Raw genomic sequence first — 141889 nt, forward strand, 5'->3', positions numbered from 1 at the left:
GGTAACACTCTGTGCTTAAAAAGGAAACTTCAGCTGCAATGCTGCATCTTGTCTTCAAATGTTAATGCCCTTTGCCTATCAGTTCCTGGCCTGACCCTCCAGCATGAATAATGCAAAACTTGGCAGGAGCTCACCTGTGGGTCCCACTAAAGGAGGGAAATGAAGCTTCTTGACAGCAAACAGGCCTGATTGTGAGTGGAATGCTGAGTCTGCCAGGGATCAACTGGAAGGAAAGGTGAAGCTTTCAGGGAGGGCAGAGGCTGAGGTGGTGTCAGGATGTGAGTGTCTGGAGCAGAGTGGTCAGTCAGGCAACTGGAGATAATGATCGAGAGTAAATACAAACAACAGGAGTAAGGGATAGAAGATTCCAACTGAAGAGGGAACAGGGCACAATATTTTATTTATGACAGGTAGTCAGTACTTACAAAATAATAGAGACAAATGATAGAGAAACAGTTTTTCTCTAAGGCCTTGTTTTCCTGTAGAATGGGTCTGGGCTATAACGAAGCCTATTGCATATGAAGTAAAGTACCAAGAAGACAAGACATATGGTCTTAAACCACCCCAATTTCCCTGGAGATTACCTTGCTGAAAAGCTCAGCTTTTCTGTGTTTCTACTTGAGCACAATCTATATATGTTATTTTTCCTGAAGTAAAAAAACTTATCCTTTTGACTGTGAAGACAAGTGATCTGAAAAATCAGCTTTGAGAGCTGAGTATTAGGAGATTGCATCGGGACCAATGGAGAGACAACATGACTGACCTCAAAACCTGTGGTAGCTGTGTAGCTTCTGTCTGATTTCATGCATTAAAAGATTCCTCTGCTCATGATAAACATAAATCTTTCTTCAGAAGGAGTGGAACCTGAAAACATTTTAGGCAAGAGGGAAAAATAATCTGCAGTGACTAGATGGAGTGTTCCTCCTGCCAAGCTGTTCACTGGTGACTTCTGCACTGGCATGAAGTCCCTTGCTTCCTGATAAAGAACCTGGAACTGCATTAATGTAAGAAAAAGAAGAAGGAAAATAAGAAGATATACCTGGTAAAGGCAAGCTCATGAAAGCTTTCACTGCTTCAGTAGCCAAATGAAATAGCCAACTAGCCAAATTAGGAGTTAAGCAATACCTGTTTGGTAGGATTTTGCTACACCTTCCGGGAGTACAAAATGGGAGTTGATTACAACCTGGAGGTGACCTACTTGTTGTCCATGACATAGTGTCCCAAGTCTGGCTGTGAGGCTCCGGAACTAGTTTCTCACCCTGCTGTTAAGAGTGCTCTGGATTTGATAACTAAGTCTGGGGGCTAAATCCTCCCCCAAGAGAAAGGTGGAAAGATGTTTGACTAAGTTCTTGTTGAGAAGGTTGTGTCAGTGCTACTTTTAGCACTCTGTGTTATTGATGACTATATGGCAATTTGGGGCTTTGTTTTTATTATTTCAAATCTCTGTAAAGTGTTTGCGAGGTTATTTTTACATTTAGTTAGCATAAACTGAATTCTAAGCCCTAACCACAGAGTGAAATTCATTCCTTTATGACCATTTTTTTCCCTGGGTCTTGCTGCTAAGATTTATCTGAGAACAGCAGAGATGTCCTCCGTTCCTACGCCTTGCAAACTGAACAGATCTCATCTGAAGCATGATTCAAAATTACTCATGATTAAGATAGTGAGAGCGCACAACAACTTGTCAGAAGCCTGGTATGAAAAAAAATTGATCTTGTAAAACAGAGTGAGTGTATCCCATTATATAGTAAACAGCTTTAAGTGAAAGGCAGATCACACTCTTTTGGTTTGGCACACTGGTGTTGCATTGCTCCATTTCCAGTCAGCAGTGCCACTGGATATGAGAACATCAAGTACAATAGAGCACTCTGGACTGAAGCATACTTAGTATGCAACATATTCAGGAGTTAAGGGTATTTTTCCTCCTATTATTCTCTGCTACAGCCTGATTGCTCTAATCTTTAAGAACCTGCTTCTAACTTCCAGGCACAATTCATTCATGTCCAGCCTACACTCTTTGTGCTTGTGCCAACCATACCTTTTAGATTAACTAGGTACTAAAAACAGTCCCGAATCCAGAACTGGATTGCCTTTCTGGATGTGTGGAGCTGTCCTAGACTAAATCATGCCTTTCTAATAGAGGTGGGCAGTATTTGCCCTATATCTACTATCAGCACCCACTAATTATCTGAGATCTGTTCAAGCCACCTCATCCTTGCTGCTGTGCAGGGACGAATATCACCCACTATTACTAATGAATCACATTAACTGATACATTTTCCCCCTACACACTCATTTCCTTCACTCAAATTGTGTAAGTAATTGCACTTTGAATACTTTAAATGAATGAAAAGTGGTATAATGATGCTATCAAGAAATCCTTCTGGTTTTTTTCCCTTTCAGGACTGCTGAGGGGAGTGTTCAGTCCCAGCAACAGCCCAGAGCTGTGTCTGAGTAAGCAGGGGACCATCCAGGAGGAAAGGAGAGAGGCAGGTGAGCCCTGCAGCTCTGGACCACCTCCTGCCCTCCTCCTAACTGCGAGGTGCCCCTTGCTGGCCCAACCCAACAGCATTGTCCTCTGGGGAGGTTCCCAGCCCTGCCTGCATCCCGGGAAGGAGCTGCACTGCTGACGGCCACCCCACACCAGGGACAGGGAGAGCAAGGTAGGCACGTGGGCTGGAAATGATTAACTGATCGTTAGTAATTGTACTGAGAGAGAGGAAGAGGGGAGGGAGACAACTTGGGAGTTCAGGGGGAAGCTGGAGCCTCTCCCATCTCTGGCAGCTGGTGAAAAAAGCAACAGGCAAAATCACGCTTCCCAGCTGTGGTGGCTGGGGGAACACACTCTCACATGGAGGGTCCCTCAAGCTCACCATCTTGTATTAAAAACCAGCCTCATGGCTGTGGACATCCATTGTCATGTATCTCCCATGGGCTGTGCTTTTCTGCTTGGGAAGAAGAGGGAGAGGGGAAAAGAAGAGGGATGACTCACAAGTGCTGAACCTTTGAGGAAAGCACAGCTGTAATCCCAGGCTGTGTGACTGGGGAGACTGCTCTGAACAGTTCTTGCTTATGTAGTGCTTTCCCTTCATCCTCCTCCACCTCAAAAAAAAGCAGTTTTGCCACACAAAGCAAAAGAGAAAAGATTTCCAGGAATAAATGTTTAATTTTAGCTCTAATTAATATTTTAAGCAAGAGAAGTCGTCAGTCCTGTAACTGTATCTTACCCAGGGGTAAGATCTTGTGTGGAACAGAACTGGATGGAGAGGTAAGATACTTTGGAAGACAACCATGTGATTGACACAGATAGCTGGTTGCTGGTTGCTGCATATTCTGAGACCTCTTCTAAATGCCCTGTTCTCAGATCAAACACACTGTGTTTTAGGACTTCTGTTTAATTTTCCTCATGGAAAAAAAAAAGCCCTGCTAAAATCTGTGTGTGGCAGTTTTACCACAATTTGCACACTGCTGTTTCTTATATGATAATGGCTGGCTAAAAGAGCATATATTTCTGTCTGCTATAAACCTTACCTTTGTAAAGACATCAGGACATGCTTTTCTGGTACCTTTAAGTGGAAAAGTACTGGAAAGAATTCAGTGCCTAAGCTCTCTTTGTAAAACCACCTTCCAGAATGCTGTGGTTTATTATCAGCTAGGAAGATTGTGTGCAGATGAAAGCATTGCTAAAACTCTGGTGGCTGGATGTAGTGCTCATGTAGTGCTTTCCCTTCTCTCTGCCCTAAGATCTGTCAGTGATTCTTGTGTTCCTGTAGTCTGTGACCATTTACTGAGAGCCTGCCCTCATCACTGTCCCGGACTGTCTCATCAGTGGCGCTGCTGCAGCTGCCACTTCAGGCCCTGTGTGACAGCTCTGGTTCACGCAGGACATGCATGAACACGCATGAACAACACCCAGCTCATGCTACTACAGAGCACATGTGTGGGCTTTCTCAGCAGCGCTCACCACAGCTCTGTCCCTCATCCCCACTGCAAAATTCGGGGAAAGTTCACCAGGATTATTCTTCTATAACTGCAGAGCTCTCTCCATTTCACTGAGCCCTCTGGCCGCGTCATCCCTTTCTTTTAACACCATCTCCACTTCGCTTTATTGTGGTTTTATTTTTGGACAGAACCGTCTCGGGGCCGGGACTGCGAGCGGGGGGAGTGGAAGCGGCGATCAGGCAGCGCATCCCCCGGGCTCGTTAAACGCCCCAGGCCGGGGCGCTGTCGGCCGGGCCAGGTGAGCCCGGTCCGGTCGGGGCGGAGCGGGGCGGCCGCCCGGCCCACCCGCGTTACAGCCGGGGCGGGGAGCGGCGGGGCCGGGCCAGCGCAGACACAGCCCGGCCCTGCGCGGGGCCAGCGCCAGCCCGGACGGACCAGGTGAGCGGGGCCGGGGGCGAGCTGCTCTTCCCCGGGGGGCGAGCAGCGACGGAGGGTCCTTGGGCTCCGCGCCGCCGGAGCGCCCGGCTCGGGGAGCGCGCCGGGAGCGCCCGGCGCTGCTTTCGTCTCCTGAGCTGCGGTGGATTTATTTCGCTTTAGACATTAGGGTTAGTTTGCTTTTCTTTTCTTTCCTTTCCTTTTCTTTTCTTTTCTTCCCTCCACTCTACCCTTTTTTTCCCCCCCCTTAACACTTTTGTGGGGTTTTTTGTTGCGCTTCGGAACTGTGGATGTGCCGTTGTTACTCTCGGAATCGCCTATTTCGTAAATGACGAGCAAGACAAAGCACGCTAAATAAGAAGCTTTCTCGCACTGGGAGGAAAAAGGTCTAAGCACTGGTTGCTTAGAGGGACCCTTTAGAACTCACAGCGTCTGTTGCTGTGGCATGAGCTGTTCGCTCTTACAGTCAGCACCTCTGAGCAGTAAAACTGGGGAAAGGAACCCTTATTTCATGTTCTCTCTGCGTGTCAGATGTGTGTGCATGTCACTTCTTGCCCTTGTAGAGACGCCTCTGAGGGTGATTTTTGGATCTGTGCCTCTGGATTTGGCTTTTAGGGAGTGCATTTGAAGTTCTTTTATGACTCTGTTTTTGCTGGAACTGCTGAGCTACTTCTAAGAAATGTTTGCAAAACCTTCTGTGGTGCTAAATTTGATCTCAGGGAGAGTCTGAGAAAACTTTAAGGCTGCTTTGACGTGACCCTCCTGATAATTATTTTTTTGTGAGGTTGATCGAGGTTTTTTGATTGCTGTTCTTAATGTTTACCTTCTGATTATTATGTTCAGCAAACATAATTTCTTTCCTTCTGTTGATTATTAATGGAAGATAGAAAGGCCTGTGTGTGTAGCTGCAGAGGGCTTGGACTTTTACAAGTACATCTTAGTATCTCCATTAAGTCTAAGAAGGCTTAACTAACATGTAAGGATGTTTAAAAAAGAAAAAGCATGTATAAAGACTTTGTGTGTTTACAGAAAAAAAGTTACGTGTGCCAAAGAAACTGTAGGAAAGATGAGCCTGTTCTCTGGCAATAGGTATATTTTTACATGCTATGTGAGGTATAAAAGGAGAGAAAACATGCTTCTTAAAGTGGCCCTTTGCAGGGGCAGAGCTGAGGGTGGAGCTCATCCCAGGGCCTTGTGCATGTCGTGACACCCATGGAACACAGAACCAAGTGTTTGGTTGTGCTGCTTCCCTGTCCTCCCATGTTCTGGGCACCTGCTTCTGGCTACAACTACCCTCTGCACTGCTCTGAGCTTCTGTCACTGCGGTTTGCCCATGGTTGTAAATATTTTGACTGGCATGGTGTTTACATGTTTGTAAGCACAGAAATATTTACGTACAAGTAATGTGAAAGTAGCCAGATAAGGCCAGGTAATGCTGGATTCTGTCTTCTCTTGTGACTGTTGCCTTTTGGGTAGTGCTGTCTAAATAAATATAAATCCAGGCTTTATATATACCTGAGAACGAAACACACCACGAACATGGATGTATTTACTGCAGGTAGAGCTGCCTTACAACAAACTGCCAGACCGTGTTTGTGCACTACACAAAATATGGATGAAATGTAGTGAGGGGAGTTCTTTCTCAGTGATACGACCAGCAGGCTGTGGCCAAGGTTGTTCTCGGTGCTAAGCCTGGCAGTGGCAGAAGTAAAGAAATCCTTCCCCTGCTTCCATTTCATCCCAAGCAGGATGTGGGGTGCAGAAGCAGTTGGGGCCTGCTGGTTGTGGCTGGGGTGTCTTCAGCGTGAAAGCTGTTACTGGTTGCACCTTTTTGACTGCTTTTGTCTCAAGTTTCTATCAGGAACCATTTTTGGATCACTGAGTATGGAGTAGTCTCAGCAGAGATTGATAGTAACTGCTTGAAACTTGGAAAGAGACTTGATTAGTAAAATTTAATGAGATTGTAACTGTTCAAGTATATGTTGATAAATACTTGAATGTTGGTGGTTAATCTATCCCTCATCTGGAAGGTTTCTGACAGAGAGTAAGAAGAGGAATTGAGCTTGAAAAGTGCAAACCCCATCAAGGGGAGTGATGAGTGGGGATTGCATCCCTTCCTGGGGCTGGGAACTTCCTTTGGGGGCCAGTGGGCAGTGGGCTGGGAACAGCACTCTGCACATCAGAGGGGTGGCAGCCTTTGAAGAGGAAAGAAAAGATTGAAGTGTTTGTTTTTCTTTCTGCACAACAGTTTTAGAAACTCAAATCCTGCTTTTTTTGCAACAGGTTGATACGGAGAGCTAAACAAAAAGAAACAGCTGAAACACTGTAGAGAAAGGAGGTGTTTAGCATGATGTGTCACTCCCCAGTATAGTTCAGATAAAATGAAAAACAGCGTTCATCTGACTAACTGCTCTGCCTTTTCTCTCAGGGCAGGGTAGAGGCAGTTGTTCTGCCTCCTCTCATTTTCATACTGTCTTTTCCTCACGTCCCAGGCAGTCCCTTGGACAGATCAGTGATCTTCATTTCCTCCTCCTCCCTCACTGATCGCTCGTTTCCGCTCCCCGCCGCCTGCCCGGGTGCTCTCGGGGGGCTGCGGGGGTCACTCAGCCCGGGTGAGGCAGCGCCTGCCGTGCGCTGCTCTCTGCTCTCGGTTCTGCAATTGAGTTCCTCTGGGCAGACCTCGGCTGGCCGGGGAGCGCTTTCAGGATTTGCCTTCGTGCCTGTTCTCCTTTTTCATGACGTGTGCGGCTGCACCGTGCGTGATGCAGCCCATGGTACCAGGAAGAGCACCGAGGGAGGCAGCGAGTGGTGTCAGAGCAGGGAGCACACACAGGGCTGCACACGCGGCGTTGAGCTCTCTCTTGTTGGAGCATCGCTTCTTGCAGCCTCCCCTTTCTGAGAATAAACAGCTGCCTCCTGGATTTTGTAAACAAGCAGAAGCGAGATTTTGTGGGAAGATTTTGCTTCCTCCCCCCCCTCAGCTAGTTGCTAAGAAAAAAAGACAGGAACAGAAGGTGCAGGGATGGGACCCCCCCCTGTCATGAAGTGGCACCTCGGAGCACCATCCCCGCCTTGGTGGCGGGCGGGAGAGGATCTGAACTGAGGCTTCCTTTGTCCCTTCACTGTGCAGAACGACACTCTCTTAGCTGTCGTTTCTGTCATTTTTGGGGCATGTGGAGTACGGTAAAGTGGTGTTTCTGTTGTTTGCCGTCCCTGAGGGAAGCTGTAAAATACCACGCGAGTCAAGTCGCATCTACTCAGGCTTGGCTGTGGGGCCTCCGGGTGGGTGCTGCCCCGGAGCCTGACCTCCCGCTAATGGACGGGGCTTCAACAGCCTGGAAAACCGGAAAACCCCTCCCACTCCAGTTAAAGCAGCGTCATTTGTGTGGTTCCTCCGATGCTACAATCCTACCGATTGATTTCGGAGGTTTGCTGGTTTGTTATTCGCCGTTGGTTTGCACAGCAGCTCTTTTCATTGGGTCGATTTCAAATGTAGGTATATAACGAAATAACCTAGGAAATGCTTTTAAAATAATTATTATCTTGGGGGTAATGACACTCGCATTAAGAGGTTCTTGCATTATTTATGCAATTTTGAAACTGAATAGTAGTCTAAAAGAAACGAACATTAAGTTTTTGACTCGTCATCCATGGTCCGAGTGTCAGGCTCCACTTCCCTGGAATTCTGTATTTCTGCAGGGAGGAGCTGGAGATAGGGTGAAGGTCTCAACAGAGGTTTAAATACTAGGATGTTTCAAGGACAGCAATTATGTATTTGGCTTTTGCCAGGTTGTTTGGGCAATAATCACTTGGTGGCCTGTGACCACACATCTCACCTGGCATTGAGGTCTGGGAAGGTAAACCTGGGGTTGAGCTGCAGCTTCCCTTTGGAAGGTGATCAGATAGTGGAGGGATGAAGGCACAGAGAAAACAAATCAACCTGCAGTCGAATCCCTGGGGGGGGTTTCAGCTGCAGGGAGGGGCTCTATTACTGTTTTCTGGAAGAAGCAAGTGAGCCTGTGCAGCCATGTTGCAGGGCCGTGTTCCTCACCCCGATGGCTCTGTGCCTGATCTGATCACAGACTGCTTTGTGTGGGACAAAGGAAAATGGAGAACCCTGACCTGATAGTTTCTCTTTAATATTAAACCATGCTGGTCCTTTGCCATGCCTCATGAGCAGCATATGACTTGGGAACTGGTGGGGCATTAACAGCTAAGGCTGATCCCAAGAAGGAAAGCAAAGAACATTTTGGTGCTACTCCGAGGAGCCTGTAGCAGTGGGTCTCTGTCCTGCTCAGCCACCTGTAGCGTGCTGCAGGTCCCACCAGTGGTGGTGTGTTTGTCCCGTGGTGGAGGACAGGCTGCCAGTTGGTGTAGGGGGACAGCTGCCTGCTGCAACCGCAGATTTTGATGGCTAACAGTAAAAACAAAATATAAAATTTCTGAGAATTAGAGCGCAAACCTCTGCTTCCAATAAGGAGGTTTGTAGCCAATTCAACATCTGATGTTCACCTTGCCTTCCCACTGCTGGTTTTGGGCAGGGTGGGATGGATAGTGTATTCTGTCGTGGCAGCTCTGCTGTGGGAGTCACGTTGTATTCCTTCAGGCCCAGCTCGGCATCTTAAAACAGTTCCAGGAGCACTGCTTTTCCCAAGGTTTCAAATATTTTGCCACTTGCTACTTAAGAGAGTGTCCAGACAGAGTGACCTGTGTCCAGGAAATAAACATTTAATCTTGCCTGTCCAGTTGGGGAGGAATTTTCTTTCTGTGTCAGTACACGGTTCATGTTTGGTTTGTTTACATTGCACTGCCAGTCACGCTGATCGAGGCCCTCTGGCAATATGGATATATTGTTTTATGAGCTCCTGCCTCCTCAGTGGTTACTGTTTGGTGGCTTTCCCATCATGATATGATTTCAGAAGGCTGCTCAAAGACATTTGCTTGTTTTCAGTTACATAAGTTGCTTGATTAAAATAAATCACTGTCACGATTGCAACTTCTTGACAATGACTTTAAAGGGTAAATGAAACTGCCAAAGAGAAACGTAAAAGAATTTCCTGTTTACAAAATATATACCCGTTACTGGGGTGTAAATACATCATTTGGATCTTTTCACCCAGCTCAGCAAGGCAATGCCTGTCTGTGCAGTGGCTTGTCCAGACCAGGAGCTCTGCTGACAGCAGCCAGGAAAGGCAAAATATGCTCAGCTGTAAAGATTTGGATCTCCAATATTTGGGGAAAATTGAGCAATGGGAATTATGAAATGTGGTGATAGCCTTTTCACGGAGCTTCTTAGTGATGGAGACTGGTAGGAGGAGTTTTCATAGTTATTTCGAGCTAATTCAAGTGGTGGGTTTTTCATTTTACTGGTAGGGAAGAGATGAAATAGAGTGAATATTTGTATTAACTTTCTGCTTTATGGTGTTACAGAAAATGTTTGAAAAGTGGTCTTACACAGGTCTCAGTTTCTGAATAAATGTGTTCTTTTTTTCTATGCAGAAGGGCAGTTTTCCCCTATCCCAGGAACTGTATCCTAAAAATTATTCTCACCAATGTTTAGAATACAAGTTCCAGAGTAGAGAGCATACCTTTATATACCTATATATTTGTGCAGCTCCACTGTCTTCTGATACATTATTTTTTGAAATTGACTTTTTCTTTTCCCCAATACCAGGCTTAGACAAAAAAGCTCTCTCTCCCTGGGGATGTGTGATGCACTGCAGTGTCTTTTACCCACAGCAGCAGGGACTTCAGGACAGAAACTCACTGCTGGACCCAGGCCAGGCTGAACCTGGCAGAGCTGCTGCCCAGGCTCTGCCAGCAGCGTCCCATGGTCACGGTGTCATCATACTGCTGCCTGCACAGTCAGTTTTTCACATGCTCACCTTTCCCACTCTTCCATCTCTCAGGCTTTTCTGGTAGACAAACCACATCTAGAAATCCTCCCAGAGGAATAAAAGAAGACAAAAAGGTAGTGCAGAGCTGGCTTGGCATTTATCACAGCCCCGTAGGGGGAAAGGGGTTTTGCTGGACTAGACTGGTAGAGTTGGGATCTGGGATCCTAATCAAATTTGTTCTTAAACATTTTAGCGTGGCTGGGTTGCCTGTTCCCTGGCACAGCTCCTGAGGAGGAGCTCTCTCTCTGGTACCCCACTGATGTGGAGCTGTGTAGCCTCAGATCTCCTGGCCACCTACACCAGGGTGAACCCACCAGACATGCCTGCCTCTGGTCTCCTAGTGCCATGGCACGACTTGTTCTGGACTTAGGGCTTGTTCCTGAGGCAGGCAAACATGCAGCCTTACCTGAGGATTCTTAGGTGTGTAACACCAGGTTTCCCACAAAACACTGGTACACATTTCCTTGCCTTTGTTTTCTCACTGATCTCAAATTTCTCTTGCTAGTGGGTCTTTTCCAGCCTCATAAGGTCATGTGGCCAAAGAGGTAAAATGAATGAAAATAATCTTTCATAAAGGCACTCACTGCCATTCCTGTGCGTGGTGTTTGCTCTGCCTATGTGTCCCATTCCCTCCGTGTTTGCAGCTGAAGTAGATACAGCTCTTTGGAGCTGTGACCGCTCTAACACAATGCGTAGTACAATCTTCCATTAAACATGTGCTTCTATAGGGATATTTATTTTTAAACCTGAAGAACAGACATGCCTCAAGTCTTGCCTGCTTTTTTTTTTTTACTGTAACATCTGATTTCTACCTTCCCTGAAAAGCTTGAGTTGCCTGTTCCCTTGCTTTGGTCTGTGTTGGTTTTTGAGCACTTAGCACAGCAGACATAAATAACAGCAACAGCGTCTGTGATTCTGGACAGCTCTGTCCTGTTCCGTGCCCTCCCAGCACATCACTGGAGCCGTGGCTCTGGAAATCACAGCGCAGTAAATAGTTTTGTTGACGTGTAAGTAGGCACGGAATCAAGCCCCGCACACGTGCCTGTGCTGGCGCTGCGGTTTTTGCAGGCACTGGAACACAATATGACTCCTTTTGCCATTTGACTGGCTGTGAACGCAGAGTGGATGTGCTGAGCAAGAAAGACTAGTTTGTGCACACATGATAATCAGGGAAAGCAGTTAAACTCCCTGTAGGTCCATTTTCCCATTAGTCGGCTGCGAACGATGCGTTGCCTGCAGTGGATTTGCTGGACTGTGGGTATTGTGAGCGTTTCTGAGACTAAGAATTTTTCTCCTGAAAATCTCGAGCGTATAATTGGTGATATTTTCCAAACTGCCATCTGAGAGGACATGACTGAGAGGATTTGTGTTTATCAGAGAGGCTCCTGTTCCCGAAGCAGCTCTGGAGGGTGTGGGGTGTGCTGTGGGTGTATCACAGGTTTGGTTACCCATATAGGAACTACCTGTTCATCAGTGCAGGAGACCCACAGATCCCTAAAACAGCAGCTCACAGTGGGGATAGTTGTGCTGCCAGGACTGAGCTGAGGAGAGGTCTGTAAGGTAAATTGGCAACATTTTCTGCTGTGCCAAGCAGTTTGGTTGTATATGTTTGCTTATGTTCTGCAGGTAGTTTGGTTGCATAAGAAAACCCAGATCTGTGCAATGTGTATATTTATATAGTTCATATCCTATGGACTTTAGTTAAACAAATAAAGGCAATTTCAGTTTGAGAGTCCCGAACTGACCATTAGTTTTAGTGTTGATGGAGCACTTGCCTCCTGGTGGAGACTGATTGTGGCTTTTGCTTGTGAGCAGAGTTCATGACGGAGTGTGAAGATCCCTTTGCCTCGGTCTCCTTTTCACTAAAAGCACAATGAACTGCTTGCAGGGAGGTGTTTTGGTTTGGGGCCAGGCACGTTGTCAGTGGGTGTGCTGCCTCCTGCTTGCTGCTGGATTTGAGCAGGGAACCCAGGCAGGTTTGTCAGCCTGATGAACCTCTGCAGCTCACTCAGGGTTTGTACCCAGAGCTGTGGACACAGCTGGTCCTCACCCTGCTGCTGCAAAGGAGGTTATCTTTGCTTTACAGCTGAGGAAATGAGGACACTGAGAGGGGTCTTAGGGTCACAAGCATGACCTTGTGTAATGCATGGTGAGATATACTGTAAATTGTGTAGAGGGAGACTGGGGAGAGAAGGAGAAAAACAGAAATGCAATTGTTAAATGGACCACTGATCTTTAAGCATATAAATATATGAACTTTCTCCATTAAAATTTTGGTCTGTCATCCCATCTGTGTGTGTGTGTGTGTGTGTATAAAAATGCTCCCTTTTGTTTCATTTTAATGGAATGTGCATTTCTATGCCTGTCAGTTAGCACAGGCTGAATATGCATTTTGTCAAGCCATCTTCACTGGAATGATGATGCCCATTGCTAACCTTTCATGCAGGTAGAATGTAGTTTTAAAACTTTCCTGTGGTAGAAAGGTTTTATTGTGGGTTGTATTGTGGGCGCAGCTGCTCGTGTGGGGAGAATTTGTGCTGTTGGAGCCTGGGAAGTAGGATGCAGGTAGGAAACTGTGGGACAGGATAGAACAGGAGGAGGCCTTAATGGAATTCAAGAGCGTTTCTTTGTTGCTTAGCAGAAAGCAAGAATTTTCTTCACTCTTGAGTCAGATAACAGAGCATTTTCTGTTTCTTAAATTATTTCAGTAAATTGTATATCTTCTGGTCATTAATTGATATTGATGCAGGTTCCTAATGATGTCTCAATCACAAACCTTTCATTTAATTGATTTCTGAGAGATCTAATTGAAATATACTCGAGTTATTAGACTAGGATGTTTAAAAATATGCATAGGAAGTGACAGGCAGTGAGACTGTGTGCTGAGATAGCCAGACAATAAATCTGGCCTAGTAGAAAGGCATCTGGGGTCTGTGGGTGCCTCACAGTACTAGTGTGAGGATCAAGTTATTTATGAGTGATTTCTGATTCTGCACCCTGCCATCTGCATCTTGCTGTAATACTGGCAGATGAAATATCCTCAAAGGATTGGGTTGTTTTCTTTGCCAATACACGTATGCCTCATAAATTTCCATGGTTATAGATCTCTGCAATGTGAAATGTTTTCCCCTATTGAAAATGTTGATCAGGGAGGAAACACAGTGAACTAATTGTTCTGAGTAACACTTGAGCCACATAAATATTTCAGAGGATTTCTGTAGCCTTAAAAGGCTCAAAGTTGCACATGAACAAACTTACCCATAATTGTGCCTGAAGTTTTGTGATGTGAGAGGAGGCTGAAAAAGGGAGAACTTTTGAAAAGTGCCTGGGGATTTACATATGTATAACTTCTTTGTAATAGTATGACACTGTATAAGCCCATTTGCCTTGTAGATGAGCCTTAAGATGCTTAGACACAAGACACATGAGAGACTTCTCGTGTTTTGGTATAAATATTTTCTGCCAATATGAAATAAATCTTGGAATAAATTCACAGGGGATGTGCCAGCATGGAAGGAATGGCAGAGGGAGAGCTTCAGACTCGGAAAAGCACCAAAGGAGGAGCTGAGTTGCAGAGCAAGTGCTGGAAGGGACAGAAAGTTCCCTGTTCAACCAGATATTGTACTTCATCTGGGAAATACATCACCTACTGTGACTGGGCATGTTTAGCGAGAATAGGATGAGATGTATTAAGTGTTGCCTCTGCTGCCCAAGAAAAGAGCTCCCAGCCTTGGCTGATGGAGGGGTGATGAAGGCAGCAGGAGCCTGGAGTGGTCAGTACAAGGGTTCTGTGCTGGGGATCATAAAACACTTGGATAGGTTATATCTGGTTTCTGGCCCAAACCAGCTAGCTTGGTGACAAGCTAAATCTATAGAAATATTTGAGACTAGTAGGGTTTATTGTCTAAGAAAGAATAAGGGCAGCCATTCAAGTGACGAATCGGGGAACAATTTAGAAATACTAAGGTGTGTTTTAAAAAGGTGTGAGGTTTTTTTGTTTGTACTTGGAAATTTAGAGTGGGGGTGAAGAACACCAGAAGGAGCTTCTCTTCTTGCTCTCTACCCTATTTATGTCACTTCTGCTAGAAAATTTAAGGTTTGATTTATGAATAAGACTGCACCCTCTCTTATGTGCTCCTCTGAGCTAATGCTTTTCTCCATTTTTTTCCTTTGCATGTTATGCTCTTCTCTTTCCTTTTCTTACCTTTTTTGCTATGCTCTCACTAATTTGCCTTTTGATCTCACTGTCCTTTCTTAATTTTTCCTGTGAAAAGGGCCAGTCCACTAAAAGGAGTGGGGGTTTTTTTATAGACAGTTAAGCTCTGGGACTCCTTGCCAGAGAATGCTGTGGGGGCTAAAAGATGATATGAACTCAGGGAGGTCCTGAAAAAACTCATAGGAGGTTATTTATTTAAACCAGGATACTGGAAAGATGTTGATGGTAAGCACCACTGTGTACTCACCTTATACTTAACTCTGACCTAGGCAGCCACACCTGGCTACCAGTGTTGGACTGAGTAAAGTCATCCTGACGTTCCCCTATTTCACTGCAAGAGTCCTTTGTGATCTCCCTTCACAATTCCCTGTCCCTTTATTCCAGCCCATGTGGGACATGTGAAGACAGACATACCTGGGGAAGCCAAGGCTTGCTCCTGGAGGTGATGTGTTGTGTCCTTGGCTCCAGGGAAGGAGCACTTGGATTGGAGAAGGGCTTTGGGGGTTGGTGTACGAGCTCCCGCTCCTGGTCCCGACAGTGTGGGGGTTGCTGGCAGTGACTTTGCAGGCAGCTGGGCAGAGCTGTGACACAGTGTCACTGCTGCTACAGAAGCAACCAGGGTTTGTAAGCTGGCAGTTCACACAGGAAGCAGTTGGCAGACCAGAAGCAGGACAGGATGCTGGGTGTCCCCCCACCTGCAGCTGTGCCCTGGCTGGGTCAGGTCTGGGCCTTCAGCTGCACGTGGAAGGGTGTAAGAGCTCATCATCCCACCGTGTTTGGTTGGTGAGGGGCTGTGGTGACCTCCCAGGGACAGGCTGGTGCAGGGGCTGCTGTGCAGGTCTGTCTCCCAGACTGACTTTGGGCATAGCCCTGTGTAACCTGTGCATTTGCGTGAGTGAGGAAATGAAGCTGTGAGCACAATCTTCAGACTTACCGTGGGCTTACATTTCAGGAGAGGTTACACCTCCACTGTACAGTGTGTCCTGGTGCTGGAGATGCCTACACTCCCCCCAGGAGTGGGATTCAGTGCTCGGGACAGGCTCAGACCCTTCCAGCCCTTATCCTTGCTGATGCCATGAGCCCACTCTTCCCAGTGCTGCAGACTTTTCCCCCACTGTCTAGGAGGGTTTTCCAGAGCCAGTGACAGCACTTTTCCATGCCCTTCTTGTATGATAGCTTGGCCATGGCAGGTGTTTGTGAGAATCTCCCTTTTCCTGCTATCCCTGCCTGGTGGGCTTCTTGGTTTGTGCTGGAGATAACCAAAGCAATAACAGTCATTTAAATACTTGATGACATTAGCCAGTACTGTATGTGCACAGGAACTTAAGTCACTGGGCAACACGTGCACCTGATTAGCATGCACTAATTATCACTATCATCTTCAACCACCATCTTCATCCTTGTCTGGGAAGAGGAGGGGGCGTCTGGAACCTGTCATTGCTTGTCCAGGCTCGCCATGAGCTGGGGAGAGTTCTTTAAAAAAAAAAAAGAGCTGGGGAAGTCTTGGACTTCTCCTGTGAGAGTGTGAGGGGAGGCGTGCTGGTCTTGGGACAGCTCTGTGCCTTTCCCAGCATTGTCCCAAGGAACTTACCTGACCACTGGGTGCTGGTGTGTACTGCTCTCACTGAAGTACTTTTTTCCAGGAGGTGGGATGAAACATGGTCCTTCTGATGTCACTGTGCAGGCTCTGCCTTTGGGCAGACCCTGGTGAGCACTGTCCCCACAGCAGCCAACACACTACAGGCAATCACAGCCTCCTGTGTTTGCTTAAAAGGGGAGGACCCTGGCTAGCTCCATTCCAGGCAGTTGAGAGAATAAGTTTATGCAGCATCAATCATGGAAAATACTGGATTTCCACTGAGAGAGGATCTTGATTCCTCTGTATTTTTAATAAAATGAGCCACAGAGTATTGCCATGTACCCTTCAGTATAACTGTAAACCAATTGAAACTCGTACCTAACTTATCCACTTAGTTCCTTAACCTAAACCTTTTGTTGTTGTTGTAAGTGTACCTGTCAGCTTGCATGAATCGTGGAAAATACAGGACTGTAGGAAGTCCTCATCTTTCTCAATGTACTATATAGGCTGCTGATGACTTAGTTTCCCTCCCACCCCTTTCTGGGGTCTCTGCTGCTTGGGCAGCATTTCCTTCAGACACATCACACTGCTCACTATAGGAGCAGAAGGGCACCCACAGCATTTGGGGACAAGGAGTTCACTGCTGAGACTGCTTGGAAGTGACTGCTGCTATTTAAACTCAATCCTGTTTTAATCCAAATTAATTTGTATGCACTGACAAGCAGTGGGAATTTTCCTTATATTTTTTCTGCCTTATAATTAGGCTTTTACTGGACATGGTTGGGCAATGTCCTGGTCTCCATTAACCACCAGATCACTCCAGTATGTGGGCACTCCTCTGCAGCCTCCAAGGGCGTAATGTTTGTACCATAATCCCCCGTGTTGACATGTCACATGCATGTTGCAACTCCTCTGAGTTTGTGTTAATTGAAATACCAGTATTAATTGTGGAAAGTTAGTCATGCAAACTAAGCTGGAAGGGGAAGCTCTTGGAACCCGCTGTTTCGTAACTGCATGTGTTTTGTAAGAGCTGAACTCTGTGACGCAGGAGGAGCTCTGGGATGCTCTGCGGGGCTGGAGCCATTGTGCACCAGGGTCCAAGTGCCAGAAAGTGCTTTGGGAGGAAACTGCAGGTAGGAGCAGTGCTGTGCCTGGTGCTCAGGTGTCTCAGAGAGGTGCCAGGGAGCTGCTGTACAACCCTTGGGAGCCAAGCACCCTCAGATCCTCACCTTGAGCAGGGCAAGGTAGTGCAGGGAGCAGAGGGTCTCAGTGCCTTCACTCTCTCAGCAGATGAGAGCAAGGGGCCATGTTTTTGCTCCTGCTGAGAGGAGTTTGTAGGTGTCAGCAGAAGGGCAGGTGAAGCTGAGGAGTTTATTTGCATGGCATCCTTAGGAGAAGGAAAGAAATGCAGCTGCGCAGAATAAATTTGGAAACCAGAACATTTGAAAGCGAGTCATTTAAAAAGAGTTTCTGGTGGTGTTTCTGAATCCAGGGAAAGCCCAGAAAGCAATCAAAATTTCAGGTGTCCACATTCCTTTTAGAGGTTGAAATGAAAGAGCTCACTGGCAGCAAAACCCATCTGAAAGTGGCTGCTCTTGGGGTACAGGAACCTTGCTCTGCCTTTGAGGAAAGACCTCGTTTTCCAGGCAAGTGTAACTAGTGCTGTCCTGTTCATGGACCATTGTGGTACCTTCTGAAAGCAGCTCCTCCAGGCTAAGGAGGCCAGAAGGAGCATTTCCTTCAGAGCAGTGTTCCCTGGGGACGAGCTCTGTGCCCGCTCACTGGAGGTCTCACAGTTTGTTGTGTGAAAAAGAAACTGTTGGTAGACAGATTTCTTGGAGTCTGTCACCCTGCCATATCCACTTGGACTTCTTTTTCCAGGAATTTGCATTAATTAAAAATGAGGCAGGAGTTCTGTGATAGCGTTGTGCTGGTCAAAATGGATAACTTCCCCAAAACTGCTATTTTTAGGGTATTTTTAGAGGTATGGAATAGACTTAAAGATGAATAGGATGTATACATATATGGAGAAATTATGATGGCATTTATATACCCCCAACCTTAATAACTTCAGTAGGGTTTTTTTGCTATATTTCATGGACAATTTCAGGAATTCCTCCTGCACGTATTGTGCTCTTTGTAGTTCACTTGTTACAGGTGCTTTGTAGGTCACCTGTTACAGATGACATTTTGGGGTCTCTTTCTGTACACTTTGGCCAATCGTTCTCAAAAAAGCGTGGTAAAAAAAGATATTTTTTGCCTTGAAATGTTAAATTAGTCTATTGTTTCCATGATGCCAGAGTGATTTATTTTATTTATATTTTAGTTCGGTGCATTCGTAAACATAAAAATTAAAAAAAAATCATGTTGGAAAAAGATAATGATGGATGTTGAAATACGGGAAGTTCAATAAGTTGAAGGGTGATGTGGCACGTGGTTGGAGTTTCCTGAAGAGCCTGAAAACATCACCGCCTTACGTCATGTTACATTCATTCTGTAAATACCCACAGGCAAATGTTTTGCTGGCTCAGGCAGAAGAGAGATACTGTCTGTACTGTCCCTCATGTTTGGCATAGCTGGAATCTCACACTGCTGGAGCTTTCAGGAGCTCTGGTTTGCTGCTATGAAGTGCTGGCTGCCTTCACAAGGGCAGCAGGAGGCTCCTGGGGAGCTCAGGGCAGGGAGCACCTCTGGTGCTCTCTGGGGTTCATGGGATGCTTTCCTTTGCATGGCAAAGTGGAGAGTGGTGGCTGGACTGGAGGGATGGGGGTAACTCATGGAAGCAGGCTTGGGAGGTGATGGGAATTGTGAGAGATGTAAGAAAGTGGGTTTGTTCAGCTGGTCACAAGGAGGGGAAGGAATTCATGGGTGCTGAGAAGGGACAGGTAGGCAGCTGTCTGAGTCCCAGGGTCAGTTCAGGACCCAGGAGAGCATCTGGAAAGCATCTTTGAAGACTGCCAGTAACAGCATTCGGAAAGGCAAAGCATTCATGAAGAGGAAGGCTGGGAGAGTTGGGGCCTGGGTTTTGGTTTGGTGTGACTGTTTGCTGTGGGGTTCCCACATCAACACTGCCCAGCCTCCGAGTGCCTCTGGCTGTGCCTGCAGGCTGGGGAGAGCTCTGCTCCTTCAGAAGGGATGTGAACAACATCAGGAAGTGGCCATACCAGCACAAACCAAAACAGCCAAACTCCACCTTTGCCTTTGAAAAGGCTGGGATGAAGTGCTCTTCTCACTGAGAAGAGTGAGGTACCGGCAGGAGCCGGGAGCTGCTGCCATCCCGCCCTACACATCCCATAAAACTTGGCCATTCAGTCTCCAGTCCTTTTCATTGTGTCTGATTTTTGCAATGGTCAGAGAAGCCCAAGGGGCAAAGGGATGTGCCAGTGCCCTCGCCCCTGCAGTGATACAACAGATGTGCCAATGCAGAGTGTAGCTGAGCTGCAGGGGAGCCACAGGCTTCCTCTGGCTGCTGCTCTGCCTCCCCTGCTCTCCGAGCTGCCCTCGCTGGCTGTGGCGGGTGTGAAGTGAAGCGTGGCTGCTGTGGCTGCCTCCAGCTGTGAGCGTTTGTGTCAGCCCTCACCCAGCTCTGATCACGGTTTAGGACTCGTGTAATAGAAATTATGAGGGTCGAGGCTATTCATCTACCTTGGCTGTGGGCAGAGAACAAAAAGGGTATTTGTACAATGAAATGGTACCGAATGTTCTACATCGCTGTGTTATTTTATGTTTACAGGGCAAAGGGCACAAAAATAATATAAATGGGAACAATAACGTACGTTAGCACTCTTCTAACTCCATTTAGACTTCTTTATTTGTAAATATTTTTGCGGTTCATCTGTGTTTTAAAGAAAGGAGGGAAAATTCTGCCTCTCTACCCTTGTTTGAGGAAGGGGATGGGCAGTACTTTGTGGTTGTATTGCAGTGGATGGGTGAATGCTTTGCATTTTGCTTGTCACCTGACAAGCTGGTTTATATTTAGATGAGGAGAGAAAGCATGTGATTCTGAAAGCTGCATTTTCACTTGTGCAGAGGCCGGACCATGTGTGCTGAGTTATCAGAATGAGGCTTTAATTTTTTGCTCTTAGTTTTCCTATGACTTATCAGGGCTATAGTCCTCGTATGTCAAACATGCATTCTTTGAAAGCAAAGCACCCAAAGGAGAGGTCTTTAGAAAGCCCAGGAGACTTCCTCAGTACCAGCCAGCACAGGAGGCCTCTCTGGAGGAAGTTTGGAAAATTCCAAGCCATTGGTGTTATCATCTCGGTCTCAGCTGAACACTGTGCTGTGACACTGAGCAGGGCATTAGCTCATGGGTGACAAATGCCATCCATATTTGAAATGACTTCCTTAAAGCTGGGGTTTTGTTCTCAGCTGAGTTGTTGCTCTTGAGAACAGTGTGGAAAGCTCAAGCTGGTACAGGAGGGAACATGACTATCCACTTCTATCTTCTCAGCACCCCGAGCAATTAAAGACAAAAGCCTTTGTTCCCTGGTGACTTCATTCTTAAGAGGCCCTTTTAATTTTAGTTCTTAGTTTCAGGAAGAAATAATATGAATTTGTCATTGACAAGAGGGCTGCATCTCTCAAATGGCATGTGAAGGATCCTCTCCATAATTCATGGGCTGGGGTGTGTGGGTGTCAAAAGGAGGGTGCATAATGGATGTGAGAGATTTAAGTTCAATTAAACCATTGGTCTTAAAAGCAACTTTTCTTGCCTTCATGATATTTTCTTGACCCAGATCGCCACAGTTTTTTTGCTAACTCATCCAGATAACCAGATATTTTTAGTCTTCCTAAGTAAGAGTGTAGTGGGTTATTGGTTATTTTTGTACATCTTATTCTCCTTCCAGTGTGGATGGGGACTTGTATTGTAATAACAGAGCAGTGCTGATTGATTCCTCTTATTTTTGTCACTGCTGCACCTGTAAGTCACGCATTTATCTGCATAGAAGTGCTGCTGTTCCTTATCTTTCTCTTTCCATGGATTCTGTGAGTTCTGTTTGTTGTGTGATGAGACACATATTGCTGGTGGTGTGCTGAGAAGGGGATCTTCTCCCTCCTCTGCTGTAGGACCTGAATAAGAGCAAACCTGAGGCTGCAGGAGTTCTGAATGCAGATCTGGACTATTGGCTTCGCAGTTCCTGGGAGATTGTAGCAGACTCAGGGAGGTTGCTGGGTGTGCCAGATCCCTCCAGGTGGGAGGGGTCACCTCTTCATGGTCAGCCACTGCCTCCCAGCTTTGTCTGTGTTCCTGTCCTTGGCAGAGTAAATTACCCGTCTGACTCAGTCTGAACTGAATTAAGGAGCACTTACGTGACTCTCTTCTTGCAGTCAGGCTGAAGGTGTTACGAGCTGGCAGAGCTGTGTTAATCGGTGATGGCACCAGGAAACCAACTTCTAGCAGTGGAGGTGCAGCCTTTATCTCAGCATTTCCTCTTCAAGTGATTCCTGCTTGTAATGTGTGCAGATGCGGGAGGCTCCTCTGTGCTGTCAGTGGTCAAACCCCACCCGTGTGGGAGCTGTGCGGGGCACACCAGTACCTCGTGCTGGGGCTGAGCTCTACATCGGGAGCCACTGCCCGTGGGTGAGGCAGGAGTAAGCAAACACGTTAATTGTGGAGTAATCTGTTTTCAGTGGAGCTTCCTAGTACAGCTGACAAAAGCTGTGACATTTAAAAACAAATGAATTCTAAAAACCATGAACTCACTGATACAGAGCAGGAGCTTTTGGTGCAACTGTGTCCGTGTGTACGTCGGCAGGAAGTGAGTCATGCTCTTACAAAACCATCTTCTGAAGAATTTGTGACTTTTATGACAATTCCCATTTTGGGCTAAGTTAGATCTCTTCCTCTCCCCAGGCTTTTCCCAGGCATCAGGAATGTCTTCTGAGCCCACTTCATCCGCCTCCCAGCAGTCCCCTGCCTCTCCACCCTCTCCCGGTTCTCTCCATCTGCCCGAGAGCCGCAGGGCGAGGGACCGCTCCCCGTCGCCCATGAGGTACCTCATCCCCAGCCCGCTGCCCACCCGACGGACCAGGACGTTTTCTGCGTGAGTACGGGGAAACCTGCCTTTCACTGACACAAACAAACCACTGCCCTCGGGCAGAACGATCAGGGAAGGCAGTCGGGGGGATGGGGGAGGTGGTTGTTTGCATCTGGAAGATGCTCTGGTGTTTTACTGTTGTCTCTTCTCAAAAAAATTCTGATGCCACTTGACTTCCAGTTCAAATCTCCTGTAGTTTTTCAGTGCTCTGCTTTGGTAAAGGATGTACAAAGTCTCTTGCACTCTTTAAGACCAGAGTTTTACAGGGAGGGGAAAGTACACTGGGAATTTTCAAAACGTAGTTCTTATCTGAAGCTTTGCGTCACTTCAGACATTGGGTTGTGGCTCTTGGGACAGGGTCCTGTTGGTGTTTCTTCCTTAGATCCAGACCTTTTTTTGTCATGACCTCTCTCCTCACTGCCCCTGAAGCACTGGATCAGACCTCACTGGAAGTTTTAGTTCTTTTACTCCTGACACCTCATCCAGGTTCCATTTTAGGGATGCTCCATCACTTTCCAGAGGAAAGTGCTTCCTTGTTTCCTTTTCCTGTCCGTCTTTCATATATCCATCTTAAGATTGTTCAAACAGACCTGTAAAGGAATATATTGATTTTCAAGGTATGAACCCTGATCTCTGTCTCTGATGGTTTCTTCAATGAGATTTTCCATAAAATGAGATGAGGTTTGTTGCATTTGTAGTTATTTGAGGTAGTGATCCAGCTGAGCTGCCTCCCCCTGGGCTTTCCTGTGGCCCCGTGGTGCTGTGCAGGCTCCAGGAAGTCCTGTCTGAAGGGGACTCCTCCAACAGCAGCAGAGGATGGTGTTGCAAGGTTTGGCCATTGCAGAGAATTCCCAATGCCTGTGATGGCCCTCCCAGTGAGGGGCTGACCTGCAGAAGGCAACGTGGGCTGCTTTGTGAATCTCTGAGCCTTCGAATCAGGGTCTGAGGGCATTGTATGGAGCTGTGGTGAATCCTTGCAATTCAGCCAGTCAGTGTAAGGGAGGTCTGGCAGTGCTGAGTGAAGCACTGTGGCAGTAAGAGCTCAGCCCCACAGCCAACCTGCTTTGTGCCACTTTATCTGGAGAGAGTTTTTTCTGGTGGCTTTTTCCTTTTTGCTTTTGCAGCGTTACCCAGCTCTTTTCTTCCAGAGTGATCCATGTGGATTTAAATAATAATCTCAGTGATGCTTCATATTATTACTTCTGTATTTAAAATGAGGCAGAAAGTAGCAGCAGCAGCAGAAGAAAAGTTTATATGTTGTCAGTTCCAAAAGCCTTCAAATGCCCTGAAATTTCTAATGGAAGTAGATTGCTAAAAGGAACATAATTGACTTAATAATTGGGGTTGCCCTTGAAAAGCAAGTCCAAGCTAGCTTGTCTCAGTGCTGTGTTAATAATGAACTCTTTGTAAGTCTTCTCAGCTGTTAATCTTAGTCTGGTTCTTACAAAATGAAAGAATTTATTATTTGGCTTCCGCAGTTCTTTAATCATTAATTAGTGTAGGATTCTTGCTGTATTTGTTTGCCCTGAAAATCAGAATAGCTCTGAATTTTTTTGTGTGTGTCCTCTTTAAACAAGGGGAGCTCTAGGTGAGCTCTGGCCCCACAGTTGTATAGAAAAGATGAATGTGACAGACAGTAGCTTATTATTCAGTGGGATTATTTAATTTTGGTTCATTGGAAGTGTGGGGCCTCATCCCCCACAGTGCTTTATCTCCTTGAAAGATGCAATTGAACTTTAATGGCTTGTTTAGGACAGCGAGTGCTTTTCTGTGTAACAAGCACTTGTGAGGTCAGGTGCTCTGACAGCTTTATAGAGCTGGAAATGAAGTGATTTAATGGAGATTTCTCTTTAGCTCTTTTAACTGTATTATTTTTTAGCATTAGTTTGACTTAAGGAACAGAGCTTACCACTTTTTTCGTGAACAATTTTATTTTAGCTTTATTTAAGCAAATTTGAACATTTGGGAAGTGATGTCAAAGTTGCCATGATGCAGGTAACCAAATGGCAACACAGTCACTTACCGAGTCAGAAGAATTGTACCAAAATCCTCCTCTCACATGGGAGCAACCTACTGATACTCGTGGCATGAGAAAGTCCTGATCTAGTAACTCCTCAGTGTAGACTCTGTAAGATGTGTAAAACAGTTGGCTTCATTAAAGAAAGTGTTTGAGTGAGTTTGGATCCCTGGATGTTCCACTCAGTGTATTTGATGGGGAAAATAATTTAATCACACACTTTTCAGGTGGGTCATTTTTCACACAAGTCCCTTTTCTTGATGGCAGTGAGTCATCCTAAAGCTTGGTCTGCAAATCTCATTTTAAAATACAGCTCCTGTGACAGTGGAGGAGTTCAGCCTGGAGTCTTGGTGTTATGCACACACCAGTTTGGCTTCACAGCCTGCTGGAGTCACTGGGAGGTGAAATGTTGGCTTCAGTGCATCCCAGTCTGGCAGGATCTGAGTGGGGTGTGTGGACACACTGTACATGTCTCTGTGCACTGCGCTCTCTCCATCCTACATGCACACACTCACTGTGAAATATGTGAAAGCACAACGCTCTGGGGCACACTGGTACTCCCAAACTCAGGAAAGGTGAGAGAGGTGCACAGTTAGTGTTGTGTCTGAAAGAAAACGTGGCACAGCGACAGAGCAGGTGAATTCAAGATGGCAACTGATGGATTATAGTGCAAGGAAACACCTTCCTCTTCTTTATCTCCCTTAAGAAGGCCACAGGCAAAGCATGTGCAGTGTATGAAAATGAGAATTCAGCAGTTCCTGCAGAGGAGTTTGCTCGCTGGGAGCGTTTGGCCCATTGTGCCCTTTTGCCTGTTTGCTCTGTCTGACACACCTGGAGCTGTGCTCAGCAATAACCTGCTCTTCCTGTGCTTCCTTCTGCAGAACTGTGAGGGCATCGGAGGGTCCCATCTACAAAGGTGTCTGTAAGTGCTTCTGTCGCTCCAAAGGCCATGGTTTCATCACCCCTGCAGATGGAGGGCCAGACATCTTCGTACACATCTCGGAGTAAGTTGTCTGGGGAGCCAAGGGAGGCTGGGGCTTTGATTTGCCTTAGTTGTGGAATGCATTTGACACTTCAGATGCAAGACTGAGTTATTATCTGTCACCCTTACCCCAACAAAGAGCAGTTTTGCAGATGTTACTGACAGCAATAGATTGTGCTGCTCTTTTCCTGTATTATTATAAATATGTTGAGTTAAAAACTGGAAGATGATCCTGGCAAATCTCATGCAATAAGCTGTGCAATTTTGCCCAGACCCAGAAACTTCCATTTACCTGAAGCAAATAATTTATGCGGTATCCACTTTTAATGTAAAGTCTTATAACACTGAAAACTCATTACTTTTACTTTGCACTGCTTGTACCATTATTAAACTAAAGGTTAATTGCCTCTATTGTTGGGAAAAGTCACACTTTATTACTTCCTTGAATTTATCTAGCTTCAGTTGTGAGAAGTTTATAGCTAAAGCTGGCTCTGTTAAGGGTTTCATTGGTACCTCTGCTTTTTTGTCTTGAGACAAAAGTTCAGTTCACACTGAGAACCATCACCTAAATTTACCTTTTGATAAACTAAGCAGATAAAGCTTTTTAAGTTCCTCACTGAGTATTTTCCCCAGTCTAAACCAGTCTTTTCAGTCTCTAAGTATGCTATAGAATTTAAGTATAATTTTAAAACCATACACAGTATATGGAGGTAAAATCTCCTGCAGAGTCCTGCTCTGTTTCTCCTTCTGCACATCCCATAATCACATTAGCCCTCTTATCCCTGGTCTTTGCATAGTTGCTTACCTGCTCTGACCTCATCATCCCTTGCAGTGTCAAAGTTTGGTGCATTCCTGACAGCAGTGTTTGCATTCCTGGTTCTCGGATGCAGGAATTCTGGCGTGGTTGCAGTGCAGCACATCTCACCTGGACGGGCCCTGCCTGCCCAGGGAGCCAGAGCACACTCCCTGCCTGCACTGTCCTTGTCATTTGTTGCTTGGCTAGTCTGCCAGGTTTAATGGATCATTTTTATATTTGTTTCTAGATTGAGATGTTGACCAGTGTTGGGGCTAAAACTGGTCTCTGAGGGTGTATAATAACATTACTCAATCTTTATTCTCCAATAACCTCTTTTAGACCTATCACCAGTTTTATTCTACCTGTTGTTCGCAGTATTGAAGCTGTGAAATCCTTATTTGTTGTTCAGAGTGGTTATCCAGTCAACAAAAGTCTTACCAAACTTACATTGCCCCAGCTGTCTTTCCTGCCTGTGTGTGCAGCACGTGTCTTTGGAGGGGCACACTGGCCTCCCTCCAGGTTTCTGGAATGTTACTGCACATTGGGGAGCCAAAACTTCGTAGGGCTTGTGGGTGCAAATGGGCTGAGTGGTCTGACTTACGTGTTCAACCCAAGGAAATGTCATTTAATATCTCCTTTTTCTTTTGTCTGATGCAAATGCACAATTTCTCCTCATTTCCTGGATGACTTAAAAATAGCATTTCCTATGTCACAATTAAAAAATTTAGCTGTGAACGTCTAGTCTGACCTATACAGTTCCTGATCAGCAGGGGCTTAGTTAAAACAGCCCTCTCACAGAAACATGAATTTTCAGCCTTCTAATGAATTCCTTTTAAAGAACTGTCTATTTTCAGTCCTGTTTTTTTTTTCTCTGTACATTTTCTCTTCCAATTAGTTCAGTAAAATTTTCTTCAGTTATGTGAAATTAACCCTTTTAAAACCCTGGAGATAGCTTTTTTGATTGGGGTTACCCTTTTGCTTGTCTGTACAAAATGTGAACTGATCTTTCAAGTGTTCCCCAGTTTCCATCCTGTGGCCCAACACATCTTTCTCTCTGGGCCCAAACCCAGAACTTGATTTTGGGTACACAGTCCCCCCCAGTCAGTTGTAATTCTTAGAAACTCCACTGGTGGTTTTACTGTTTGGCTGATTACCACTCCCATATGTCTCCTGTGCTGAAATCCTGTGTGACATTATGAGAATTAATTTTGTCTGCTGTGATTTTCGGTGATCTGTGCGAGAGGCCCCCTTCTCACAGGAGTCCCCTCTCGTGGGCTGTGCTGGTTGGAGTATTGATCCCATATGCTTTCAAAATGCTTTGACTGTGAGCCATCAATAAGCTAGATTTGAGTAACTGTGCCCCAAATGTGGTGTGCCACCCTCCCCTTCCTTCCACCCACTCCATCTGCTCTAAAGCGCTGTTGAACGTGTCTCCAGGGCTGTGAGAGTTTACGGGCAGCCACACTTCTTGAGGTATTCTCAGCGTGTTTGTTGTGCTGACGCACAGAGGTTCTGTGCTCACTGTCACCCTCACCCAACCCGTGCCCTCAGAGCAACTGATGCCTGCTCAGCTGGTGCTTAGAAAAAAAAAATCCAGGAGCCGTTAGTTGGGGTGAGATAAGAAAGGGTTTAATTGTGCCAAGGCAAGAGATGGTAAACGACGCGCGCCCCGGGCTGTGCCCGAGATGTTACATTTATAACATTATCTGGCCAATCCCAAGTGTGTCCACCCTATAACTTTTGGCCTGGTCCACCCCCTGGCCCACCTCCTGGAATTGGGTCGGGGGGCTTTTTGGGACCCCCTCTTCATCATCCTTCATCATCTTCGGGGTACAGAGAGCAGAGTCACCCAGTTCCTTGACTCTGTCCTGCAGTTTAGGCCAAGATACAAGCGTTCCCCAAACAAGACAGGCTTGCCTTGACTAAGAGACTAAACATTTTCTACTGGATACGGGAATAGGGTTGATATGGGGGGTATGGAATGGGGTGAGAGGATTAAGGAATGTATAAACTAAGGGGTGCTACGGGGAGGAGGGAGAAAGGGGTTGTTTCTAAAATCTACTTCTATTACCTATAAAACTTATAAGGCTTACAAAATTAGAAAAATAAAAAACCATTAGGGTTTAAGTCATCACAACCCTCTGTGGGAAAGCTGGAGTAGATGAAGGCTGAGAGGGGCAGAGCTGCTGTGTGGGTGATGGGCCCTGGCCCCTCAGGTACAGCTTTCAGCCTGAGCTCTGGCTCCCCAGCTCACACCCCAGTGCCCTCCCCACTGGACCAGGTTGCCCCTCTTCTTTTTCAGTTGTGTCGTTTCAATCCAATGCTCTCGTGGGTGGGGAACAGTCCCCCTGTGCTGTGCTGCATCTGCTGTGGTCTTTCTGCAGGGCAGCTCTCTTCAAGTTCCCTGTAGGTGAGAAGGTTGGAGGGGATCCTCTCTGACCTGTCTGCTGCTGGGAGGCACCTGTGCCTTTCTGGCAGGTGCTTTACCCATCCCACCATTAACAATTCCAGTGCTGGGGCTCCACTGCCTCCCTGGGCAGTCTCCTGTCATTAACAGACCTGGCTCTTAGTGTTTCTGTGTTTAACTGACATCTTGGCTTTCAGTATGGCCCTTCACTTCTTCCTTCTCCAGGTAAATGGTGCCTTTCTTCTTCAAGCTTGTTTTTGTGTTCAAAGACTGTTTTCCTTGCTCTTTCAGAAACGTTTTAGCAAGATTAGTTCATATGGATTTTGTAGGACTAAAGTGTTTTGTGTTTTTTGCAACTTCTCTAGGTCAGTGCTTCTCCTTTGAAGTCAACAGGATTTTTTCTATTGAACCAGGGCTGGGCCACTGTTTTAAATGTATCATGAGTAGGTACTGTTTCAGAGCTTCAGTTCAAAAATAGCTGATGTTTCTGCCTCAACCTGTTAGTGAAAAGTGCTATTATTGAAGTACTGAAGGTTTCAGCACATTGTGTTCTTTAATTACTCTGAGTATATTTGAGTTGTTGGAAACAGCTTTTAGTGCTGGAGGGTGATGGTATCACTGTCTTGATTCTGATGCAAGGCAGCACTGGAAGGACAAATTAGTAATGCCTTTCATTTCAGTTTATTTCACAGTGAATTAGAAAGATTGCTCTTTATTAATGGTAATTGCTTTTTGCAGCAGTATTTTTGTCACCAGCACTGTGGCTCAGGGGACTCCAAGGACTCTGGTTTGCGTAGTGTGAGTTTTGAGATCCTCCTTATGTTAATCAACTGATTCTTTTCTACCTGTTGTACTCAGTTATACCTGAATGTGAGAGATGTCTGTTCACTGTCTCAGTGCAGTATGGGCAGTTGTGAAATGAAAGCAGATTGTTTCTCCTGAATCAGTTCTTCCCGAAAGCTGGGATTTCAGGAACGTGGATAAAATGGTTATGCCAGTTTGGATTTGGGAAGATAGACTGTTCCTCTGTGTTCATGTTCATCACTAAGCTGTGATGATTAGTGAAGGTTTTGAGCACTGGAACCAGCTGCCTATCTTGCAGATTAATATGATTATAAACATAAACACTTAACTTGAGGAATTATTTTCTTTCCTAAGCTCCGGGGAGCTGTAAGGTTATACTGTAGTGAAAGTGTCTTCCATAAGATGGGATGTCTGTTTCCTGTAAGTTTCCCTTTATTTTTACAAGATAATAACACTTAGCATGGCATTTCCATAAGTGAGCATTAGCCCAAAAATAAGGTCAAATATATGTGACATTCAAAAGCTTCACTTGGTGTCTGCAAAATTTCCAATTTCAGTACCTGTGGAAGAGGATAAGGTGAATGTGGACATGTTCTATGAGTTGAACTTGCAGCAAAGCTGCTTTACTGTGTTGGACTTGAGGTGTGAGTAGGAATACAGAATCACAGAATTGTTAGGGCTGGAAGGGACCTCTGGAGATCATCCAGTCCAACCCCCCTGCCAAGGCGGGGTCACCTGGAGCAGGTGACACAAGAACATGTCCAGGTGGATTTGGAATGTCTCCAGAGAGGGAGACTCCTCAACCTCCCTGGGCAACTGTTAAAGTGCTCTGCCCTCCTCAACATAAGGAAGTTCTTCCCCATGTTGAAGTGGAAATTCTTGTGTTTAGTTTGTGGCCATTGCTCCTTGTCCTATCACTGGGCACCACTGAAAAGAGCCTGGCAGCATCCTCTTGGCATTTTGAGATATTTATGTGCATTAATGAGATCCCTTCTCAGTCTTCTCTGAGATGCTTCAGTCCCTTAATCATCTTTGTGACCTCTGCTGGACCCTCCCCAGTAGCTCCTTGTCTTTCTTGTACTGAGGAGCCCAGAACTGGGCACAGTATTCCAGATGTGGAGTTCTTCTTGCAGAACTGTTCTCTAGGAGGTCACCCCCAACCTGTACTGGTACTAAGGGTTATTCCTCCCCAGGTGCAGGACCCTACACTTATAGAACCTCATTAGGGGTGTCTCTGTGCCCAATTCTCCAGCCTATCAAGGTCCCTGTGAATGGCAGCACAGCCTTCAGGTGTATCAGCCACTCCTCCCAGTTTTGTATTATCACTGTAAGAAACACTGATTTGAAGTGTAGGTCTGTCTGAAAGGTGTTTTTTGTCTGCATGGCTTTGTTTTAATAAGGTTGCAGAGATTTGTTTGGGGTTTTGATAACACTTGTGTGGAGCCAGTTCTCCTTTTTGACTGATTAGGTACAAGTGTACAAACTGTCCAGGGCAGCCTGGAATTCTCTGGAAATGCCAACAGGGGTAGGTTTCCTTCTGAGCCATCCTCCTGTGGCTGGTAGAGGCATGGTGACAGCTCTGGTGACAGTCACCACAGCTTCCTGGCAGCACTCGTGGCACCTTCTTGGGTTGGTCTGTGGGTAAAGCATCTGTGGCTGAAATCCTGTTCCCCAACTGCAACACCGTCAGCACTCGAGATGGACAGATAGAGCCAACTCACACACACCCACCAGAGTGACTGTTCCTGCCTGGCACCCAGGAGCTTGTCACACCCCTGCCACCCAGCCAGAGGTGCCAGCCACAACCTCACTGCCACCTTCTGCATCGTGTGCACAGCCAGACCTGCTTCCCTGTGCTCACTGGGGACAGTTCTCAAGTTGGTATAGAGGGCTGTACCAGGAAAATGTCGTGGCTCTTTGAGTGTGATGAGATTGTGGTTTTTTTTTTTCAGTTTCACACTTCACTCCTCTCCAGAACAAATACAAAATGTGCTTGCTATAGTGAATGTAAAACCCTAGCTGGCAAGCGTGGAGATGGAAGAGTTGCTGAGATAGTAATTCCAGATATTTCCAGCTATATATTCCAGTTATTGGAAAGCAGGAAGCTAAGGCAAATTCACGTGCCTGGAGTGAAATTTTTTAAAAGCCCTAATTACAGTGCTAATAGTGACATGTACAGTTAATGCTTTCATTTCCACCAACCTGTAAGGTGATCCCCTGTCACCAAATTGATGGTGGAGTTACAGGAGGATACAGTTCTCAACACTGATGCTGTATCTCACCTCCTCTGCTCCTGTTACGTGGCAGGAGTGAGTCAGATGCACATGGGTTTGGTTGTTAGTGACCTGCAGTGGCTCTGGTGGCCCCAGTTTCACTCTCTTGCTATTCTACCTGTAGATATGGGATGTTTCCAGACAGCAGACAGGGAATCCCTGCAGTGCTGGCTGTTGAGCTCCCTTTCCTTGTGCTGGGCGTGGCTGCCTGTACAGACGGGTTCACATGAGCAGCTTCCCTTCCAAACAGGGGTGCTGAGGGCACGGGCAGAGGGGATGGGGGAAGTGGGGTGGGGGTGCCTGTAGCAGCAGATCAAATGTGCATTGGAGCACTGCACAGAGCACTCCCACCCTTCTGCTTCCCCAGTGAATTTGGGAGCAGGCACATGATGGATACTCCTTTGCTCTCCAGGCTTTTGCATTTGACTGGGATTTGGCCTGAAGCCTGAGGGCCTGCAAGGGCAAGGCAAGAAGGTAGTTCACCAAAGAGCAGTGATGGATGAATGACCACACTCTTGGGTTTGTTTTTTTTTTTAAAGATTTTATTTTGCCGAAGCAGCAGATATAATGAAACAGAAAAAACATGCAGTGTTTGTGGGTTTTCTGCAGTTTGCCAGTACTTGGCTCTGGAGGGGAAAATGCTGCATTGCAGGGAGGCCTTCAGGCTGTCCTTCAGGCTGACCCCATGTGTAATGATGGCTTTGGAGAACTGATGCTGTGCTTCCCCTGGGATGCTGACACACAGCGTCCCTGGAGAGATCCTGAGTTTACTCTGCTTTGCTTGTGCACTGTGGTGTGAGCTCAGGAGAGTGTGGCTGCAGTGCCTGTAACTCAGGAGTGCTGAACAGACGTGGTCTCTCCCAGGTGGGGATACAGTCCCATTCTGCTGTTCCCTCTCAGTTCCTGGCTGTGCTAGAGATGTACTGTCAGCTGCATCTTCCTGCAGGGAGGACCCAGCTTTGTCCCTGCTGCTTTCCTGCTGCACTGAGGAGCTGGCTTTGAGCTATTCATATCCATGGAGAGATCATCTTTTCATGCTCCTTTCTTTCCTCTGATTTTCTGCCAGATCACTGTTTAATGCAAAGCATTAATGCCACATCTCTTCTCTGAGGAGTGTAACAATATGTGTTTGAAATTAACTGATAACTTTAAATGATCTGCGAGCTGAGTCTGAGCTGAGAGAACAAACTCTTCTGACATCTCTCCCTTTTCTGTGAATTAGCAGCAAAACAGTTTCTGCTGACTGGAACTAACTGCTCTGGGGCTGCTGGGAGGCCAAATCTGAGCTTTCTGATTTCCTTCAAAATACTGAACGCACTTGATGACTTCCCTGCTTTGGACTGCACACTTCCTTCCTGACATGCTCCCTTTCTGGTGCCTTGCTGCATCTGCTGAAGTCTGAAATAAGTAGATTATCTGAGGTAGGAAGGAGAGGCAGCAGAATTCCAGATCCTTCTTGAGAGGGGTTTGGAAATCAATAGAACACAGATAATCTTTTTCCTAAGGGTTCCCCAGTTAGCAGAGAACTCACATTGCACTGGTGCATGCAGGAGAGCCAGCTTACTGTAGTTGTTATTGTGGCTAAATCCTCCCAGATTCTCTACCTACATGATACAAAGTTTAGCAGGTCAAAGCCAAGACTTGCACTCTGCCTGGCAGGCAGTGGGCACTGCAGGCTGTGGCCACCCGAGGATGGAGCTTCTTTGTGGTTAGTGAGCATAGAACAGAACTGCCCTGGGCTTTGGTTTCCACGTGCAAACAGTAGGTGTGATTGTGACAGGATCCAAGCTGGGTGCTTGCAGGAACAGGCATCTTCTGTACCCCTGACTGAGCTCACATAAGCATCCTTGGAAATATTTCTCTTATGGTTGCCAGTTTCTTATGGAGTGTGCTGTGCTGCCTGGTGTTGAACCAGCTGCTGAGAGCAGATACAAAGCCATAACCATCCCTGAGCATGGATTCCAACACCATGACTAGAGATCTTGGTAGAAAACTGGGCATCCACTGTACTGGGGGGGAGGTGCAGCTTCTGTCCCAGGCAGCTCTTGGGTAGTTCTCTCAGCACAGAGAACAGGGAAATCCATTAGCAGAGACCTTGGATATTAACAGCTGGGATTCTTCAGTGTTTGAGCCTCTTTACTCTTGTCTGTCCCAGTTACAAGGTTGACTGGTGGGGAGAGGCAGCCCTGCTTCTGCTTTGCCTGCTGGACAGCTTGATAAGGTCATCCCTGGCCTTGCTGGAGCTGTTGGATTGCACTGGGACTGCATGGGAGGGCATTTGGGATTAGTAACTCACTGTAGTTCATTACTCTGTCAGGTCCTGCTCTTAAATGAAAATACAGGTTTCCTGGGAGGCATGTTGAGGTGTTAAATGAACTTTAAGAAGCCCACAAGATAATAGAGCCCATTGATCCGTGGGAAGTGCTGCCTGGTGTGATCCATGGCAGGCTTGGTGATCAGCAAGGCTTGGAATTCACTGAAAACTCTTGTTCAAAAATGTTTCCACGTGACTTAGTCTTTGTCTCAAGAGGTTTAGCTGGAGCCCTGGAATATGAATAGCAGCTGTGAGAAGGAAGAACTAGAACATTCCATATTTAGGTAATTTCCTAATAACCTCCCAGTTTCCTAAAAATAGTGCAGGATAAAATGCTCCACCATACCAGACTGGCGCTGAGCTGGGAAATGGGAGTTGCTGGATAATCTAAGACTCACTCTATTGTGTCTCACTCTGACACTAACATCAGGAAAGCATTTCCTATTTTTAGCTTGAAGTTGTTCCAGTGTTTTAAAATTCCTGGATAAATAGATATAAGTGTGCATGTTTGATTCAAAATAATGGATATCTCAAATAGCTGTGAATATCTCCACTTTCCTCTAGATCAACATTTAACATATAGTTAGGGTAAAAGTAAAAAATACAGATCTAAAAATATTTAATCAATATATAGCATCAAAAAAGTCTATGTTTAACTTCCTTTACCAAACTATCCAGGTAACTTACATTGTTTATAGAGTGTCTGTTGTAGGCCGAATCTGTTCCAACAACTCTGTTTTACTTTCTCTGGTCTTTCCCCGTTCATTTCCCTCTCAGCCCTTAAGGCAGTTGCTTCGTGATGGAGGATCTTGTGTAGAGCTTTGTGTAGGGCTCTGCCTCCAGTGCCACCATCTCCTCACCTCTCAAGTGCCATCCTGCTGTTCTTTCCTGACAGCATCAGAAGTGCTGCACAGTCTGCATGTTGCTTGTTTCTGCCTCTCAGCATCGTGTAGCAATAGCAGTGCTAGCAATAGTGTGTCTATCCCAGGAGCAGCATTTGGTGGGCAAACAGTGTGCAGGGAACACCGTTCACTAACATTTATTCAGGCTGCAGGCTGGAACCTTTGTCCTCTTGCTTTTCATGTGCACTGGGGGCAATGAGTTAATAATCCCCTATTTGTTAGGCACCAAGAATGACTGGTGACCAGAAAGCTGCAGGAAAGAAAAGAATATCTGATCTGTGGGAGAAAAGTGTAAAGGCCTAAGGCAAAAAATGAAATTGGAGATGTTTGTGTAGCCGCAGCCTTTTCACACAGCTGTGCAAAGGACAGGATGGCCTTGATGGATTAGAGTCACCTCAACAAGCAAGGAAAGGCTACAAATTAGAGGATTAGAGGAAGACATGTTGGGGTCAAATGAGGTTTTATCACAGCTTCAGTCTCTTCTAGTGTCAATTTGAATAAGGAAAGAGACCAAGAAAAGGTATGATGCTGTCAGCATAATGCTCAGCCCTGCAAGAAGTGCTTTCTAGTGAAGGAAAGTGCACCTTTCTGGGTAATGCTTAGGGCTGTGCAGATTTTGGGGCTAATCTGATCTGTTTAGTAGAAGGAGCAGGAGTATTTAACCTCATGATTCAGCATAAGAAATGTGGGTCAACAAATATTTTGTTTTTTTCACTTGCAGACCAGGGACTGCTTAGAGAGTGCCCCAAACAGTCACCTAACAAGTGCTGAGGGATGCAGTGGCTTTCAGTGATGGTTGAGTGTGTCCTGCAGTCTGGGCTGGGCCCTTTGCCTCTCATCTCCCTGGCTGCAGCTTGTTGTACTTCGGGCACTGCAGTCCTGTGTGTGTTTTGATTCACTTGGTCTTAATTTCTTGGAAAAACAGGATCACTTTGGTTACCAGTACATCTGCAACACCTTTGTTACCAGAACCCATCCAGGTACATAGTCATATTTCAGTTTTAAACCAAACATACCCCAACAAAACACCCATCCTTTTTAGTGCTCAAGCTGTACTTCCTCACTTGATTTTGAAGATTCAAGTAATACCTAATTTATCTCCATTTTTCGGGAGCTTTAAACCTTTGTATATTGCTGCTTCAGGAGACTGTGAATCCACTTTCCTTTTCCATTAACCATACCTACCTACTTTTGCAGATTTCAGGTGTTTATTTTGCTAACTGTGGCTCATCCTGTTTCACAGCAGCTTTTAAAGAACACGTAAGGTTCCTGTTTCTTAAAAACAAACCCTTTCAGCCAAACCTGTGATCCCTTCCTGGGCAGGGCATCCGTTTCATTTGATGCTTTCACAGTGGTGATCTCGCTGCTCGCGGTGTGTGTTCCTGCCCTGTGCAGCAGTCAAAGGCAGTGCCAAGGGCTGTAATGCCAAGAGGAGATGCTGCTTTAGTTCCTGCCCCACGTATCTGCTGTGCCTGTGCTCCCTGCAACACTGTCTGCAGCTGGTCCTGGTGCTTGAGGCCCCACGAACAAACGTGTGTCGTCGTGGCTCGTTGCAGTGGCTCAGCTGTACCTGAGTCAGTGCAGCCTTTCTGCTTCAGCTCTCATTGTCTGTGTTCATGACACCCATCTGGGAATGTTTCTGCTCGCTGTGTTTTGCTCATCCCATGTTCCCTTGTGCAGATAAAATGCCTGTGCTGCGTTGCCTTCCATGGAAAGGTGCTGCCTTGCTCAGCTGGGGCTGACAACCTGCATGGGCTGTGTTGAGAGTTACTGCTCATGGCAATATGGTTTTAGCTCTATGGCAACAATATTTTTGGCTACAAGGGATCATTCAAGAGGTTCAGGTAGGAAAGGTGGTGTGATTTATGTGCCATTCCCATTTTCACTCGTGGTTTGACCCTCACCTGTGTCTCTTCTCGGGACTTCACATCCCCTTGTCAGGCTCTGATGCAGCACCAGCAAGTACATCCTTGCCTGAAATCCTGTTTCAAAGTCAGGGTAAACTGCAGGGTATTTGTTGGCAAATTCCTTTGGCAGTAGAAAGGATAAGTTAATCTTTGCTTCTGAAAGGAAAGTAAGGATTGGATGTGCAATCCCTTCACACCTGAAAGAATCTTAAACCTGTTGGAAGTGGGGAAAGTGGGGTATAAATGAAGGCAGTAACTGGAGAGGACAGCACAGCAGGAGTCAGATGTGGGAGCTTGAATGTGGTGTGATACAGGACTGGGCTGACAGGTTGGCCTGGAGACTCTGGTCGTTAATAAAGGTCAGCTGGATCAGCCTGCATGGGCTGGAAAGGGCTGTCAGGTCTGATGAAGGAGGCTTTATCTTGATTTTTCTGTAAATATTTTTTCTGCCTTCAGTTTACTCCTGTTTTCCCAGGCACTTGCCAGAAGAGTTCAGCTTAGGACATGCCCTCTTGGGTCTCATTCCTGTAGTCACAGACAGCTCTGGCATAGAGGGAAATAAAGTCTGAAGGACACCCATTTCAAGCCACAGGCCTTGGGACTGCCTTTAACTCCTCACAGCAGGTTTTAGATCCATATTCAGATACAGGAGCGTTTTCAATATCATGTTGATACAATCAGTAAGCAAACAATGACTTTTCTTTTGAATTTCCCATGCGAGAAATTCTGATTTATGGGTCAGTTTTAGCTTCCTTTGTACATGCCTGGTTACCCATTCTGTCCCTGGCTGCTTCTGCTCCAGCACAGCCTGGCACCAGCTCCTTGAGCAGCACTCACAAGGGATCAGAGAGGAGCAGAAGCTGAGGCAGCCCTCAAAGGAGGAAGGGTTGGGCAGAGGCAGTGCAGGAGATGAAGCTAAAGAAGTTTTGCAGAGCTGTGGGGAGAAGCAAACTCTGATGTGAAGTCACAGCTGGCAGTAAGGGCCAGTGAATTTACCTCCTATCAGCCCTGCCAGTCTTTCCTGCAATAGAAAAGCCCAAACAGTAATGGGTCATGAGATGAGAGTGGATATGAAGGGCACTGCTAAAATCTGAGATCTCTGCTATTAACAGAAACACGTGGGGTACAATTCCTGGGTGGTGTGACCATGCTCCCAGTGAAGGCAAATAACAAACCCAGCGGGGTGTGACAAACTTCTGACCTAGATGGCTTTTTTTTCTTTTCTTTCCTGAACCCAAATCTTACCTCCAGTTAATAGGAGTTCACAAGCAAGTCACACCAACGAGGTAGAATTTGTTATTAGTGTTTGTCTGTTCCCAAATGCAGATGCTGCTGAGACACTGAAAACCCTTAAACAATAAGAAATCTAGGGCCTAGGCTGTCAGAGAAGGGGAAGGTGGTCATGGACTCGTGTAGGTGTATTTAAAGAAAGGTGAAGGAGCATTGTTTGTACTGTCAGAGCCTCATGGCAATGCAGGTTGGAGAAATCTCTGCTGGTCTTCACTGGCACATGCTGGGATTTTTATTACAAAGCTCTGATGTTGGGCACAGGGTGAGGAAAGCTGTTGCCCTTTGCAATTCTCTGTGTCATCAGCACATTGTTCTGAACAGAAGGTGACAGCCCTTTGGCCATCTCCCACTGACTCAGGATAAGGACTCACATGCAGTTACAAATGCACAGTGAAAGTCCTCCGGCATCCCGTGGCATCACACTAGTGGGGGATAGGTAGGAGTGAGCGACTCCTGGAAATCTTCCTGAGTGCTGGATGAGTTTTTCTGCAGTGCAACACATCTGGGTGGTACAACTCTCTTTATTATTTTTATTTTTATTTATTTTTATTTTTATTTTTATTTATTTTTATTTATTTTTATTTTTATTTATTTTTATTTTTAGTTTTATTTTTATTTATTTTTATTTATTTTTATTTTTAGTTTTATTTTTATTTATTTTTATTTATTTTTATTTATTTTTATTTATTTTTATTTATTTTTATTTTTATTTTAATTTTTATTTTATTTATTTTTATTTTTATTTATTTTTATTTTTATTTATTTATTTTCATTTTTATTTATTTTTATTTATTTTTATTTTTATTTATTTTTATTTTTATTTATTTTTATTTTTATTTAATTTTGAAATATTTGACACCACAGCTCACTTGGGCTCTTTTTGTTTGGGTTTTTTTTCATACCACAAACTGTTACGGTGGAGTCATCTAAAGGTAAAATCTTTCCATTACATGGCACAACCCTTTTTTGAAAAAGAAAAAAGGGGAAAAAACCCAAACCCAAACTTCAAAAGCTTAAGTGAGAAGGAGGGGGAAAAAGAAAAGGATCAACTTTCTGTAGTTTAAAAACCATATCCCCAGAGTAAGTGCCAAACAGCATCAGCCCTGCCCTCTAGTGCTGCTGGTGGGTGAGGTGCTGGTGCTCAGTTCACAGTGATGTTGCCCAAGCTGGAGTATTCTTTAATGTATATTAGAGTGGGAATTTTCATGTTTTTCTGTTTTCATTTTGAATTTTTTTTGATTGGTTGTTTTTTTTAGGGTGGTGGCGGCGTTTATAGTATTTCCATAGCATTTTGCTGCAAGACAACCAAAATCGACCAAACAGACTTTGGTGGACGATAGGATCTGTAAAAAAACCCTTAAGCATCCAAGATAATTATTATGATAAAAACTTAAATAAGCTGCAAAGGAGTGTTTATGTGATTTGTGACTAACTGGAGCTTCCCCTCCGCAGCATCGAGGGCGAGTACGTTCCTGTGGCGGGCGACGAGGTCACCTACAAGATGTGCACCATCCCCCCGAAGAACGAGAAGCTGCAGGCAGTGGAGGTGGTGATCACCCACCTCGCCCCTGGCACCAAGCACGAGACCTGGTCGGGGCACGTCGTCAGCCCCTGAGGTGTCCCAGGGTTGACCCGTGTGGTCACTGCTCAACAGCTGCCTGCAAGGGGACCTGTCCTGAAAATATTCCACGTGTTGTTGCAGGAGGAAACACTGCAGTTTTCAATAAAGCAGAAGCAGGCCAGAATTACCGTTTTTTATAGCTGGCCTGATTTAAAAAAAAAAAAGGCAATTCAAATGCTAATGAAAAAAAAATCTAGCGTAATGTGTTTACAAAAAATGTATTTAAAGAGACCTAGTTTGTGTGCTTGGTGGAGGAGGGGAGGTTTGGTTTTTTTCTTTTATCTTGTGAACTGATTCCAGGAAATGCCCAGGGGGAGCAGGGAGAGGTTTAAGGAGAGCTCTTCTAGTGCAGATGGCCATAACTCCGAGACCCTGGCATTGTGTGAGCCCTCTGCTCCCTTGGGCTGCTCTTCTGTAGGGTTGCAGTACATTTATTGCTGATAACAGTGCCTGAATGCCTTGCCTTGAGAGAGAGAGGTGTTCATTGCTGCAATTTGTTGTCCTCGTGGAAGGAAGTTCACAAACAGCAGCAGCCACGAGGTGGAAATTCTCCATCTAGTGGTTACACTCCAGTGCACCATTTGCACATGGTGTGGCTGCAGCAGTGTGGAAACTGTATTGTGGTTGTAAAGTCAGGATTGTTTGTGAATTTACTTAGGTGCCTTGATGGTTGATTAGCAACAAATTTTATAGGCCAGTATTAAAAAAAAAAAACAAACAAAAAGTTCCAACCCAAATTAAAAAAATTTGGTTCAAGGTAAGGGGTAGAAAGCTGTAGAATAGTGGATACTTCATAGCCTCTGACTGTGTCTGAATTAAGACAAGGCTGAAGATGACCTTCTGGGTGGCAGACAGTTGCCTCTCTGCCATGGTGTGCCACCAGGCAGGCAGGATAACTGCCCTTCCCAACAGCAGGCTGTGCTGCTCAGATGACCCTGTGTAAAATATTGTGTGAGTTACTCAACAGGCTCAGCTGTCTTGGTGAAGTACATTCTGCATCTGTTTCCCAGGAAAACTTGCTTGGTAGGATTGTGATAGAGTCACTCTTCCCTTGATGTAGTTGTAGTGCAACTAACTTAGTTCTGTTCCTATTTGCCTTCCACATATTTTTTTTTTTTCAAATGCAGCATTTTTCTCTATTACGTTCCTAACAGTGGATTTTTATTGACTTTGCAAATAATAATAATAATTAAAAAAATAAAAATAAAAAAGATGGCACAGCTCTTGTTAGTTGTGTGAAACAGTGTAACTCCAGTTGCCTATTTGCAGTTTTCCCAGCAGGTGCTTGCTGTCAGGACATGTCCCAAAACTCAGGGCAGAGGATCTGTTCTGAGGTGTGGAGGTCAGTAACTGCTGTGCTGGCTTGTTTTACCTGAGCTGTACCAGTATCACACTGTGGTGTATGGTAACAACCAATCTGTAGTGGGGTTTGGAGTTTGGCTTTGTTTTTTATGACCCTTAAGACTCGGTAGTGGTGGATTTATCACTGTCCAGCTTGTTGGAGTATCACACTCTGCTTTCTTTACAATAAATGCGACCATTATAATGCTTTAACATGTCGTCAGTCTGCTCACTGGGTAGGTGGTGGTGAAGAGGATCAAGGAGAATGCAGGTGTCTGATATTTAAAGGCTTTATATAAGAAAACATTAGAAGACAAGGTAGTTTTGATGCATGAGGTGCATTACAGCTCCCTCTCCTTTTTCGTAAGCTCTTCTGAGGATTTGGGTTGGTACACAAAGATTGTATTCTCCCTTTATTTTTTACTGTGCAGGTATCACATAAACTTGGAATTGGAAAGATTCAGGTCCCTCATTTCTTTGTACAGACAGGCAGCATGCAACAGGTTCTGCTTAAAGTATTTTATTTGCCAAAATGACAAATTGAAACACTAATTTTTTATGACGAGATTTATTTCCCTGTCACTAAATCAAATTGTTCATACACAAGATTACTTTCGTAATGCCAGATGAGAAAAGTAATATTAACAGTTACATGGATTGTCAGGTGTTGACTTGAATTTTAAGAGAAACATTATTCAGGTAATTTTCTTAGTACTAAAATCTCATTTACCCTTAATTTCCTTCTTACAAAGAAAATCAGAAAACTATCAGAAAGTGACAGAAATATATTTTGTTACTGTGATGAAGTTACTTTGATTATCTTTACAAATTTTTTATTTTTTAGATTTTAGTAGTCTGCAGAGTGTAGGTACCATGATCTGACTGTGCCTTAGCACCACAATCATTCTGAGGAGGTAACTTTGGCCCCAGCTGGTCCAGCCTTCCCAGGGGTGGGAGACTTGAAGCACCTTCTGACCACACACTGGAACACATGTGGGGTCAGGAACTTATGGCTCAGTTCAATCTTCCCACCTCCAGGAAGAAATAAATCCTGTCTCTTCTACTCATCTTCTAGTTTCAGACAAGAAAGTCCAACTGTCTTATAATTCATGATTTTATAGCACAAGGCAGTATTTAAAAAAAAAAACAAACTCTTATAAAAAGCATCTTTTAAAAAGCAGCTTCAAAATAAAAAAAACTAGGGATAAAGCCTTGCAGGCCAGTTTCAAGACCATAAATCAACTAGAGGCAGATTATACCTCCCCTTCCCCCCTAAAATGTAATTAATTAGTTAAGGATGTTTACTGATGATTTAAAAACCAACAAAAAATATAAAAAAACCCCAAACCCACAACCAAACAAAAAGAAAACAGTATTTGAAAGGATGGTGTGAAGTGTGCTCTGCTGCCTTCCCCTGGTCAGCAAGGGGTCCAATTAAAACATTTCCCTTCAGTAATGACTGACCTGCAAAGCACCTGCTATTCATTAAACAGTTACAATACAGAATGAAGATGATGTCTCAAGTTATTAAGCTGTTTTAACCGTCCTGTAAGTGTGAATTCTAAAAGTCTTTTATTTAAAAAATAGCTCTTCACAGATTCTTCTGGTATCCTGGGGGGATGTGACACTGTGGCCTTCTGTTCTGGAGTCTGTGAAAATTTCATAGTCATTCCCTCCCTGAAAGCAGAAGAGGATTTAATTTTATTTAACATATAATCACACAAAATGGACACATAAAGGAAAACATGGAAAGAAGGGCCTTTTTCCAAGGGCCTGCAGTGACAGGACACCTGACAAGGCTCAGGGAACAACAGCAGTGCCACCTGCATGAGCAGAGATCCCCGAAAACCACAGGGAGCACTGCAGGAAGCAGTTCCCAAGTTTCTGTTTGCCGCTCTGCTTTCATGGGGTCAGCAGCAGCTCTTGGTACTTCAACACTGAAAATGCTGCACTGCCACTTACAGGGTTTAAAATGAACTGTCCATGAACTCCATGCCAGGTGATTACTTTTGCAGCTGCTGTCAGGGCAGAAAACCCCTTTAATTTAATTGTCTTTTCCTTATAAAATTTCACCTTTTCAAGTTTATAAATCTGTAAAGTTCTTTGTAACTTCAGAGTTTTATAACTCCAAGTTCTTGTAAAACTAAGCCTTTTCTTGTAAAACTTAGCCTGACCCTGTCCCTTGGCCATATTCAGACAGCTTTAATTTCATCCAAGTCCTTGTGCTTGCCATTGGCCTCACAGGCTCTTGTCAGGTCTCTGCTCAGGAGTTTTAAAAGCCTCTGAATTGCCCTGCTGAGCCCAATGATGGGGGACAGGGACTATGTTCACTTCCCCAATGTGGAGACAGTGGTGAGCAAAGGAACAGCATTAAATTAAATTAAATGGGAAATAAATATGTTTAATAAACACCAGCCAACAGGAAGCATCAATCTACACTAACCACAGAGGATAATCAGTTTATCACATAGTCACGTCACCTAGGTTTTTAAGAGAATTACAGAAGCTCCATTTACAAACAATTTCTGTTAAGTCTGTCAAGAACCTTGTGTTCACTTCAGGAAACAGAAGGAAAACCTCCCAGCTCTCCCCCAGCAGCACAGCCAGGTAAACATGGACATGTGTTTGTACCCTGACTTCAGCTCTCGTCAGGAATTAGGTCAGAATGTTAGAACCTACAGTCCTTGTGCTTTAAAGCAGCTCTGAAATTAATATAACAAACTAATGTACTCACTGGCATAGTCTTGTCTCCGAAGAAATAAATAGTCTTGTATCCATCATTGGCAACAATTCCTAAGCAGTACCTCTTGTCCCAGCCATCGGGGAACACATCGATGCTGATCTGCCCTCCTAGGATAGAGATGAACCAAGCAGACTGGTTTGATTGTAAGAACACATTTCTGAGGGGAGAGGAAGTGAAGAAATCCTAAACTGGGTAAGATTTTAGGCAGAGGGAGCTTTGCAGAAGCCACAGAAATATTATGAGAGCCTGGAGATAAGTCTTGTAAGTACAGAAAGTGTTTTATAGGGTATCAGTTATTACAGTTGTGATTTAGAGATGATTATTTATCCATTAAACAAATATGAAAGTCTTAGCATGTTCCCAAAAAGTGAACCTTTTAGAAAGAATTACATTTAATCTCTTCAATTTTGGAAAGAAAGGACACAAATGAAAGCAGTCATAGGTCTATCTACAGCCATAAAGTCTTAGGCAAAAGACTTTCTAAGGCCTTCAGAATAGAAAAAGGAGGAAATCAGCCTTTTTAACACACCCTAAGAGGACAACAGCTGTTCCAGTTCTGTATCCTTGGACTTCCCCATACCTAAAAGCATGATCCCCAGTTGAAGCAGGTGCCTTAAAGGTTTTTACAACATGCTTCAAGAGAGCTGCATTTCAGTTCATTTCTGCCTTAGTGCTTCAATACCACAGCACTAATGGCAACCATACTTTCTGAAAAATAGCAAAGGGCAGGAATGTGGTAATATATTAGGGGAGAAGGGAAAAAAGAAGAAATGCATGGAATATTAATTCCCTCTCTATTATAATTTTTCTCTTTAAGCTTGCACTTGCTTTTGGATTCTTTCCTTCCTCCCACACAATGCAGTTAGAGCTGAAGAACCAAGGGCAACTGAACAGCACTGATGGAATAGTTCTGATTAAAACTGATTCACAGAAACAACTCTTGACTAAATAGAAGCACATAATATGTTTCAAAATGAGCAGAATCAGTCATACAACTGACATTAAAGGACAATGAACTGATGACAAGCAATGAAGTTCTCTTTGTTGATGGATCTCAATTAAAATGTCCAAATGAAAGCCTAAGAGGAAAAAGAGGCTCAGTCTTGGCTGCAACCACCCCCAGTGAGAACTGTCACACAAATGAGATGGGATATGTCACAGCCACGAGACAATATGACTTAAATTAAATTTAAATTAATTGATGTTTTAAATTACATTCTTTTAATGCATTACCTATAGAAAACGTGAGGCCTTTGCCTGCAAATTCTCTTCGTAAATCAGCCACAAATTTCTCTCTTATATGCTCCTTCTGTTAAGAAAAAACAAAACAAAACCACATATCAGTTACATGCTGTGTTAATTCATCAATTAAAAGATAACCCCCAAAAAACATCTCAAAAATATCCAGAGGTCTGAGTACCAGGACTGTGATATAGCCACATTTTATTATTACTAGCAACACGCTGAGAATCTTCCCACTTTAATCTGTTACCAACTTGTTAAAAGAATAAAAGAGCAAAACTTCACATATATGCTGTGATATTTGCTTTTCCACCTGAAAATCTTAGAACGCTACAAAAGTGTGCTTCAACTCCCAGAAAAATTCAGTTTTACAAATGGGAAGACTGAAGCATAGGAAGAGTCTAAAAAACTGATACTGCTCTTCTGAGGCTGTATACTCCAAGAAGGGTTTTTTCAGAATGCTTAGATATCTTAGATATCCTTCAGCATCCATTAACTGAGTCACAGATAAAGTCTGCTTTTGAGGAATTAAGTTTCAGGTTTTTTATTGAGTCAGAAACAGTTGTTGTGGTGTAGCAGGAAACAGAACTCTTGGGGCTCAGATTCATTTCAGCCTTGCACATTTAGCTGTGTACAAAGGAGGATAAATGGTGAACAGTTTGACCTCAGCTGTTAAAATTCTGCCTTAAAAGGCTTTGCAGAGGACAAGAAAAGGAATAGTTTTATTGAGTTGAATGGATACAGACTGGTACACTGAAGAGCTCACCAAGGAATGGTTTTATCTAGGACAGCATTTTTATCCTGTGTGTAGAGGTTGGGTGTTCTGGATTAAAAGAAACATAAGCCAAACCCACCCCTTCTGCAACTAATCATTGTTAATCATTGCAACAAAAAAACTATTGCCTATTTGCTGAGGTCTGAATGAAGAAGTTCATTAAACTACATGGATTACAATAAAAAAAACTGCAGAAAGTAGAGAAGTTTTTTAAAAATCATAACCTGGCTGTAACTGCCTCCTCCAGGAGAGCTGGGTATTTTTCAAGAGCTGTAACTCACTTTATCGAGTTCATAGAACTCAAGTCGTTCTTCCTGGCTGCAGCTCCTTCCAATGGGGGACACATTTAACATCCCATTCCGGAACTCAATGAAAGTGCCTCTGGAAAAGGATTGATTAACAAGACAGAAAGTAGATGAAAAAAGTCGATCAAAACACTATGAGAATCAGCTGCATCCTTCAGCCTCTCACTGTATGCATTGGAACCAATACCTCTGGCACCAAGGAGTATTTTGGACTTTTATTTCAACCTGGCAATCTCAACGTCATCCTTTCTGACTGTTAAAAGTACAGCTTGGTTTTAAAAGTGTAATTGGGGCATCCCATCAACCCAATCCTCAGAGCCTGACAGGCCAAGCTGTCAGTTTTGGGGTAAAGCTGCAAAATTCACATCAATCTGGGCAGGTCCTGCCCTGCCTCACATGGTGCATTTTAGTGCTGCACCTCATGTATCACACGGAGCTGGTCTTGCTGCACACCTCTCCTCTCTGGAAAACATTATGCTGCTGAATTCCAAACACATCAAGGAAACACTCCTACTTCAACACTGAGTCTCCTTCCCTCTTAAATAAAAATGCTGAATCAATATTTCAAATCCTGTGCTCCAGCTGGGAGCTTGTCTTTGTATGCATGGATTGAGCTGTTTCACATACACAGTGTTCCAAAACCACAAATTACTCATTTTTTTCTGCTCAGCAGCCTGAGCTGAGCTTTACATCCTGATGTCCAACACTGTAACAAGGAGAACATGGCTACGTGAGATGTGTGTGCACATACCTCTTCTTTGGCAGTTTAATCTTTGCAATGTAACTCAGGCAGTAGTTGATTACATCCTGAAGAATGTCCTCGCCCAGGTGACCCTGAATGCTCTAACAAAATAAACACCATTCAACCAAGGGTCCAGAATTTGAGATTCTAAAAGCAAGTCACACGGAAAACACAGACATTGGATAATCAGGGCATGGTTAATACCACAGAGGAACAAACATGCCTTCAATCAGTAACTCTCAGTTGATGCACACATGGTATTAACCGAAGGCTCTCATTTTTATTTTTGTTTACTTTTTCATTTTTTAACCATAACACCAAACTGTCCTTTAATATGCTTCCTACTTGCACCTAGTTTAGAAGGAAACTGTGGGCCAGAGGCAGCAGCCCTAAACAAAAACTGCAGTTAATATCTGCTGTAGCCAAGCGTGAAGAAATGGAGCTTGTTCCTGCAGAAAACTGGAACACTGCTCAAGGCAGCAATTTCAGCCAGGATCTCTTTTTAAATGTTTACTCTCCATTACTTATGTTGATATTACAGGCCAAATGAATGATCCATTAACAGGGGTAACACATGAAAACAGCAGCAGTTTTGGCCTTTGTTAGAAGGGTGATTACAGAGGACTGCACTGTAGCAACAAAGTGAAGTCTTTAGAAAATCTTAGAAAATTTTTCTTTCCCACTACTGGAAATTTCAGACTTACCTGCTTGCTCAGGAATTTCCCATCCTTGTATGCTACAAGACCGTTTTCTGGAAACACGTAGTCAAATTTTTCAACCACTGCAAGCAAACAGAAAGACAGGGACACATCCTTTTTCCCCATGTATGTTTAATGCAGTTTGTCTTACACGTTAAACAGATTAAAATACAGCAAACATTAGATCCTAAAGCATGAAAGATTCAGCAGCATAACATTAAGCACAGGATCAAAGCCACTCCCATTTCTCAGCAAGATTAACGCACACCTCAAATCACAAGAAGTCATTCAGTTGAGTTACCCGTGTTTTTGCTCAAAGGCTCTTCCTCTCCTGAAAATATGTGTCTTTGCGTTAAGTGTAAGGAAGTGACTGAACACCTCAAATATTGCAAAAACCTGGCACACAGCCTGGTGGAGAGCAAGTCAAATACTGCTCTTTTACATTTGTTTCCTCAGTGTTACTAATCTTCAGTAGATGTCTGGCAGTTGTGAGACTCTTAATACAACCCAAAATGATACGGCTTAGTGGAGACCACTTGGAAACCAAACAAGTTTTGAGTTATCTGAGCATGACAGAAGGCTGTCAGGGGCATCAATTAGGTAAAGACCATTAAAGACACAGAAAAGGAAGTGCCTCTTGTAGGACTAGGGTGAGAGTCCACCGCTGCACCTCATTACAAAAGGGGTTTGTTATGCGGGTTGTGGTGCAGTGAACAAAGTCAGACCCTCCGGGGATGCGCTCACAGCTGAGCAGCCACACGTGTGTGTCACACACACAATTCCACTGTAAAGCAGCAGCGGGAAAAAGCCCTCCCAAGGTTCTGCCAGGAGTTCACAATTAGTAACAATCCCTTAATATGATACCGAGATACCTGTGAAATGCAAACACGCTGCAGTTTCTAAGTGCCAGCAAACAGCTCTTCACAGACTGAGCGCAACGCGACATCACCAGGAACAGTTCGAAGCAAGGGAGGAGGGGAAGGAACAGGGTTCAACCCACATTTAACCTTCCTGACTTCCTTGTGGGTAGCTCGGGATTGCATCAGCGCGGTCCTTACCGTCCTCGCCCAGCTGCTCGCGGATCTTGGCGAAGTCGGAGCCTCCCACCACCCCAACCTTCACCTTCTGCCGCAGCCGCTGCAGGAACGCCGCCATCTCCGGGGAGATCCTCTGCGCCCAAACACACCCGTCAGCCTCCCCTGCCCGCGGCATGAGCCCCGCAGCGCTACTCCGCAACAGCCGCCTCAAAACAGCGGCACTGGCTTTAAAAAACAGGGAGGGTTCTTCTGTTTTCCCCTTAAGGGGCGCGGCAAGTTCGCCCACCCAGCCCGCGGTGCGTGATGCCCCGCTGCCCGAGGGCTCGCACGCTGTGGGGACACCCCCCGCTCCCCCCCCAGCGCCCGCAGCCCCTCGGTGACAGCCCGGAGCCCCGTCCCGCACTCGCCTGGCGCGGGGCCGTGAGGGTCCCGTCCACGTCGAACAGACAGAGCGCTGCGGGCGGCGGGGCCATGGCGGGGCCGGGCCGGCGGGGCCGCCCCTCGCTCCCGGCGGGCCCCGCGCGCCCTGAGGGGGCGGAGCGGCCGCGCCGGGCGGCGGGAACATGGCGGCGGTGAGGGACGGGACGGGGTGGAGTGGGATGGGGGGCTGCCAGGGCCGGGCCGGTTCCTCTTCCCTTTTCCCTTTCCTTCCCCTTCCCTTTTCCCTTTCCTTCCCCTTCCCTTTTCCCTTTCCTTCCCGTCCCCTTTCCCTTCCGTTTTCCCTCTCCCTTTCCTTCCCTTTCCCCTCCCGGCGCGTCCCTGCGCTGGCGCTCGCGTGTGTGTTACACCGCGGCAGGGGCAGCGCCAGGTTCCCTTCCTTCCTTTTATCCTGCACGTCCCCAGTGTCTGGTCCCTCTTTCTCCGGGCCCTCTCTCGGTGTAGAGCGCTCTCCCCTCTCCCGTGCCTAGTCCGCTTTTTTTTCCTCTCCTGTTTCCCTAAAATTGCGATTTAAGTGGTTATTTAGCAAATCGCCGATGTGGCCGCCCGGCAGCCCGCGTTCTCCTGCCCTCTTTGCTTTGAAGCGGCCCGTAGTGCCTTGATGGGGCTCGAACATCAAACCCAAACAGCGAGAGAGGCAGGGGACGCCATGGGGCCGTTCACTGAGCTGACTGGTTGTCTCAGTTAACTGTGTTATCCAAAGTGTTTTCCCTCTTGCTTTGCACGGAGGGATGAGAGCACGAACACCCGTTTCCTGACTGAACACTGGTTTGAGGTTACTCTGAGCAGGGGCTTGAGCTTTGCTGTCCGTGGGTGACTGAGGGACCGACTGTGATTTAGTTCTAACGAGGGCTCAAATGATGACCTGTGGGAACCTTTCCTTACAGGCTTGGCTCTGCACAGCCAGGACTAAAGTCTGCATGGCACCAGCTTTTGGGAGATGTCTGCAGAAGGCGCTCTGGACAAGGTCGTGGAGAAGGGGAGATGCTCGCCCGCCCTGGACTTTTGGCACGTGGGAGTGTTTGCAGCCAAAAAACCAGCAAGTCAGTGGTGTTAACAGTTATCTCAGGAGACAGCGAGAGTCTGTGTGTCTGTCCCATTCGACCACTGCTGCTATGGTCCAGCAGAAGGCTGTGGATGGGAGGACAGAAGAGTTCAAACTGGTCTACAGGTTTCCAGGGATAAAGTACTGCAGGGTCCTGTCCAGACTGAAGCTGTTGCAGACTGCCACCACCATGGTCACGCTGCCTCCCATCTGGTACCTCTACCTGCAGAACGAGGTGTCTCAGAATATCCTCTTATACACAACTGGCCTTGCAGTCTTTGCTGGTGCAATGTTGTATAGTATGAGCTACTTTTTCAGAAGAATTATTGGATTCATCTACTTGAGTGAAAGTGGTCAAACTGTCAGAGTGGCCCACTTGACATTCTGGGGAAGACGGAATGACATTTACTGTCCCATAGAGACAGTGGTGACTTTGGATGAAGTTGGAGACAGCAAAGGAGAGCTGCTTCTCCAGTTCAAACGGTATAACAGCACAGATACTTTATATTTTACAGTTAAGTATGGACAGATTGTAGACAGAGAGAAGTTTACTCAAATATTTGGTGAACTTGTGTGATACAGCTGCTCGTTTCCAGTGATTTTCCATATTGCATGTTCGTTGTGCTTATTGTTCCATGAGGTTCAATTAGCTTACCCAACTGACACCCCTGTCCTTTTCCTATGCAAACCCAGGATCGAAAGTCACAGTGGTAAAGAATAATCCACTGGATTAAATGTCTTTGCAGCTTGTTTATGGTGTGAGGAGTGTCTGTTTCACGTTGGATTCAGTGATGTCTGTGTTGTGCTGTCACAGCACTTCCAAGGCTGAACTGTCCTCCTTGGAACATGCATTAGGGGGCTGCATTAGTGGTGCTGACCCCAACTGTCTCAGCTGGCCCCTTCACTTGTTGTGAAACAGGAAAGACTCTCAAAGTGAAATACAGGAGATGCCAGAGCACCCTCACTCCAAATCAGTGCTTCTTTTAGCCAATTCCAGGTTGGTTGGGAAGCCTCTGGAAATTGAAACTGGTCTTGTATGTACACATGATGAGTGATGGTGAATGTCAGACACAGACATGCTTATGTGTTAGTGAAATGTGAGTTATGTGCTGATGCAGCTGGGAAGGATGGGTGTAATGCTGTGGAGGGTGGATGTGGTCTCCTGGCAAGATCCTCCAGGATGTGAATGTAACTGGACAAAAGAAGGGTGTGTGCTGCAAGAGGCACTGGCAGCTCAGCTGTAAGGGTAAGTTACAGGCTGGGGCAGCATTTCAGGAGCCTCTACAGAAATTGCTGCCCCATTTAATCATAGAATATTAAGGGGTTGGAATGGACCTTAAGGATCATCTCACCCTAATGCCCCTTGCCATGGTCAGGGACACCTCTCACTAGACCACATTCCTCAAGGCTTTATCCAACCTGGCCTTGGACACTGCCAAGGTTGGGGCATCTACAACCTCCCTGTTCCAGTGTCTCACCACCCTCACAGTAAAACATTTCTTCCCACTGGAATGGTAAAAGCAGCACGTGTATCCATGAAGGACAATGGTCTTACTCCATGGTGTTAGTATGACTCCTCCTTTTCCAAAAGCTCAGTAGAAGGGAGGAATTTAAACCTGAGAAAGAACCAAACCTATCACCTGTAACACGTAACACATCTTTTGAATTGTCAGAAGCAAGTTAACCCCTTACACCACTCTTCTAGCTGTTACTTCATTTGAAAGTGGCAAATAAACTGACCCTCACCAATAATCTGGAGTGTTCTTTTCTCTGTCTCTTCCTCCTGTAAATTGAAACTTCTGTCTCTTGGTGGATCAGCAGATCCAGGTAAGTAAAATTGCTGTTTAAGTGCACAGGCTAACCCTGAATTACCATTTATTCATGTTGAACTTTTCCTCATGGGGTTCTGTGATTTTAAATTTTGGCTGATACTGTGTGGCAAAGCAATATCAAAAGGAAAAGAGAAATGTTCTTGGTGTAAACACCATGGCAGCAAAATACATACAGTGGGCTGTACACATACACTGGTTTTTGGAGGCTTATCTTCATCAGAATATATTTAATATGCGCTAGTGGTTCAGTTCAGGCATGTACTAGGTGTAAAATTAAAAGCCCTGCAGAAGTTCAATTATAAATATTTTATTTAAGAATATTGATTACACATGAGATGTCATTTGTTATGAATCTGTGTACAGTTACTAGTTACACCATGAAGTGTAGTTAAGTATTTGTTTAAACATTTATTTGGCACTGTCCACAGTATGCTGTAAACAATATTAACTTTATATGCTTCAGCTGCAGTGCTTTCTATGTATTCTCTAACGATTTCATCAACGTTGTACACAATTATACAGTTACTGAGTGTCAGTAAAAATTATAAAAACACCTAGAGTAGTCATAATAAAAGTGAAGATGTGGTAAGACTTCAAATTACTGGACCTTTGCTTCTGTAAAAGTACAAGACTTGCTAGAGACATTCACTAAAACTACTGCACTGATATGTTGAACAAACTAATTCCCAAATGCTGTCAAATACAGTTCTTGGTTTGACTTTCCTTTTGCTGATAATACGCTTACAAGGACAGCAATGACAATGAGGTTTTGTTGAACACCAATTTACTGGTCCTTACCCCAGATTTCTACAACCTCTGTTCAAAAACCTGCTCAGGTTTTGCCCAGTGGTACCAGAATTCTGGTTTCTGCAGAGGTTTACAGAAATCCCACTGGGTTTCAGCTGGCAGAAGTGAGTGTACTTGGGTTTCCCAACACCACTGCTCTACAATGGGAAAACCATGATTAACACTTCTCAAAGCAGGTAAGAAACCTTTCACATTTTGGTAGCTGTATTAAACGTAAATCTTTTAACTGCTCTGTCTCTTATTATGTACTTAAAAATTGTGGTCAGGTCCTAAATAGGGCAACTGTAAAGTCCATTGTGGTCCCTGTTTTTTGGTGCACAACAGAAAGTTAAACTTAGTAAACAAAATCCAGATGCTTCCTCCAAGAAAAAGAAAAGAAAGGCACCAGATCTAGTTCAAGTCAGCCCTAAGCAAACAGTAAAGAGACATCCAAAACAATTCTCTGAAGAGAAACAAATTAATGAACTGTTGACATTTTTTTTTTTGATCCTGTGGCTTTCTAGAAGATCTCTGAAGTATCAATGATTTAGAATATACTATTAGAACAAAAATAGAATTACTTTGCATTATAAATGTGCAGTTAGGACTAGGCCTTCACTGTAGTGGCTCTGATACCAGATAATGGCTAAGATTAAGCATTTCTGCTGTAATTTTATAAAATACCTCAAGTATTCATGTAGAACTTGTAATAGATAAATTAATGGCTATTGTGTGTTCTGGGCAAATGGTAAAATAATCTGGAATCATTCTGAATTGCTGGCAGAAGTGGAAGTAATGTGCTTTGCATGGTTCTCTAAGCTTTGTCAAATTACATACTTCAGGGTAGAGCCTTCTCTGTGCAAGTCTGCTTGTAAGAGAAGTCACAAGTTTTAAAACTCACCCATGATGAGGAGAACAGGACAAGTGCTTCAGTGCCACTTGCAGCGCTGCAGGTGTGGCTGAGGGCACCGGTGCCTCTGAAGCAGCATGTGCAGGCTGGGCACAGGGAGTGCCCTGACCCACCTCGTGGGGCAGATGTCTGTACTCGAGGGAAAAAAGCTGGAAATCATTCTGTAAAACACTGTGCTTGGCAGTGGTTGGAAAGCAGAGCTTTCCTTGAAACGCCGATTTTATTCCAGCTGCCACCAGAGAATGGCACTTCCCACGTGGCAGGCACGCGGCTCCTAAGTGGGGCCACCCTTGTTGCTGTTACTGGACGGAAATCTATCGGGGTTCACCTGTGAAAACAGGTCCTGTTCAGAGAATGGATAGTCAGGGCCATGGCTGGAGAGAGGAGTCTGCAGTTGGCATGGCCCAGGCCAGAAGAGGGAGGCCCACAGGTTGTAGGGGATGCACAGTGAGGGGCAGCTGCATGTACCTGCTGGTGACCAGTGCCAACGCTCTGCCTGGGGCGCGTGTGCATGGAGCAGCTTGCCTTGGGCAGGATCACACACAGAACACAAACCTCAGTTTATGACTTTACACTTATCTTGTAAGTAGAGGAGACATGAATTAATGCAAACTAATTTCATAATCAGCTGTTCAGTGTGAGGGAACTGCTTTTTACTTGAAGTTTGCTAAGATGTCACTGAAAATGTTCAGGAAGAGGTGCGCGTGGTGATCCTTGAAGATCAGCGTGGGACGGAAACGAATGGATCTGTCTCCACAGCCTCCCAGAACAACACCTGAAACAGGAACAGAGTAAGTCCTCTAGTCATTTCCACCTTTGCCAAGTATCCACAAAAATGCAGGTCTCTTGACTGAGGTTCACCTCACTGTGGGGGGCCAACAGAAGCTCCCCAAATCCCTGCTAACCACACCATGATACAGCACGTGGCCAGTGGTGTGAAGGACATCAAAACTCACAGAAACTTAGAAGAACGCTGTGTGTGCCTGTAGATATTGTATAAAACACTTGGGAGTATGGGGACTAATTCCAACAGCAGTGGAAAGACTCCACCCAGTGCACAGCTCAACTCCACTGGTTAAGTATCTTGGTGCCACAACAAGACACAGGAGGTTTCCCTGCAATTTTGTTTTTAAACTACTTCATTTTTAATTACAAAAAAATTAAAATACCTCATGCCAGCAAACCTCTTCCTTCAGTACTTTAAATACATGGCAATTTTTTTAACCCCAAATCAGCTATTTGAAATGGCTGTGCACAATGAGAACTCAGCCACTGAGCTGGGCTTACCCTGCCTCGAAGCAGAGCCTTGGTTTACCATGAAGCAAACTGCTTGCCTTCTCTCCCTGCTGCCTTAGTTTCAAAGAACAAAAAATGGTGTATTTTTCGCTCTGAAATGTTGGTTTCACCACAGTTTAGATGCATCATGCATTTCAAGAGATAGGAGTAACAGCAAAAATGGACAGCAGCAAATCCAGGGCCCACATATAGTCAAATTCAGAGAATGTTAGGTGTGGATAGAGAATGTTAGGTGTGGATCCTGAGGATCCCTTCTAGGGCCTGTCTGCAGCTGGAAGCCATGCCCAGGGACACCTGAGGTCACTGCAGAGGACTAAGAGACTGATGTCACAAAAACTCCTGCCCTACATAGATCTCTTCCAGTAACACCAGACCTACAGAGCCTGGTAAATATACACACCATGCAATGTACTGGTCTGAAGTCTCTGAAAACACAAGTATTTCCAGAAAACTCTAAATACGGTTTTGTTTGTCATTTCCCTTCTCTCCTCTGATGCTGTGGTACACACACACCACCCGAATAAGGAAAATTCAGGAGCATTACCTATGCTACTGTTTGTCAGATGAAGCTCATCCACACACACAGACTTCCTTACCTTTGTTTCTGGCTATTGTAATTAACTTGTTCCTAGTGGCATCATTTGGAGTGTCAAACGAACAGAATGTTCCTCTTCCTCTCACTCTGCTGATGAGATGGGGGTAACGAGCCTGCAAAGAGAGGCGAGACGTGCCCGTGGCAGGTGCTGGAACAGAGGGCACCTGGTGGCAAGCTCAGCTCTGCCAGGTGGAAACCCTGCTGCCTCCTGGTTCTGTTGCAGTGGAGCGAGGGCAGGGGCTGGATTGCTCACACAACAGAGACTGTGTTTGGGATTGTGCTGTACATGCCTTTGGTGAGGAGAGCACCTCCAAGCCTACCCTTATATCCCTGTTTGACTTTCCATCTCATATGGGGCTCCATAGTAGAAGCTGGGAGGAATTTCCCTTAGTCAAGGGAGGGAAAGCTGCAATATTCTTGTTTAAACAGCCCAGAAGAATTGGAACAAACTATGAAACCACCCTCCTTTAAAAAGAACTTTGGGATGATGAAATACAGGTGCTTGTGGTAACAAAACCTTCTAACAAAGTAATTTAACTAACTGCAGTTCATACACTCAGATATTTTGGGGGTCACTTTCTATTTTGGATTAAGCTGTATAAACCCAACATTCTTAAGTCAGTAAAAGAAAGTTTACTTCAATCCAAAAGGCACACAGTTATTCAACTTGCATTGACGTACCTAAACCAGCGAGTTGTGATTATGGTTTAGTCCTCAGTCCAAATGTTTAAACTGGATGAGATCAGATCTGCCCCATCAGCAAATTTATTTTTCTTCTTTACAATCCTTCCAGATGTTTACCTGCAAATCCAGCAGCCCAGTCAGTAGTGCTTTCCCAGCGTGGGTTGCATTGTTTAGAAGGTCTTCTGTTTTAATAACCTTGATGACTTCAGCAAGCATAAGGTTCTTGGATGGATCTCCAAGCCAGGTATTGAAAATCCGGTAGGGCTTGGGAAAGGGTGGGAAGAGAGTTGTGGAACATGTTAACAGGCAAATCACTATAATAAAGAAAAGCAAGGCATCACACTGGCAGTGCAGACATCTGGTGTATGAAAAGGCATGCACTAATCTCACCAACCCCCCTTTTTTTGTTGTAAGAGCAAAATCCCGCTGCCCTGCTGAGCTGAAACACAGGGTGACTACTTCATGCTTCACATTTAGTGCACTCTGTCTTGCTGCTCTGACATGTCATTGAAACACAGCTATAGATGACATGGAAATCAGCATTATCTATGAGGGTTTTACATCAAGCTTTATGTTGTCCTCCTTAATTTCACTCTTTTTTTTTCATTTATTGCATCTATAATGTCATTAACGTGAAGAGGAAATCTTGCTGACAGAATCTGCAATGCTGACATACAAGTTCTGAAGGTCTCAAGTTGCCCTGCAGGAAAAGGTGTCAGTTTGAGGTTGGGTTTTGTACTGAAGTTTAGTTCCATGAGGCTAAACCCTGTTCTCCACTCCCCCCGCCAGCTTTATGACCTTGGTGACTGACAACAACTGGAAAACAAGTGAAGAACTGATGATGACGGCTGTTGTGTGAGCACACAGCAAGTATTTGTGAAACAGCAGCCCCATCCAGCTGAACCTCCATTGCTGAAGGAAACCTTGTCCCTTCCATGGAGGTTACAGTCACTCCCAAGTGGGTCACCAACTAGCACAGAGTTTGTTTCATTGAAAATCTTACAGCATTTGGCCTGAAATCCTCTTTGTGGAAAAATCCTCCTGTCATCATCTTCTTACTGAATGTTACCACATCAGCAGGGTCATCCAGGCCCCAGTGTTCGTGCGCCCAGAATTTTCCTGTGCAGCCACCTCCTGTCTGCACCTCATCCACCAGGAAGGCACAGCCATGCTGTGGGGAGAGAGGGGAGGAGCAGGGAATGTTACAGAACAGAAATACCTCCCTTAGTGAACAGAGAAATACAAGCCAATGACATGCAACATCCCTCCTTCCCCTCCCTTCACTGTTCTAATCTCCCCTCCTCACTCCCTCCACCAATGCCACCCACTGTGAGACAGATTTCACAATTCAAAATTCACCTGTTTTTTCAGAAAGGCACTAGAAACTTATTTTCTACCTAAACTCACAAAGGACATGTTTTTATATAGTCCTGAACATGTCTAGAGGGTACCTGAAAACATCCAGGAGGAGCACAGGTGGCATTTTCAAAATCCCAGAGGGAAGCAGTGTCATTTCTAGAAGCTTTGTTTTAAATAAGAAGTTTCTGCCCCCAGTCTGAGTTTGGTCATTTGTGGCACAAAGGCAATACCAGCAGCATGAGCTGTTCAGCCTGGGGGCCTGAAGAGCTGCCTTTTCAGGCAAGTCTGCTGAAAGAGCTGCTCATGTGAGCTGGCAACATGGGGATTTTATGTGGAAGACTATTTTGTTGAAACTTTGGGACAGAGAGATAAGTTATATCATGATATTGCAATTAAAAACAATTGGCAAGTACTTCTGGCAGCACCTCATTTCAGACAAGGCAACCCTTTCCATTTTACATTACTTACCATGTCACCCTTGCATGAGCAGCTGTCAGCAACGGTGGAGTCCCCATCCCTGGAGGGATTTAAAAGATGTGTAGATGTGGCACCTGGGGACATGGTTTAGGGGTGAATTTGGCCGTGCTTGGTTAATGGTTGGACTCAGTGACCTCAGAGGTCTTCTCCAACCTAAATGATTCTATGATAATGGGAAAAGCTGCTTTTTCTCATGGCAGAACAGAATTTTCCAAATGTCACCTCTGCTCTTCTCTATAAGCACCCAGATGTTTTGAGGGTAAAAAAAAGCATGGAGTAGGTCTTCCTGAGGGTCATCACTTCTAAACAGGTAAATTCACATTCCAAGTATCAAGACATCTGTCCTTTTCATTGTTTTATTGGAACATCAGCACTATGGTTGGACTCAAGTTGTGTTTCAGCTTTTTTTGCAGTTAAAAACAAGTTTGTAATTAAAAATTCACCCTTTTCCAAACCCTCCTCTTCAGAAATGGAACCTTCTCAACAATCTGGCACTATCATTTAAAGAACACTACTGCAAAGTTCATAGTTAATTAATCAAAGTAATTTCTCTCTCACCTCGAAATTAGAAGGTAATTTATTGGACTAAGGAAACCATTAGATGTGCATCAAATGGAAGAGTCCAGGGGTTGTATCTGACTACAAGTACATAACAACCCTGACTGCTCCTAGGGAGGCCTGTGAAGCTCTCAAAGTCCCTGGGGCAGGGGGAAGGCCTCTGGAGACACCCAAAAGTCTTTGCATGTTCAGCTACCACTGAATGACCAGTGAAATGTTTTATTACCTTTCTGGCAATATCTCGTAGCTTTCTGAAGAAGTCATCTGAAGCATGATTGTCCCCACCCTCCGACTGTATTGGTTCTACAATGATTCCAGCCACAATCTTCTTCTTTTTCCTGTACTTTACAATCAGGTCTTCCACCTGTAAATCAAACATTTATGATACATTCTCCTTCCAGGACATTCACCCATTTTCTCCCAGCAAGATTCAATCTCAGCAACAGAGCTTCAACTCTTCCAAGACATTCCTGGCTCTGAAGGTGTCAGGAGGCAGAAGCAATTAACAAGTAGTTCCTCCAGGATTTAACACGGCCCTCTTGTTCCTGAGTAACACTTGAGTTTAAATCATGTCCTAAACACACTGTAACTAGTTGCACATTTATCTACAGTGGTGTGGAAGCAGTAGCCAGGTTCAGCTGGCAGTGTGGTGGGCAGCTGTGCCACTGCTGTTGTTCCACCTGAGCAACAGGAGACAGATTTTGTGTCAGAAACCAAAACTCTGCTGATGTATTACAGAAGGTCGTCTGGAAAATTTACTTTTTCCAGTCACCCACTTCAGATACGTTAAAGTTAATCGGACGAAATAGTGCAGAAATCCTGTTGCTGATAAGGGAATTAGAGAGAATTCTCATTAACCTTGTAGTGCCAGTTGCTGCATTTAGTGGTGTATTTGTATTTGAAATACCCCTCACAGCTTTCAGGGCCCACAGTCTGTGCAGGCTGTGAAAAGCAATGGTTTCCAAAGGGGGCCAGTAAGCCAAGCCACAGACTTGGTAAGAGAGCATTCGGCCTTTGGTTATTTCTTTGTTGTGCTTTTTTTTCTTTGTTTGTTTGGGTTTCGTTGTTTCTTTTGTTTGGTTTTTTTTTGGTTCGGTTTTTGTTTGGTTTGGGTTTTGTTTTGTTTTGTTTTAAAGCTATGATGGAGCAACCCCAGGGAAGCCATCTGCTATGCTTTCTGTTTTTCTGGACTGAGGCAGGTTTGGATAAGTGGATAAGTGGTCTCTTGGATCCCTGCACAGCCTTCCCTGCCCACTGGCTGTGACTCTCCACGCTCTGCACCAGTTCAGGTCCTTGCTCCCCTCTGCCATCTCTCAAGAATGAGCCCTTGGAAGCCGCAGATTCTGGATCTCAACAGGGAATCCTCTGCTTCTGGTACCTGGAGATGGTTCTCCTCCCTTAAACTCTGTCCTGCCCACCTTTCCCTTCTCCCAGGCTGGGGAAGGCACTGTGTCCCTGCCCACTCACTCCCTGCAGCCACAGGGAGGATCAGAACTTTACACCAGAACCCGCCAGGGAAAAGCTGAGAAGCCTGAAATCCTGTTAGAGGTTCTCTTTGCAGAGAGGGTTATCCATGCTGTGTTATCCCTTAGTCCACGGCCCCTTGGCAAGGCCTGGCAGACAAGTTCACTGGGATACAAGGAACTTGTCCTGCGTGTGGGATTTCACTGGGGTGTCACTCATGGAGCCCCAGCTGGCTGCTCTCCTGCCAGGCAGGACAAACGGACTGTAAACAACACTGAATGCTGCTTTAATCACAGGCTGTTCCAACCCCTGAAAACATTCTTTTAGCGAAAGGCACTAATCCTACCAACACTATTCATTATTTCAAATCAAAAACAACAGAAAGCTGCCAGCGAATTTTTTACCTCCTCTAAACAACGGGCTTCTTCCTGTTGATTCTCTTTCACAAAATCTTCCAGGGGATACTTTAGCCTTGGAAATGGAGCAATAGGCCAGTCCAGTGAGGGAATGTCCAGTTTGTGAATTGCTTTAGAGTGAGTTGTAGCTAAGCAACCTAAACCCAGAGAAGCAAAAATTAAAATAATACCTGTCTGAGAACAATAAAGAAAAAAAGCTACCAAGAGGTGAAAAATTGCCTGACAGCATGACAGTAGAATTACCTTAATTGCTCTTTTTGCTTTATATTCTGAAATACTGGGCAATTGGATTTAGTCAGGTCTAAGTGGATTGCTCTAGCTTTTAAGCTTCAGTTTCCCATGCACTGTTCCAGAAGAACAGGAGAACCTCTGTCAGTCTGAACAGGTTGCTCAGATGAGCTGGGTTTCACCTGTCCAAAGATAACTGCTCCCAAAGCTCATAGGCACAGCACTCTTGGGTAACATGCTCTGAAGAGGGATTGAGCTGATATAAAATGGTAAAAATGAGTGACATTATGTTTGTATATTGTGGTGATTTTTCCCCAGGAGTTAGATTTTCATGAGTACAGACAGGAAACTGGATTATGAAATGATAATAAGAGACCTTCTGAAAATAATTAAAAAAAAAAAATAGATTCCTACTGTCTTTCAAATATTCTGTTTCAGTACTGGTGGGGCTTCCAGGGCAAAGCTTAATGAACCTGCAGCTTCTCCACCAGTACTACGTGTCTGAGGGAATGTGTCTGAGGGAATCCCCCTTTTCCACAGGCACAGTGAGCTGAGGGTCAGTGCAGGGGCTGAGGAGGGACAAGGCACAGCTTACCCAGGGTCCTGCCGTGGAAGCCGCCCATGAAGGAGAGCATGGCGTAGTCAGGGCAGCCGGGGGGCTGCAAGGAGAGCACACAAGGGGGTCACAGAGGGGCTCACACCCCTCCCAACACACCCCCAGGCCACAGCACCACGGGATGGCCAAGCCTGAGCTGCAGCCCCTCAGTGCACCCTGACCCAGCTCCTCCTCAGCCATCGGGCACCACAAATTGTTACAAATACATTGGTCACCCCCCAAAAGCTGCCCGAGCTCCCAAACCCCCTCATTAATACTCATGAGTCCTTGGAATTTTATCCCTGCACATGTGAGCTCACACAAGGCTGAGCATCCAGCACACTCAGCCCCTTTTTGCACAAACCAGGAGCACGTGGATGTGCCTGGGGGTGGCACTGGGGCTGTGGGAGCTCAGTGAGGAGAGGCTGGGGCTGCCCTATGCTGGACCCCCTCATGCATTCCTGATGGCTCACTGATATTTGTTGGGAGCAGTTTGTATTTCACCGTTTCCTAAATTTACAAACCCCAAATTCCACCTCACATACAGCAAAGCCAATTTTTCCTCCCCATCTTCCCTTGCAAGCCCGAGCCAATGGTACATCTGTAGGTGTGGTGAAGAACAAATGTTACCTGGTTAATCATGCAAGATTCCAGTTCTTCTTTTGTGACATTATTATGGCCCCTCTCCTTGCTCTGCAAAAAAAACCAAACAACCCAACAAGAGTTTTCCTGTAGTTAGTTGTAACCAATGCATTTATGGCTAAACCACAAGTCAGTAATCCTGGTATTCCAGATTGGAGCCAAGGAAGACACTGGCTGTGGCTTTTACATACTGACTGCAATCTGCATTTTCCTTTTAATTTCTAAAGTTGTGTCAATACAAAGTGACAGCTTAGATGAACACTTTTTAATAAAGATTTTATACTAGGTTGAATATAAGGAACATCTTGAGCAAGACAACCTCCAAGCCTTACTTAGTTTTACAGTAGCAGTTCTAATGATAAATAAATACTCATTTTTACAACTAAACCTACAAAAACATCTTAATATTTTACTCACCCTGTACCACATGAATATTGCTTTAAAGGCATTTTCATTTGAGCAGGATCCACAAGACATGGTCATTACCTGTGATAGGCCCTTGGGAGCCACCTGTCAAGCAAGAGAGAAAATTACTCCAAAAAAATTGAGCACAGATATAGTGCAAAGTGATAATAATAGTGATTAGCCCTTAACATCATGAACTTCAGTGTAGTGGGAGACCAACCGTGCCCAGGGTGAGGAAAGACAATTTTAACTGCAGATGAGAGGGCTTGATTCAGCTTCAGTGCCAAGGATCTTCAAATTGAAATCAAGACAGAGAAGCCACTTATCCCACTCTCTCTTATGAAAGCACAGGGAACTGAGGTAAGTGAAAATGTGTCTTCTCATCAGTTCTTGAACTCAGAAATAAGAGGCTGCATCTGTGCAGGGCTGACATGCCACATCCTCACACTCAGTTGTCACGTCAGGGAAAAAGGTTTGACCTCATTCCTCACAGTGGGAAGGCAGGTGGATGAACAGCTAATCTGTAATGTTCCCTGTTAAAAATCCATAACATCCCTTGATGTGCTCACATCCCTGAACACAGAACATGGTAACTGATCACTGCTGTCTCAAACTTACTGATAGCAAAGACTCCTTCAGTTTTTCTGTAAAATTCTCTGGAGGTAAAATCCCTAGGGCAGGTCTGTTGATGAAAGTGCTCTAAAAAGACAAAGGAAGAGGAATTGTTAGGTTCTTCTATCACATGAAAAATATGTTGATATCAAAGCAGTGACAGTTCATCGTAATTACAAATACCTGGCAGAAATTTGTATCACGGCACATGGAGTTTTAAACCAGGGACTAATACTTACACCTTAGAATATGTTTTTCTGTCTAATCCTTACTACTTTGTTCTTGCAGGACACCTTGGGAAAGGTGCATGCTAACTCATACTGACATTTCCTCTTCAATATTGCCACTTCAGTTGCTCAATCTCAATTTTCGCTACACACGGGAAATATGCTTTAAAAATCTTTATTACTTGCCTTCAGTTCAAGTAGTTAAATTCAATCAGGATAGCAGCATTTTCATCCTTACTGAGCTACAAGACAGACCATTTTGGAACACTGTGGTTATAAAACATCCTCCAAATACTACTGCGGTGGGATTTGGGGGAACAAGACAATGTTGGGCAAGAGACCACCTGAGTTCCTTCCAACTTCAGTGTCCTGTGAACTGGCCAAATCAGGATTCACACCTTTGGGAAAGGTAATTTTGGTGTCAGTGAACAGCAGCTGGTGGGAAAGCTGAGCCTACTGCCCACACAGGGGTTTCTGAGGAGCAGCTCTGGAAAAATCCCCTCAGTCTCCCCAGTTCACTAATGGAGATGAAAGTCACATTTATGCAATTAATTTCAATTAAGTGTCATGGATTAAAATCGATTCATCGCTGCTCTTTGTCTTTGTAGGTAATCTCATTTGATTCACACCGTGCTACTTTTTATTTTAAATTAAATTTGCTCAGAAAAGGACAAGCTCAATAAATTTGCCAACTGCAAAGCAATATTATTTGCTCTTCTTTTTATTTGTTGTTTTTCTTATTGAAGAAGGAATTGTTGACATTAAAGGCTTGGCTTTGCTGGCTTAATTCTTAATGGGTCTCCAGAGGGGACAGACTGATTCCTCCATAACACTCATATTTTCAGTGCAACTCAAACTTGCACATTTATTGGCATCCTTCAACGTAAGAACTTGTTTGTTCAGACATGTGAACCACAGCAAGAGGTGGAAGTGGTCACACTGTACCCATAAGGACATTTCATCATGATTCTTAGGGAAAACCAAGTATCACACAAGATATAACAGTGTATGAGCCACGACTTTGTAATTTGTTCATTTGTTACTTCCAAAACATTGTTTCAATGGACTCCATCTTAAAAGAAAAAACCTAAGCAAGGATGTTACTGACAGAGTAACACGAAGTTTCTGTTTAGTAGCTGTGAGAAATCTTACTTATTTTTGTCTCAGTTTAGAAGTACATTTTCAAATGAAGTTAGAGATACAAGACCATGAGTTTGTTGTGAATTTGATTATGGGCTGTCACAGTCAATTGACAACATTCGCCATTAAGCAGAAAAGTGCATTTTTCTTTTTTTGTAGTTAATGAGATACTCAGAAGGGAGACAAACAGAACATTGACATCAAGCTGCTGTGAGCTCAAACAAACAGATGCATATTCTGTTCTTTATAGATGGCTGTAAAGAGGGTACATGGAGCATTGCAGACAATGCAGATGAAGTCCCACCAGGAAAACACTGATCCCCTCACCAGCATTAACCACGGGCCCTCCCTCGGTGTGTATCACTCACAGAAGTCCTTTCCCCACAAAGCTGGTGTGTTACCTGCAGTCAGCCCCAGCACACCCTCTGTCTGCAGTGAGGTTGGCACAAGCTCTGCTCTTCACAGTGCTCCTGGCACTGCAAACCTGACATCCTGCCCACACCCAGCCCAGAGATCCCGAGTGCAGCCAGGCACAGGCTCCCTGGCTCCCTGCCACCCTCTCCACTGAGCCAGCCAGGGCTCAGGAATCAGAATGGGTACCAAGGGCAGTGCTGGGGCTTGTACATGGCAGAGAGGGGTCCTGGTTGTGCCACTTCAGAGGAGTTCCTTTTACCACAGGCTTAGAGCTGGCAGCCTCTTACCTGCCCTTCCCCAGGGGGCAAATGGCCAAATTCCACCAGACAACAGGACTTTTTGGGTTTGGAGTTTTTGTTGGTTCTGAATTTTTTTTATTTGTTTGTTCTTTTTTTGTTTGTTTGTTTTTTAGATCTGACTTCACTGACTGCTGCATTATAATGAAGATATTATTCTCAGAAATCATTTTTATGAGTTAACATTAAGTCTTTAGAAATATTAGTCCTTCTAAAATATCCAGATCTGCCTTTGATAACTCCAGCGTTTTTAGGTCTCGTGGTTTGGTGTGTTTTGTTTTGTTTTGTTTTTTTAAACTTGAAGTATTTTAGTTCTGGGGGAGGCACAATTTCTCATCCTTAAGAAATGAGCACTGCAGAAAGCAAATCAGCTCAGGGAACTCAAATGTCTGCACTTCTTTGCCATGCTGGCTCAGCATTCACAGTCTGCTGGAGTGGGGACCAGTCACTGTCCCCACCCTTCAAAAAGAAACTAAACTTCCCACAGCATTCCAGATGGAGGGCACCACATTCAAAATGCTATGTTCCCTCTCAAAGTGTTGTGCTTGTTTCAGGCTCAAAAATCTTCACTCGGACCATTCCTAAAATTGTTAATTGGAAACACTGTGTTTGAACTATGGCTTAAAACTGGCTGCAAACATATCAGGTGCTTGCATCACCCAAATGTTTACTTCTTGTAAAGCTTCCCAGAGGTTTTGGTGTTTCCTTAAATACAACCAAGCCCTTTTCATCTAGTGAGCAATACAGCAAGCAGATCCTATCATACATTAAATTGAATCATTAGCATTCACTATCAGTTTAAGAACAAATGAGAAAGCCCACAACAAGGAGGGAGAGGACTCCTGCAAGTACTTAGTCTTTTAATTCACTTACCAGGTTCTGTGGCTGCTGTAAAAGCTTTATCAGAGAGGGATGGCTGTAACCTAATTAAAAAGAACAAAGAAAGCAAACAGTTATTTCTATCTGGTTTCAATAAACCGTTGCAAAGCATAACCTAGAGAATAACCTTAACTTAATGCTTAACTGTTTCTGTGCAACTTGCATATTTTTAACTGCTACTAATAGAATTTCTTTTGAAGTAGAACGAGCCCCTTTTATTATGTGGAACTTTGGTACAAATTTTGTGTCAGGCAAAATCAAAACATATTTTAGTACTGAATGTTAAAAATCAATGCAAAAATAAATGAACAATGATCTTTTGCCTGATAAGGCCTGGTGGAAGTGTCATAGTTTTTACTAAGTACTGCAGGACTGACATTATTAACTGCTTGCTCACTCTCCTTCTGAGGTTTCCCACGTGTTTTTGGTTACAATTCCAGTGCAGTGTTTGAACTTCTCTTCCTCAATGAGGAGCAGAGATCACTTTCTGCCTGTGCAGCCCACCAGTCACTGCTCCTGACAGTCACCATTTACCTGTGTTGTGGAAGCATTCCCAATTTCTCCATCCCAAAGTAGCTGCTACAGCTCTTGATCCCTGTCACCCTGACCTGCTGGGGGCTCTTGCTGAGCACTGACCACAGCACAAAGCCAGAAAGAGCTCCTGACACTGACCACGAGGGAAGCCCCTTGTGCACTGTGTCCATTCACAGTGGCTGTGTCCATTCACTGGTGGTCTCACAGCAATTGTCACCCTCCTTGAGTGTCACACTGATTATTCCTGGCACAACAGAGCTTTGCCTACCTCCCCATGCTTTTTAACTTGTTAGACTCTTCCTCACTGTAGAATCAACTTGGAAACATATATTCCCCCCTTCACTGCTTCTCCTCCATGCAGTTCCCACCTTTAACAGCTGACCATAAGAAATAAACAAGCAAAAAAAAAATAAAATCCACATCTTTACTGATTTCCCAAAGAAAGCTCCCTCAGGAATGGTCATTTCAGTGCATTCTAAAGCTCTAACAAACCACCAGCACGGGCTCTTTGTCCCCCAGGGTGCAGGGCAGCCTGCCCAGCTCAGCAGTGCAGCTCCCAGGTGTGCAGTGAGCACGTGTTGTGGCAGACCCAGCACAGAGAAGCCCTGGAATCCCAGCAGGATTTTTACAATGGCTTGACAGCACTCCTTGACAACTGTGGCTCTGGGATGTCACTTGTCACCGTTCTCCTCTGCAACACTCTCTGAGCACTCCCTGTGCAAGGCACTGCCCACTGGGTTTGAGGTGTGCCTGCATCAGCCTCACCATTATCCAGGTCCCCATGGATAAACACACTCACAACTACTTGCAAGGCTTGGAGATGCACATTCCATCCCTCCCATGCAGATGTTCTTGCATGATCATCTCCATCCTACCAGGAGGAAAAGGCTGCCTGCACAGACACTAAAACCTCACAGACTAATAAGCACCTGGATCCCTAACCTGCCACATCCCATCAGTAATTCCAAGGGACCTGTCTGGAAATCTTTCCTTCTCAGTCACAGATTTACATATCTCTGCTGTGCATCACCAGAAAAAACCTGTTTGATAAATTGCTGTCTCCTGCTAAAGAGGGAGATTCTGCACTTTTCACTTTCTCTCATGACCAGCTTTTTTTGCCCAAACAAAAGTTTGTCAAAGTAAGGAAAACAGGAAGGAAAAAGATGTAACAATTTGTCCTTTTTACTCAGAAACTAAGATACTAAGATTGCTTCAGTTTTAACACAACAAAGGTGCTTAATTTATAACCACTGACATTCTATGGGATAACTCGCTTGCTTACAGGTAAAACCAATTTATCTGATGTAAAAAAACCCAAAACAAACCTTCAAAGGAGCCCAGAAAATTTCATTTTAAGCCTGATTTCTAATGTATGAAATGCCAATGCCAGAGATTCACATTATATTTTAAATATCCTTGTAGAAACAGTTGGAAACTTCATCTCCCCTACTGCTCAAGAAGTCAGACTGCTCTAATTTTGATACCAAGCTTATCATGCCTCTGAATCCTCATTCCAGTGGAATGGCAACAACCCTGATTACCCCATCTGAGCGATGGAGCATTAGGCTACTGCATCAGCCAATCAATTATAAATTCAGTTTTGAATATTTCAGCTGAAAACAAGGAAATATCCAGACTGTTTTAGCTGCATGTCATGCTGCTAAATCTGTTAAAATTATTATGAAGATAATAAAAGCGGTTATTTGGGACACCAACAACTAAATCTGCACGGCATCTGCTGTCATGGGAAGAGCTGTTGTTTGGCTAGAGGGGATGGCACAGCTGAAAGCTGTGTCCCTGAGAGCTGTAGCTGTGGCTACCACTGGGAGCACCTTTGAGAGTAGATCTAGTGTTTCAGAAATCCCCAAACCTTACAGAAGTTTGTTATAAATAGGAAGCTCAGCCATCGACTCTGATATTGCATGTAGGAACATGTGATCCTGTTGCTGGTGTTGCAATATGTGAAGATCTTTGTGTGTAACACAAACTCAAGGCTTCTATTACCCATGACTTACCCTTTCTCACCCACACAGGATCTCTCTCCCGTTCACTTCAGGCTGAGTGGCCTGGAATTCCTCCTAATACTCCCTATTCCACTTGTGCCTCCTCAAACAGAACCCACTGAAAGAAGGGAGAATCCTTAAAGTCCAACTGCTGCTGAAAGAGTAGGAGTGTGGAAAGATACTGAACTGGTTCACAGTCATAAACTAACACCAGGGGGAACGAAATGGTTAAATAACCATTATATAACTAGACAAGTCAAACAGCTCTGGGCTGGGATGGCAAACAGGCAATAACTTGTTTCATTGCCATCACCAGCACAAGGCTTTTAAGCTTGATGAATCCACTCTCAGAAGTGACTGAGCTGTCCCTAAGAGAAGGGCACCTGCTCCATCACTCTTGCCGTGTCTGGATCAGTGTGACAGGAATGTACATGTCCTCCAGGCTCACAAATGTGCCTGTCTGCAAAAGGGAAAAAAAAACAAACTAGAGGCTGCTAAAATAATGAAATGGAGAAAGCCCAAAGAACCATTTGAACTGAGCAGAAGGCTGCTGTCAATAATATCAAACTGCACCTCTCTGTGTCTCCCCAAACAAAACAGACCTTCCCAGCACTGAAAAACACATTGTTTCATTTGCTATTCCAGGATGTTTGCTGGTAAACATGTCAATAGCATCCCCTCCTGCATTTGGCTCCATGGGGTTTCTAACTCTATTAGACAGATTAGTTACAGGTTTAAAAGACTATGCTGTGCTACAACTGCCCAAAAAATGTGGTAAAAAACTGTTTTAATTTTTGTTTTTCAGCAAGAAACAGCCCAGAGCATCTTTGCCTAGAGGCTTTTTTGTACTTTAATTCTTATCTCTCCAGATAGACACTTATTACCTCTCAACCTCTGCTGATAAATATATTCTAGTGCAGCAGATCATTATTAAATCTTGAGGAGTCCTGACGGATTCATAAAAGGTTTTATTGGATTTACTTTCAGAGAGATAAGCACAGATGACTAGCAAGCATCTCGTGATCTTGGTTTGGTCTCCTGGTCCAGGCCCTACCTCTGTCACCAAGAGGGATGTTATTAGCAACCAGGGCAGCTTCAGATAGTGTTGTCATTCAGTACAACTTGAACATATAAATTAATGCTGGGTGTTAGATTTAGGTCAGGCTGTAAGTATTAAATTCCCATTTACTCCTTGTTGCTACACATCATAGTGCCACTATCTGAGAAGGTGTGTGAAGCACTTCAGGACTGAGGAACGTGTCCCCTAGGACCAAAACCCAACTGGTCCTCAAGAAAGCACTGTCACTGTGAAGGAGGAACTAGATGGCTTAGCTGAGGGTCACTTACAGGTACTGGAGTCTTGTATCTATGCCACCAGAGAAAGTAAATTGTAGAAGCCCCTGCCCATTTCTGCCCATTAAGAAAGTATTTCCCCCTAATACTTTAATATTTTATACAGAAAGCTGTATCAGAAGAGGGATGCTAACACCATCAAGCACCAGAAGGTCAGAAAGCCTCAGTGCACTCTCTATACAACATTAATTTCTTTCTTTTGGAGTAAGCACTGTCCTTCAATTACATGACTGAGCACCAGTTTCTCCAAACCAGCATTTCTTGTGTGAAGAATAGGAAATCATGAACACTAAAGGCATCTCCCTTCCTAGAAACTAAAATCCAATGCCACGGGCATACACACACTGTGCTCCTCTCTCTCTCTCTCCCCTATTTCCATGTGAGAAGTGACAAAGTTACCTCAGCGAAGCCTCTAAAAGATACAAAATAGCCAGAACTTGTGTTGAGGGAACTAAGCTACAAACACTGAAGGTTTCTGGAATGATTAAACATTTATTGAGTGTATGTGAGAGCAAAAACACTGTCTGCAAAGGAGACTGGGATAAGTGATCACCCATTGCAGTGACGAGATCTTAGATGCCAAAAACTGGGTAACAACCTGAACACTGCTAAACCCTGTTTTCCAGGAAAGGACTGTAGAGATGACTTTGAGTCATCACAGTTTCTACACACAGCACATCTCCCTTTTAAATTACCCAGAACTTCTCTTTTTGCCTCTGCAGAACTGTATCTTTAAGCAACCGAGAGGAACCACGGACGAGGAACAAGCAAACTGAACTGAACTCCTACTGAAACCTCTATTCCTTGCAGTTGGGGCATAACATCTCTGCCTTGCTGCTGCTTGAAATGCTTCACAGAGACATCAGCTGACTTTCCCAAGCACTTGCCAAGCCCCGTGTCTGGTTCCTCAGTCCAGCTGAGCTGACACCTTTGCTTTCCCTCAGCACCACAGCTCAGTGCTGGGGCTTGTTTCATCCCACTGCAGTCCACATGGCCTACTCCTTTTTTCACCTATTTTGAGACAGAAATGTTAACTAGAGCATAAAATTTAGTTTGGAAATGTTTAAGTTATGCTTGTTAATGTTCAAAACAGTAACACACCTTCACAGAATCACAAAGTGCACAAATCCCAGCTAACAAAGACAACCTGAATTGTGAAACTTGCATATTCAAACTAAGATTAATACTAGAGTTTCTCCCAGGCATCACTGTGTACTGCAGGTGGGCTTTAAGCATTGACTTTGTAGTTTCTTCAGAAAGCAAAACATTTTGGTACAACTACTGTCTCCTACCTATTGGGATGGATGAAATCTGAGAGTAGAGATCCAGCATTCGATTGCCATCTACATCTACCAGGTAGTTCCCTCTGCTCTCTTCATAATTGCAAAAGAAGTGCACAGCTTCTGCATTCTTCAGGGTGAAAACAAACAATTAGTGCTTTAAAAAGCAGCAGTGTGTAGGAAGGTGCAGTTAATGGTTATAGAGCAAAATCTGATAAAAATACCTAATGCTAGAATAAAAAGACACATTATAGTCATTGCATGGCAATTAACTGTACAGCTGTTTTTATAAAGAGGGACTGTTAAAAGGGCAAGTCTGTACTTTTTCTACAGAAATGAAGCACAGATTTTGAGGTAATGCTCTTCTTAGGAAGGTAATATGTACACAGACTGAAATATTTTTAAACTCAGGCTCAAATATACCTTGTTTTCACTGGCTACCCTATAACAACTCAAAAGCTTTTCTTTAAATACATATAGTTTAAATACATATGTTAAAAAAAATCACTGATGCCTAAAAATGATTCTGCAGTATTCAAAACATACTAAAAAAGATTTTATTCAAATGCCTAAGCATATGACACATAATGTACTCAGCGTGGAAACCCAGAGTCTGTGTTTCCCCTTCTTTTTTGGTACAAATATACAAAGGATGGTCTGAAATCACAGTAGTAACACCCCCCAAAACACAAAAAACGTGACAAATTACCTGAATGCCATTCAGTTTCTTCATTAATTCCTGTAAAAAAGCAAATGTCAAAGAGTTTCAGGTATGTAATTAGCAGATACTGAAGGAGAATATGTTTCTTTTTTATGATCCCATAAATCATATGCAAACCTTGCAGTCCCGTGTGCTTACTGGGCAACTCTACTTGTCACAGGAACTTTCATGGTGCATCTTGCAAATATTACAGTCAACACTATGAACTGTGGCATGCAGAGCTAAACGGGCTGCAAACACAGTTTAACTGTAAATCTCCAAAGAGGGAAAGCTGCCTCTTCTATATTGATCAACTGAACTGAGAAAACAAGACAGAAATCAGAAAATAAGAGAAGCCAGAGCCACACAGAAGTGATACTGGCACATTGGTTCTAGAAAGACAGCTCCTTTCTATTGGAAACAACAAAAAACCCCCCAAAACCCAAAACCCCACCACACGCACAAATACTGACTCTGCCAGAGTAAAACAACATCCAGCAAACTGAAATTCCTGCTTCACTTCAAAACCAAAGCCTTATTTCTCATTATAAAAAGCCAACTAAGTTTCTGTTTCAGCAGGAGCACAAGTGGCCAAGCCTGATGGGATGTTTTATCAAACTGATGCTCTTTTGCTTCCAGTTTCTCCGTATGGGAAGTTAGCAGTTGAGATTCAGATCTGTCTCTCAGAGAGGGACATTTAATTCATGAGCTTTTTATTCTCAGCCTCCTGATGAAAATGGGTGTAGACTTATGAAATAATGTTTATTCATATCAGATTAAAGGTTTGAAATGAAATCTGTTTTCTAGGAAGTCAGATACAGCGAAATAAAAAACAACAAACCAAGTTACTATACTTTGGGAACTTACTCTAGATCGTGGTCCAGGAACTTCTGTCTTCATCAGAGGTCCATCATAATCAAAATCCACATCAATTTTAGCTGCAGCTTGACTGATATACCTGTGTCCTGTAAGAAATAATGGAAACCTGAGAACAGACCATATTTTCTGTGCTCTCCTCTCAGAAGATATATCCACACCTTACCTGACTGAGAACACTCGACAGATGAGACAATTACATTGTGCTGTCTGAAGTGAACCAAATATCTCATTTTTGACAAGCGTTAAAACAAAACTAATACCAGTGAGGTGGCTTAAAAAAAATAAATCAAGGGAAATGACAAGGCAACCCTAGAGAAACAGAGGCAAATCCTGCTGTAAAGCACTGGAGGACTGAAAGCACATCTGTTTCCACCTCTGTTGTTGAGTCTGTCCATTATGCCTCGTGCAACCCTTTGCTGTAAATGCCCCACTCCCACATAGAGATGGTTTGGTTGGCTACTAGTAATAACCAAAAAGCCTGATGGAGTCCACAGGAAAAATCCAGTAGGATGTTCTGCAGTAGCTCAAAGCACACTGGGAAAGATTTGTCTCACAAAGGTAAATGTTTGTGTCTCACATGAAGCCTGCATTTTGCAGTGTAGCTCTGAAATCTGAGTCCAGATCAGTGACAATTTTCCCTCTGATCCTGCCTCTGACCTGGCTGTTTATGCACATGTGTAACCCAGCAATATTAATAATTGTGACACCTTAATGAAACCAAAAGGCAAAAATCTCCTGTGCCTCATCAAAACCAGGCTCTGCTTCCCTTTCTTAAGTAACTGTTTCAAAATGCAGGGTTTAGGCAAAATTCATATGACAGAGACAGCTCTGGTAGGCACATATTTCAAATATGTACTTTTTCCATTAAGGGGATTACAGGATAATATGGGGATTGTACGTTTGCAGAAAAGGAAGTACAGACTCCAAAGCTCTACCAAGGTGACCAGCAAGAGACTATAAGCTTGCTCTGCACTATGTGTTGAACTAAACCAACATTCTTGGCAATTACATTTTTGTCATGGAGCACCTACAAGCCTCTACCCAGCACAATATCAACAACAAATTGACCTTAATACGCTTAACTTGGGGCATCACATTTGGACCCAAAAGATGAGGGCGTAACTTATTTCAGTCTCTGACAGGCATTTTTAAGCTGGTGCAATCTGGATGGCCCAGAATGAGGATCCTTCACAATCCCTGTCACGGGTGGAAAGCCCAACTGTAGATGAGAGCCTGGCTCACTGCTGGAAGTCACCAGCTCTTGCCTGGGCACTCGGAGCAGCAGGGTCTGCAGTCACCACTCACCAGCATCCAGCTGTGCCAGGACAGTGCTGCCAGATGCTAAACCCCTAAAATGCACCCCAACTTGGCAGAGGTCCAGCCAGGGAGATGCCTGGGGAAGGCAGGCCAGCACCCAGGCACATGGGAAGCCCTGGGGTGCAGCACTGCCACCGGGAGCCCAGGCAGCACCAGCCCCTCTGCACTTCCACCCACAACCACCTCTCAGTGCCAGAGCTCTGCTTCAGAAATGTGCTAAAAACGCTTTGTGTTTGGAAATAACAGTTGTCAAATAAACCCAATATTTATCAAGGAAAACAGAAGGTATCCTGTGATACTGCTCAGCAGTGCTCTGAGTTCAGCCCTTCAGCCAAAATTTCCCACAGAGAGTCGAGATGTTTGCCTCAGTCTGCGTCAGCCCAAGCTGAGACGTCTCAAGCAAGCCTGATTTTGAGAAACTACCTGCAAAATCACAGCCCTCTGAAAGCATCTCTAACTGAGCACTCAAAGCCACTGTTCATCTTGGGAAAACCTAGTCTGCACAGATGATTATTCTCCCCAGCTTTAATTCCGAGTCCTTATATCTGGGATGCGTCAGTGCCTCTCTGCAAAGCTATTAATAGGTTTTGTTACAGCAACACCATTTTTGTGTCATTCTGTTTAGCATTCATGTAAATTGGAGGCTGCATGGCAACTGCTCCACTGAGGGGGAAAAAAGCTACTGCATATAGAAGATCAAGGTCTCCACAATTCATAGCCAACAGAGCTGCAGGTTTAGTGGACACACTATGAAATCTAAAAGGGGAAAAGAGACCAAACTAACCCTTTTGTGCACCCAGTCCTTCCCTGATGGAGATCACAGCAAACCAGCTGCACGCATTCCAGCTTCTCCTATGTCCTCTTCTCTCCCTTATCCCAAGCTCTGGGTGCTATTTCATAGGATCAAGGGGAAAACACCAGGAGACACTGAACATACAGGACATTTTGGGAGTCAGCAGTAACAGGAAAGATATGGAAACCCAGCAGCATACTTGGAATCGTTTGGCACAGCTGCAAATGTAAGACCTGCATGCACAGTCCTCCTCATCCTCCTTCTCCCCAGCCCTGCCTGGTGCTCTGCTGCCAGAGACCCTGTGGCACCACATCCCCTTCATTCACCTCCCAGGGTCCTCCCATCCAGAGCACACCACCTTCCTTAGTTCTTTCAACTGATTTCTCACAAACAATGCACTTGTTTGGACAATGATTAAAGAATTCCTCTTCTGCAAACACCCAAGCCACTCCTGCAAGTGTGCAAGGTCCTGGCTGCCAGGCTCTAAAGCCCAGGGCAACAGTCCTGGCCATCACCTGGGAGGGGTGGATGACATTTCCCCTCTTCTGCTTCCCTGAAGGGCAATCTGTGAATAACAGATGAGGATTCTACATTAAACACAAATTCAATTATTTCTCTAAGCAAGTTTTGTTGTGGATATTGCAAAGGGCACAATCTCCCCTACAAAACCAATCTATTCAAGGAGCTGTATGACAGCAAGGTAAATTGGAGTATATATTACTCTTGCCCTAACTTGTTTAACAGCACAAGTCAAGAGGAGGTTGCTTCCATCAGCCAGGCTGTGTAACAAAGACCCAAACCAGTCAGCCTGCTTTGTAGATCATCATATTTATCTTTTAGCTACTGTCTATGCCACAGCCTCTTTTGTATGGTTACATTGAGCCAAGTATCTGCTAAGGGCACATATAAGTGATCAAAAATGAACAGCACTTTGCAGTGCAGTGTTGTTCACATTGGCATAGTTTGTGTCTGTCAACAGACAAGTTTTCATATATAGCAAAACTGGTCAAGTGAAACTAAAACATATAGGTCTTCCTAGAAGAAGAGTTGATTTAAAGATCATTTTTATCAAATTACTAAAGTTGGTCAATTTGTGAGGTATTGTTTTTTTAAACAAAGGCTTCAGGAGCAGCTTATCCAAACCACAATCATTTTCAGTAAGCCTGTGAACCAGATCCACCTAAAAACCAAGCAACACAGGTGGAAGGTTTTGCTGCACTTGCTTGTTATCTCCTAAAGCACACAACACGTCATCAGGCTCTACGGGCAAGTGACTTCTAGGCTGATTCACTGATACAAATTTCATTTTCAATACTTGTTTTCAGGAGTCCACAGAGTGTCTCATTTTATTAACTCCAGTATAATGGCAGCTGTACTGATTTATTGATCTCACACTTGCCAAAGCGTCGTTCCACCTCCTGGCTCGGGCAAACACTGTGGCCAGAATTTGAAGGAACAGCTTGCCATAAACAAAACAAGAATGTCCTGTGTCACCACATCAAAGGATTTTGAAAAGTGGTGTGTTTTAATTTTCTTCAGGTACAGCATGAACAATATAGGTTAGAACAAAACCCTCAGAAAACCAAAACCTCAACATACTAACAAAGTCTTTGATAGCAAAAGCTAAAACCAAAGTAGAGTCAATCGTCAAACTTTTTATTTTTTAATGAAGTTCTCTTCCCTTTGAAAGTATAATAAATGATTGGCACAAACTCACACACTCTCTAGCAAGGTCAATGGATGTATCTGAAACAGCCCACTTCACTACTTATCAGATATGCACACTTGTTCACAGGGTTGGTTAAAAATAAACAAAACAACTCAAATTTTAAGAACACAAGAACGTGGTTACCCTGTTTCCCCCTATTTTAACTCTTTTTTTTCTTGTCCTACTCTTCTTCAAGTAAGCTGGGATTCTAATCAGAAGCTGTCACGTGTAACTGGCCAGCTCCTATGGAGCTCAGTCTGTGCAAGTGACAGCACTCACAGAGCTTTCCTCAGCTACAGGCACCTCAACAGCACCAACACAAGCTCTCTTACTGCCACATGGCCCAAGAGTGCTGTGGCCTAATGCTTCTTGGTGCTCAGGGACCTGTCCCAAGGCTTGTAAGAACGAAAGGAAAGGAAGCTCAGCAGTTCTGACTAGGTAAGGACTCAGCTGAACGCTGCAGTTTACCCAGCAGAGAGGGATGGCCCCGGCACAGATCCCCTTCAGACAGCCCGTTTCACCCCAGCCTCACAGCCTGCCCTTATTCTACAGGCCAAGCTGGGAGCTCAGGCTGCTCTCAAAAGGCACCAACGTCAGAGCCCTGCTGAGACACAGCCTGGCCACCCCCTGCACGAGGGCTCTCCAGGTTTTGGCATCCCTTGCTCTGGATCCCCTGCAATGCTTTGTCCTCCAGGCCCTGAATAACAGCAGGACACGGGTGCTGCCTCTTGCTTCCCTGCACACAGCACAGCTCAGGGACACGGCCCCGCTCTCCTGCAAAGGCTTTTCCAAGCACTTGGACACAGTGATGGATGGCTGCATCAATACCTGCTTTGTTTTGCCTGGAGCAGGATTTCAGGCCATGCTCTGTCTCTCTTGCTTCCCCCCCAGCCCAAGCATCAGTCTCGAAGCCTCCTAATGATGCAAGTAAATGCAAATAAATCAGGTCACTCACTGTAGTGTTTCATCCCCGGGGAAACTGCAGTGGGCTCTGCTCAGCTGGCATTTCTGTCTTGAAGGTACTCAATGTACTTTATAACTCAGCCCAAATTTTTCCTGTTTGACTTTTTAATATCAACTTACCCTGCAACAGAAACCCTGAAGAGACCCTGTAACTCAGGCTACTCCAGTTTGATTTTTAGGGCACATGAGGTTTGAGTTTTGATCACTGCACGTCACCTCTCCAAATGACAGCAGAGATGGGACAGATAAAAACTGAGATTCTTACTATGTCCAAGCAAGGTATTTTCAAGAATTGAGAATCCCTGGTGGCTGATCCTTCAGTGAACTAACACAATTAACTTTGTAATAAAAGGTAATCCACTGACTTTCGGCTGAGACCTGATTAAACTTCCATAGAAAAAAGGTTTCTTGTGTTATATTATTTTAAGAACAGGAGCAAATAACATGACCTCAGCTCTCATCTTAAAAGTTTGTGGAGCTAATAGGCTCCAACCAGGTGTCCTCTGAAGAAGCATGAAGAAAGCTCTCAAATTACATTTAGCTAACATGATGGAGAACAGCACCCTTTTTTCCCTGGTAAACAAAGCTCTCTGTTCTCATCATGGCAAAAGTCAAAACACTTAGGTGCTGTTCATGAACCTAATTATCAGAGAAACATCAGTTGAACAATTGGCAGAGAATTTCTGCCCATCCCATTTAAAGAGGTTGGGTACAATAAGCTAAATTTTACTTTTCTTGCTTCTTGCAGACTTCTCAAAGCTCTATGCGACGCTTTCTGAACACTTGAGTAACATCAGCAAAATTATCACATCCTTCCTTCTCATCTAACAGGATGTTCTCATTTGCTAGCAGACAGAAAAGCTCATTTCCCAGCTTCTCTTCCCCATGCTGCCCCCATCCCTCACCAGGTGTCTCAGCAATTGTAACAAAGTACCACATTGCCATAGCAACATAATTAATATAAGTGCACCCTGCTAATTTGGTGGTGTTGGTAGTCACAGAGCACCACTCTCGGCAGCTCTGTGCTAAGGACAAGACTTACAGTCAATGCAGAAAGAGCTTAAACCTCTGACGTGTTTGACCACAAATAATACTCACATAAACACAGTTCCTGAGCGTACAACAAATGGATATTATCCGGGAGAAACTCCAGTGGAGGCACAGGAATTACACTGGTATAATTAACAGAAGGGAAAAGATAGAAGAGAGGTGAAAATCCATGCTGGCACACCAGATCTCTCAAATGGGAGTGTCCTGCTGGGAAGGGGTGTAGAGGGGAAGCTCTGCAGGGTCCCCAAGGAGGCACATTCCATGTGCCATAGCACTGCTGCCCCGTGCAGGTGCAGACAGGGACTCTCCCTTGTGTGCCTTTAACTTCCCCTCCACGGTGTCTGTCAAACCACCTTCCAGACAGAATTTTTAGAGCATGGAGGCCCTGACAGCCAAAAGTAGGAGGACTGTGATTTCCCCCGAGTCCTCTTTTAGGTGTTACAAGCAGAATCTGTTACTAACAGATCTTGAAAGGGAATGGCAAAAGGCCAGACTAGCTAGAGATGTTTGGGAAATGAGCATTGCTATTGCATAACACTGTGAAAACTGAGATTGCTATTTACAGAGTGCTTACGCTGTAAGATCAGAAGCTCTTCCACAGGAGATTGTCTGTGTTTCAGTACTCCCACATACACACTGAAGATTTTATTGGAACAGGGTTCTCCAAAAATGAAGAAAAAAATGCAATACTACACAGGCTGTAAAGAAGTGGAAGTTCCTGTTAAGAAAGAGCAAGAACAGTTCCCCCTCCCCATCACAGCATAATCCCAAATCAGCTTCTCAGCAGAATTACAGGAGCATCCAACTGCTGGTCTCCTTGCAGTTCCTGTGATTTGAACCAGTCATAATATCCTTCCTTTTACACAGCACAACAGGCCAGAGTAACAGCTATGAGAGCTCATCAGGACACCTCTGGAGATGAACAACCACAAGGAACACCCAGGGGGAAAAACAGCCAGCACTTCCACAGCCACCCTTTGTGGCACAGAAGGAACACGAAAACTAGACAGGAACATCAAAGGCCTCACATTTACTCAAGGAACTCAGAACTGAGGTCCAAACTTGGACTCTAACTTGTAGCAGAGCCTCCTTTCAGCAACAGGTTTTCATATGAACATTTTTATATATCTCATCTTTTTGTGAAAGCATTTGATCAGACAGAGAAGCAAAGGTTCCTCAGTCCAGCAGGGGAGGTTGCACTCCAGAGTCACCAAGGGCCAGTTCCCAGGGCAGAAGCTGAAGGTCACCTCTACAATCCAGGGAAGGGGACTGTTCCCTGCTTCTCCCACACACCCTCACACAAATCCAGGCTGTTCTCTCTGATTTCCTAGGGAGGTTCCTAATGTACAGACTGAACAAAAAAAAAAGTAAAAAGTCTTAGCAAGGATTAATACTGGGACTGAGAATAAATCCTTCTCATGGCTTTCCTGCCTCTTTGTGATAACTGTGCTGGGGACAAGTCAATAACTAATATGAGCATCTGTCAGACTTTACTGCAGCACACCTGTGTGATAAATATTATTATCCTCTGCAGAGAGACAGGAAACAGGCTGAGATAGGCAAGGTACAGCCTCAACAAGTGCTAGTCCACTTAGGGCAGAGTGCAGGGAATCTGGAGGAGAAAAACTGGACCTACAAGGAAGGACTGGAACAGTATTTAGACCAGCTGAGAGAGAAGTATGAGATCTTGGGGGAGGTAATAGCTGTCAAATACGTAAAAGGCTGCTGCCAAGAAAAATAAACATTCCACCCTCCAGGTCCTTTGAGGGCAGGACAAATAGTAAAGATTTGATTTTTTTCCCCGTTTTGAAACTTAGACTAAATATTAGAGAAAAGTTTTAAAGGTAAGGTCAGCTCAGCAGTATGGAGATTGCCTGGGGGGGCTGCAGAAGCTGCAGAACAGATCAGCATCCTAGAAGGGCATGGGTGTGCACTAATGCAAACTGATGCTACCTTCAGGCAGCAGCCTGACCTTTTGGCATGCTTTCCAGTGCAAGATTCAAAGATAAATTCAATCTCTTTGAGTAATCACAGGAGACTGAACTAGATCTCTGGAGTCCCAGCCTGTCCTCATAGCTTTGGTACTGCCTTACCAGCCAACAACCAACTGCATCTTCATCTGCCTCCAAAGCATGGAACCAGAACAGCTTTCCTGCTACAGTGGCCCAGCTGATAAAACCCGAGCTGGCACAAAGGGAATAAATAAATTCACACTACCACTTTTGATCAACTTGCAGCACTCCAGGCTGACAGGAGCAACCCAACCCAATTCAGTTAAGATGTAATGCCCAGGTACATCGGCATTTCTCCATCATCAACCACCTCTCCCAGATCTGACTGGCTGACACCCATAGACAGCACTATGCAAGAGTCTTTGTAAAAAAAAGATTAGGCTGGTTACTCATTCTGTTGTCATTCTGCACCCTTCAAATTCGAGTGAACCTTATCTTCGAGGGCAAACTATCGAGCAGATCAAACAGATAAGGAAAGGAAAACAAAGCCATACCTGATTAAGGTTTAGTTTTAAGGAAGGCATAAGGACTCCAAATACTTATAGGCTGCACATTTTTGGTAAGAGTTAAGCTGCATATTACTTTCATATGTTTTGCTCAGCTTTTGCATTTTGATCAACTTAAATGATTTCCATTTTCCCCTTTCCAGTTTGCTTGGCAGGGGTTAGCATGATGTGAGTAATGAAAACACTACAAGCAATGGTTAAGTAAAAAAGATTCTCCAACCAGAGAAACAGTCAAGGATGAAAAATCCTCTTTGTGTCAATAAATTTACTGTAGATTCAAGATGAACAGGATTATTTGCTTAATGCACACACAACTAAAAACATGACAGCCTGCAGACACAAAGACTTCTACCAAGAGGCAATCTATTCCCTCCTCCTCTCCATATCCATCGCCCCTTTGCAAACCCTGTCATTTCAGTACCCACACACACACAAAAAAGATCAGTCCAAATGGCACCGCAGGATTTTTGTGGGAGTAATGTACAAATCTCTTTTTTAGTCTGTAAAGCACTAAACTTGAGTGCTCAAAATACCTTGGAGGCGAGCACTCTGGAGTAGAGAGCTCCTGGATGTCACACCCTCTGCACTTCCGTAAAAGCCAGCAGAGCCCAGGGGCACTGCAACCTTAGCTGGGGACCACCAGGAAAACAGCCTCAAGTTTTTGCTACAGGAGTCAGAGCCTCGTGCCTATTCTGTCAGCCAGGAATCTCACAGGACACAGTTCCTTCTGGTGAGGGGTTCTCTTGCTCCATCTTTCCTAATCTCTGGTCACACACACAAAGCATTCGGTCCCAAAGGCCACAGGTCTGTTACACAGTCTGCAGCCAAGGCCCCCTACTCTTTGCTTCAGTATTTTAGCAGGCTTTCCCACTTAGAAGTTTCCTGAAAGCAAGGACAAATTAATGAAGCCTGGAGTTGCTTTCCTTTCTTCTTGAAGATCTTACACCCCCTCATTGCAACAGTGAGAAAGGAAGAGAGAGTTGGTGCATCTGCCCTCCACTGACCTCCCGTCTGTGCTTGGGAAGCAGCACAGAAGCGTGCAAGACACTGGGAGGGACAGGGAGCATTAAGTGATGCTTGAAGTGATTCTGAGATGACAGATTAGCTCAGAGGACTGACAACTAACAAGGCCTGGTTGCTGCAAGCACTTTCCATTGCCCACAATCGACCAAACCATCCCTGCTCCTGCCCAGGGTGGGTGATCAGTGCGTCACTCCCAGGAATAGAAGCGCATCCTGCACTGATACACTGACCTAATATTTTCTAATAGTGACAAGACCAGACTTCGTGTTCTTTAGCCAAAGGTCAGTTGCTCCCCAAAGTGTGTTATTTGAAAGGAAATCAATGATGTTTAAGTTTCTGAGCAAATGGAAGGGTGTGCTTTCCTGGCAGTGGCAGAAGGAGCACAATAGCACTGCAGAAGTAGAGAGGGAGGACTAGAGAAACACTACTATTTACTTGGGCACAGGAAAAGCCATTCAGCCATTCTGTATTCAGTGTAACAGCACATGAAATGTCTGCCAGATCTTAAGACTTCACACAGCTTTGTCCAACAAAGTCAACAGAAATTCAGTTTTTATATCTATTTTACAGAGATTGCAGGTTTCATATACACATACCCACACTAAAATACGAGGGAGGCCAAGCAAGAACTTGCTGTTCACTTCACAGAAAGTAGTTTGATGCTGTGTTGGCAGGATTTTGTTTCACACTAGAGCTCACTCCAGGCAGACACACACAACCCCAGTGAGGGCCACCTCTTCATGCCAGTCACATAAAACCTCTCCACAAGGGAAGACAGGCAGGGTCATGCTACACAGCACAAAGAAAAAACCAGCTCATTTTGATGGATAATTGTTTCACCACATAGCGTCACAAAGTAAAAACAGAGTTCCAAAGGCTGAAGAGCTTTACTTCAATTAGCAGGTTTACAGTGCAAATTATTAACTTAATAAGTTCTTGTTTGCGGAATGAAAAAAAAATCAAACAAATCCACATCACCTTTGTGATCCACTTTGGACTACAACTGCATCATTATCTGAGATGCAGAACATCATATTCAAGTTTTGACAGACTCAACACCAACGGACAAATCCCAGCAATATTCAAACTGGAATTTTCTCCACCAGCGAAAGTGAATATTTACCAAACACAAACCAGGAAAATACAAACACTTACCAAATACAAGCAGTCTGGAGTTTTGCTGCAGGCAACAGGTCAGCTGTCGACTAAGCAACATCGACGCCATTTTATCTTTTCTTTACTCAAAAAGACTCAATTTTGGGAGATTTCTTTCCAGTTGATGTTCTAAAATAAAAAGAAAACCAAAACACTTATTCATGTGCTTATGGATGCAGCCATTATTACTGTGCTACTCATTTCAATTCCCTCTTTCACTAACTTCAGTCCAAAGACACTCAGAGCATGCTGTGATGGATTAATGCTGACATTCAGAGCAGTCTCAGGATTGAGCCCCAAGTCTGATGCTTGGCTTGGTCTTGCTGAGGCAAATGACTTCTAGGCTAAAGCTGTATCTCCCAGCTTTAGCAGGGCCAGGGGGTAAAGATCAGTACCTATTTTCCCTTGCTCTTCCTCTCTGTTTTCTCTATGTATGTAGACTGCATTGAACTTTTAAAAAATTGTTTCCAGCCAGTCTCTCAAGCCAGAGCTGGTTTTTCCATTTGATTTAAGTTTATGAGAAAAATCTCATCTAATACGAAAGACAGCAGGACAAGCATTAGGAAATAAAAGAAAATCAATCCCCTGAAAAACCAGTTTGTACCAATTAATCACGTCTCTGTGAAGAAAGACTGTGAGAGCTGGGATTGTGCAGCCTGAGGGAGGCTCAGGTCACATCCCATCAATGTGTAACAAACTCCTGGTGGGAGGGAGTAGAGAAGGAGCCAGGCTCTTCTCAGTGGTGTCCAGTGACAGGATAAGAGGCAATGGGCACAAACTGAAACACTGTGAGCTCCATCTAAACACAGGAAAACCCTGGACAGGTCGCCCAGAGAGGGCGTGGAATCACCACACTTGGAGATATTCACAGCCCAACTGGACATGGTCCAGAGCAGCCTGCTTGAGGTGTTGCTGCTTGAGCAGAGGGCTGGACCAGATGACCCCTCAACCTCAACAGTTCTGTGATCCTACCTCAGCTAGTTACATATAAATGACCTCGGAAAATCAAGTAGCATGAATGGCAACACAACTCCTTTTACACTTTGGATCACCTCTGCAGGAAGTCTGGCTGGAAGTCATAAATAAACAGGTCATTGAATTATTATCCAGGATACAGGTTAAATTCAAACTCCACACTTATCAGCATGGCCCCCTGTGTTCTAAGCAGGACACTAGAGCCCTCTGCCCAGCATTTTCACCTTGCTGGGTGTCCCCCTGCCCCCAGTGGGTGCAGACCATCCAGCAGCAGTGGACCGAGGCCTGCAGTCCAAACAAAATGTCACTATTATCCACAAACCTCCTGGAAAGAACTCTATTTAACAAATACACTCAGAGAGTTTTGGAGCTTACATCAGTTCTAGGCCATCAATAAAAATGCCAGCAGATGTTCATGACTAGATATAGGGAAGCAGCTGATCTAATGCTACCGTGATAGGAAGTATCTCTTACCCAGCACTAAAATATCAGAAATTTAATTTCTGTACTATATTTAGGCAAGATACTATTTGTTCTCCTTCACATTTGAGCTTCTTTAAAAATAGATAAAAGAAAACAAAAAACTTCTTGCCTACCTAAATTTAGGGACCTATTAATACTTAGGTACAAAAACAACTCCCCGTGCCTTTCCAGACAATTGACGTAGCACTTGGTTTCACTTAGTTTGCTCTGAGTTCAAGTTAAAATTCAAGGTATTTTGAAACGTGCCAAGGCAAGTATACACTTGCACAACACTTGTGCACACGCTGGAAAAGCTGGATTAGCTTCCTCAGGCTTTGGGTCAGAAGTATAGAGGGTACTAGATAATTTTTTTCAGAAAAGAGTAACTTCACTTGTAAGACAATTAATTTAATTCTTTCATTATTTTTTGTCTCTCAGCTTCTTTAGTTGTGCTAACTTTTGCAAAATAAACATGTGAAGAAATACCCCAACACCACAGATTTTTTATCTAATGACCATCCTCTAGCAAAACCCAAATGCCAGTCTAAGTAAGAAAAAGTTGTTAGAGAGTGAATCAGCCCAGCCCCTCTCACAACAATTAACCACCTTGATTGATGTCCTCTGTTCAGAGCTATTTATCTGGTCTGTACTGCAATCTCCAATTCCCTCCTTAAGTTTGTTCTTCAAAGTATGACTTTTTAAGAGTCTTTAGGAGCCTGTTAAAATCTAACGAACACAGCTCACAAAAGGAGCAGTGCAAATGTACTTAGCAACCCACTTCGTTGTTCTCATCCCCTTCAGTCATCTCTCCTGGGGGTTTTGCTGCCCACACTGCCCAACCTTCCTTTTCACAATGATGAGATGCCTCTTCACTAACAAATCAAACAATTCTACCAGTCACTCTACACGGTTGTGCCCACCAGTGTCCAGATTTCCCTTCAGCAGTACCTCCTCTTCCTTCCCCAGGTGAGCCATGCCCATGTCTTTACTCCCAGTATGTTATTTATCTTTTATTTATATTTCCTGTTTATCTTAAATTCTTTAATAGTTACACTACAGTATTCATTAGAGGCTGAAAAATATAATTGGAAATGATACTGGCTTTCTGAAACACTTACAGGAAAAAAAATTATTGCAAGAGGTAGCTGAGCCCTAATTTTCCTTGACAGTTGTTATATAAAAAGTTTTACCGTTTTCTAGTCCAGAGTCAGAATAAATCATGTAATATCACATGTGAGTATAACTAAACCCAGCATCTTTTCCATCTCCATTAAGCACACAAACTCTCACATGGGATCACAGCTGATGTGATTGGTATCTTTGTCTAAGCATGCATTATTTGGTTATCACAATAACCAATTGAATTTTGCCTCCATAGCCCATCTCCTGATCAATTCCCACCGGCCCAGCCTGTTCCAGCACTGCAAGCAGCAGAGGCACAGTTTGCAAGCCAGCAGAAATCAGCTCTGCACGTGTCAAAACTGCAGCAATGCCACGCTCCAGCTGCTCCAGAGCCACTGCGGGCAGCTCCAGATCCCGTAACATCCAGGCAAAATACAGCCACCAACTCCACATATCGGACTGTAAACGGGGTGTGAAGGACCTCAAAGAAGTGAGACCCTTCAAAAAAAATATTCCTAAGTCTTCTCTAAATATTTTTTCTCTAATGGCAGCTGTCTGAGCTGGAGAAGGCCATTGGTACAGATGACTGTACAGAGCAGCTATTCTGATGTGAATGCTCAATACCTTAATTTTCCAAATGTATTTGCATATATTTTGTATGTAATTTTGCATTACATAAACACATTCACTGGCAAACACAGTTTAAGTCACAGTCACATTCTTCTAGCAAAAAGAATTATTTTCAGAGAGGAAGCTCAGTCCAGTTTATCAAGCACGTGAAACATAAGGATACGTGGATTTTTTAAATGCACACTGTGGAACTGGATATATTTTTTTTAAACAGCAGCTGTTAAATTTCTGTACCGAGTGATTATTTCTGCCAGATAAAGCTAGTTCTAGGAACAACAGTTAGCAGCAGCAGCAGCCTACTGTGAACGTATAAAGATGCATTGTTTCTGTGGGTGAACAAGATTGTGTTTCTTGGGGGGAAACGCTGGAAAAATTAAAAAAAAGAGGGGTTTGATCCAGATACAAGAGTGAAAATACACAAACTAGGAGTTTGCACAGCAATCTCGCTCTCTAGAAGAGAAGCTAATGCAGCATGACATCCGTGTTCCAGGCTGCAGCTTGCAGAGACCTGCCTGGGAAAGGATTCTTGGATGGATGCAAAGGTAAAGGCAAACAGAGACATGGACAGATGCAAAGGTAAAGGTAAAAGGAGACAGGGCGAGGCAGGGAGGAGAAGTCAGCTCTGCAGCTTTGTGTCTCTTTCTTGAAACTCATGCCAAAGACACAGAAGCCTGTTTGAAATTCATGGGGGCACGTTCATCTGTTCCTCAGCTGCTCCAAACCCATTTACCAGGAACAATCAAGCCGTTTGGAAACAGCAGCACAGGCTGCACAGGGCAATTACTGCACAAGGCTTCACAAAGTGGGTTTGGGGAGCAGGGAGCTAAAAACAAATTCCTTCCTTTTTCTACCGTTTTCCTTTGCTTGGCTTTTCTAGGATACACAGCGAGGGTATCCTTATGCTATGCGTTAATTGTTGTGAAATTTAAAACATATCTTACTCTCTCCTAGTCCTGTTTGCTTGGATCCACCTGGATGTGAACCAGCACAAGGCTTGCAGGCGTTGTGAGCTGTGCAAGGGCTGCAGGAGGGTGCAGGGGCTGCAGCAGCCCCTGTCCTGGAGCTCTGCTGTCCCACAGTGGTGGTGGACACGTCCCCTCTCTCGGGGGCCCAGGGCAGCACCAGCACTGTGCCTGAATGCAAACCCACCCTTTCCACACCCAGCCTGCCCTGGCATCCCCGAGGTGAGCTGGCACACACAGTTTGCATGGAGGGTGTCTCTCGAAGAGGTGAGAAGGCTCTTCAGTTCACAGCTCAGCGTGCTTTGACACTGCACTTTCTGCATCTGTCTTTTAACAGTGGAAGAAACTGCAAAATGAGAGATCAAGTCAGCTGTGGTTCCCGTGACTAAAACAAAAGGACAATGTTGAAAAGTCTGGCAGTACTCAGATATCTGCGCTGGAATTGTTAAAGGGGGGCAAGTCTCCTGCTTTGCAGTGTCCATGAACAAGCAACTTTAATGACTCAGGTGATGGAGTTCAAGTATTTTACTTCTAAAACCAGCTCAAGGAGATCCCAGAGTCTGAAACAGCCCCGTAATTTCACAGAGAAATATGAGTGAGGTGGAAGATGGTCTAGGCTGTGATGCATTAAACATAACCATGTCCCTCCTTAGACTGCATCTGAGGAAGAATGGGGCAATGTAATGTCATCATGGTACCTGCACAAAAAGATCCAACGTACGCAGCACTGACTGCTTGAAAATGCACCACTCCACCCCGCTTGGGGAGATGGGGAATGTCCACATCCAACAGATCAAAGCAGGAAAAAAATTGAATGAGTTCACCAGTTGTTATTGACAGAGCACAGGGTGACGTCAGAAATCCTGACTTACTGCTTTAGCCAGTTAAATGTAGTAAACAACAACGTAAATAAAGAGGCCTGCCTGCAATTCACTTGGTCCCAGGAGCAGAGTTAAGAGTTCAGTATAGACTATACAGTTATGAAAGCCTGAGTGCACATAATGAAATATAACAGGTCCTTTTACTTCAACAGGGCTTTTTTCCAAGGTATAGTTCTGAAACAAATTTGAATTAGCTCATAACAGCATTTGCAGGAGAAGTTTGTAAGAGTAACACCAGGAATTTCTAGTCATAGTTAGACCAAAGCTATTCCAAATCATCATGGGAATAGAAAAGTTCTGTTAAGAGGGAGTTGCAAGAAAATTCACATCTAGCGTTTATATAAGGCTGGCATTAGATTTGCCATCTAGTATCTATACCAACCCAGCACAAACCAGAGCTGAAACCCTTTTCAAGAAGACTTCAAGAAGAGCAGCACCTGGCACCACCCTCATAAGAGGACACAGAAAAGAGAAAGAAGCTGCTCTTCCCCCACCTTGGTCAACCAAAAGCCTGGTGAGCCTGTGATTGCAGAGCACGGCTCACCAAGGAACACCAGCAACAAAACAACGGCAGGGACCTGCAAATGGAAACATGGATCTACCACCAAAATAGATTTTGCAAAATAAAACCACCCACTTCACAAGCTGACAGGCTGCTTATGCCTCTAATAATCTTAATGGCTTTGTGCAGAACAGGATGTAATTGGAAACTCCATGATTGTACTTAAGTTGTCAAGGACACAGTTGTCATAGTTACAAGTAAAGCTCAAGTGTCGGTTGTTCAGGGTTGGCTATTTACTTATTGACACCAACAGAACTGGACACTCCCACTAGTCTTCAGAAGAATAGAAATAGGAAGACTGGTTTTGTCCTTCAAGTCTTGACAAAACAGTAATTATTGCACACAAAAGCATAAGAAACTGGTGGTTTTTTGCATAGCTCCCTTCTCTCACTCCACATGCAGCTGGCATTCCAGTCAGTCTGCTCTGAACACTGCAGCACAAACCTAAAACAACATGTACTTGTTTAGCAAAGAAAACCTCACACCTACAGCTTGTTAGTATGGTCCAGAATCCATCACAACACAGCAATCCCTACCTGCCTCATGGGACCTGCAGTCAGGTCAGCACTGAGCCAACAGCAAAGCCAGAACACAAACCTTCAGTTCTTCCATCAAGTTTTAAAACTTATTTACAGTAAGAAGTGTCACAACATTCATGTGTCCAGGTTCTCCTCCTCGTGTGTCCCCTAGGCAGGGTTTGGTGGTTGGATATGAATATGTTTTTCTTTTTTCTAAACCAAAAAAAACCCCCAAAACCAACCAAAGAACAAAAATCTTTCTGCTGTTGTCCCTCTCTTCCCTCTCTCCAACAAATATTGGGCCAAGGGAAGACTCTTGGTTCATAAACCAATGAATATAAACAGGTAGGAATGCTGCGATTGTGGTACACTAGGATTCAGGTGACCCACTAAACTTTTGAGCAGCTCATTTATGATTCAAAAACTATTGGAACAGGTAAAGTGGGATGAGACATGCCTACGACTTCCCTGTGAAAGAAATACATTGTCTCAGGAAAAGAAAAAAATTGGATTGAAAAAGTGTCTGCTAGGAATTGGGCAAGTTCCAGATGCGAAGCCAAAAATACCTACATAAATAGCATAATGGTACATAAATGCTGGTAAAAAACCAAGCACAACGGACTTATGTTAGCTGAAAAATTCTAAATTTTTCTAAGTAATTTCTTAATAGTTTTCCCTGAAAAAACCTGCACTTTGATATTTCAGTGAACTTTATCAGTGAGCTACACATAAGAACCTCTCTTCACTTCAAACCTCCACATTTTGAATCTGCTATTTTAAATGCAGATGGCAAAAACATATCCAAACCATTTCTGTTCATTTCCACACATTTCCCCACACCAAAACTTCCCAGCTCCCAGAGGGTTAAACAAATTATGGCACAGCCGTGCTTTTCAGAGTAGTTGCTCCACAAGCATTCTGTAGTTTTGAAAAAACTGAAGTATTGCAAAAAACCCTCAAGTGGAGTTTCCAAGAAAATTCAGTTGTATTTCTTGTAAGATTTTATTCCTCAGCATCCTACCGCTGTCTCTTCAGAGGTTAGGAAAACAGATAAACAGCACCAAATAAAAGCATCATTTATTTTTCTGTGTCCTAAGGCATAAAACAGCTCACTTGGAGGCAGCCTGCACCAAACCAAGGGAAACGTCTTAAGCCGGAGAGTGTGCTCTGGTTTCTCAAGGTGACCCCCATTCCAGCTGAGGACAGAGGGAAGCAGATGCACGCAGATTTCTCTCATGGGGGTCCAGCAAACAAACTGGGAATAGCTACCCATGTTTATCCACGACAGGGACACTGTAACACCACACACAACTGCACGTACAGACACACATTCCCCTCTGGACAGAGAGCTCGGCCGGAGTCTGTGCCCACCCCGACCGCGCACGGCAAAGCCACTTACAGCACTTGGATGCAAACTCCCCGCAGCCAGCCCTGGTTGGAAGTGCTGCTCCCTCCTTTCCTTCAGCTCAGCTCAGCTGCTGTCGGCTCCACTCGTGAGGAATGCCATCGCTGCCCGCTCCTGCCAGCTCCCGAGCGCGACTGCCGGCAGCGAGGCCGGGCATCACCCAGAGGGAGCCCGGAGCTGCAGCCCTGCAGCGGAGCTGCGGGGGATGCCCCACTTAATGAAGGTTAATGAAACCAGCTCCTGCTCAGCCAGAGCCAGCGCAGAGGAGCACCCGACTCGCCTCAAAACGAGAGCATCTGGCTCTGGCATGTGGGTGTAGCCCGGACCCCTGGGAGTGCGAGTTCACCTGAAAGCCTCCTTGGCAGGTTTCTGAAAACATATTCCAGAGACGCAGAGCCAGACTGCATTAACGTTTGAAACGGCTCCTTAGTTTTCAACAATCGTGGAAGCTGAAGAACACGTCTTGTCCCTAAACCCCTTGATTTTACTCTAGTTTGTAAATATCCCGGGGGTGACACGCGGGCACACATAAAATAACCACGGTTTGGTTCATTCCCCTCAGGTCGCGCGCAGGCAGCACAACCAGCGCACATCCCAACGCCACCTCCTGCTGCGCACTGATGGAGACGGGAATGGGGAGACGCAGACACCCACGGGGAACACCAGCAGCCTTCCTTCAGGCCCAGGGACGCAGGGAAAGCGAGCGCGGGGTGCCATGGCCGAGGCTGGGATCCATGGCCAGGTTGCCATGGTGCTGGGGGGCAAGAGGGAAGATGCGCCAGAGCGCAGAAAAAGGCTGAGCTGCTTCAGATTTAAATCCCTGTGACGGTGTCTCGGCCGAGCCACTGCACGGTTGCTGTGGCAACCGACGAGTGAAAAATCACAGCGGAAATCTGTAATTATTACAAGCGAGGTGGTGACTTACCCACTTCAGTAATCAGGGCATTAAAACGGCTCGAGAAGAGGAGGGGGAGCTCCGTGCCCCCCAACAGGCAGGGCTGCACTGCCGCAGGGAGCCGGGCACGAGATCAGAGCTGTGGGTCCTGCTTTGGGCTCTATCTCCCACAGGCTCCAGCTGTGGGTTGTGACATTTGGGTAGGATGCTTTCCTAAGCACAGGGTCTGGTGCCTGCCTGAGGGGCTGCGACTGGAGCTCCTGCACCCCTGTGCTGCAAGGGGGAAGATGAGGGAGCAGCTGGAGCAAGCCCCAGACTTGTGCTGCCTGATTCAGCATAAGCAGAGTCATGAAGGCACAAGGAAGGGTCTAAGACAGGCAGAGGCAAGGACAGACATCAGAAAGACAGAAGATGCAATGCCTCCAGGAAGCAGGTAAGGACCTCGGCAACTGAGTGTCTCCAGTTTGTGCTGCTCTTACAGCACCACACTTTCTTCCTCCCCTTCTCCCTAACAGCAGCAGTATTTGTTTGGTTGGGGTGGATGTTGTGCTGATTACTGTGCTAACACAGGAACCAGGAGGGACAGAAAGTCGTTCCAGGCAGACCAAACACACCCTGCAGCCTCTCCACTGGAACATTACCTGACACAGGTAGTTTACACACCAACACATGCAATGCCAGCGTCCACAGAACCTTTTACATCCGTTGCAGGAGTACAAGGTTTAAAGTCACCATGTACTTCTCCAGAGCTTTTCTACCTGAAATGGACAACTGATGAGCATCCAGACAAACTGCTAAGAAAATGCTGTTAACACCAACAAGGAAGAGAATCAGACGTGGCTAATCCTGTTCTGGTACCCTTCTCCTTCACTGTAGGACTGCAGCCTGGGATCCCATGTCAGTAGTAGCAACTGCCAAGAAAGAAGCCCAGATTGCAGTTGTTTATAAGACAGATCCCATACTACTCCTCAGTAACAGGCTGTTGATTTGATTCAAAATAAGGACTGAAGCTGATCCCTCACCTTCTTCATAGTTTAAAATCTGACTGCAAATGACATATTTAAACTGGCCTGTACTGGTTACCAGTCATTAGAACAAACTGCCTCTAAACTGAACCTGTTAACCAGCTAATCTACCACAGAAAGTGCACTAACAGATGGTTAATGCAGGGACACATCGCAAAGCAGAGGAAGAAGGACTGAGAACAGTTGTAGGTACTTACACTCATCATTTATAAAACACTGGATTCAACAGCAATGCCTTGTATCAGTGATTTATTACTACACTTCTTCAGTGGATAGTCAGGATTACAGCTCCTAAGGATGCACTCTGGGGAGACTGAGGTATGACAAAGAAATTCTTGTGCCTCTGCTGAGTGCTGCTTTAGATGATGTGAAGCTAAATTCATTAAACAGTACTCCTTGCTGCTAAGTGCTAACAATTTATATGGCAACATCATCCAAAACTGTGGACTGTAACAAAAAAACCCCATGGACTTCCACTTGATTAATCAAGAGAATATTGGTAATGAGATCAGTCTGCCATCAGAAAGGATGTGGCCAACCACCCACAGTAAGTACACTTTCTGCACTGATATGCAGCTCTCAAAGGAAGACCCACTACACAACCCTTCACTGGTAGAAAATAATCTCCAGCTTCAGCAGAACCAAAAGCATGACTTTCCATTGTTAGATATATTTTTCTGTATCAATACTACATGCATCCTTCTGAAATACATTATGATACTACAAGGCAAAATGGGGATCAGGTTTTGGCCAGGCTGGTCCACAAGGCCAAGTAAAAGCACAAGATAAATATAAAGGATATTTTCTTTTTATGGAAAATATTGGAAGGTGTAACTATGTTACCAACTGCTGCATTTCACTGCAAATGATGGCAAATTCCTCCAGAAGCAATTCTACAGCCCTCCTTAACCCCCACCTCACACTCTGGAAAGAATTTGTTTGGAAAAACAAAGCATTTAAAGCAACACAGCTACAGTACTTGAGAAGAATTCAGCATCCAGAAATAACAGCTCCAGGGTAGAGACAAGATGTCAAAATCCTAAATGTCATATACTCCTGCAAAAAATGGGAACAAAACACATTAGTATCACAAAGCAGAGGGCAAGGCACACCAGGACACTCAGCACCAAGTCCTAGTCCTCTTCAAAAAACACAGAATTGCCACAAGACTCAACAGCAGGGTCTCAGGACCCCAAACTTGCATGAAGAGAAAAAGCAACAGCCTTCTTAAGAGCTTGTTGTGTTTGGAGAAAAAATAAAGCACAAACTGGAGTGTCAGATCAAGTTTTAGGTACTGTGAGCAGTAATTACTAGGTTCAGTTTAAGATATATTAAAAAATATTTCAATATTTGAATTGGAAGGAAACAAAGTAAGACTATAAGAATGTTGACCCCAAGTTAATTATAAAAATCTGAGCAAATGATTTGGAGGCAGAAGGATAAGAGTCATATTTGGCCAAAGAGGATTACCATGAAGGGCAAAACAGAAAATAAAAGGGACAACTGTGATTGCTTAGCTTTGCAGGAAACCCATCACACTGCAGCTTTTCCAACCTTTGGCTGGTCAGAAGACTGCTTCCTACCCTAGCACATCCAATAACACTACACTCAGTGTACAGAAGCAGTATTTCCTTTGTCAAAGAAGTAAAAAGCCTCATGAACAGAGTTCATGAGTGGAATTCACCACAATCAATACCACTGACTCCAGGGATTTCATTTGGTGGGCAGATGGCCTGATTAAAAAAGTCAGAGGTTGTGAGTGTGCAAGGGCACACCTGAACTGTGCCTGCACCACTCACTAACCAGGAACCAGAACAACTTACACTGACACAGGGAGAGGGGGATCAACCCCCCTCTGGCCTTCAAATGTCGACTGCTTTAATTCCCACTGAACATGAGAATTTCACATTCAGAAGAGGAAGGAAAGGGATACAGGATTCAAGCACAATTACTATGAAATTCTACTATTCAAAAGTCCTATTACTGCCTGTTCATTCAGGCAATAGGTAAAAAGGAAGAGCAGTTGGGCCGCTTTCAAAACAGTTTAGAAAACACAGATACCTACACAGTGTTAAAAACACTCTGTGACTAAGTTCCCTAGTATGTTTAGAAAATTATTTTTGGGCTCCAGATGGAGAATGAAACTAGTGCCAACCTGATTCAGCAAGATATGTATTTCTCAAGTGGTCCCTCTTACTTTGCTGGGCTCATTCAAAAAAATTAGAGTTGTGAATGAGCCAAAGCACTTTCCTGAATTAAAGGCAAGGTAGAAAAACTGGTAACTGGGAGACACACTTAAGGTTACCAAAACCTGAAAGTTACCCACTAGGGAAAAATCCACAAGGCTGCTGCATAAACTGCACTTATTTATTTTTTATATATTGCCTGTTTGACAAAACTAATTATAACATTTCACACAAGTACTAAATACCCGGACACAAATTTGAGGAGATAAATTAGACCTTAATAAGTGTGCTAATGGCTAAACTAATTGGTAAAGTCTCTTTGAGGTACATCTCTACTGCACCCTCCACTCTCGGGGTAACACTGACACTCACGTAAGAGACTGAGCGCTGTTCCTTCAGTCTGGTACATACAAGCCATGAATCACATCAGAGTGAAGATTCCATGAGAATAGGTAGTTAAAAAGTATTGGCAAGTTTTGGGAAGGCTCCTAGATCTGGACAAATCTTTATAAAAGTTCCACCATGAGTTGGGCAAGTCCAACTTAGCTGCTGGAGTCAGAAAAGAGGGACCTGGAACCAAGAAACTGTTGGGGGAATCCTTGTGTAACTGATGCTCAGAGAGGCTGCACAAATTGAGAGTGGGAACAGAAACCCAGGATATTACACTGGGTGCTTCTGGAATCACAGAAGATACCCACTAATTGCATTTAATAAAGGAGAAGGCCCACTGGACTGGAATGAGAGACACGTTAAAAGCAGGAATGGAAAACAACTGACTTCTAAAGATTTGGGAGCGAACCCATTCCAGAATATTCTCTTGCACACTCCAAGCATGTTGTGAAACCTTGTGAAAAGCATCCAAAGCCAGCATCCGTGTCACCACCCACTGACCCATATCACCATGACTGACCCGTGTCACCACACACGTCAGCTCCTACACCAGCATTTCACAGCAGCTCTGTGCTGGCTCTGTCCATTTCCAGCAGCCAAGAGGGACACTGGACATCCTGCAGCTCCCCAAATATCCCATAAGGCACATCCATGGGTGCTGCAAAGAAATATTCCTTGGCTGTAAAGATGAATGTGAAGTAAGAACTCAGCTGCAATACCACCAGCCTTAGAATGGTGGGACAGGTAGGAAATGGTGCTTTCTGTCAAATACCCCAAAAATGCTGGACCAGGGGCAGAGAAAAGCATTCACTGTAAGCTGTGCAGGGTGCAGCCACCCTCCCTTTTGGCACTGTCAACAAGCCTGCCTCTGTAATGACAATACTGCCACAAAGGCACTAATAAACACTAAGAATGGCTGCTGCAGTAAAAGAAGATCAAGGACAGTCTATTGCTGGTGTAATTTTAAGCAGCTTCCCAAAGTTACTCCAGGATGAACACAATCAGTACGGAATAAGGAGCTGGTAGTTAGGTTAAACAGCTTGTTTATTTATTTAACAAAAACCTCTTGTGGGAAATGTTTATCTTCCTAAGGGTAGCTCATGAAAGTGAGCAGCACCAGCACAGTGGGACAGCGAGCACTGCTCTCACCGGTACTTAACCTCTCACAGAGCACTGTCAGAGGGGCTCAGAAAAACGGCAAATTTTTCTCCTCCTTCCCAAAATCAGTTTCACCAACTGGACTGCAGGATTTATCAGTGGTCAGATAATTCTTTATAGAAGATACAACATCACGTGTTTTGTCAGCCTTTAGAACACAGAGTCAGTATCATCTTAAGCTGCCCCTTTTCCCTCTTTGCTGTTAACTAGTGACAGTAGCTGAAAGAGGTAATCAGAGGTTGGAGTTTCGCAACAGATGAGAAGAATGTGGCTGCAAGCCTGCAAATCTTGCTCACCAGCCAGAGCAGAGGATCAGTTATGCAAGGCTGCATGTGGATTTTGACCAGATGTAACAAACAGTCCCTTTCTCCTCTCTTTTCCATTTGGAACAATAAAATTGGAGCTGTGAGCCATTTCCTATCATTTATCAGATCACTCTGGAAGCTGATTTTCTCTGTCTATTTCCTGGAAAATAAATAAATAAATTGCACTTTCTGCAAGTGTTGCATCCAGAAATGATGTATGGTGTGACACCACCAACCTTGGGTTCGCACCTTCTTGGCCTCTTTTCTGAAGAATTCCACTTTCATCTGGCTCTCCCATCACCTGCATGGCTCAGTCTCCCATACACACTAGAGAGATTCCTAATTTGGAGAAGAAACATCACCAAACCCTTCACGGTGTCCAGTGTAGTCACAAGTTGAGCTCAGAGAAACCGAGGTACGCCAGTGAAAGGAAACAACTGAGCACTGTGAGGAAGGAGAGCTCCATCCAGAGTAGCCACCACACTTGACTCACTGTTGAAACATCATCTACCCATGGAACCCAAGTTCATCATCAGTCCTACCATTTTGATCTAACAAAGTCCCATTACATCAAAATCTATGGAGAAGTAAAACTACAAACTCTAAATTCATACACAGTCTGGTAATGGTCCAATTTTTATGAATAAATTAACAGCAGGAATCTTACAGCCCACATCAGAAGAGGTGTTTTCCAGTCACCTTCTTGGCCAAGAAAAAAGAATATTACTGATGAGAAATTAAGCAAGTAGTTACTGATCTCCTGTTACTGCCAAAAGGAACTGGAATTTTAGATTTCATTACTGAAAGAAGAAAAGGACAAGATTTGTCAGCTACACACAGCGACACACAGATTGTTGCTGGAATCAGTAAAATCCTTCCTAGTCAAAGCTCCATAAAGTCCTGAATCCAGCCCCTAGCAGTGCTTGTCATTGTCTTCATTTGCCTCTGTTCCCTGCCTTTGTAACACTAACTAGCTTTTCTTCTGCTTGTCTTCAGCTGTTTTTCACAGCACCAAGGGCAGAAGCATCATGTTAGAGCAGATACAGCAGCCCCTCACAACACCCAGAGCCCAAACCATGGAACAAATGGAAGATTTTCACCCCTGTAACTCATTCTGGTAAAACCGCCCTAAAAACAAGGAGTGTGGAGTTCATCAGAGCCCAGCATATCCTCTGCTTTGCTACCTCCACCAGCACACTCTGATTGTGTAATCCTGTTTCTCTCTCCAGGAAGCTGCATTGCAGCAATAGCTGTGGAGCAAAACACAAGGTTTGCTTTATACTGGAGCTGAGAGGAGAGAACACAGCAGTGAATGGCAGCACAGTCCATACAGGTAAAACACATCCCTCACCCCTGCAGCACAGTCCATACAGGTAAAACACATCCCTCACACCTGCAGCACAGTCCAGAGAGGTAAAACACATCCCTCACACCTGCAGCACAGTCCAGAGAGGTAAAACACATCCCTCACACCTGCAGATGGTCCCTAGAGGAAAACCACATCCCTCACACCTGCCATGGGGGACCATCGCTGTCCTTGTGCTCAGCTTTTCCTGAAGTGATGCAGTTGTCAAGGATGGAGGAGTCAAGGCCTCCAGCCTGTCCACAGCACCCTGTGGCAGGATTAAGCTCTGGCCTGTTGCCATGAAGCATCTCATGCCTGAAATCTGTCCCGTTATGCCAGAGCAGTCTAGTTTGGTTTCTAACAGCTTTTTAACCTGCCACGTTCTCCAATTCCCACTGAGGCCATCGTTTATATAATCAGATTTATACAGAGAGCTGTTAAAAATGCTTTAATACAAACTTGCTCCCTCCATCCTACTCCCAGTGTCCTGATTTTTTTGGGTGTACATCACAAGACTAGTATCAAGCAAGCATCTGGTGAAAAATATGTCATTCATGACAGATGTGGAAAGAAAGGTGTCAGAGAGGAACAAGATGGTTGGTTCCCATTATTTGACATCTGACATGAAGAGGACAGACAGATTGGCAGGAAACACAATACAAACAGAAAAAATATGACTGCTAATAGCTTACACCAAACTTATATAAAATACTCAATTTTCATGTTATTTACGTTATTTATTCACATTTTTGTATTACTGCCAGACCAATCAAAACATATGAGTTGATTTCAGTTGTTTGCTGTCAAGGGATGCTGCCAAGAACCTCCACACACTCCATCTTTCGTTAAAAGAGGCAGTCAAAATTGGCATGCTGTGGTGATGCTCATAGTCTTTAATCAAGATTGAGCTTGATGAGTTACAAAATGAGGGATATTATTATTTCCTTTCCCTGCAAACCAATTTTTTCCCTGTTTTCCTCAGTGGCCTCTGTAAGTCTATGTTCTCACGTCACTTCATCAGAAAGGAAAACTGTTGGGAGGGCAAGAGGTGACATCTCTTGTGAAAAAGTCTGTAGGGTTGTTCATATGCTGGGGAGGAAAAGGAAGAGGAAGGGTTGATTTAATACCAAGACTACAGGCTACAAAGCTAGCATGAAATCATCCAGCGCTGGGGTACAGATTTCCATAAGGAACTTGCTGCCTTGTGCTTTGCCCAGTTATGAGGTTTACAGATGGAAGCCGGATACTTTCAAATTGAGCCAAACATCAAAAATAGGACATCAAGAAAACATCATCACTAATTTATGTCTTCTCCCAGCACCCACTGTTCTGTTCTGTGAGAAACCAGCGATGAAACCAGGGTTACAAGGGGAGGGGAGGAAAAAAAAAAGCCATGAAAAAAACCCAATACCCCAACAAACAACTAGAAGGAAAACCTTGTACTGGCAATCCACACCTTGGTAACACCTTTCCACTTTTCCCATAAACATATCACAGTGCTTTCTAGCCATCCAGCTGACCCACAGGTAACCTGTGTGCTCCAGGCTGAGCTGCCAGCAGGCAGGACAGCACCACTCCTCACTGCTTCCCTAAGTTTATTCTATCCCCCTTCCAGTCTCCCTTTCCACATGAGCAGGTCTTTTACCCACCAGGCCAGTCTATGTTCTGCTGTGCCTCCCACAGAGCTATAATGGTCTTCTAGACAAAAGGGTTTGTTTTTAGAGCTGACAGGTAGGATTAAGAGTCCTTGAAATAGATCTGAGACACCATAAACACAAGGGCTGGAAAGCTGTGTGGGAGGACTGGTGGAAAGGGAGAGTACATCACGCTGATACTGCGGGCAGGCAAAAGGCTTCAGGAGAGAAAATCTGGTGCTCGTGACATGCAGATGACAAAAGAGATGAAAGGAAGTGCGAGAAAGACATGGTGATCCATGTATCCAAGCTCCCAGACATGGCTGGTACAGCCAGGAAAGCGGCACCATCAGTGGGGAACAGAGAGCAGACCTTGACACAGGAACCTGAACCCAAATCCCCGCTGACCCAGCAAAAAGGGAGTCAGCACAAAATAGGAATGTGCTCTACACCAAAGGAAACACATGCAGGTTTCTCCCACAACAGCAGCCTCCTCCTGAGGAAAAGGAACAACTTCCTGCTGGCAAGGCCACATCTCAGGGATGCACTCCCAGCACTGTTGCCCTTATGTGGAGGCTTCCAACACCAGCCCGTGCCCCCCAAGCTGGGCTAGGAAAGGGCACGTTGTCATATCCCAAACAGGCCAAGGCTAGATTGGATTCCACCAGTGTATTTCAGCAGGTGCCAGGTAAGGATTGCTCAGTCTCTTTGCTGTTATCGAGCCAATTTTCAAGGTACACCACGTTTCAAACTTCAGGCATTTTGAGGACATTGCTAAAAAAATTCCTAAGTAAAACAGAATTATATATGGGTGCAACAGTTGCAAAGCAATGTATTTTCATTTGTAAAATTAAAACTGAACTTTGTTTGGAGATGGCAAGGGAAATTCATTTGGGAAAAAGGGATATTTTACAGTGTTTGAGATAAGGAAAGCTGGAGACAGGTTTAGAAGTTGTTTTACTCTCAGAATTACAGCTGTACAGCTAAACTAGTACGTTTGGCACTTCATCCTGTCCCCTGGAATGCACTTGAGACATACTGAGTTTTTAGATGAATCCTTTAGCAAGCTGCAGTACTACCTCCAGAAACACCATCAGAATTAGATTTTAGTGTTTAGACTACCAAGTCTCACAAGAATCACAAGAAGGCAAACACTCTCTGCCAATGCCAAGTTGCATTTCAGCAAAATCATAAAATCTAAATGGGAAACTCACCAAGTCTGAAGCTTTATTGCCTTTAAAGTGCCTTACACCTTGGCACAGAATATTATATAGTACAGTCCCTTCAGACAGTGCCCCAAATAAGAGTTTGATACAATATAAGCCCTCATCTACACAAATATTTTATTTCCTCCATTAAAATTGAGATTCGCTAAAATAATGGCAGAGAAGACAATACAAAGGGGCATTGCTTAAGTATGAAGAACTAAGTTCATATTTCTTCAAGCTGTCAGCATTCTCTTGCTAAAGGCAGTACTTTAGTTTAGTGGCTTTAGTGCTTTCTCACAAGTAGATGTTCCTCCATTGGACAACAAGAGAGAGAACCTTTTTCTGCCACACATAAGCAAGGTTCCTACCTCATTCTTCTGCTAAATTTCTAGTATTGGCTAACTATGGGAAATGAAGAGTAAGATATTTTGTGAAAGGAAAGACAAACAATCTAATACAAGGCTGCAGTACAGAATCCCACTCCCACAGATCAGAAGAGAGCCTGAAAGCCACAGAAATAGTTTACAACAATATTCTCTGTTTTATACACTTTGCATGCTTTGGAAAACCCCCAGAATACTGTTGCTTTTGCACAAACACCATATGACTAAGAAAATATCACTGTCTCTGTTTTCCTTGCCCATAACTGTCATTTCAGACAACAGGACTGTGATCTGATAAAACAGATCCCAAAATTCAGAAACCAAGAGGGGACAGAGATGGATGGCTTTCAAGGTTGGGAGAATTATCTGCTTTTAGTTGGTAGCAGCTCTGACCCCTAAGGCAACCTCTTCTGTACATAAAGAAAAGAAATTTGAAAGCAGATCGGTCTGGAACAAGAACAGGGTGTTTTCAGCCCCTGGAAAAATAAATCTGTTACATAACTTTTAAAGCATATCCATCCTTCCATAGGCAACAGGCCCACAGTGATAATTATCTGTGTGGTGGATTCCCGGTCTTTTCAGCTGCAGTGCTCCTGATGTGTCATTTTTGCATCACTTACCCGTGCTTTCACAGCTCCCCACACATCAGTACCAGCTGCTTTTCTTCTGATGGAATCCAGCCCTTTTCTATTACTTATTCTTTCAAATGGGATAAGATACCTCACTATTTGATTCACACTTACCATTATGCCTGAAAAACTCTTAAGAGCTTATAAAGAATTGTAAAAGAAGAGCAGGCACTACCAGAAAAGCCTGCTTGAACAGAAATGGTGCACAGAGATGGACAAGTTGCCACATACAAGGAGGAACAAAATGGTCTTTGAAAATAGTAAAGAGGAGAAACATCTCACATGAAATGTGAGAATTACTCCATCGAGATCTATTCCTTTCTTCTCCCTGCTCCCTCTCACAAAGGCAAAGCCAAGAGCAAAGGAGATTCATCCAAGTTCAAAGAGTCCCCATTTGATCTAAAGTTTCTGGTATACAGCCAATCCAGTAAGATTTAAAGATACAACTGGGTTGTATCTTTGCAACAGAGATACAACATTGAATGCTATATTGTTCATATAGTACACACCTGTATCACCACTCAACAGCCCTTTTCTGAGACACTTCCACAAGCTGTCTTCATTTGGACAAGAAAGGAAGGGAATTTAATTTGTGCTTGAAACAGCTAAACATTTTTTAAAGCATTTCTGGAATAGACTCTCAATCCTAGAAGTCATAAAACAAAGCTAGGAAGCCCAGAACCCGATCCAATTTATCCTAGAACAGCTGTGACACCTTCCTAATTCTGTGACCCCCAATGTTACAATCACTGAAAGTACAAAGTTAAGCAGCAGTAGAGGCACATGCCATGAGGTAACCTGAGCTGCTTTCATCCAGGCCCAGCAATCAGAGCACAAGCCCCGGGCAGGAGCTGTCCCTGTCACACCTGGCAGGGCTGTGACCTGTGCAGCTGAACCTGCACACACAGGCACCTACTGCTGGGCTGCTGCCCACTGCACCTGCGGGGGACACAAGGCGTGGTATAAACTGCTCTCAAGCTTTGCTGTCAAGCTCCACACCAACCAGACAGGGCAAGGGGAATCACCTGGAGACCTCTAAGATGCTGGCAGGGGCAGCAAGAGCTGGTTTGAGTGTATACACACATGGCTGGCAAGCATCTGAATTCCTGTCTGCTTCTGAAAGAATCCAGATCAGGATGTTCTCCTTTCCCAATGACAGCACAGCTGCCAGCAGGACACCTCCTGATTTGCTTGGTGTTTATTTGCATGCTGTGCTTGCTTACTGCCTCCTGGGCATAAATATCCAATTTTATCCACTTATTTCAGTTTATTTTGTGTCTGAATGCACAAGACATCTCACAGTACAGTAGGCCTCTAAGGCTGTTATTCATCAGAAGACTAAAGGTCTAATAAAAGACTAATAAAACTGTTTTATTGCATTTTCCCCCACGCATTTTACAAGTGGTCAGCTCATCTCATAACACCGTACACTTACAGACTGAGCTCTCCTTTATCTGCAGATGTCTGCATCACTGTCTTCTGCACTCCAAATTGTCCAAGAGGTACCACACAGACAGACTGCAGACACAGAACACCTGAACACTGATTCTGAGTCCAAAAGGCTACCCAGCAGGTAACTTGCAGTAAAAGCTTTCTTTCCCTGTATCTATTCCAGTTTCCCCATCTGTACAGTCACTCCAGTGACATTGATCTCACTGAGAAGTGCTTTAAACACTAAGGATGAGAAACACTACAAGATCCAGATATTATCCCTTTCCTGTGCTTCAGTATGGTGAGCTATGACCCATCAGTGACCTCCAAGCCTGCACTTTTAACTCCAGTCAGAGAAGACAAACTGCCTCCCAGATACAATTTGCCCAACGTTGACATTACAGTAAAAACAATTACAGTTAAAAAAACCCCAAAACAATGCAACAAGAACTGCAAAAATACCAAATCCATTTATAACACAACAACCAGATTGTAACAGGATTCAATAGGTAATTTCCTTCCTGTAAAGCTTCCAGAAGGTAACTCTTTTATACCACTTGGTTTTCAACCTTTACCAAATTCCTTGCGCCGAACTATAGGAGCAAAGACCCTTTTAAGAACCCATACCCATCATCTGTGCCTTTGAACTGCAGGGCAAAATCCAGTACCATTCATTACTGATTACAAAATTACTTGGAAATCTCCCACAGCAGTTCAGTTTCTCTGTGCATCATTCCCTTCACTATATTCCATAAACAGAGAAGGGGAATCACGGAGGCAAAAGCCAAGTTGGGAAAAGGCAAAGCTCTGGCTGAACAGCCCCATGCTGCTTTAAGCACAAATGAAGGCAAGGGAAGTGAAACCAGGGATGTCTCAAGGCAAAGCCTGAGCAAGGACCAGCTGGAGAACAGGAGGCTGAAAAGAACCTCAGCTGAGGTGCAGCACCAGGCCTCCACTAACACCATTACTCAGCTGCCTGCAGCACCTCAGCGAGGCGACAGCTGCACGCAGAGTTGACCCCGCTCTCCCCGCGCACGCAGCTGGTTTTCTCACGGTGTTTGTGCCCTTGCCTTCCCTTCTCCCCCCTTTCCCTGCCGCAGGTCCGTGCCGGGGCCCACCCGCTACCCGGGCACAGAGCATCACGAACCCGCCTCCTGCTGCGGCCAAACACACGGGGAAAACAACAACCCCTCCTGCGCTCCGCTGTCCCCCGGGACGGCTGCCGGGATCCAGCACCGCGCTCCGGCCCGGCAGGGCAGGGACGCCCGAGCGGGCAGAATGGCACCAGCCCCGCGGCCCCCGCTCCCTGCACGGCGCCCTGGGGACGGCGAGGGACGGGCATCAGCGAGGGGCTCCTCCAGCAACGCGGGATGGAGGCGGTGAGAGAGGAGGGGGCCCCGCGGGGAAGCCCCGCTCCGGGCAGCAGCGGGTCCCCGCCGCGCCGGGAGCGCCGCGGGGCGGAGGCAGCCCTCCTTCCCGAGCGCCCCGGCCTCGGCCCCGCGCGGTTCCGCCGCTCACCGGGAGGTGCGGGGCTGCTGCCTGTGTCCTGCGGCGGCCGCGCTCCGCGGCGCTGGTCCGGGATTCGCTGGGATGGCCCCGCCGGGCTGGGATGCGCTGGGATGGGCTGGGATGGGCTGGGATGGGCTGGGATGGCCCCTCGGCCCCGCCACCGCCCCCCGCCCGGCCCCGCGCGCCGCAGCCAATCGGCGCCGCCGCCCGCGGCCCCGCGCGCCGCGCGGCCAATGGGGGAGCGCGGCTGGGGCTCGGCCCCGGAGGGGCGGGGCCGGCGGGGCTGAGGGAGCGCTGAGGGCACGGCGGGCACGGGCACGGAGCGAACCCCGCCGGGGCACGAGCAGCCGGTTATCCCTTGGGAAATGGGCTTCCAGCCCTGCCCTCGGCCGGCCCCGCTGCCTCCACCTCCGTGAGCCGTCGCGCATCCGTTTCCTAACCCTGACGGGAAGCTGTGGCTGCGCTGTTACAGCTCCACCTAGACCCGCTGTCCTCTCCGTGATGCCCCGTATTTACCTGGTGCCCCTTGGGACATAGTTAATTTAGCAAACGCAGCAACAGGGAAAGTCTGATTTGGGCTTCTAACTCACATTAGAAATTCAAATTGACCCTAGTAGGATGTCAAACTCCAAATTTAAAACCCAAGTCTTCGTCAACGTTTAGAACGAACGTGTTTTTCTTGTGGGCAGCAGTGGCTTGCAGCGCTCGATGCACTGCACACAGCAGTGACATGGCACATGAATCCTCCTCCCCAACCCCATGCATGTCCCTACCATTGACATGGTCCAGGACTGCGTGAGATTAAGTTCATAACAGAGCTGATCCATCTGTAAATCTCTAGCCAGGATTCCATTCTCTCTGAAGACATCAACAATCAACTCTCTCTGCAGTGTGGGACTGGGACTGCTGACCAGTATGAAGCTTAGCAATAGTTTCCCTACAAGCAATAACGAGCCCTTCTGCTCAGTCACTGCTTAGTTCATCTATGTCAGACACAAAACTACCCTTGAAACTCCTACCCAATAATAAATATTATTATGGATCTGGTCCACAACAGAACCTATTGCAAGCATGTTAAATTGTACCTGGACTCTCATCTCACAGAATTCTAGGTCTCATGCATGGTCTTGGTTTTCTCTGAGCATCTGGAGCTGTTCTTTTTGCTGCAAAAACAAATTTGCAGATGATGTTACAGGACCTTTCTGTTCCTGCACACATCACTCAAGACTGGACCATCTATGCCTCTTTATTTCCACTTATCCTGCATAGAACCCTTACATCTGTCAGTTTATTACAGTAAGAAAGATTTAATGGTTCGAAATTGCAAAGAAGGTGGCAGTTTAGCCATTAAGATGGCAGTAAGCCACTTGTATCAGAAAGGATAACGAAGCAGTAGAACAGATTACTGGGAGAAATACAGGATGTCTGTGATGAGAACGCTTGATAAGAAGCAAGACGAACACTCATCAAGATTCTCAGATGACTGTGATTCTGCTTTGAGGGGAAAATAGAGCAGATAATTTCTTGGTGTCCTTTCTGATCAATCTTCAATGTAAACCTGCTACTGATAACCCATAGAACAAGAACTGAGTAAGGCCATTTCAGAGCTGTGAACTTTATTTTTTTCATGGTATCTTCTGTCCAACTCCCTGTTAACTTTCTTGCCTAATTCATTATATGTACTTCTACTCACCTTTGAGGCAGGAGTTATATACTTTTTAATTATTATTAACACCTTACTCATCACTATCTGATGAACATTCCCTTTGAATATTTGCTCAAGAAGCTTAGGGAATACACTCACTTTGCTGAAGAAGCAAGGGATATTCCTTCTCATCTCCTCTTCCTGCCACCAGTGGGGCTGGCTTAGGCAAGCAATCTGTAAACACACATACATATATGTAGATATTTTGTTACTGCCTTTGGGTGCTGGTATTGTTAAAGAAATTCCGTGTGCCATCTGCTGGGAGAAACCTTCTCTGAGGCAAAGTGCTGTACTGACACAGCTGACTGCCCTGCTGGCAGCCTGAAGAGGCTGTTATTTTTCAGGAGGACCCTTTATTCTGTTAATGCACCATCTTCAAGCACAGATGCATGGGACACACAGAGAGTCAGGGTCAGGATGAGTGCAACAACAGCAGGATGAAGTCTGTAAGAGAATACAAGCCTTTGGATGCAAAGGCTTGTCACACACCACAACATAGGACAGCCTGGCAGCAAGAAGTAGCTCATTTTCAAATCCTCCTACTTGACTTGAACCTACAAAGTTTTCAGGTTATGAGCGCCACGATCACACTCAGGAGGTGAACTGCATTTTAAAGACAAGTTGCTAAGCATTAAGTAAATAATCCTCAACTTACTTTCAGACTGAAAAATTCCTACACGTTTGTGAGGCAGGGAGCTATCCTTGCCATGTCACAACAAGCAGATACACAGGAATTCAGCATCCACTTTTCAGGAGCAATCTTCAGTTTTCTGTACCCAACACTCAGCAACAACAACTGTCTTTAAAATCAACACCAGCATTTGTCCTGCACAGTCCTGGCAGTCTGACTACAGGTCACTGTGTTATCAGGCATATGATTGAGGTAAATAAATGCCATGCACTGCTACGTGTTAAGAGCAGACTTACACATAACTCCAAAGTGGATCCAACTATACATTGCCATCAAAATAGTTGGGCTGCTCTCTCTTTATACACCCAGCAACAAATCTCTACTGATGGCCTTGACTGGATCACAGGAGTCGGTTGGATTAGATCTCAATGATCCAGTGGGGAAATACACTTGCAATTAGGTTTCCTTGGAATCAAAAAAAGTCTGACTCAGATTGCAAAATTGCTATAGCCAACACTATGGAAGGCAATAATATATAACTAGGATATAAAATAAGCACAATAAGTAAGAAATAAGTTAGAAATAAGTTAGAAAAAAGTAAGAAATAAATAAGTAAGAAAAAAGTAAGAAATAAATAAGTAAGAAATAAGTAAGAAATAAGTAAGAAATAAGTAAGAAATAAGTAAGAAATAAGTAAGAAATAAGTAAGTAAGAAATAAGTAAGAAATCTCAAACACACAGAATTATTTCTCCAAGTTTTAAGATGCTGTCCATCAGGATGAAAAAACAAAGCAAACAAACAAAACAAACCCAGAAATGCAACTGCCACAGACAAAGCCCTTAGTTCTCTCTCTGGTGAAAATGGAAAAGGACTGGGACTAGTGGTGGATGTAGAACAGTCGAGTCAATGAACAGACAATCTCATGACAGGTATCTGCTATGAAACTTTGAGATCCAGTTTAAGTCCTGACCTTCTAATGAATGAAATGTCCCTACCACACACACAAACTTACATCCATTTTTTTCCTAGAATGTTTCCTGAATGTTCCAAACTGCTAGAGGCAGCCTCCTAAAGCTACTGTTAAAAAGTAGGTACTTAAACACCACCTTTTTTTCAGGATTATTTCCACCGTAACTTCATCTCCAGTACACACATCTGCAAGTCTAGGTGAGAAATGCAGAACCACTCATTCAACCTAAACTGTTACTCCAAAATACAATATTGTTAAACCAGAAAGGAACAGGGTGTTTAACAAACTGTAAAAATGTTTTGACTCAAAGTGTTGTACAGCAGATGGAGCTACAAGTATGGCCCAGGAATAGCCACCTACACTTGAGAACACTCAGTAATGATAAAGGATGTATCCCAACAAGTGAGTATCTTCAACAACTTTCCTTTCTACTGCAAAATGTCTACACAGACATTCACAACAAAGCAACTCTCAAAGTTTCACATCAACAAAGACTGAAAAGAAATAAAGGTAATTAGTTAATTCGGTAATTTTTACTTTGACTGTACTCACAGGAAATGTCCATCATCATCTAACCTTTCATCTCATTAAAGAACACAAAAAATACATCTTCATACACACAAGCAGGTTATGAAATAATTGACCTAAACCAAATGAACTAAACCAAACATAAAACAGACTTTCAAGAAGTCAACCACATGCTCCTAATGAATGTTTGCACACTCCCACGAGTCCCAGGCTGGAACAACTCCAGCTGGAACACCCTCCTAATGCTGAGGAATCCAGTGGGCACAAGGATTTCCGTGACACTGGACATATGGAAAATGATACAAACATAACAGTACACATAAAATTTATTAAAGTACAAACAGATTTTTGGTTTCAATAATAACACAGGAGAGACTGAATCAACATGTTGTACTTTAATCCAAAAGCTAAGAAACTGAAGGCCCCATTTGTGTGGGCAAGATATTCCTGTTCACCTTCCTCCCCCCCAGCCTCACGTGTACATGCTGAGGGTAGAATTCCAAACATTTAAGGAGCTGTAGCACATCATTTCACATGGTACCTTCTCATCCTCAACCTGGCTAGTCAGAATAGCTTGAAAATTCCTGCAGGACAACACAGATCCAAGATCTCTGTGGAATATTTTCAGAGGCTCAAACAAAATGCATCTTGTCTCTTCTCAGTTCAGACTGTGGCCCTAAACTAGATTGATTTAGATAGGACCAACTGGAAATTAAGGACGAAGTTTCATAAACAAATTGCTTCAAAAAATTCATCAAAACCAAATAAATCTTGCCCAGAACACTGTTTCACGAATGTCCATAAATACAAATAATGTGGGACTGGCATGAGACTGAGAACAGTGTCCATGTTCTGAAAACTAAAAAGGAAAATGCATGACATCTGCAAATCAGCCACGTGGAAAAGGTTCAGTACTTCTTTGTCAGACTCTGAAACTGAAGTCATCAATCCCAAAGAGCAAGTCACTGTGTCACTGCCATTGTCTGGCATCCAGCACATACTCTGAAGATCCACATGAAACAGTTTTGTAAAACAAACATCAAAGAAGCCACGTCCAAGTGCCCAAGTCCAAGAAAACAAGTGCCAAACCCAAAACTTGCTGAAGTAAAGCAAATCTGCAGTACTTTCTGAGAACACAATTCCACCAGGAAGATGTTTTTCTTGGGGTGAAAATCCTTTTTTTAATAAAACATCAAAATAGCCTTTATAATTAGATAAAGATCTTCTCTTTTCTCATGTGCCTGTCACGTTAGGTGTTCAGCCATGACCTTCCACAATTCCTGTAGGAGCAGAAAAAATACATACAGGTATTTTCTCAGATCAGTAGGTTGCAATTATGAAAGTTCAACATTCCCACTGTAAGACAAGTTTTAAGACATATCCTACATTCCCATCCACAGACAGTATCCATCTATGGATGGATACTAAATCCATCTATGTAATCTCCTAGAATGACTACCAAATTATCTTTGAAACAGAGCAGTATCATTGATTTCTTCATTCTTATAGCATGATTTAAAAAAGTAATTTGTATTTAGTGTAAGATAATTTGTGTTAAAATAATTTCATTGGTCTGAATGACCTTCTGCAGCATTTTGATTGATAATCTCGCTCTTCTTCTTAGCCTGTATTGACAAATGCTTTCAGTAATGCTGGTAAAAATACAGCTGAACAAATACCCAATTTACTGAGGAACCAAGGTCTCAGAAATGCAGGTTTTATACAAACACACAACCCCTTCTCAATCTGTTGGACAGTGAGGACGAAACCAGATCACTTTATTTCTTTAGAATAAATTAATATACACTTTGTCTGCTATACAAAAGATTATTAAGCAGAGAATCACATACCCTTCACCAGGACATCTTGAATTGTGACAATATACTTAATGATAAATAAAAACATAAGCATTTTAAAAATACATGTATTTTGAGAATCAGGAGCCTTCCTCAAATAGCCAGGGAATGAGTTTACACTTTTAGGTATAATCCAGGTTACTTTTATATGCTTGTAAAACTTTTAAACAAGTTTTGCATCAATGTTTTATGCCTGAAGATATCAGCATTAAGCAAAATAAATCAATGTCATTAAGTAACTGTGGCCCCTGTAATCTTACTACATGTACACACAGGTATAGTATGTTGACTACTTTATTTCTTGGTACCTGATTTGCCATCCTGTACAAGATTGCAAGTTCCCTGAAAAGATCTGTTAGATTGGACTGTTCTAGAAGCCAGCAAGCTGTTAGCCAGCCTGCATAATATTCCTAAGAGCAGATAATTTGAAAAAAAAATGGAGAAAGAGAACCATAAGTGCTTGTGAGGTAATTAGATAATCAGAAATAGTATATCTGACATATTTCTGAGTGACAGAAGTTAACAGCTAATCGACTTCTTCAGAGATATCAGAACATCATTTCCTGAACCCTGAACTGGGAAAGGAGTTACTAAAACTATGAAATGAAAGCTCTTCTACAAGCAAATAAAGGAGATATTGGTCCGATTTTCTAGTCAATCACAAAAATTTTATTTTACAAAGTAAGAGCTTCTCATCCTTTGAGGGACTGAGTGCAGTCTCAGCCACTCTACTGCTGGTGATAGAAAATCAATTCTGTCCAGTCAAAACCAGGACTTGTGTCAATCTAGTTCAGACTGCGTAAGCACAAACAAGAATCATTTTAAACCAACAAAAAGCTAAGTGGAGATAAAAGAAAAGTAATGTTTATTCTCCTGTTCTTACTTCACGTCAAGTCAACAGCTGAATACTAATTTGAGATGATTAGCCTGACACATTACATTTGTTTTCATGAATGTCACTTACCAACTGCTCAATTCGTTCATAAACAAGAAACTGGCAGAAATCAGCCTTAATGGGCTCCACAGTATATTTAATTTTTCTATCTTGGAGGTTCTCCAAATCATTCAGATTATTTCTGAAGTGACTGTAGGCTTCACATGTAACATCCATATGTCTTAAAGTGAAGTTCAGCCTGGCAAGAGAATATTTAATTTAAAACATCTCTCCTATACCGTCATCTTAAATGGGTGTGTAACTCTGCTCAGCTAAGTGGGTCTTCTCAGCATAATTAACTCCCTTCAACAGCTAGAAAAATGTACCCCCCCCCATTCCTGAAAAGCTGACAAGACTTATGTTAGCATCAATACACAATAACTCTTGGATGAATCCTTCCATGGATTTTAAGGCACTTTGCCAAACAGAATCATTGTCTTGGCTTCCTGGACAAACACTTGGCACCACATCATAGCACCAGCTACTGCTACATATCTCCAGAGATTTAAGCAAAGCCTATCTGTATATTAGTTTATGAATGGACTCCAACAAAGAAAAGCACTCAGTGATTCCTTTAAAGAAAGCAAGAGAAATCGTTCTAGAGGCACTAAAGCTGGGAAATGTATATCCTCATTCTAAGCCCCTTCATTCCACTCCATGATCTCAAAAATATATAACAAATGTTGTCAGGTATTATAGAATACATCAATCTAGCCACCTATTTATCTTTATTTGCACAGAGGTTATCCCATACAAGACAAAGGCAGGACAACAAAAGCCAAACTCTTGTAGAACTCAGATTCTGAATTGATAAAAATTAAGCATGCATAAAAATAAATGCTTGTCCTGAGCCTATACTGGCATCAACTGACACAGTGAAAATCAGAAGCCAACCTTCAACTAAAACAGATGTTTCTTCCAAATAAAGAAAGCATGCAACGTTTTTAGTGCTTTTTATTTTAAGTTCTTGGTAATACTTACCTCTTTTCTAATGCCAAGTAAACTGTGCAAGAATTTCTCAAGTTGTGTGTGATTCTATGCAACGTTCTGAACAAGGCATCTGTCAGGTCGTCATCATAGAACACTACAAGAAAAATATTAACAGCATAAAATATGTATATTGAAGTGTGTTATTTACTTAAGTTTCAGGTATGAAACAAAAACAGGCCGTAGTTTGATTATTCTAATCAAGCAAGTCACTATTTAACTAAGTGCTGAAGTATGTTTTTATTGGCAATAACTGACCCTGTAATAGTATTCACTGCTGCTATTTATGTCAAGCTTTCTTTAAGTGTTCTCTTGTATGAGTGGGAATCACTTTCAGACAACTCACAAAACTTTAACAAGACTTCTCTCGCCCTGTAAATAGTCTTACTGCAGAGCTAAAGAACACAAGATATCACAGCACATAGGACCTCATTTCTTACAAAAAACCAAACCAAAGGCATAGACTCTATGGGAAAGGGCAGCATCTGAAACTGTTTTTCACATTACGGAAAATCTTGGTCTAAGCACCTATTTATCATTATTTCCGCAGAATTTATCTGATACCACACAATGGTAAGACAACACAGGACTTCTGAAAGTCAAATTCACTTACCTGTGATCATGTTGAGTAATTTATTTAGTCACGAATAATTACCACACCAAAGGAAAGTAGTTTTCAACATCTGTTCTCCCATTGTTAAGAGAGAAAGTAAGCACAATTTTATAGAAAAGAAAAATACAGGCAGGAACACTTAAGGCAGAGCTTTGACAAATTAGGTAAGGATCTGACCTATTAGATTTTAAAAGCAAATTAGGTATGTTTAAATCATTACTCATAAGGCCCAAGTGTTTGATTGAAAAGGTCACTGTTTATATTTTCCTACCATCAGCTGCCATTATCACAGAACAGTGATCATGCAAATCAGCAATCTCTTCTTCAGACCAGCTGTAAGGAACTTCAGGATCTGTAAGAAAGAACATGGCTTTGGTGCACGTGATTAAATGTCTCAGATGCTTGAGAAAAGAAACTTCTTAACTCCTGTGGGCATCTGCTACTTCACAGCACAGCACTGCAAGGAAACCAAACTCTCTCTCTGTTCATTCTCTGAAGTTCCCTGCAGTGCTCTGCTTTCTCTGGGGATTCCAACCCTCCCAAGGCTGACTGGCAAGCACAGAATTTACACTTTAGAATTTACAACCAATAACTACCCTGTAGCAAGGTCACAGATTTAACTACATTGAAGTAAGTACACCTTTAAACAAAAACCCAAATGTATCTTTGCATAAGTTTTGACTGTTTACTACTTCATCATGCTTTTTAAAGTTTAGGCTTTGTTAAAAAGAAATTCTATTTGAAAGTCTAAAAAACATAAAGCCTTTTCAACTTGCAGTATCAGACACTTCCATTAACCAGAATTTTTTTTTTTTTTTGAGGTCCAAGAGAGTCTTTTGAATGTGTGTAAAGGATGTTTCTACTTGCTTGAATAGTTGCTCTATTTTTTTAGATGCAGTACATCAAATTCAGCTTGGTGTGTACTTTCAACTAGGTGTACTTTCAACTATTTTTCCAGAGGCCCGTGTGCTGGAGGACTCACTTTATAAACACTGGAATGAGCTTTTCTTGATGGCTCTGAAGAGAAAAAAAAAACCACAAAACCAGAACACTAAGCCCTATCTGAAAGGACCCATTGTAACCACCTACCAGTGCAGAATTCATCTTTCAGCCAGTCCAGTTCTTTCACTTTAACTTCCCCTCCTGTGGGTGAAGAAAGACCACGTCAGTCACAAATGGCCTTTGAGAGAGTACCTGAGCAAAAGTAAACAGTCAAAACCTGTACTGAAACAAATCATGAAGATCTATTACAAGGACATATGAAACAAGTGAAGTTGAACTTCAAATCATTTGCTTTAAATCAAAACCCAACCATTAAATCAAAACCAGTTACCCACTCTTGAGAGAACAGAATGAAAGATCAGAAAGACAACCTCTGCTCTCTTTGACACGTCTCACCCATAAAAAACTTCTTTCCAGAGTTCTACCTCTGTCATTTACACCCTGTTTATGTGACTGACCCCTGGCACCTGCACTTCTGTGATGCTCCCAAGGACCTCAGAGCAACTCACACTGTGACTGTGCAGGAACCACAGCTGGTCTTAAAGGATGCCCAGAGACAGGGTAAGTGTTTTGCTCTTCTCAAAAGGAAGATGTCCCATTATGGGCCACACAGAGATATCTCACATCTTTCTTACCAAATCAGTCACTTTAAACCAAGACAAAAACACATCTGCACATGTGGATGTGCTGGGGAGGCAGTGACTGTGCTGTTATGAAACAGTTCACACACAGGCAACTGCACAAACACTGACTATACAGCACTTACCTCCTGGCTCCATCAGGTGTTTGTTTAATGCAACATTTTGCTCGCACATGGCCAGAAGATCTTCACCAACATCTGGAAAACAGTGATAATGTAATTAAAAATAAGAATATTCGCTATGAGGTGTGCATGCCCTTGACCTCTCAGACTAATAGTTGAATTTTCTCTCAAGCCGATGAGATTAAGGACAATTCAGAGCAACTCTATCCACTGTGGATTGCTTCCCTTGTATCCTCCCCTTCCTTCTGTATTTCAGTACTAAGCTCTGAGGCACCTTTGAAAAAAGAAGTTAGTGTGTCCAGATTAAAATAGGTACTATAGGGATCTGTCTTGAATTCACAGCAGCATATCTTGCTTTTAAACCCTTGTGTTTAACAGTAGTGCTGCTTTCTCAACCCTTGAGAAAGTTCCTGTTATTTTTCAGTAAATAACACAACTTGATACACATTAATAAAATTTTAAAGTAAAACTGAACATATGAGTATGAAAGTACCAGGACGAAAGCACTGCTTCGTGAAGTTCTATGAAAATATTTAACTGAAAATAACTGCCTTACCTGTGCAATAAACTCTCTTGGCAACTGTTCCCATGATAATACTTGTAATTCCAGTGCCACCTCCAAGCTCAAGCACTGAGCACCCTCTGAATGTGTCCCGTTTAAACAGGATGTAATCAGCAAGAAGAAAGGCTGCACGCCAGACCTGGGGAGAAGAGCAGCAGGTAAAACTCAGTAAATCCTGAAGCACCACCCATGAACAGCAAGATAGTCCAAGGCAGAACACATACTTGTTTACCAACATCTTCTAAGGGGGTTGCCATAGTATGTTCTGTGGAAATGAAAGCAGAGCAGAAATAATTATCTCAAAATGTTGTTCGAATCAAGTTCTATGGTGGCAAGTTTGAAACTCAAGTCATGCTTCTCTTTCAAATATAGAACTCAACACTCTTCACTCTACATAATAATGGCAGATAATGCCAAACCCCAAATCTAACTAAGGAGCATTGAGTTTCCCATGGTATACATACAACTGCCCAAATCACTTCTAGAGGAAAAAAGCGAAATGTAAAAACATTTACAATATCACAGTATTATGATTATTATCTTTTTTACTGAACAACTGCTATTCCATTTCTAAGGAAAACCTATTTTTGTTTTACACAAACATATTTACCCCATTTCTCCTTGACTATTATTTACCTATTTTAACAACATCACTGCAGGTGCATTCTCGCTCTTCATCTTCAAAAGCATCTTCTCTCCCTTTCATCAGAATTACAGGGCACACTATATCCCTCAAAAGATCCTCTGCTTCTAAATCAGAGGCACTTCGAGGCCTTCTGACCACTTCCAAGTCTCCATCATCATCCAGCAGAGCTTCTACTCCTTCACTGTTTAATTCTCTTTCCTTTTTCAAGTTACTCCTATCCTTGTCACACAGTTCATCTCCACCTCTGTACTGGTGTTCTCTTCCTGTTGTAACTTCTTCCACGTGTTTCTCAGATGCCAAATCTTCTGTGTTCCAAAGGAATTTGAAATATGACAGGAATACTGTAAGAACACAGTGGGACAGGGAGGGAAAGTTAAACACCAGATAGGACAGAATCTATGCACAATTTCCACATGAATGAAATTCTGGTATGTGTTTCACATATTAAAAATCTAGGTGTTAAAAAACTACACACACAACTTGAAATATAGTTCTATTTACAATGAAGAAATATTTCTGTTATTAAGTTCTGTCAGTAGAAATAAATGAGGCACTTTCACAGTCTACTGGCTGACTCAGCATCTCTGCAGTCACCACGGACACTTTAATCTGATTTAGTAACACTTATTTTAACAACTGGCAGAAGAGATGGTTTCTTACATGCTTCAAAAGTTCTTTTGTTCAGACAAGTTCAAATCAAGTTGAAAGCAGAATCAATAGAAGGTAGAATTTGAGTTTTTCTGGTTAAGATCCCTGTGTTGTAAGAAACAAGAGTGTTCTAGTAAAAATAAAGTAGATTTTTTTTTATTACTGTTTTAAAAGTCTTTAGGAATTCAAGCAACTTGAAGCCTTGAAACTAGCTCAGCATGAGAGAGCTGAAATAAGTGCACAGGAGACACTTGAGAAAGCCAGAACATGCTGACACCTTAATAACTGTTTTAAAAGTTTTCAAGCTGATGACTTAAGCCATTGTTCTCAATAACCAAATAATCAAAAAGTATTTTGCAACAATCACCCAGTGACATCACTGTCTATTAAAATTTTAAGTTATCAGAACGTGGACCTTGCAATTTTAATTAGAGGAATCTGTACTGTCTGAATACCACACATGAGGAAGAACAAAAATTCCATAGTCCTTCCATCTATGTTAATTCACAACAAAAGGGAAGAAATAAAGTGCTTGCCACCACTGCTTTTGAAAATTTCACAATTTATGGAGTTCTGTTCCAGTTTCTTTAGGAAGCATGCAAGACATTCAAAGTTGGTCTGCTGTAATCTGACCAAAGTTTCTCTCTAGGGAGACCATTTGCACTAGATATAATAAAATCTTCATTGCCTGTCCCAGCATGAGAGATTTTAAAGTCATCTACTGTTTGCATGATGGCCAGATTAAGCTGTTTTGGGTATTTGGCAACTTAGAGGATGCAATCAATGAAGGAAATGCTTTTGTTCTCCAAGCCCATTCTGATCCTCTGCATGTTCTATGGCATTCAAAAGTTATAAGGGAAAACTGACACGAAGGAGAAGAGCCTAAACCCCATAAACTTCCCTAAAATACAGCAGAATGGCAGTGGTAGATTGTCCTTGCATTTGTTAGAGTAAAAGCTGTCACACCACAACCCAATTCTTGTCTCCAGAACGAGAGGAATCTCCCAGACCAAGCTCATTCAGAGCAGGTAGAACATGCTGTCATTTCATTCTGTTGAAAGGTTCTTTGCATCAAGCAAAATCACAGCAAACAAATGTCAAACAGCATGAAGACACACCACAGCACTGACTGGCTGGTTTTGACCTGATCAGGGTTAAAATTATAATTCACTTCTTTGTCAGGCTTTCGACAGGCCCACTTTTATCACTTTTAACACTGTCATGTGCCAGAACAGCTGCAAAAGTTACTCTTTTTATGCCACAACTCGGTTTGAAGAAACAATTAACACTTCTGTCACAGCAGGACTTTTCTACTGAACATTTTACCAGCAGCTTTAAGGTCACTTTCCTCGACAACTTTATAGCAACCTACGAGCTGGCAATCAGCCCAGGGGCATTTGCCAACTCATTCCACTAGAGCCTTGACTCTTCAAATTCTGTGTCAGTCAAAGCCATTCTATTCTGAGTTTTCTTATTGACAATTTTTAATAACAAACAAACAAAAAAACCCACAAACCCCCCCAAACAAAGCTGTTAGGTTCCCCTGGAATAGACAGTAAATCATCACATAAATCGTCACATAAAGATTTTATTAAAATTAATAAATTAATTACTGATAATATTTACTTTAAGCTTAAATTACCCCAGGGATAACCCCATGTTTATATACAAGAAACATCCCAACTTTTTATCATGATTCCAGAAGTGCTATATTGACATTATAGCTCAAAGAACAAATAAATAAATAAAATTAAATCTGCAAGCAAGTTAATTTGGTTACTTCTTCTCAGAAAGTATTTGTTAAGATAGGCTGTCAACAAATTCTACATTGTTTTAATTTCTGGAGTTAATTTCATGAGGAGGATCCAGCCAGCCCTCTTCTTAAGGACTCAGTAGGAGGTGATTTGGCTTATAACTGCTTAAAATACGTAATTATTAACATCAACCACTCAAAGTAGGATTCAGCCATTACAAAGACATGAGTACAGTTAAAATACAGCTCCACCAGTCTAAGCATAACCCTACCTGGCTGTCCAACTGCATTCAGTCGTACCATGAGGTGTCTTTTGTTTGGGCAGTGCAGGTGAACATCAGACAGCACAGTGTCACTCCTGAACGTGGGGTTATCCATCTCCTTCTCTGCTACATCTACCATGATGTGCTGCTGAGAGGAACATCAACACAGCCCATACAGTCCCCTGTGTAGTGCTGTCACAGAGGGGTTTGACACTCTTCTGTTAACAGGCATCCAGGAACAGCTTTGCTCAGCCAGGTAACCTCACAGCACTCCTGAGGAGACCCCAGGTGAGAGGTGATCGTGCCAGCTCCATGCTCCAGTAAGACAGCGAGTTGCTCATCAGGATATTCAACCTAAAACCAAACACAGGCAGCTTTTAGTGATCTCCTGACATCGTTTGAACATTGCTCCAGCAGTTTTTCAGAAGATAAAAATCAGATTACACTGTCCAATAAAGCCACAATGCTCCAGTGCTCCCTTTTACTGTGCTCCAAAGAATCATCAAATACATAACTCTTAGTAGTGCACTGGCAGACACTGCATATTTTAGGAAGAACTGCTAACTTGTGTTAAAAACAACTTCCCCTGAAAAAAGAAAATGTTACCATGAGTGCTAAATCAAGGAAATAAGGCCTTACGTGCACAACTTCACTGGTTTAAGGGATCTTAAAGCTGTTCATAGAAATCTCTGAATTTTCTTAGAAACAGGCACTATTATCAAATGTGTTATCACAGGTTAGTCTCCCAAACTTCACAAAAGGAGTATGTGCTCTTCCTGGAGAAAATTCAGTTCCCTTCACAAACCCCCACTAACTGGGCAGTTAATGTCTCCCATCTTTGACACTCTTTATTCTTCCATAGAAAAAAAATCCAACACCTGAAACCATCCTCGCTACCTAATGTCCAAGGCTCAGCTGTCTCTATCCCACACCATGAACAAGGGAATTACCTCTTATGAATGGAAAAATACAGAGGACATTGATTTCCCTGTGTTCTACGAAAACTGGCATTTTGTGAAAAGGAACGTGAACTGTAGATCTGAAAGTGAAATTTGTGTCTTTAAAAACGTAGAAAAAGTTTTCTGAGTTTCTAAAAAGACTTAGAAAAAGCTTAGATCACACATGCAAGTCATCAAGCATTACACGAATTATTTAGTCAGCAATGAGCAACGAGCTCACCGGTTATGAGCACCCCTAACACTCCTAAAAAACTGCTGATGCCATTTCCTATGTTGGCATTAATGCCTTGGAAGATTACACTAAATTTTCTATTATCTGATTGTTCTTGAACAAGATCACAGAATGGGTCAGGTTGGAAGGGACCACAGTGGGTCATCTGGTCCAACCTCCCTGCTCCAGCAGGGTCATCCCAGAGCACATGGCCCAGGATTGCATCCAGATGATTCTGAAGTATCTACAGGGAGGGAGACTCCACGCCCTCTCTGGGTGATCTGTTTCAGTGCTCGGTCACTGCACAGGAAAGAACTTCTTCCTTATGTTCAGGGGGAATTTCATGGGCATCAGTTCCTGCCCGATTCCTGTTGTCCTATTGCTCAGCACCACCGCGCAGAGCCTGGTCCATCCTCTGACACCTCCCTTCACATTAGATACCTCCTATTAGACACCTGGTCCATCCTCTGACACCCACCCTTCAGACACCGACAGACACTCATAAGGTCGCCTCTCAGTCGCCCCTTCTCCAGGCTGAAGAGGCCCCGCTCCTAAGAGATGCTCCTGACCCGTGACCAACTTCGCTCTCTGCTGGACACACATACACACGCTCAAAACGCTCCGAGCTTTACAGGAAGCCTCTGTACCCGCAGTTATGCAGTTCTATTAACCTCTGCAAGACCTGCTCCCCCTCCCGAGCCGCCCTTTGCCCGCGGGACTCGGCGCAGGAGCTGCCGCGGGGCACAGACCGCGGGCGCTCCCGCCGCCGGGGACGCGCCGGGCGCGGGGCTCCCGCTCCTCCGCACCGGGGCCGGAGGCTGTGGGGGGACAGGTCCTGCTTGTCCCGTGTCCCCTCCCCGGGCAGATCCCGTCTGTCCCGGCCCCACCAGCACCTCCCTCGGTCGCTGCCGCGGCAGCGGCTCCGTCCGCCCCTTCCGCTGACGCCGCTGCCCGGCGGCCCCCGCGGGCCCGGGCGGTGCCTCCCGCGATGGGGGGGTTCTTAATCTGGGAGTTACCCGCTAAACCCGGGGTAAAAAAAATAATTCGTGGCCAGCAGCCTTGCGCTAAAGGTTCCGCAGGAGTGGTTTCCGGGGTTGGAACCCACGTTTCTTATCGCGTTCTTTTATTAATTGGTTTTAGCATCTCTCGCCGTGTCGCGTTTTTCGCGTGCGATTCCGTGCAAAAACATCCGAACGGCTCGAAAGCAAAAATGCAAAAACACTCTGCGGAGGCAAATAGGCGTTTCTTCCTTAGTCCAGATAATGTCAGAATTCTACTGGCGCCGTAAGATTAGCTGGAGCAACAGCAGTATGCGCTCACTTGTTTTGGGGGGTAGTTGCTTAATTCTGCAGAGTTTTTAACTAGTCATGGCCCGGGTGAAATGAACAGAAGACTGAGTTAGGTGTTGAGCAGAAGCACCATAACCAGAGCGCTTTGGAAGGATTTAATAACAGAAATTTGTCTAACTCACGGAGTTAGTATCTACATTTTGGACCTTTGCTACAGATGATGCTTGTATTTTTCTTGAGTAGATGCTTGTGGGGAAGGAAGAATTAGAGTCAGTGTTCGAAAAACCCCATGGAATGTAATGCATAGTCTGTATCTGTTTCTAGATATCTGCTTCTCATGATTTGCATCCTTCAACGAAGGCTAAGAATTCTTAAAAGAAGAAACTAATATTTCCCTGTTTTTACAGCCAAGAGTGTTGTGTGGCAATGGAATGGAAAACACAGCAAGCCATTCAGTTCTCTCCTTGGAGTTTCTGTAGGGAATTCTGTTGGATGAACATCTGTCAAAAAATGCTTTGGAGATTTGTTCTCCTTTTATCTGGCTCCTGTGAAAGAGCAGAACATTATTTTACTTCCCATGGTGATACACTGCCACATAAATTATTACTGCAGTGTCTCTCTGCTGGCATGTTCCCACTGCTATAAAGTGCTAACAATCTCCAGGAGAAGCAGTTTTCATTTGTTGGAAAATGCTGCCAGTTTGCAGCAGGAGACACTTACTGGCACACAGACTAAGTATTACTAGAGGAGCTAAAGGGTGAGTGTTTCACTGCACTACACGGGAGCTTTCAAACACAAAGGTACATTATGTGAGAAATGGAGCTGCCATAATTTCTTTTCTACAAAATGCTGCTACGTAGTTTCGCAATATGCATAATTATTAGGCAAAGTAGGAACATCTTGTGGCTGCAGAAGGTCATAAGGGAGCCAGTGCGGCTGCAGGCATTGTAATGTGGGTGATAATGATAATTGTTTAGGGAGATGCAGTTTCTGTACTACACACAAGGGGGCTTTGGCAGCAAATTCCCGACATCTACCTCTTTTTTTTAAAGGATGCACCTCAGCTACATTTCCTATCTTCCCCACAGCCATGTGAGCTGTCAATTTGCTTAAAGAAAGCAACTCAAGAGTATCCCTTAGTCACATCATACCAGGTATTAGAGGAGTTAAATTACTCCTTTCCACATGGTTTTCCTGCAGTCCTTTCATGGCCCAAAGGGTATTGTTAGACAGTTCTTTACAGAGTGTCTTCTTGAATCCAGCACTGCTGCAGGAGGCTCAGAAAAGAAAACTATACAGACAATCCTGAAAAATATGTATCACAGGGAAAAATCTAATTCCTTAAGATTAGATAAGAGAACAGAGCTGATTCTAAGCAGACAGGAATAATAGATGAATTAATACACCACCATATCCTTGCTCTTGTACTGTGCAGTAGGGCATCCCTGAAAGCTCATGCTATCTTTCCAGCATGTACTCTACTGTTTCTTTGCTTGTCTTCTTTTCTAGTAGACATTATATATCTACAAAAAAAAACAAACAAAAACCAAACCAAAACAAAAACAACAACAAAAAAGTAAACCAAAAAACAAACTGAAGGCTCTCAGGAAGAAAAAAATATATCAGCCCTCATAATTTTAATCCTACTGTACTGGGGCTGTTGAAAGGAGATATGCTGAAATAGTTTTCACTTCATCTTGTTAACTGGTGTGCTGGTATGCAAAGTATGTGAGACAAGTTTCTTAAGCCATCAAGCAGCACAGAGAAATGTCAGGCAACACAGTGAATAAAATGACGGTTGGTCTACATGATAAATCAGTGAAGAATCTTCTGAAATAACTGCTTGAGGTTGAAAAGTGCATGAGGGGAATAACTGAAAAATTATTAAAAAGGACAACTGCAGCTGTCAGCTTTTTTGTTTCCACATTTCCTGAATATCCATTTCTCCTTCCCAGGGGAAGTTAAGAATCATACTGCCTTGCCAACAAGAAAACTGAATTAAAAAGCAGTAACATTAACTTCACAGAGCTGAAATCCATAGTGATTTCTTTTTCATTAACTATTTTGTGGTTGTTAGTCAGCTACTTTCATACCCTTTGACTATAACATTTATCTCCAGGGGCTTATTCAGAACAATAATTTGCATGTCTTTGACATCACCCAATTATGAGTTCCCATGTCCAACACAAGCTGATTTGTACACAAATTTTTCTAAGAGAGGCATGTATGTAACACATCAGGTGAATGTCTACCCAAGTGACTGTGGTTGCCAACACCAAAAATGAGTTTGCCTATGAGGATGTTGCAAGAGACAGTGTCGAAAACCTTGCTAAAGTTAAGATAGACAATATCCACTGCAAATATAGTTGGAAAAAAGAGACAAGCTTAGGATCCCAGTTAGGACTCGTGCCCCAAGGCTTCTTCATTTTGTCTTACTGCATTACTTAGTCTAACTAAACATTTTCACTTTGCTTCATTAACTTTGTGTCACCCAAACATCACAATTACAAGGAGGCAACAGCTGCTTAGTTTGTAGAACTACACAGGCACTTTCATGTGTTACAAATACAACTTGGAGATGTGAGAAAGAGATGGCAGAAGCTCAGAATAATGCTATATCTGCTTAACAGTGTATTCCTGAATGGAAAGACTACTATATTCCCAGCAGTATACACCTTTCAGTACTTTTGTAGAGCAAAATGTGGTCTGTAGTGCTGATGATTACTGTGTTTAAATAAACACTCTCTCTCAAGAAATATTTTGCTTTTAACTGATCCTACTGCTGAAGCCCTACTGGTTCATGATCGCTTGTTGCCATGGATGGGTAATGATGTCACTCATTCTGCCCAGTGTCCATGCCAGAAAATAAATGAGAATGACTTTTTTAATTACTGGGAGTTATTTAGCAATTCTCTGGAAGGTCTGAAGTGAATTACAAGGAAGAAAACCTGATGCCCCATTGACCCTACCTGTATTGTATCTTTATGCCAGTAAAGTGGCACAGTAAAACTCCAGAGCAAAGGGTCTGCAGATTTAAAACCAAGGTTCTGTTACTGCAATTTACCTTGTTATCCGACATTTCAGTGGGATAGGTGAAGTGTGGCTTAGGGGCTCACACATGAACACACCTGTGCCCTTGGAAACTACATAACTGTAGTTTCTGGAAGAGGGTGTACTACTTGTGTCCTTCCCTCCATCAATGACTTTCTGATAGGAAAATGATCCCAAGCAGGGTACAGACATCCCTGCATCAGGTAATAATTTGCATGCTGCTGCCTTCTCTCACACTGCCTTTCAAATTAGGTTAGATCTGTCCTTTTGAGCTCGGCATCTGGAAGGGAAAGAGCCAGAGGAAATCTCTTGTAAATACATCGGAAAGGCTGCAGGAACACCAGCACTGTCACTGCTCCCTCCTCCCCTCCAGGACCGCGGTGTTTGGAATAAGGGAGCGATCAGGATCCCCATCCCCGTGTGTTCTCGCAGGTATCCCCTCCTGGGGAGGCAGAACCCTCCTGCTCAGCACCGCCGCTGATGCGCAGGCGGGTCGGGACGGGTACCCGGGGTCGGGGGCAGGGGGGACCCCTCTGTGCCGGGCGGGGGCCCCGCTCCGCCCGCGGGGCGCGCAGGGAGCGGGGCGGGGCTCGGGGCGCGCAACCTGCGCGGCCGTCGGGTCCGGCCGAGGCGGGGCGGCGGCGGCGGCATCAGCATGAGGGTGAACTTGGGCGCCCTCTCCCTCTTCGTGGCCCTGGTGGGACTTTCCAGCTTCGTCTTCCTCGTGGTGGCCATCGCGACGGACTTTTGGTACATCATCGATGCTTCCAAGCTGGACGCGTCCCGGAACGGCTCGGACGCGCTCAGCTCGCACTCGGGGCTGTGGCGGACCTGCCGCGGTGAGTGGGGCGGGCGGAGCGGGCATCCAGCTGTGGATCCAGCTGCGGACATCCAGCTGCGGCGTCCAGCTGCGGGGATCCCTCTGTGAGGGTCCAGCTGCGGGGATCCAACTGTGAGGGTCCAGCTGCGGGGATCCAGCTGCGGGGTCCAGCTGTGAAGGTCCAGCTGTGAAGGTCCAGCTGTGAAGGTCCAGCTGCGGGGTCCGGATGTCCGGAGGGCCCCGGAATCCGTGGGCAGTGCCTTGTCGATACCCCCCCCCCCGTGTTACCTCCCGAGGGAGACATGGGGAGAGCGAATTTTCTGACCTGATTATGCATTAACTTTTAATCCGAGCTAATTTAATAAAACGTTAACCATTTAGGAGGAAGGAGATGTCTTTTCATTTGGCTCGGGGAATTAAAGGGGGAAAGTTCTGGGTTAAAGCCATTAAAATAATAAATAAAAATGTAAAGAACATAAACATAAAGAACATAAATATAAACACTGTAGCTTATGTATATAAACAATACAGTTAATGTTAATATTGTTATTATGTATTGTTAAAGTAACATAGCAATATAAACTTTGTTAGTTTGAAATGTGCAACATTTATTAAAATTTTTAACATTAAGATTAAAATTAGGTTATCTATAAACAATTTAAGTAAACTTAATCACATACTAACTAAAGGTAAGTGACTAAAGACTCACCAAGTTCACCAGGTAGTTGTACTGTATTTGGTCTTGCTTGGTGTTTCGTAGTTCTAGATTTTAATGACAGATCTGTAAATGCTATATGGATAGTATAGAATTTTCCCCATTGAGTTAATTTGTTACTTTTGGTTTTGATTCCACCATTAAAAGCAAGGAGTATGTAATGTTCACCACAGTCCAGAAAGGATGTTGCTCCCAGTGGAGTGGGGAGAAGGAGCAGGTTTCAGGAATTCTCCCTGAGCTGTATCCCAAGCCCACTACAACGAGCAGATGTTTCCCTGCTGACTCCAGTGGTCAGGCCCCATGGGAGCAGCCAGTGCTGGGTGCTGAAAATCCCCTTCTTTCCTTCCCTACCTAGGAATAACTGTTTTAAAAGCAGTTAATATTATATGAATTATACTTACATGCAAAAAAAAAAAGGCAAAAAGATATTATAGTGTAATTTTTTCCTCTTTGTTTTTCCCTTTCTCTGTTAGTGAGGAGTGAGTGTTACCCTCTGATAAACCCCTTCTGGCACGAGAATGCAAACATCACCGAGTCACACAGGCAGCTTTTGTGTGAGTAGCATTTATATTATTTTTATATTTATATCCACTCTTCCCTCCCTCCTTTGCCACTGACAAGGACTCATTTCTGATTCAGAGGGGGAACTCTCTGAGATAGTGTTTTGTCTCTGCTTCTGTACAACATCTGTCACTGCCTGTGGTCCTTGAGTAGGTTTACTTTTGAAATAACCATCTATTTCATGTCAAGTTCAGCTAATTTCTTCCACAGGAGCCAGACCTTTCTGACTGGAATGGCACAGGAAGGTGCACGATTGTTAAAAAATAAAAGGCAAAAATGGTCAAAATCGCCTCAGAGTAGTTTGATCACTGAAAATGCTTAAGCACACATTTTTACAAATCTTTTAGGCAGCTGCTTTTCTACCCTTTCAGTGGGATTCCTTGCACTGATAAAAGACTTAAGTTAGTGAGAATTTAAGAAAATAAATCACTGACTAAAAGCTGTGTTCAAAGTCCTTGAAGAATACTGTGTTCAAAACCACTAAGCTCCTAACTCTATTTACTTCCTTTTTTTTTTTTAAATACATTAGTCAATGTCAGGATGTTCTCAAAAAGTCCAAACTGAACATTTTCAAATACTTACAGGCATCTCCTAAAAGATGATTTAGCTTCTTTGCATCATACTCTGCCCAATCCTCTGCTCACACATGCTCGTATATGGGCTTGATTTTTACAATCTTTTAATTTACTTACCTCTCCCCTCTGACTCTGGTATTTTCCACCTTGCATGCAGAATATGTGCATTAATCTTGTGTCTTAAAATGGGACTCTTTCCCTCAAAACCAGACATTGCCTGAACAATCCTCCAGAGAGGCTTAGAGTGTCTTCAGTCTCTTGGAGCAGCATCCCACGATGCAGCCAAGAGTGCAGCACATGTGGGAAAGGAGGCCTGGGAGGTGCTGATGCTGGTGGGGCTGTGCCCCAGCTGTAACTGGGAAGCTGCAGGAGGAATAAGACCCCAGTGAGCTACTGAAAGAGCCATATAAACATATCGACAGGTTCAAGACTAACAGCCCAGGCTGTCTCTCTGAGCTTTCAAAGAGAAAAGTGCCATTTCTTAAATTTTCCTTGCTCAAGACTGAGGGCCTTGGCTGCTTGATGTTGCTGAAAACTCTGAGGATCAGTGAAAATGACTGTTTGCCTTATCAATTAAACCTTTGAGGGGTCACTGTTAGTTGAACCCAACCAGACTGATCACGTTTTAGGTGTGGGCAGCTCAACTGTTACGTTGGGGATGGTCCAAAATTTCCAGATAAAATTATTAGCATTTCAAAAGTCGTGTGCATATTTGCAAAAAGGCACATCTGTTATTTCCCCCAGGTGAGGAGATTTTAGGCTGCATCTCTTCAATGAAATAACAAAAAATCAGAGATTATACTGAGCTCTTGTGGTTATAAAAATGATGTTGGCTTGGAAACAAAGGTGGTCATGAAGTGTAAGAAAATAGTGGATATGAGTAAAAATTGGATTAATAACTATGTTTACAGGCTCTTCAGAGCTTAAGAGAATTTTTTTTCTCTTGCATTCACATCAAGTACTATTTTTAGGTTCCTGGACAAAGACTTCAGGTCTGCAGATTTTACAATAAACAGACATAGTCTGCCTAAAAATGATGAGATAAGAAATCAAAGATACTTTCAGTGAAAAAACCTGCTAGGCTTGATTAGAGTGATAAAGAGTGAACTTTTTGATTTTTCTGGTTGTTCAGCTTCAGTGCAGTTTCAGTGAGGTGAGGCTACAGGTCTGCAGCAACAGCAGCTGAACACAGGAACTGCCATGCCAGTGCTTCTTCCTTTAAGGAAATACAGATATTTCTAAGTGACCTCTAAGTTCATTAAGTACTGAGATATTACCTTCTGCTCTTTCTTAAATATTTCCTGACTGTGGTCACTGAATCATATTTAGGCAAACTATTTTCATCTATGACACATTTTAACTAGAATTTTAGAGGAAAATTCTGAGGGCGTGGACTGCAGTGTAGTTACAGTAGTTGCTTCATCTGTTGCTGTATGGGGCAAACAAGCTAATTGCACAGCTTTAACTGGTTACTTCAAAAAAATCTTATTTTTCCTGTGTGTGCCTGTGCAGGTGTCTGTGAGGAACATTCACATGGGGTTAATCTCATTCCATCCAGCTGTTCACACATATTTCTCACTGTATGACTGGCAGACTGAATTTCGTGAGCTCTGGCAACATCAAACGCGTTTCTTGCTGATTATTCCTAAAAAGATTTTAAAGGACTGTCTCCTAATATAGGCATTTAAGTAACACATCAGTCACATCCCTCATTTTTCAGATTTTGAATGCACTTCTTGGTGTGTCTTAAGTAGACACAAGTGCCAAAAAGATGGGAGAAAGTCTGTATGTGAGTGCAAAGAGCTGGGTTGAAGTGGAAACAAAAGTCCTGGTCACTGCCAGAAGACAAACCCTTCATTAGAGAACGAAAAGCCTCCACATTCCCTTCCTCCACATTCCTAATCTTTCTCCTGTTCATCCACAGCATATTCCTTTTAGGTTTATTGTGTACTTCAAATAGAGTTCCTGGTAAATTAAAACAATTTGGTGTACAAGTTAAGATCCTGTGCCAGCAGCAATATCACTCAGGCAATCAACACAGGAGCTGTTCAGCCTGGGACTATGACGTGCTTTCACATCACAGGAGTACTCTTGACTGATTCCTCTCATGGATTAGACACAAATATGCCTCCTCCTCTGCATTAGCTTTCCACTTCTTTTCTTACCACTCCCTCCAGCTGAACATACAGTGTATACCATCTCTCTTCCTCAAGCCCACAGTGTATAAAATATTTTCCTACTACAGATTACATTATGACATGGTTATATATTTGTTTAAAACATCAGCCACTGACTAAACAAAAATATCACTAGACTTCCTGCCACTAGTTTTCCTGAAATTTCTGCATTTAAAAAATGCTTTTTTACTGGAGATGTACGCTTTCCTCTGTCCTACACAGGATTAAAAGTGTCACTTTTCACAATTTAGACAGTTATTAGGGTCTCTTGGTGATCAGTAGGATTAAAGATAGTCCTCTGAAAATCACCCTTAGAACTGAAATCTGTCATCAGACCTCCTCCCCACATATTTTGCCTTGCTGTGTGTTCTCCTGTGCCAGCTATGGAAGACAAGCAGGAAGAGCACCTTTTTTTTCATGGTGAGCTGAATCCATCTCTCACTAAATGATAAAATAAGGGTGTCACTCTCACTTCAAAGGAAGCTGCATCAGGAGTTCTGAGCAGCTTTGCCATTTTCCAGGAGAAGAAACGTGCATCCACAATCACATCGAAGTGTTGAGGATCACATACAGAGAGAGGGAAGCTGGTGTGTAGCAGGAATGGCAGTATTTAATCGCCTGAAAGATTTCCCCCAAGAGTTCAGCTTTGTAAAAAAAAAATCTTGAAAGAAAAATCAAAACAAACCAAACAGAGCCAAAACTAAAAAAAAGAATCAACTACCGAAAAAAACCAAACAAAAAAACCCTCCTAGCAAGTTACACTGGGCAAAGGTTGCTCTTAGGTATTTTTGTAATATAAATATTTTCCATTTACCACAGTCTGTATTGTTAATAATTAGTGAACACCAGTATAGATTTAGGTAGAGGCAGCACCAATGTAATCCCTGCAAAATGAACAGTGTTGTAAATATTTTTAATCAAAACCAGACAATTTCTCTTGAGTCTTAGCTTTGCACCTGAGCTGGTGTGGGGTCCCACCTGCACTGCAGAGCTGGGGCTGGTGTTATGAAAAATAATGTGAGAGGAGCTGCTGTTCTTTCTCACTGTCTGCATGACACACAAACCATCTGCATTAGGTACCTACAAGGTACCTACAAGCCTCTCACAATCCTGATTTTTTGTTATTGACATGAACATCATGGGCAGTGATTGATTTCCTTTTACAGGTCCATTTTTAGTGCTCTCCTGTATTCTTGAGCCATCTAGAGATGTGCAGTTAATGGATGTGGTTTCCACTTACATGTGGCTGGAAGAAAATCTTTTTTCCTGATATAAAATCAAGACTGGAGTGTGCAGCTGCCAATGCACAACTGCCTAAAGTATTCTCCCAAGAGTATTTTTATTTTTTCTTTTTTAAACTTCGGTGTGACTGGAACATGAGGCTGCAGACAAGTTAGTCCTTCCTGCAGGGAAACAATCTTTGCAGCAGAGGCAGCTACTGATACCTCAGTTGTTTTTATGTAACAGCTGCCTTGGTTTCTTCCTCAACAAAATTAGTTTAAATAGTACAGGTAAACTTGTCTGGATTTCCTTACAGCATGTGGACCCTGTAACAGTCACTAACCAGCTGCTTTCACACTTTGCCCTGCTCTTCATGGTTTATTTTATTTTTACAGTTTGTAATGTTATAAAGAATCCCCTCTTATTTGGCTGCCATGACATTTTTCCTTGGGGATTTACAGTTCTTTGCAATTTTTCTTGTGGTTTGAAGTTATCAGAAGGAAAACAGGGCTGGAATATCTAGCAAGAGCTAGTTCAGAGGCCAAGTGAAATAAGATCCAAATGATGTACACAGAAATTCTAATTTAATTGATCTGGTAGGTGTGTACTAAAGGGATCTGCTTTGTTTCTGAGCAACAGTGTACTGTGCCTTCAGAGAGGTCCCAGTGAACATCTGCTGGGTGCTTAGAGTAGATATTACAGTAAATATATACAGAAATCTGAGATAACTCCAGCATCACTGCAGCTGGGACCGAACAGTGACAACCTCTGATGAATGTTCTCGTTTTCAAAGTCATTGGTACCGTGGCAGTAGAATGTGAGCCCCAGTGCACCTCTCACATCCATCATTCTACCCATTCCTGCTTGTCACTGTCCCCTGTTTCCCATCCAGCACCAATTTATTTCTGCTGTCTGCAATTCGTCTTCCAGTTTAGCTCAGAGACTTTCTGAGAAGAGCACCAAGCCAAAACATGTAACACAGAGACCAGAGCCTGGCTAATTATCCTGGAGTTCCCTAACCCTGTGAGCAATCCTCCACCAGCATCTCTTCTCTGTTGAACTGGAGGGAAACCGGGCCTTCGTGTCCCTGGGGTCCAAGCCCAGAAGTCTCCCATTTAGCCACTGACAGCAGTTCTTTTCAGTTGCTCATTGTTTTTCCAAGTTGTTTCCTTCCTTTCTTCCCTACAAGCAGGTAGATCTTTCTCCATACTCTGATTCTTCCTGGCTTTGCCAAGTCTTTCCAGAGCAGCCCTGTTGGTTTTAGCAGCTGCCAAGCCTTTGGTTTCAGCTCGAGGCTTTTGTCTTTCTAACTGGGTATTTAGTAACTGCTGGGTAAGATAAACAGGGCCTTAATTAAGCTCTTCTGAGCCACTGCCATTTGGAGTATTTCTGATGAGGTGACTATTACAGTTTTCTAGAGACTATTTGCTATTATAAGCTGTGCAAACAAATCCAAAGTTGGTTTGAAGCAATTAAGCTCCAGCGTGTTAACAGGGGATGATTAACAAAACTGCTCGGCTTGCAGTTGGTTACTTCTGACACCGTTCAACTCTTCTAGTTCATTCCACAGATTTCTCTTTACAAACAACTCAACAACAACTGTGTTGGGTGGTAATTCAGAAGTGCCTGCCAAACCCTGAGATCTGGACACACACTGCAGATGTCATTCTTACAGATATTTGGTCCCATCTCTACTAAAACAGCTTTGGCTGGCTAATGTAAAACTTCATTAGATCAGATCAGGCAATTTAGTTCTTTTTTTCTCTACAAAAAACAGGAGTGTTTTTTAAATGTTTATGAGTTTGTTTCAGTATTTCCAAGACCAAACTTTTGGACCTTTTGTGTTGCACTGACAGGGCACTCTGCCATTGAGCAATAGATGTGGCAAACTGAATTCTGTTTTGCAGGAAAGTGCACATACCTCTTCTTGTGCAAAATGTTTAGGCTGGTGGTTTTTTTCAATACTAGATTAATTTCATCTATATGAAGAGTTATATGTACAATATATAATGCATCAATGTGTATTTCAACAGAAATTGAAAAAAATACTAAAATGACTGCAAAATTAATGTTTTGACTTCTTTCACAGATGATTATTGAGGACAGAAACACAGTAAAGATATTTTAAGTCATGTTCTTCCATAAACTAATTCTGTTCCTCTAATCAAGGAATATAATGGCATAATATCATATGCCAGATGGCATGAATTCAGATTCCTGAGTGGTTTCCATGGCAGCATTTTAGAATAAGTTTCCCAGGCAGTTGCAGATTTCACAGGACAAATGAGTATTAGATATTGAACTTGAACACTAGAGATGATAAAAGTGCTGTTTAACCAAATACAATCCATTAAATATTTGATTTTAAAAAAGCTGCAGGTGATTAATGGGAAATGTAGTTCCAGCTGTGTATAGGAAAAGTGAGGCTCTGTCACAGTGGGATTTGTGGGTTTCAGCTGAGATACCCCTAAACCCTATATTTTCACTGAAGAAGGCATAAAAATCAGAGTTATTCTGATGTTGCATGCAGCTGCCACAGATCATTCATGTAATCTGTGACACTCCCCAGGTTGTTCTAGTATGGATTTGCTTTCCCCTTCCTTCACAAGGTTCCATTCAGAGCCTGATCTACCTCACCCACTGTCCTGGCTCAGGTTGCAGTAGCTGAAATCACACCATGACAAGGAAAGTCAAAGAAATAGCAACTGTAGGTGCTGCTGTCCTGAGGTGTAGTTTGTCAGCAGTCAGTGAGGGACACCTGGAAAATCACAAGGCATAGAGCCAGTGATGAGCTTATTTATGTTTTTTCCCTCCCAGCAAAGCCAGCTCTGGGGACAGATTTTACCATTCTTACATTCACACTTTTAAAATGTTAATTGTATCAGATTTTACCTGCTCAAAGCCTTTTCACCTTTTACATACAAGACCAAATCTAAGGGGACACATGAATGTCAGAGTGGTGGGGAACCAAAATCAGGCCCAATAACCCTCAGCAAGCACAAACGTGGCTGAAAACCAGCCTGTTCCTGCTGCTTCTCTGGAATCTGAGAGCTGAATTGGGTTCCAAATCTCTGTTCTGTCACATCATGTTGCATCACATCCCCAACAACCACTTCTACCTGTATAAAACTGCTGAACTGAGTTCCATGGCTGTTTCTCGTCTTGGTGTTCAGCTAAGAATTGCAGACAGTTTTGACATACTGGTTTCTACCCAGTAAGCTGAAGATTGATTTGGCTGTTAGCATCTGAGAATTGCTATAGGTGTGTGTTTCTTAGGCAGCAACAGCAGCTGTGGCTACTTTTGCTGAGGGAAAACACAGGGAGCGTCCTCAGCTTTATAATCAGAAAGTGCTCTCTTCAATGCAGAATGCTGAATTTGTGATTTCTGAGCATCAGCTGGTCCTGATGTGGGCATATGTGGGATTGAATATGAAAATATAATACCAGCATAAATAAACAGAAACAGAAGAACAGTAAGGTCACCTCCCAAAACTTTGTCATTTGCCACACTTTTCCTTGTGATCACGTTCTGTGCTACACAAAACAAATAATTACGTCTTGAAGCCACATTCTGCTGAAGAAAAGACATTAACAGTGTCTGCCTTGATCCCATGCAGCCCCTTCCTAACCTTCCAAGCTTCTAGAACTGAACAGAGATACACAATTGTGTCTTATCTTTATAATGCTGTTGAAGGGGATAAGCTGGATCCTTAGCCAGGGACAGAGGGAGTACTTCCAATTCAGTGGGCAGTTACAGTCACTTAAAAAAATTGATCATTTGATCACACAAAACCTGTGATCTCTTAACTGATTCCTTTTCCTTGGGAACCAGCTAATGGTGTATTGTGATTCCTCTGTGAAATTAAGTGAGTCACTGGAGCCTAGACCTCTTCAGAATATAGATTTTAAGGGATTTTTTTCTCAGCACTTTGGTATTAAATAAATTGATACTGGAATTACTTTTTCTTGGTTATTATTCTAGAAAAGGTTGGGTTGAATGTTGTGGATAGATTGCACGAGAAGGAACAATGACACAAAGGTGGTTTATGATGGAAAAAACCAGTGTGATATGAAAAATACATAGCAACCCTCTGTTTACACAGCTATTAAAATGTTATAGGGATCAAGAAAGACTAATGTAAAACATTTAGCATGGGAGGAAGCGAGCAGGATAGGTTAATGTACTTAGTGAAGCTGCTGTAGAAAACAATGACAGACAGAATCAGAGCTGGATGGGAAAATTTACCTCTAGTTGATGGTCAGCTGCAACAAAGGAAAAGGTCACCAATTTGCTAGATCTGTTCAGCAGAGGACATGTGACAGAAGAGAAAGAATTTAATCAAAAGCATGGCTGGATCTCACCACCCAGACACAGCAGTGCCACTCACTGTGATCTGTGTGATAACCAGGGCTACTTTGGATTTAGGTTGCCAGTGCCTACCTGGTGTGCAGTGCATGACCTGTTATCCAGCTTGGCTTAATAGCTCAGTCAGTTTAACTGCTTAAATATATCTATGCAGACATATCCTTTATATTTGTGGTCTCTGTTTGAAACACAGGCTGTGATCCTGTGAGGGCTTGCTCTGTATGTGACCTTTTCCTCCATATCATATATTTGTCCTGCCAACTTAAACTGAAAACTCAAGAGGTTTTCCAATTTCTTGTTGATTCAGCACAGAATAAAGCTTTGATTCTGATCAGGGGCTCTGCACTTCATAATTATTAGTACATCTACTGACACCATAATCAAATATTGAAATATTAACATTCTTTATTTTTCTTCAGACATGCATGGAACATTTGTCATCCTGATGCCCCTCAGCCTGATACTGATGATTTTTGGAGGAATGACTGGGTTCATCAGTATCCTTGCCAGGGCCTACCTACTGCTTCTGATGACGGGACTGCTTTTTCTTTTTGGAGGTACAATATCAAACTCCCAACCTAACCAATTTAAATAGTAAGGGATTATATCTGGGAAACATCACTTTGTTTTTCCAGGGAATAAGAACTAGGCAGGAGTTTCCTTTCAGAATAATGCTGGTGTTCATCCTGATGGGATTCTGGAATAGATCAATTTAGAGTCAGGAAAGGCAAATAATCACACACAGCCAAACATCCTTGTGCAGTGAGTCACACTTTGAACACAGATGTTTGCTGTGCCCATTAACACAAAAGATTTAATACCTTCTAAGCACAGGGCAAAAATTCTTTACAGAGGGGGTAACGGGGTAATTGAAAAGTGACTTTGGAACTACTAAAGCAGAGGGTTTGGTAACCTTACACAGATCTTACACCCATTAAGAAAACTGACAATTTTTTGATGGCTTTTGCATTGGATTCCTGAAAAGGGTCTTGCTGGGCATTCCTGGGTGAGCTGCACTGCTAGTTTTGAGCTAGAGTGGTGTCCTCAAACCATGGGTCACAAAAGGAAACCCCAAAAAGTTATTTTGGAGTATAACTTTTCATTTTGAACCTGGTAACAGAAGCCAGACCAAAGTTTTTCTCTCTTACAATCAGATAAGACACTATCTTGTCCTGCAAGTGTTCCAGTATCTACTTTTCCTGGGCTTTATTCCAGGGCCTTTCTATGACTTCTTTCCTGCCACTGATCAAGTAAAGTTATGATTTTGGTTAGTATATGTCCTTTGAGTGACATAGATGCCAGGCTTAGGATTTGGTATGTACTTGTGCTAGATGTGCCATTCCCTAGTTTCCTACCTTCTATATACAGTCCTTTCATCCAGCTCCTTGAGTGCCTTTATTAATCTATTTTTAGTCTGCTCCAAGGATGTCTTTGACTCAGTTATTTGGAAGTGATGAATAGTCATAACTCCACAACACTTGGTGGGAGGTGGCGGCAAAGACCAACACATTTACATTAAACACTCAAAATTTACAATACTCAAAGTTAGAAAGCAGTCTAAATTCAGGTCAGTGACCTGAAATGCAAGAATCTGTGTCTCTGTGGGCTTCCTGGCATAGAGGTAGACATCAGCAGTGAGGAATCAGGATGCACTATAATACAGTACTGAAAACAGACATGTGTGTGCATTAGATATCTGTGAAATATATGACTGGGTTTTTATTGTGGCAGGCTTGATGTTAGACATTTTGATTCAGTATTTAACAGTGGGAACACATTATACTCAACGGACAGAAAACCAACCTCAAGTAGATATCAAAGATAAACTGGGAATCCGGCCTGGGTGGGATAGGAAGGAGTGGCAAAGAAGCCCTAAACCATATCCAATTGATTGTTTTTGATTTAACCAGCTGATTATGTCTCTCTCTCTCTCAGCTCTGGTCACACTGACTGGGATCAGTGTCTATATTGCATATTCAGCTGCTGCCTTTGAAGAAGCTGTCTGCCTCCTGAGGAGCAAGGACCTCCTGGTGGAAATCGATATCAGGTTTGGCTGGTCCCTGGCCCTGGTCTGGGTCTCCTTTGTCACTGAAGTGCTCACCGGGGCCGTGTTCCTCCTGGCAGCAAGAGTTGTGGGTCTGAAACGGCAGCGTGAGCAGATATTATGAACAACAGGTATCCTTGCAACAACAGAACCCTGAAGAGCCCGACAGTCTGGATTGCTTGGTCCAGCTGGTCACTGGGGGTATATAAAAGTGGAAGGCTGAGTGCCTTGTCCACTGCTGTAAACCTTTTCCCTCACAGTTGGCTATAAAACACAAAGATTCTGATAAATCAGTAAAACATTGCAAGTGCTGTCAATAAGGACACCCTTGTGACTTTAGAAGAAAGTACATTGCAGTGTTAGTGTTTTCAGACTAATTTCAGCTGGCAGCTCATAAGACATCTCCATTCACTGCTTGGAACAAGGCTGATTTCTTGCTTTCTTTTATCTTTTTTGCTGTCTAAGCACAGTGCCTCAGAGTACCTTGCAGGTCAGCTTTTGGTTTCTCCTTTGAGATTCCTAAGAAGGACATGGACCTGCTGCAGTGAGTCCAGAGGAGGCCACAAAGATGCTCCAAGGGCTGGAGCCCCTCTTGTATGGAGATGGACTGAGAGAGCTGGGGGTGTTCAGCCTGGAGAAGAGAAGGCTCTGGGGGGACCTTAGAGCCCCTTCCAGTACCTAAAATGGGATGCAAGAGGAAAGGGACTTTGGACAAGAGCCTGGTGGTTGGAACTAGATGATGTTTGAACTCCTTTCCAACCCAAACTGTTTCATAATTCTGTAATTCAGCAGATGGTAGTGACTGTGATGGTAAAGTCCTGGAGTGTAGTGCAGTGGTGAGTGTACTGCAAGAGAAAGATACAGCTGCTTTCCCAGATGTTTTAACTAACTACAGTAGCCAGCCCCAATCTACTTTAGATGCTCAGGCTACATACTTATCTTTCAGCCTATCACTAGCTGCTTTTTCAATTCTGTAATGCCGAGGATGTATCTGATGCATTTCCCAGTTTTTATTTTGCCTTTTTGATGATGCTTCCTTTTTATGAAGTTTGTGCACGTGCTTTGTGCTAGAATATGTTAGTCTTGTGCTGGAAGTTGCTGAATAAAGTGAACACACAGGACACACAGATTTCATCCTAGGTGCCAAAGCAATCTAGTTTTTCCTCTGGGTAGTAGCACTTAAAAGAATTGAAGTTACTCAAGAAATTTCCCCCTGACTGCTGTGGCTTTGAATAAAGACCTGAATGTGTTAACAGCTTCCCTCCGTTTCTGTGAGATCATGTATTTCTGGAGGGCCTCAGCACACTGCAGTTGAGGACTGTGACTCAGGAGCTGTGTCAGGCACACTCTGTCGTTGGGCAAGTCCCTTGTACATCCTCCAGCAGGGCAAAGGGCATTCACCTACCTCTGTTATGTGTCAGGACAATTTTATAAGTGTGGCCCATGTTAAAGATTGCACATTCACTCTTACTGAGCTTTAAGCTTAGTCCCACAGTACCAATTCCTTCATGAAAAATAGTGGCAGGGAGCTTCTGGGAGCTTCCAGTCTTTGAAGACAGAAGGGAACATTATTATTACCATGCTGTGAATGGAGAGCTGAGCCAGAAGACCTGTCCAAGATCACATGAAACCAGAGTTTCTGAATCCCAGTCTAAGACCTGAGTTGGCAGTTGCTTGTTATCAGACTGAAGTAAGACTAGAAATCCTGAATGGACTAAGTGGTAGAAATTCTGTGGTTAGCCAGTCCAGTTTTGTAATTCTCACTTGCTCTGACATTGGTTTTCAGGTATTTTCCATGTTGCCTTATGTTAGGACCATGTAATTGAGTGATTTTACAAGTTAAAGCGTACCAAATCAGCTCTAGAAGAAGAGTAAGAAAAACAAATCCTTTGTAGTAAAAATTCCATGTGCTTAAGTGAATTATGTAAAATGCGATTCTGTGTTTTGTTGCTGGCGAAGCTATTTATAATACAATTTGTATGATGTTACTCAGACATTACTGTAAGTGTAACAGTAAAATATAATCTGAGTTATTTTTTGAATATTTATTACAGATGTTATTTTAAAGTGGTTTTGAACATTGTAAAATTAAATAAAATGACATCTCAGAGCTGGGAGTTATTTATCAAGACATGGAAGAACTAGGTTTTATATTTTTCCCTAACTTTTTCTGCAGATCTATTCTACTGTTTTTATGATGCTTTTGAAGTGCCTGTGTCACATGTGGTAGGTATTTAAAAGGTACTTGCACAGCTACAATATAAAATACTCAAGTGATCAAATCTAATTAGAAAGCCAATGAATCTGTTATTGAATTAGAGCAATTGTCATTTCCATGGCTCTCCTAAATTTCTCATTCTGGCTTCCTGCAATATCTGGCACAATGGTAATAAAGAGTATCTTCTGCTCCTGGGTGTTTGCATAACCCCAGAATTTCTCTGAAATTCCTTCTGAATACAAAGAACAAAAGACTGTTTGGAACAGTCAAATTAGCACTGAACATTTTGAAAAATTATGCTAGGAAGAGAAAACATCCTAGAATGGATTTTTATGTAATTTGAGACAAATGACCTTATAAGCTTCTTCCTCTTACTGAGACTAATGTTTATTTAATACCCAGTTCTTTGCTGTGTTTTCCCCAAAATACATTACTGAGATGAGGACACTGAGTGTTCCCATTACTTTGTGGTGAATTGCAAACTCATTGGTAATTGGTCACATTTCAAGTGAAGAAAAACAGATGTACTGAGCAGAGCAGTACTGTTTGAGGGGTAAAGGCACAGAGCTACTGGCCAGTACCCATCAGTAATTTAAAGGCTTCCCCAGGAGGTGACAGACAAGAATAGGAGAGTTGAGAGGAATCCATGAGCATGAAAAAGGTGCAGATACACAAAACATTTAGAGGACATGCTGGTGAATATTACGTAGACATGAAGCCACAAGGATTCAGTCTGAAACTCTGCTGTTCCCCACCTTGGCTCCTGCAGAGCAGCTTGGATGTCTCTGTATACCCACCTCTGGTGACCAAGGGGACATCACTGGACAATTAAGGAAGCTCCATGAATTTGTTGACCACTGATCCAAAGCCAGTAGACCTGTGTGGTGGGTTGACCCTGGTTGGATGTCAGATGTCCATCCAAGTCATTCTGTCATCTCCCTCCCTCAATACAGGGGGAGAGAAAATCTCCCAAAAGGCACAAGATAAGGGCAGGGAGAGGTCACTCACCAATTACTGTCACAGGCAAAACAGACTCAACTTGGGGAAATGAGTTTAATTTATTACCAGTTAGAGTAGGAGAATGAGAAATAAAACCGAGTCTTGAAAACACCTTACCCTCACCCCTCCCTTCTTCCCAGGCTTAACTTTACTCCTGAATTCTCTACCTCCTGCCCCCTCAATGGCACAGGGGGACAGGGAAAGGGGGTGCAGTCAGGTTATTTCTGAAGCATCTTCCTCCTCATGGAGTGGACTCCTCACACTCTTCCCCTGCTCCAGCATGGGGTCCCTCCCAGTCCTCCATGAACTTCTGCAATATGAGTTCTTTCCATGGGCTGCAGGTTCTACCCCAGAATTTTAGCTATCCCTAGTTTCAGCTACAGGTGTTTAACTACTGGATTGCATTCTAGTTAAGTTACAAAAATTAGATTATTTTGCTTTTACTAAAACATTATAGTGCCGTTTTACTGCAGCAGCCCTCTCTTCTGTTTTGCACATCAGCTTTAACCCTAACTAGGCCCTCAAGCTTTCACCTCCCTTTTTGCCAGGGCTTTCGGCAGCTGTCACTGTCACATCCAATCTTTGGATGTGTGTTCACAGGAGCAGTACGTGCTGCTGGGTCACATCTCACTTCGGCGTTTGTACCGGCAGCGATCACAGTGTGAGTGCTCTCACTGGGGAGATCTGTTGGCTTTTGTGATGGTTTGCACAGAAACCGTGGTCTGTGCTGACACCTCATGGCTGCACTGAGCACTTGGCTCTATTTGGGAAGAAACCATTTCTGTGCTCACAGCACGTACAGGACAACCAGGTGATCGGGCCCAGCCACCCTGGCTTTATGAAAGGCCGTTGGACTCGATGATCTTAAAGGTCTTTTCCAACTTAAACCATTCTATGCTATTTTTGAACGGTTTGAAGAGCAGAGGAGACTGTCATGCTCACTGTGCTCCAGCTCTTGTATTTTATAGCCCAGAGATTCTCATTTAGAAACTGCTGATTCCCAGTCTGTAACACCTCCCAGCTGCTGCGCAGCTGAAGTTAAAATGTCAGGTGTTGGAAAACATGCTGTTAATCATTCCTGTGTTTGTTTTAAAAAAATAATCAGAAAACATTCTTAAAGGCTTTTATGCTTCTGTTCATAGGAGAAAGATGCTATAGCCATTCCATTGATGGTTATGTTTGGAGTAGATTGACCAGTATTGTTTTTTGATTACATTTGTGGGATAAATGTTGAAACGTTAAGCAGAAACTAACCAAACTGAATATCTGAGGATGCAAACAATAAGAAAAAACAAATAGCTTTATATCATGGCTTATATGACAGACTGTCTAAGAATTGGACAATTGAACAGGACAGACTTCAGTATTGATCCAGAAAATGTTAGAGGGGTTCTGGAGGAAACATCATGCTGCATTTTTCTGTAGATATTAATTTTTTTACCCTCTTCCAGTAACTTTTTTTTTTCCCAACAAAGTCAGGAAGTTCTGCTGTCAGTATGAGCTGAGCAACACCAAAACACTGCTGAATTTTGAAACTATGCAACAGCTGCCAAAGTTGGAGAGACCAAATCTAACCTCTCACATTTATAAGATTCAGTCTTCTTTCCTAGGAGCTGTGGCAGCATTATCCACTCCAGATCTACGAATATATCTCTGTGTAGACTCCTTAGACACAGCTGTAATTCTTCCAAGCCAAATTACTGCAGTAGACCATCTCCTGTAAAATTTTTTAGCTGTGGTGCAGGATCAAGTCGTTGGACTTATGTGTTGGATGAACACTATACAGGGATAGTACCTTCATCCCTGAACTACAGTCCCCAAACAGATGAGCAGCAGTTTGTTAACAATCTGCAGGTATTAGAGGAAAAGGATGTGATGCCATACCCTGCCATACCCCATGGTAGCTAAAGTGGCATTGATAGATTGAAATCCCTTGTTATGTGTGACCTACTTTCTCACTCTATTACCTGAGAAAACCCATCTTTGTGATCTTACAGGACCCTTCCAGGCTCAATCGTCATTGAGGACAAGGCACTAAAGTTAATATTTGTAAAACTGCCAGAAAGAAGGGGATATGGGACAGTAAGAAGGCAAGTTATCATCAGTTAATGAGTTACTGTTTATCAGCCGAGCTGTAATAGTTGAATGTATTTATACTCCCAAGTTATCTCCCACCACTCTTGGGTATTAAAATGCATTTATTCAGCACAGCATCTCTACAGCCTGGTCCTGTTCACACCATGCTTTAAGCTATGGGGTTTAATATTTTATTTAGAGCAGACCAGAGCAGATGAGCAGTGAAGTGTTAAAAAGTAGCACCTTAGTC

At 43.8% G+C, this 141889-nt stretch overlaps 6 protein-coding genes across 11 annotated transcripts; 3 read left to right on the top strand and 3 right to left on the bottom strand.

The window, feature by feature from the left end:
* Positions 1–2479: 2479 nt before the first annotated feature.
* On the top strand, positions 2480–40613 carry CARHSP1 (calcium regulated heat stable protein 1). Of its 3 annotated transcripts, none has more exons than XM_027684051.1 (4): positions 2480–2663; positions 21927–22116; positions 25009–25131; positions 39255–40613. In XM_027684051.1, the coding sequence occupies exons 2-4, from the start codon at positions 21947–21949 to the stop codon at positions 39415–39417; spliced, it is 456 nt and encodes a 151-aa protein (XP_027539852.1). In that variant the 5' UTR covers positions 2480–2663; positions 21927–21946; the 3' UTR covers positions 39418–40613. The 3 variants fall into 3 exon arrangements, with proteins under 3 accessions (XP_027539852.1, XP_027539851.1, XP_027539850.1); XM_027684050.1 differs by lacking the exon at positions 2480–2663 and adding an exon at positions 4325–4380; XM_027684049.1 differs by lacking the exon at positions 2480–2663 and adding an exon at positions 21736–21831 and having other exon boundaries at positions 21905–22116.
* A 700-nt stretch (positions 40614–41313) lies between these two features.
* On the bottom strand, positions 41314–48809 carry PMM2 (phosphomannomutase 2). The gene is made up of 9 exons (XM_027684047.1): positions 48714–48809; positions 48328–48439; positions 47276–47352; positions 46581–46672; positions 45806–45905; positions 44741–44816; positions 43499–43614; positions 42264–42441; positions 41314–42006 (listed from the first exon to the last, which is right to left on the bottom strand). The coding sequence occupies exons 1-8, from the start codon at positions 48777–48779 to the stop codon at positions 42337–42339; spliced, it is 744 nt and encodes a 247-aa protein (XP_027539848.1). The 5' UTR covers positions 48780–48809; the 3' UTR covers positions 41314–42006; positions 42264–42336.
* Positions 48810–48862: 53 nt separating this feature from the next.
* Positions 48863–51547, top strand: TMEM186 (transmembrane protein 186). Its single transcript, XM_027684015.1, has 2 exons — positions 48863–48878; positions 49632–51547. Exons 1-2 carry the CDS (start codon positions 48870–48872, stop codon positions 50364–50366), a joined length of 744 nt encoding a protein of 247 aa, XP_027539816.1. The 5' UTR covers positions 48863–48869; the 3' UTR covers positions 50367–51547.
* A 365-nt stretch (positions 51548–51912) lies between these two features.
* Positions 51913–104611, bottom strand: ABAT (4-aminobutyrate aminotransferase). Of its 2 annotated transcripts, none has more exons than XM_027684013.1 (16): positions 104505–104611; positions 82881–83009; positions 72342–72439; positions 71484–71513; positions 70787–70904; positions 65599–65648; positions 62655–62735; positions 62049–62141; positions 61620–61682; positions 60990–61053; positions 60155–60303; positions 58513–58650; positions 56896–57063; positions 56010–56156; positions 55210–55321; positions 51913–54092 (listed from the first exon to the last, which is right to left on the bottom strand). In XM_027684013.1, exons 2-16 carry the CDS (start codon positions 82948–82950, stop codon positions 53971–53973), a joined length of 1503 nt encoding a protein of 500 aa, XP_027539814.1. In that variant the 5' UTR covers positions 82951–83009; positions 104505–104611; the 3' UTR covers positions 51913–53970. The 2 variants fall into 2 exon arrangements, with proteins under 2 accessions (XP_027539814.1, XP_027539815.1); XM_027684014.1 differs by lacking the exon at positions 104505–104611 and adding an exon at positions 90392–90585.
* A 4099-nt stretch (positions 104612–108710) lies between these two features.
* METTL22 (methyltransferase like 22) lies at positions 108711–120481 on the bottom strand. 2 transcript variants are annotated; one of them, XM_027684125.1, is made up of 11 exons: positions 120421–120481; positions 118367–118711; positions 115684–116034; positions 115272–115312; positions 115042–115186; positions 114489–114560; positions 113810–113863; positions 112992–113072; positions 112102–112204; positions 111151–111319; positions 108711–109610 (listed from the first exon to the last, which is right to left on the bottom strand). In XM_027684125.1, exons 2-11 carry the CDS (start codon positions 118494–118496, stop codon positions 109575–109577), a joined length of 1182 nt encoding a protein of 393 aa, XP_027539926.1. In that variant the 5' UTR covers positions 118497–118711; positions 120421–120481; the 3' UTR covers positions 108711–109574. The 2 variants fall into 2 exon arrangements, with proteins under 2 accessions (XP_027539926.1, XP_027539925.1); XM_027684124.1 differs by lacking the exon at positions 120421–120481 and adding an exon at positions 120175–120329.
* Positions 120482–124522: 4041 nt separating this feature from the next.
* TMEM114 (transmembrane protein 114) lies at positions 124523–136605 on the top strand. Of its 2 annotated transcripts, XM_027684127.1 has the most exons (4): positions 124523–124706; positions 125876–125956; positions 134722–134859; positions 136238–136605. In XM_027684127.1, exons 1-4 carry the CDS (start codon positions 124523–124525, stop codon positions 136468–136470), a joined length of 636 nt encoding a protein of 211 aa, XP_027539928.1. In that variant the 3' UTR covers positions 136471–136605. The 2 variants fall into 2 exon arrangements, with proteins under 2 accessions (XP_027539928.1, XP_027539930.1); XM_027684129.1 differs by lacking the exon at positions 134722–134859.
* The last annotated feature ends 5284 nt before the right edge of the window (positions 136606–141889 follow it).

The sequence above is a fragment of the Neopelma chrysocephalum genome, unplaced genomic scaffold, assembly GCF_003984885.1.
Source record: "Neopelma chrysocephalum unplaced genomic scaffold, ASM398488v2 Primary Assembly neopelma1_65b, whole genome shotgun sequence".
NCBI classification, from domain to species: Eukaryota; Metazoa; Chordata; class Aves; order Passeriformes; family Pipridae; genus Neopelma; species Neopelma chrysocephalum.

Coding starts and splice junctions, on each gene's coding strand:
- CARHSP1 (XM_027684049.1), top strand. CDS start 21,751: ATGAATTCTAAAAACCATGAACTCACTGATACAGAGCAGGAGCTTTTG. Junction 21,832..21,904: donor CGTGTGTACGTCGGCAGGAA/GTGAGTCATGCT, acceptor TTTTGGGCTAAG/TTAGATCTCTTCCTCTCCCC. Junction 25,132..39,254: donor ATCTTCGTACACATCTCGGA/GTAAGTTGTCTG, acceptor TCCCCTCCGCAG/CATCGAGGGCGAGTACGTTC.
- PMM2 (XM_027684047.1), bottom strand. CDS start 48,779: ATGGCCCCGCCGCCCGCAGCGCTCTGTCTGTTCGACGTGGACGGGACC. Junction 46,673..47,275: donor GGAAATTCCTGAGCAAGCAG/GTAAGTCTGAAA, acceptor TTATTTTGTTAG/AGCATTCAGGGTCACCTGGG. Junction 44,817..45,805: donor AGTTCTATGAACTCGATAAA/GTGAGTTACAGC, acceptor TTTTCTTAACAG/AAGGAGCATATAAGAGAGAA.
- ABAT (XM_027684013.1), bottom strand. CDS start 82,950: ATGGCGTCGATGTTGCTTAGTCGACAGCTGACCTGTTGCCTGCAGCAA. Junction 60,304..60,989: donor CTTCCACGGCAGGACCCTGG/GTAAGCTGTGCC, acceptor CTCTGGGTTTAG/GTTGCTTAGCTACAACTCAC. Junction 54,093..55,209: donor TACAATAGCCAGAAACAAAG/GTAAGGAAGTCT, acceptor TTCCTGTTTCAG/GTGTTGTTCTGGGAGGCTGT.
- METTL22 (XM_027684125.1), bottom strand. CDS start 118,496: ATGGTAGATGTAGCAGAGAAGGAGATGGATAACCCCACGTTCAGGAGT. Junction 112,205..112,991: donor TGTGATAATGGCAGCTGATG/GTAGGAAAATAT, acceptor TTTTTCTTGTAG/TGTTCTATGATGACGACCTG. Junction 111,320..112,101: donor TACTTGGCATTAGAAAAGAG/GTAAGTATTACC, acceptor TTCTCTTGCCAG/GCTGAACTTCACTTTAAGAC.
- TMEM114 (XM_027684127.1), top strand. CDS start 124,523: ATGAGGGTGAACTTGGGCGCCCTCTCCCTCTTCGTGGCCCTGGTGGGA. Junction 124,707..125,875: donor GCTGTGGCGGACCTGCCGCG/GTGAGTGGGGCG, acceptor TTTCTCTGTTAG/TGAGGAGTGAGTGTTACCCT. Junction 134,860..136,237: donor ACTGCTTTTTCTTTTTGGAG/GTACAATATCAA, acceptor TCTCTCTCTCAG/CTCTGGTCACACTGACTGGG.